Source organism: Halichoerus grypus, chromosome 2 (assembly GCF_964656455.1).
Source record: "Halichoerus grypus chromosome 2, mHalGry1.hap1.1, whole genome shotgun sequence".
Classification (NCBI taxonomy): Eukaryota; Metazoa; Chordata; class Mammalia; order Carnivora; family Phocidae; genus Halichoerus; species Halichoerus grypus.
Window position 1 is genome coordinate 49,396,538 of NC_135713.1, and position 144,179 is coordinate 49,540,716.

The following is a 144,179-nucleotide window of genomic DNA, read 5'->3' on the forward strand; positions in this document are numbered from 1 at the left end:
ATTAGAAACAATCCTAGGGGCGCCTGGGTGGCTCAGTCGTTAAGCATCTGCCTTCGGCTCAGGTCATGATCCCAGGGTCCTGGGATGGAGCCCCGTATGGGGCTCCCTGCTCTGCGGGAAGCCTGCTTCTCCCTCTCCCACTCCCCCTGCTTGTGTTCCCTCTCTCACTGTGTCCTCTCTGTCAAATAAATAAATAAAATTAGAAAAAAAAAAAAAAGGAAGGAAACAATCCTAAAGCCAGCTACTCTTTGGTGAAGGCCTTCCCTACTTTTTTCTTCTGTAAAGCAATAGCGTTCCCTTTTATTCTTTCTGGTATAACAGAAATTTCTGCCCCCCTCCCCCATTTTGTTTAGCATCTGCTCCATGTACCCATGGAAAGAGCACACTCTCTTCTTTGAGGAACTGTTCCTCTTTCACATCTGGTTCTGGTGGGCTGAGGGGGGTTGTGTGACCAAGGCCTAACCGATCATAGTATCTCATACCCCTTGCCCCAGTGATTGGCTCAGTGGTGGCCCTGTGACCCAAATTTGGTTTATTGGCATCCTTCCCTTGATTTTATCTTGGGGTCGAAAAAGAGCGAGTTCCTCTTTCTCCGCATGTGTTGCTAATCTGGGTTGATGTTTGGAGCTGACTGCCGTGCGTCCTGCTGTGTGGATAAACCTCTTCTGTCTTAGGAAAGAACGAGTCCAACACATGGACAGAAGCAGAGAGCTAAGATATGGGGTGAGAAATGTGCGGGGGGCAGGGAGGGTGAGAGAGATGATATCATCATTTGATTTCCTGGGGACACCTATAGTCCTGGCCTCTGAGATAGGAGCCAATGAATTCCGACTTTTCCTTAAGGCAGTTTGGGTTCAGTTTCTGTTCCTTGAAGTCAAGGATTCTAATAAATGTGTTGGTTTATTTAAGATAATGGCTACCCTATAAATGGGAGTTGTGATTTTGTCCCAACAAAATCCTGACAGGTACTCTAAGTCGCTAATATGGAACAGGGTCATACACTGAATTCCTCCTGAGGGGCTGCTGAGCCCGCTCTACATTTGTACCACTGGGACCCCACATAGTACCCAGCATACAGAGGCCTCAGTATGGACTTGGGAATTGAGTAGGGCATGAGGGAGCATCTGAGCGGTTCAGTTGGTCAGTCATCCTCCAGTCCAGGGGAGTCCCATTGGCGAGGCCGTGGCTCCCACACAGGCCTCAGTTAGCCCACAGCCTGGCTATCTGTGGGTCAGGCCAGATGTGGGTAGAGATCCATGATGCAGAAAATCACTTGTTTTGCATTAAGAATTCTTTAATTTGCCTGTGGGTACGGCAGGGTCTCTGAGTCTCACAAAGGGGACATTTCACGAGCTTGTCCAGGCCATTTGAATGCTCCCGTGAGAGCCCTCAGCGAAGGGTTTCGAAAGCTACTGGGGGAGCTCCAGAAAAAGACAAGCTACTCCCATCCTGCTGAGGGTCTCCCGTTGAGCTTCTCCTTCAGAGGAGAGCTGTGACCCCGGACAAAGAGGAGACTTGTGGGAAGCCATGGAAGCCTGAACGGCTGCCAGAGAACGGCTGACTCCGAAGCGACCCACTGAGGCCTGCTGGTGAGAAACATACCCCATGCTCTGATGAGGCCACCACCGTGTGACGCGCACGCAGCCTCTGCTGGGGAGGAGAGCCCGGGGAAGCAGTAACATTCCCAGTGTCAGCCGGGCTCAGGCCTTGTCCCTAGGCCTTGTTCCCACTGTAAGCTGACACTGGCGGGACAGGCCTCGCACCTCCTCCTCCAGGAGTCAGGAGGGCTCCAGGCTCAGGCACTGAGAAGTTGCCTGTGGGGGCTGCAGAGAGAGTGTGAGGAAAACAGGCACCTGGGGGGGGGGGGAGGTCAGGACAGGAGCTTTGGCTCCTTCAGGGGACTTGGCTTTGGAAAGTTGGCATTTGAAGTTGATTTTAATCTTGTGCTTGTCCACCCAGCAATGGAGTCAACTGGATTACAGTGGGCTGGAGCAGGAGGGGCATAGGATAGGAATCTGGAAACGCGAGGGATTAACCCCACTTCCCTCTAAGCAGCTGTGGGACCAGGGCCAAGACTTTAGTTTCTCCAGGCCTCAGTCTCCTCAATGGTGAATTGGGAAAGCTTGGCCCACATGCTCTTGGAGGATTTCTCTTGGTGAGTAATCCCCACTTCCCATCAAATGGTGGATCTCAATTCACTTGCTCTATTGAGATAACCAATACAGAAGAGGTGAGGCTCGAAGGTAACTTTGTAGTCAGTACAGGCAGATGGATGAGAAGCAACATTATTCCAAAAAGAATGATAGTAATAATTATTATCGTAATGACAGTAACAGAACAACCATTGAAAAAGTACTCACTATGAGATGCACCTGGGTGGCTCAGTTAAGGGCCTGCCTTCAGTTCAGGTCATGACCTCAGAGTCCTGGGATCGAGCCCCGCGTCGGGCTCCCTGCTCAGCGGGGAGCCTGCTTCTCCCTCTCCCACTCCCCCTACTCATGATTTCTCTCTCTGTTTCTCTGTCTCTCTCTCTCTCTCAAATAAATAAATAAAATCTTTTAAAAAAGAACTCACTATGAGCCAGACATTCTATTAAGGATTTTATGGTACACGACCCTGTGTAATCCTTTACAACACTCTCCTGGGGTGGGTATGATGATTTCTGTTTCAGAGGTGACACTACTGAGGCTCAGAGAAGTTAAGTTACTTGCTCAACATCTCAGTGTTAAAAAGGTGGTGAAGCTGGGATTTGAACCCTGGTCTGCTAGATTCTAAATCCCATGTTCCCGTGGACTCTGTTATCAAGTGGGTGAGTGGCGCCTTCCACTTTCTGGCATGAAATCACAGACACATAGAGGCTGGAAGTCAGGCCTGATTACTTCTCTATCGTTAACGTGTCACAGGCTGCCCTCTGCACTGTTGCCCCAGACTTCTTCCAGCTCCATCGCTCGCCTTTTCCCCACCACCCTCACCAAACTTGTGCTCCACCCAATCCACATCTGTGCTCAGGCAAGGGTCGGATGCCATCCCATGTTTGAAGGTGCTCTCTGATTTTCAAGCAGTACGCCCTAATGCCCTTTTGCTTCTGGCCTAGCCCATGCCAGGTTCTGTAATTATATTTTAGTCAGCATTTATTCAATATTTACTGAGTGACTCTATGTGCTTCGCACTGTGTGAGGTGCTTGTGAATGTTCTCCTGCTCACTTTCCCTGCCCCCAGGCACCCAACACAGAGTTAAGCTCACAGGTTTGTTTTTTACTTTTTTTACAGAGATCTGATATATTCCTTGACAAAGCCTGGCGCCCTGAAGACACTCCATGGCTATTTGAAAAGTAGACTCATGATCCAGAACTTACCTCACTTGTAAATAACTGCCCGTTTCTTCCCTACACCCCCCACTAGGTTCTTAGACTCTCATGGATAAGAGCTGGGTTTTAATTTGCTTTTGTCCCCATTGCTTGGCACAGAGGGGGAACTTAATACATGTTTATTGAATGAATGATTAGTGAGAAGTGTGAGTTCTAGGTAAGGAATATGCTACTTCTAGAGGCATTGATCAAGCACCACTGAGATCATGAGTGGTCATCACGAAGAGTAAATACCATGTAGGTCTCATGTCCTCAGGACCCCAAGTATCCGGTGACCGGGCTTATGCATACAAAGGAACATGGCAAAGATTTAGCAGAGGGAGAAGCCAGGCGCCACCCCGACACCCGCCCTGCCCAGAGTCACTGCTGGTCACTGGTCACATCCTCAGCCCACCTTGGCTCTAATTCCCAAAGCATCCTTCCCTCAGAGGGCTCTCTGTCTCTGGGGAGAAATGAATGTGGCCTGTGGAGAGCCCTGCATTCTTGCACAGGTGGCCGCCCTATCCAATTCAACGTGAGCTAAAGTAGAAAGAAGGATTGTGACCTTTCCTGAGCCCAGAATCATTGTTCCTATAACTGGAAGGGGCTACAGCAGTTCTTTTGGTCTGATCCTAATCTTCTGTCTGCAGAAATCATTGTAGTCATGTGCAACTATGCTAACACCTGGCCCCAGAATTCTCTTTTGGAGAACTGTCTTGAGACCCTGAGGGCGAAGTTGGCAGGAGACAAAATGATGAAGAGAGAACTGGTGTTTTGTGCATAAAAATAAATAGGGAATTTGGGTAAGAGAATCTGAAGGAAGGGAAATAGAGGAGGAGGGGACCCAGCAGGGGGAAATTGAAATTTGAAATTTGTGGAAGTTTTAAGAATAAGGATGATGTCTAATTTTTGATTGCACAGTTTTTGTGTGTGAGTGCTGTAAACCTTTCTCTCTTTAATAAAGACTCTCTCCTTGTCTCTCTCACACACACACATACACACCCCTTGTATAAGTGAGTCTTAGTCAGGGGAGAAGAGAGAAATTGTGGAAAAGGTGTTGAGTTCCTTGTTCGTATTCACACTGACAGCCCACACAGGACGGTGAGATTATCCATAAACTAAAATAATTCCTTGGAAGCAGGTGATTAAGGAAGTCCTCAGAAGGGTGGGCAGGAATGAGGATTGTGCGTCGCATATGGGACAGGGTCTCAAACCAAGTCTTACCTGACCTTCAAAGAACAGGGCATTCACTAGGGTTCTCTGGTTATAAGGAACAGAAATGGACTCTGGCTAACAAGCTACTAAAGGACTTTATTAGGTGGTTTCTGGGTAGTCACATAACTGAAGGGAAAATGGAACAATCAGCTCCCAAAGAGTAGGAACCTGAACCTCCTCAGGGCATCCCCATAGGGGAGAATCAGCCCAGCCTTTTGGCATGCTAATGAGGTTCCCACTAAGATCAGCTCTCAGAGAGAGGGAGTCCTGGGGACAAGTCTGGGTCAGCTGTGCCACCACCCACCCCCTATCTTGGCGCAGTAACGGAGTAGGGCTGTCATCATTGACCATCTTCTCATATCCATATGAGAGAATAAGGGGAGACTTTTCAAAGGAGGGAAAGGGGGTACTTTAGCCAAAACTCAGAGGGAGGGGTGCTGGGCAAGCAGCAAGAGCAGATGTCCCCACTCACGGGGTATCTCAGCTCTGAGATGTCACTGCAGACACATAATGGTGCAATAGGTAAGATACCCACCCCTCCACTCCCTCTTGAAATTAATTTCACAACAGGCCTATGGTTAGACTGAGCAATGCTCCAGCATGTGGCTGGCAAATGGAGGAGGAAGGAGAGGGGCTGAGAATCTAGTCCTTTATCTCCCAGTGCTCAGACTTTTCCCCTCCAATAAGCTCCCTGGCACCCCCTCACCTCTAAGCCTTTGCTTGACCTGTATCCTCTGCCTGAAAGTCCTTCCCCCTCTTTGTTACTGTTAGTTCATTTTGTTCTTTAAGACTCAACGTAAGAATATCACCTGAAAGAAACCTTTTCTAACCATCCCCTCCCCTCTGGGTTAGGTGTCTCTTCTCTATGTATACCTTTATCTTATTTCATCTTTAAAGTAGGGATTGCTTATCAAAATAGTTAACATAAGCACATGGTACAAAGTTCAACCATGCAAAAGGTACAAAAAGAAAAATTAGCCTTCGCTTCACCTGTGACCTCGGTTTGCCCCATAGAGGCCACCACTCTGTTCTCTGTCTCCTTCTAGAATACACACACACACACACACACACACACACACACACACACACTCTAAGGACCCGCCTCCCCAGACTCTGAGCTCTCTGAGGGCAGGGCCCCCTTATTGGCCTCTGGGACCCTGGCAGTGAGGACATTCTGGCTCTCTGCAAAGTTCAGCTGCAGACTCCTATGAGCCACCTTCTTGCAGAAGGGAGAAGTGGGAGGGAGGGGGACAGATTCTGTCTGAGATCACTTGGTGCCACGCTCTGTGATCTACGAGTTGCTTTTAATTTCCTGTGCTCAGCCGCCGGCAGCCTGATGAAATGAGGCTGATAGCAGGACTTCGGGTGGAGCCCTGCCTGGCCCGGGGCTTGTCTGCCTGCGGCAGAGCCACGACCTCCGGACCCCGAAGAGAGAAGAGTGGAGTGCGTGGCCCATCCGTCCACCCCGCAGCCTCCCCGTAGGTCAGGGCTGGGTGCAGGTCACGGGATGAGGCAGCACCCATACGGTTTGGGGGGGGTGAGGTGTAGAGGTGGTGCCGAGTTCACTGCCTGGGCTTGGGGGGCAAGCAGAGGCGCTCAGGGTCCCGGCTCTGTGGCCTCCTGGCCTCGGCTCCCTGAACCCGCGTCCTCCAACATAAATGGAGGGTGTGAGTCGAACCAGCCTCGCGGAGCTCTCTCGAGGCTTCAGAGAGAACGAGTTCAGTGTGCGGGGCCAGGAGCCTGGCGTGCACGGAGCTGGCGGCTGGCATCGCCATTCTATTCGCCACATGGTCATCAGGATTGGCCTCTGCAAAGCGGTCCCGTCAGCAACAGCTGTCTATCCTTCCTTTGGACACACCTTTCCCTTCCGGGTACCGTGTGTCCCCATCTGCCCTCATCTCCCTGATGTGGACAATGGCGCCCCCACCGCTGCCGCCACCCCCACCCCGTCGGTGTTGGCTCTGTGCCAGGCGCTTGCCCTGGGGGTGGGGTGTACCACCTGCTCTTCACAATCTGCTGATTCGCTAAGCCTGAGGAAAGGGAGCCCTGCCTCCTCAGTGTCCCTGTCATCCCCCTGCTCCTCTCCTCGTCCCTGGCATGATGACACACCCCGTAACTACTCTCCTTGCTTCCACCCTGCCTCTAAGCATCCATTCTCCACGCGTCAGGAAGTGACTTTAGGGATTTGGGCAGAGAGACCTGGAGAGGGCCTTTCACCATATAAATCAGGTCACACCACTTCCTTGCTCAAAATCATCAGTAAGACGAGGATAATGAGCACACCTACTTCCTAGGGTTGATGTGAGCGATCAGGGAGAGACCTCAGCTGCTTAGCCCATGGTGAGTGCTCAGGAATGGCAACTCTTCTAATGGGGGACACTTGGTCCCTCTTGGACCAGGTTCCTTTGACATTCCTTTGATACTGATTAGGGGACAAGAGACCTGTCCTCATTTCTCATTAGTCACCTGTCCTCATTTGCTCTATAGTCTTGGGTAAGCCCTTCGACAACTTCTGAGCCTCAGTTTTGTCATCTGTGAAGTGGGAGTAATAATAGCACCTGCCTCATACTGTTGTTCTGAGTATCAAGTGAGATAGTGCATAAAGTGCGTGGCATGATGCCTCTTATAGAGTCAGTGCCGACCAAAATGTCGCTGTGAGTTCCCGTTACAATTGCTACATCCTGCTGCCTCTTTGGGACGCGGCGGGCTTTCACCAACCACTCTCTATGGTGCCCCCTACTGGCATGATTGCTACAGTTTGTCCACCTCTGGGGTAAGAACTAACACCCCCCTATCGGGCAACTAAAATGAAGGTGGGCATACTAGGAGCATTTCTTCTTGCATCTGCCTTGGCTCCTTGCTATTCTGGGGCTGTGTGCAGTGTGCCTTTTGGAGGTGAGGTTATTGCCATAGCAGGACCGGGCCACCACGCGCCGGGTGACTGGCCCTCGGGTCCGCACCCTAGTGTTGACTTTGGCATTCGGGACTTTGGAGGAGGGCTGCCATGGTCACATTCTTCAAAGCAACAAAGAGAAGAGAAAGCCGCAGCACAGCTCTTGCCAATTTCCTTGAGCTCCCAGGGAAAGCAACAGAAACAAGTAACATGAGTAACAACACGAACATGAGATTGGAAGGGTGTTGGAATGAGCTGGAAGCCTTACGGGCATGCTTCAGGAACATCGCTGTTCCTATTTGGCTGCCCAGGGTTTTGTATTCTGCTGGGTGTAGTATGCTAGCTGAAGTGGGGTAGAATTTCAGTGTTGGAGGGGTGGAGACAGGGCCCTGGTGACAGCCCTGCGGAGAGGGGTAGATCACGGGAAAGCCGGAAAGAGGAAGTAGTGATGTCTATAGTAGACAAACAGTTGTCCTGTGTAGTATGTGATATAACCCTCTCTCCGCCCCCCAGTTCAGCTTACGCGGATACCTGCAGTAATCTCCAATGTCTGGGGAATTGGGTTCGTTTTGAGGGACATGGCAAGAGTGCCGAATGTAAACTCAAGACTGGCCTGAAGCCAGAGCAGAAGCAGTCCAAGCAGATCCTGCACAAATTGACCACCGTTGCATAAAGAGGCAGTGACCTGCTTACTTACACAGAGCTCGCCCTCCACAGGAAATAAAAAAGTGCTATACAGAGAGCACTCAGATGACTGTATCAGTGTGGATTAATAAGAAAAAACTGGTTGGCATAAACCTCTCCTCCTCCCACCCTTACCCCCTGGAAAGAGAAGCCAACGCCGCATAGCTAATGTCCAGTGAAAGGAGATTGTGTGGGACCTTTTGCAATGGGAGGACGAGAAAGGAAACGTTCCTTAAGACTGGAGAGAGCCAGAAAGAGTTGTTGACACCTCAAGACTGGTGTTCCTTTTATCTATTGCTGCTTAAAGGAACATCCCAAAACTTGGTGGCTTAGAACAGCAACAACTTTATTTTGCTCATGAATCGGCAGTTTGGCCAGGGTTCGGTGGGAACAGTGCATCTCTCTCTCTCTCTGCACTCAGCCAGGGGCGTCTGGAAGGTTGGGACTAGAGTCTTCTCGTGGTCTGTTCGCTCACAGGCCTGGCAGTTAATGCTGGCTGTCAGGGGGCCTTGGCTGGGGCTGCCGGCCAGAACGCTTACACTTCTCCCTGTGGCCTGAGCTGTCTCCTTGCCGCGTGGTGGCTAGGTTCCAAGGGCAAGCACCTTGGGAGAGAGAGCCAGGCAGGAGCTGTGTTACGTTTTCTAACCCAGCCTGAACAGTCACACGGCCTCACTTGGACTGCATTCTACTCATTAGAAGTGAGTCACCACATGTCTCAATTTGCTACGGCCGCCATAATAAAGGACCTCACAGACTGGAAGGCTGCAGCCACAGAAATGTATCGCTTACAGTTCTGGAGGCTTGAAGTCCAAGATCAAGTTGTCATCAGGGTTGGTTTCTTCTGAGGCGCCTCTCCTTGGCTTGTGGGGGACTGTCTTCTCCCTGGGTCCTCACATGGTCTGCATATGGTGTGTGTCTGGGTCCTAATCTCTTTTCATAAGGACACCGGTCAGATTGTATGAGGACCCACCCCACTGGCCTCATTTTAACTTATTTACCTCTTTAAAGGCACTATCTCCAAATGGTCACGTCCTGAGGTCCTCGAGGACTGGGGCTTCAATGTATGAATTTTGCGGGGCAGGGGTGGAGAGAGAGACGCAGGTCAGCTGTAACACCAAAGCTAGTCCATATTCAAAGTGGGGGAGGAATTAGATCCCCCTTTTGATGGGAGGAATGTTAAGGGATTTGCAGATGTGTTGTAAAACCACCACAACTGGGTAAGTGTCAGGGTTTTGGCAAGTCCTGCAGCCGGAAAGGCCCTACGCACCATCTCCACCCAGCACCCTGCAAAGATGGTGGCATCTCAGAGAACAGTCAGATCGAGGTTTCCAGAAAAAACCCAGTGCCCAGAGGTATAAGCAGGATGGCATTACCACTCATCATCAAAAGAGCCACTGGTTTAACAACTCTGCATTTTAGCAGTGAGGCGACTCAAGACTCTTCTCCTGTTACCCAACCTCCAAATAAGATCCCGGAATCTTGTATGAATTCAGGGAGTGGAAGGGCTCTCAAAATCACAACTCAGATTGAATTTCCCATCAGCCCGGTGAGTGAGGGCTTCCGAATTAGACTTAATTAGAATTGAAGTAACGTGATGCTCCTTCTAACTGAGCTGTGAAGCACAGTTCATACTCGTTCCTTGGGGTCGGCACATAAGGGTTATGGTGGGGTATGAATTACATAAGCTTCTCACCTTAGGTAACTCTGTGCTGCCTCTCCTCCATTCACCCGAAAAAGTGAAGTAGACAGAGTTCCCAGCTCACCATGTCCATCCTGACACGTGATTCCAAGCATTTCCCGCAACAGCTAGTGCCGTGGGCATGGTTTAAAAACAAAATCAAAATGGCTTTGTTAGATGGGATGGGTTAGGAAATGGGCACTGATTCTGGGGCAGACCTCTGGGAAGGGGCGAGTGTGTCCCTGCCCCACCCACCTCCCTCCCACCCTGCCCACATGTACCCTTTCCCACAGAACCTGAATGTTTTTCACCTCCCTTGTTATATTTCTTGAAATGCCACCAATACGAGATTCAATTAAGTTGACATGCTTAAGAGGTGATTGGTTGGTTCATTAATTTTGTAATAGGACATTTTGGAAGAATCGGGGACTCATTACTAACTCTTCTGTTAGTATGAAGGGGCCTTGGTTTCTCCTGGAGGAGATGGTTGAGCTATTTGTACCCATATAGTTAGGAGCGCAGTGACCCCCCCCAGGAGGAAAGGGACAAAAAGTTCCGACTTAATCTCCTGGAGGTCAGAGTTATGAAGTTTGCTTGATGGTCTATAGTGACCTCACCATGGTCAGAAAGGGTAATGAGGTGATGAGGCCCCAGAAAGAGAATTCTCCATGAGGGTAAAGATCAGACAAATGGGCTGTCTTTTGTCGCAAAGGTGAGATGTGAAGGGAGTGTTGTCCCAGGTCTGTGGGAGTGGCTGACCCAGCACCCTCCCCAGCACTCACAGCTGGTGGACACACAGCTCACACACATTCCATCCACCCTGTCTCAGCCTCTGTCCACTCCGACTCTCTGGCTCCACAAAGGACCAACTGGGCAAGGAAGTGGATAATCTCATTGCTGATTCTTCCCCCCATCATGCTGGTCTCCATAAAGCAAAAATTAATGAATTTGACCACATAAAAATTAAAATGTCTTTATGGAAGCAAATTCCATGGAGTCAAGAGACAAATGATAAAATGGTACATGATATCTGCAACACATACAGCTGACAAAAAGAGAATTTCCTTATTTTACAAAGAGCTCATACAAATCAATGAGAATAAATATGAACACACCAACCAAGAAATGGGCAAAGGATATGAAAGGCAGTTCACACAACAAAAAATGCAAATAGCCAATAAATGCATGAAAAGATGTTCAACTCTCTTCTAATTAAAGACATGCAAATCTAAGCAACAATGAGATGCCATTTTTCACCTATCAGATTGGCAAAAATCTGAAAAGTTTGATAATACTCCATGTCGTTGCGTGAATAAAGAAACAGGGACACACATTCACAATCAATGAGCATATTACTGATGTAATATTTTAGTTGGGCATTTTGGCAATCATTGTGAATGCATACACCCTCTGAGCCATATGTAATAGTTTAATCTACATATATATTTGCAAATTATAGATACAAGAACGTTCACTGCAATGTTGCTTGTAGAAAGTAAAATTGGGAAAGAGCCATAGATAGGATTTGTTATTACAATTATGGCACATCCTTATGATGAAATATTATGCAACCATTAAGAATGTGCTAAACAATTTCCAAGCTATTACCGGAGAAAATCAAAGTGCAGAACAGTATGCACAAAATGGTCCCATGTGTGAATAAAAAAGAATATATATATACTAGCATGTGCATAAAACATTTCTGGAAAGATTCATGCACAAAAGAATTTGGGAATGAGGTAGTCAAAAATGAAAGACAGCGATATTACTTTTTGTTTCATATACTTTCACTATATTTGTGTATGATTTTTAAACCATTTGCATATCTTGCTCCTTTTTACTTATTTTTTTTTAAGGTTTGCAGAAATCCCCATGTAGTAAAGTATTCTATTTACACGTCTGTGTTCCATATAAGTCTGAACTTACTGGTTAGGGTGATGCCCAGCAGAAGGCATCCCTGTGCAGGACACAGGACATTTGGTAATGCCATCCTGATTTATGACATCACAGGAGGTGCTGGAGGCAGGCTTGGGAAGCTGAGGTCCCTCCATGAACAAAGTGGAAGAACACAGTGAACCATCTGGTTTCGTGTGAACTCTCCTGTCCTTACAGGCTCGTGGCATCTAGGAAAACTTGGATCACAAGAATATGTGCTTTCTCTCCACGCCTCCAGCTTCTGGCTAGTTCTGGTTGAAGTTTTAGGTAAAATTGCAGGCTGGGGCAGAAGTTAAATATGCCATCCATGATTGAATGAAAACAGGGTCTTGTCGATGTCAGTTCTTGAGCATAAAACCCCAAGGAGAAGAGAGCAGTCCTCCAACTTTATATACTATCCGGTGGCCTCTGGCCCATGCAGGGACCGGACAGAAGTCTCGTAGGGTGATTATTCATAAGAGCAGAATGAAGATGCATGGCATCCGACTACTCTTTCTTGCAATGAATACCAGTAAGAAAAGTGTAACCCTATCATGTCGGTGATCCACATCTCCCACTCTTAGAGCCGAAGGCCAAAGAAAGAGTGCAATAGTTTCAAATGAACTCAAGGTTTTTTTTACCTCTGATTCTCATTTATTGGAAATAATACATAGTTTATAATGACAGTTTTCAAACGAACAGGCATCAGAATCACCTGGAAGGCATGTTAAAAGAGATTGCTGGGCCCCATTCCCAGACTGTCTGATTCAATAGGTCTGAGATGGGGCCTGAGAATTTGCATTTCTAACAAGTTCCTAAATGATGCTGATACTATGGGTCTTGGGACCACATTTTGCGAACCACTGGCTTCCGAGGACATGGCATCTATTTCTTTCTCTCCCATCAACAGCCCTCACATCCTTTAGCTGTTCTCATGTTTTAAAACTCACCTAAAAAGCCGTCTTCTTTATGACCCCTAAATCTTGTCCCTCTTTACCTCTTTCCTTGTCTCACCATGTGCACACACCAAAGAACCCAGGTGGCAACAGTAGCAGACTCCCGAAAGCATGGGGGGAGGGAAAAACGAATCAGACAAAGCCAGAACCCTCCTTCTTCACTGGGAGAGAACTGGGGACACTCATGTGTTAATTTTCGACATCTCACCAGGCAAGTGGACGTGAATCTTCTACCGGGGACTGGGTGTAGCAGCAACTAGCTCTGGTCTCTGAATCTGCCCTGTGGCCGCCCAAGGATGGGGACCATAGAGGGTCCTGTGGCCTCATTCCCAGAAGGGAGGTTTTAGCAAGAGTAGAGAAAAGCCATCCAGAATGTTTGTTTTTAGAAGCTCACTCAGTGGGGCTTGGCTCCCTGCGGGGCCTCTTTAGCCCCTCCCCTGCTCCTCCCACTTCCAGGGCCTCTCCTCTGCCCCTTCAGCTGGTTGGCTCCAGGGGGCTGTGTTCTTGGGTACTGTCAGAACACACTCACTGGGGTTATCCCAGAGGGATTGGACCCCTGGGGAAACAGGAGTAAGAGAATTCTTTTGTTGGAGGATGGTAGAACTTTTTCTCTCCATTTTCCCAGTGGGAAAGGAAAGAAGAAAGGCAGGCAGGAGGGAAGGAGGGAAGAGGAGGGAAGGAAGGAAGGAAGGAAGGAAGGAAGGAAGGAAGGAAGGAAGGAAGGAAGAAAAAGAGAAAGAAGGAAGAGCAGGAAGGAGAAGACAGAAAGGAAGAAAGGAGGAAAGAAGGAAGGTAGAAAGCCAGGAAAGGAGAGAAAGTTGTCACGATAGAATCTTTAAATGGGTGCCTTCATGGTCCATCAGGAACATCCTGGGAAGACAGAATTGCCTGGACTATGAAGCTGGGGTGGGGCCACCAGGATCCTCACCAGGGCAGACCCTCAGGAGAAAATCTAAACCGTTGATGGTCATATGAGAGCCCCAGGAGATGTTCAGTTCCTGAAAGCCCTCACACTTCCTCTGTAAAAACATACTCTGTTTTTATGTCCATGCTCTTCCTCATCATTTTAAAGGTAGCACTTTGTCCAAGACCGCTGGGAATCCTGCAACTGGAAGTAAAACTTTCCAGGAGGGAAAATATTTGTTCTGCTCTGTTGACTGAGCCAAACCACTGTGGTGAGCTGTGTTACACAGGAAGACCCCCTGGATTTGGATGTTTAAAGACCCACATTTCAGGCCTGGCTCTGCTAATTATCTATGAAGCTGGGGTGGGGCCACCAGGATCCTCACCAGGGCAGACCCTCAGGAGAAAATCTAAACCGTTGATGGTCATATGAGAGCCCCAGGTGAGAAAGGGTTTCTAAGAAAGGGGTCACGTCACTACTTACTCATTTTTTCAGTCAATCAACAAACATTTATTGAACACCAACTCACATGCCAGAATTCAAAGACACAAGAACCCCTCTGTGCTGTCAGGGGATTCACAGCCTCATACGGCACATGGAAAAACCAACTACTAATTATGATATAACTCTGAGAGGGGCAGGAAACTCGGAGTTTGGAACATAAAAGAGAGAGAGGGACATAAGATTGGTTGGTGGAAGAAGGAAGGCTTCCTGGAAGAGGAGCTAGTGGAACTGAGTCTTGAGGGAAGAGTGGGAAGGGTTGGGGGCACGGGTCGAGGCTTCTAGGCAGAGTGAATGGCGTGCACACGGCCAGGCCTTGGAAGTGCATAGACCACTCAGGAGATGGGAAATTGTCATGTTCGGTTGGACCGCAGGGTCACAATGGTATAACGTGGGTGGGGTCAGGTCGCGGAGGCCCAGCTTCAGTCAAAGCTGTGAAGAGAAATTTTATGTAATTAGTTCTAATAGTAATAATTGTAATCCTCCTCACAACAACTGGATTCATTAAGCTGACTGTCAGCATTTATTTAATCCTCACAGCTAACTTGTGGGGGAGCTGCTGACATTATACCTGGGGTAGGGATCTGGAATCGGAGACACAGAAAGCACGAGGAACTCAAGTTCTGACACAGCCACGCTCTCAACCCTACCAGCTTCAGAACCGCCTTTCATAACAAATACCTCTCACCCCCTTTATTATGGTGACACCAAGTTCAAACATAATATCCATGTAGACACATAATTTTCAAAGATGTTATAATGCCCATCTGGAATAGAAGTAAAAAAAGAAAAATAGATCTATGATAAAAATAATATGTATCAAAATATAGAACAGCGTAGACCTGACTATTCTAGAAGCAGTATGAAATAGTGGACAGCTGTACTTATACGTAGAAACACCTTGAACGTGACAGCCCAGACGCAGGCTGTTATCTCTGGGTTTAAAGAATGAAGTAAATCCTCTGAGCCCAGTGCTAATGGTGAACCGATTTTGTGAAACCGGGTGGGTTGTCCTGTAGGCTCTGTCATACCTCCATCTTACTGATGACAGCTCTGTGGTGACATTTAACAGATTCCCTTGTCCCTTGTGTTTACTGTAATTTGGTAGTTGGATGTTGAATTTTGATTAAGCTCACAATCGTTTTTTGGCAAGGTTGCTTCACTGTGGTGCTTTGTTCTTCTATCAGGAGGTACACGGTGTCTGATTGTCTCTGCAACGTGAGCAGCCACTGATCCCTGCTAAGATCCATCAATTCATATTGCAAAAGGATGATGGACTGATTCTGGGTTTCATCTTTTATTTTTTTTTAAATACTGCTATGCAGAGAAACTTTCCTTCATCCACTATTTGGTTATGCCAAGGCAGAGTTCTTACAGAAAAATATAATTAAAGCTTATTTCTTTCCCTTTATTTTCCAGTGTTCCAAATAATACGTTGATTCCACAGTAATCTCTAAGGGTGATTAATAAGTGTTTTTAAATATCATGAATTGAAATATATCAGATGTGATTTGCAGGTTAGGTGCTCAAATTACTCCACCTTTGGTGGATGGGAGCCTCTGCAAGTCGGCTCCTGGGTCCTTTTAACACAATCCCTAGTAATCTTTGATAGCTTCCTTGCTTCCTAGTATGACGAATTTTCCAGGCTCATTTTGTACATTTTCTGCCCAGACATGAAATCAGTCATTTCTCTGAGGAGCCCTGGTTTCTTTTAGTGAGAAATGGAGTTTAGAGATAACAATCTAGACCAAGCGTGGCTCACTGCTTCTGGATTGCTGTTTCTAGGTCTTTTCTGTGGAGAGAATTGGGAAAGATGTATCATCCTGATACCTATCATGCAGATCCTCACAGGGTTTGTACTCACCACCATCTGTCTTACACCTCTGTTTTCTTTCTCTTAGGTCGAAAAAGCCTGGTTTTCCGTGATACTCACAATATTATTCATTTGATTTATCCCACACTTACATGCACAACCATCTTGGAATAACATTACCAACACTACCATCACCAGTGCAATTACTAACAAACAGTTGTTTTTACCAGTTCCTTTGTTCTTAGGATCAGTCTTAGTCGGGATGTGCAGCCAGGTAATTGTGCTTTAAAGACACTTTGAGTAGTTCTTCCCTATATGGTTATGCCAACAACTGGTGACACATTTAAATCTCTTTGCTTCATTTTCCATTGGAATTTTTAGGGAGTGCTTTTTAAAACAAGATATATTAAAAATAAGTCCCCGCCACCTTCACCCAATCCCATCCCTGTTCCCGTAAGAAACCACTTAAAAATTTTTACACTTGTCTATTGCATAGGTATTGATATGGATATACATATGTGATATGGATATACACATTGCATAGATATTGGTATGGATATATGGATATACAGAAGCCTAAAGCTTCTGGACATGACAAACTCCCTTTTGAGAAAAGCTCCATTTTCCTTGCTAGAACAAATGGCTAATGGACTCTTGAACTGAGCAGAAGGGCCCTTGGACTGGGCCAGAAGCAGCGAGTGTTTTACACACAGTTGTTTGTAAAGTCAACAGCACAAGTGGCTTCCTGACCATAAAGCTACAGACTTCCTGAAGACAGAATAGTTAACTAATGGATACCAGGAGCGGTTTCGTTGGTTAACACCATGAGAAGAGCCCAGCTGTATGTAACTGGCCTGTCAGTACCAGTGGATGATTTGTTTCCCTTTGATCCAAGTCATGTGATTGCCCCCTTTCTTCCTTCTCATATAAACTCCTTGTTTCTCCCTGCAGGTAGGAGACACTTTCCTGGTTATTGCTGGAATCTGTGCTCTCTGAATTGCAACCTTTTTTTAAAAATTTAAATTCAATTTTATTAACATATACTGTATTATTAGTTTCAGAGGTAGAATTCAGTGATTTATCAGTTGCCTAAAATACCCAGTGCTCATTACATCAAGTGCCCTCTTTAATGTCCATCACCCAGTTACCCCATCCGCCCACCCACCTCCCCTCCATCAACCCTCAGTTTGTTTCCAAGAGTTAAGAGTCTCTTATGGTTTGACTCTCTCTGTTTTCATCTTATTTTATTTTTCCTTCCCTTCCCTTATGTTCATCTTAAATTCCACATATGAGCAAAATCATATGGTATTTGTCTTTCTCTGACTAACTTATTTCTCTTAGCATAATACCCTCTAGTTGCATCCACGTCATTGCAAATGGCAAGAAGATGGCTGGGAAATATTCCGTTGTGTATATATACCACATCTTTTTTTTTTTTTTAAAGATTTATTTATTTATTTATTTGAGAGAGAGAGAATGAGAGAGCAAGCACATGAGAGGGGGGAGGGTCAGAGGGAGAAGCAGACTCCCTGCCGAGCAGGGAGCCCGATGCGGGACTCGATCCTGGGACTCCAGGATCATGACCTGAGCTGAAGGCAGTCGCTTAACCAACTGAGCCACCCAGGCGCCCATACCACATCTTTTTTATCCATTCATCTGCCAGTGGACATCTCGGCTCTTTCCATAGTTTGGCAATTGTGGACATGGTTGCTATAAACATTGGGCTGCAGGTGCCCCTTCAAATGGCAACCTTTTGATCCCAAATAAACATTCGATGCCTCTCATTTTTGGCTCTTTATTTTCAGTTTGACATATAAATAATGTTTCCTGTGTCTAAATTGTATCCACACCTCCCCTTTCTTAGATAAATTATAGTATAATGTACACATTATGAGCCATTTTGCCTTTTTTTTAACTTAATAATATATCCTGAATCACACACACACACACACACACACACACACACAACCAAACCTGGGTGCAAATCCCACATCTGTCATTGCGTGACCTTGGGCATGTAGCTTATGCTCTCTTGAGCCTTAGTTTCCTCCTCTGTAAAAATCAGAGCAGCAATGCCCACCTTCCTGGGTTGCTGTGAAAGTCACATGTGCAGGCACGAGCCCAGGGGGTGGCTCATGTACTGGAGCTCTACTGGTTTTATAATACATTTTATGCACCTCCCACTCGATGAGACCCTTGTCATTCCCCATCAGTGTCCCCAGCAAAGCTGAAGAGTGGTGGGTGGGCAATTTGAGAGTCACTGAGTAAGGACTTGAAAGAATTAGAATGTTAGTACGGGCAAGAGCACTAAGGGGCCTTAGCAAGCATCCTGCTCTTTTTACAGGGAGAGAAATAGACACCAAAAGAGCCTAAGTGATCTGCCCAAGGCCACAAGCCAAGATGGGAAAAGTCTGCTGGTGATGCCCAGTTCCATTCTTTTTCAAGGTAACTTTTCTCTAAAGCAGAGTTCATCTTCTGTAGTTGGTAGAAGTTTCTCTGTACATTCCTGCCTTCTCTCTGTAAAAGGAGAAACAGGGTGAGGGACGGGTCAGGGGAACTATGCCTTGAAAAAGAGTTTCTTCCCTTCCTGGGTATGTAAACATAGTAGCAATGACTGGGGCTGATCTCTATCGCTGAGCAAGGGCTCATGAATATATCCAGTTGGGAATTGTGGGATGATAAATGAGTTCAAGGAGCAGTCGCTTGTCCTCAGGGGGCTTTAAGACAATTAAAACAACTTCAAATTCATTGAAATACCAAACATGACTGTAAAGTGTGTGTTGGTGCTTAAAATAATAACGCACTGTAACAGCATTATCTTATTTTCATCACAACCACCTTTGGAGATGGTTACTATTATGACTTCTGTTTTGCATAGAAAGAAACTTAGGTTTCCCCAAGTTATACAGCTAATGAGCGGAAAAATGGGGTCTGAATTCGGGTCTGCGACTGCAGCTCTCATGCTCTTAATCAGATGCCAGCTTCGAGTCGGATTCTTAAACATGAATGTGCCATTAGTCAGTTGAGGATCTTGTTAAAAATACGGATTCAGAGGCAGGTCTGAGATGGGGCCGGCGAGTCTGCATTTCTAACCAGTTTCCAGGGGGTGCTGAAGCCGCCGGTCCACAGACCGGAGCCAGGCTTCCTAGCTCCACTCATGAGCTGTGTGACCGTGGGAAAAGTACTTAATTTCTTTCAGCGCCGGGTTCTTTATCTATAAGGAGGGAGAAAGTAATGCCTGCGTCATAGGATTATTGGTTGTATTAAACCAAATAATGTACGTAAAGCTGCTTGCCACAGCACCTTCCAGGTCTGCAGTTATAAAAGATACTCTGATAGCTACTACCATAACAAAATTGCCACCGATTCAGACTCTTAGGAGGTGGGATGCTAGGAATGTGCATTTTTACCTAACCTGTAGGTGACTGGTAAGCACACAAAAGTTCATAACCTTGCACTCTGTCTCTGTCAAGGACAGGAAAGTCCCCAAGCTAGCCTGAGTTTTCCACATCCCACAGGCATCCGGCTTAAATATGTTTGATTCAGGAAGCCATGTGGTGATGTCTCCTAGAAAAGTCTTGCTCCCCAAACAGCACAAGTAATGAGAGTTTTGTGAGGCAGCTTTCATTACTTCCTAAGCAAATGTATATCGGAGGAACTTTGTTTCTCTGCAAGGTGTCAGAAAGGGACTCGCGTCATCAAACCATGAGTATGACAGGAACTTTGCTATCAGAGCACGCCTGCCAGGAGATAAATAGGAAGGGGTGCCTGGGATGGAATGCTGAGTCATAGGCTCAGAGCCCTTGAGCATGACTGAGGTTCCTGTGGGAAAGAAAACCATTTGGACAGCAAACCATTTCCCTTTCTATGTGGTGCCTCTGGCTGTAACCTGACCTGGATTTAGAATCTGAAGTTTTCATTTATTGAGTTCGGGGAATGCAATTCAACAAATATTTACTGAGCATCCGTCATGCCAGGCACCATGCTAAGTGTAGAGACACAAGAATAGCAAGACATTTAACATTCCTGGGAGGGGTGGCAGCAGGTGATAAGTAAGTATATAAACTAATGCCATTTTAGATTCCGATGAAGGCTAGGAAGGAATAAGGAGAGAAATATAGTAGAAAGGGGCAGAGTGAGACTGTATTTAAAGAGGGTCAAGAAAAGTCTCTTTGAGGAGCTAATAATTAAAGTAAGTCTCAACATGAGCATGAATTGGCCCTTCAAAGAGGAGAGGAAGAGCATTCCAGAGAGAAGGAGCAGCACATATCAAATTCTGAAGAGGTAAAGAGCTTGGCTTGTTGGAATAACTGGAAGAAATCCAATATGGCTGGGACATTGTGTGTGTGTGTGTGTGTGTGTGTGTGTGGTGGGGAGGTGGCCCCAAATGAGGCTGAAGAGACGACCAGAAGCAATGGATAATAGTTCTTGAGGGCTTATGGTGTGCCAGGCACTGTTCTAAGTGCTTTGCCTGTAATATCCCTTTACTGCTCACAACAAAACTCTTATCATAGCCATTTTACAGATGATGAAACTGAGGTACAGAGTGATTTACCAGGGTCAAAGTCAAGTAGGACCCAATCTACTAACAACTTGCCGTGTCTGTACCCTGCAAAACGTGGATCAGAGCACTTCCTTTGGGGACCCTTGCCCTCATGCCCTGCTTTCTCTAGACCCCTCTCCTCACCTTTTGGTACTCTTACCATCTCACCCCCATTCCCCCATTCCCACCCCCACTGGTTACACAGAATACTAGAAAGAAGAAGTTGAAAAGCTGAAAACTGTGGAGGTGAGGAGTCTTCTACCTGTGGAACTACCATGCACAGCCAGCTAAGTGTTGCTAATAATTTTTGTCTTCACATATAATGATATTTAATAAACATTCATTAAGTGCAGTGTGGTAAAGTGGTTAGGGTAAGGAATCAAGATGGAACAGATCTGATGTCTGCTCCACCAATCATCATATCTCCTGGAGCCTAAGAAGCCATCAGGTGTAAGATACATCATTAAGGTGATAAAAATGGGCCAGGGGAGGATCCTATGCAAAAAGTGTACATCAGTTGTGAGATCATCTCTATTCCAGAGATGTTCAAATGTGAGAGGATAAACATGGTGTTTTAGAATCTAGGAAATAGGGTGTGACGGTGGGGTGATTTCTCCAAACCTTAGGTGTCTAATCTGTAAAGTGGGTGCAATGACAACTACTTTGCAGGGTTATCGTGAGCAGTTCTAAATTTGTGCACTCAGACAGAGTATGCGCTTAAGGTACTAGGAAGGAAAAAACAAAATGTGAAAAGTTCAGCTTTGATGAATGAATTCCAAATTTTGCAATGATACATCTAGAAGGAAGCTATTTTAATTTTGAAATGCATGCAGGCTTCTTTATTTGATTTACCACACGTAGTTGTTTTTATGTTGAATATGGTCGAGGGCGGTCCACTGTAATCTTTTCTGTGTTCGAGTCTTCTGGAAGTCTTATCTGAGCCCTGCTGGGAGGAGTGAGTGAGACAATGCATGGTGACTGATGAGAGGCGCCGCGCCCAGCACATAGCAAGGGCTTTGCAAATGTTGTTTTCATCATGATTTCTGCATATTGGACCTTGGGTTTTCCACTGGGGAAACATGAAGAGCCGTGACTAGCGTGACTCTATAATTGTCACCCAAACTGGAACAATTTTGAGAGTGCAAGAAAGTGCTATTATTAAACAGTAAGGATGGGCATAAAGTGGGACTGTCCCTGGCAAACTGAGACCTGGGGTTTCTGTAACCACAAAGCCCAGACCCTATTGTCTGGGAATTGCCCCGCTAATGGAGAGCTCTTAGCAAACCCCATTCTCTCCACGTTTCAAGGAATTTGAAGCCTCTCCAAGGCATGGACAATAGTCTACCTTTTTAAGATTTCTTTTTTACTGAAGTCAAAGTCTCACATAACACAAGATTTTGGTTTGGGCATGCGATATCATAGTAATAGAATTTTTCTTTGCAAATGCCTCAGCAAGATGTGGGTCTACTGATTCTGTGGGATGTAACAGTGAAATCCCTCTCCTATCTAGGGAAAAGGCTCATTCTAAATTACAATGTTACAAGGAGAAGAAAGCCAATTAATTTCAGACTCCACTAACCTGGGATTTGTATTAAGTTGGGTGGAGGCTGGGACTGATATTCCCCTTTGCTTTAGCTATTGGTAAATGAATTTGTAAAAATGCTTTCTCCCCCATGTGCATGAAGGGGAGCTGGATGCAGGGTTTAGAGAGAGTTAAATGGGTTAGCCTGGTGATGGGTATTAAAGAGGACACGTATTGAATGGAGCACTGGGTGTTATGCACAAACAATGAATCACGGAACACTACATCAAAAACTAAGGATGTAATGTATGGTGATTAACATAACACAATAAAATAAAATTTAAAAAAATACATGATAATAAGAGCTGATAGATTCTGAGTATTTGCTATGTCTCAGGCACTGGGCTAAGGCTTTCATGGATGTTAATTTATCTAATTCTCCTCTAAACCCTACGAAGTTGGTATACAAGCGGTAGAAATCAAGGCCTAGAGAGGTTTGCATAATTTTCCAGTTGGTGAGAAATGAAGCGAAGAAGCAATCCACTATCTCTTCAGAAAACTGACATATTTTGTTTCAGGTAACTGACATGAGAGGTGATCCAGAAGAAATAAAACAATGTAGCTTAAACCTTATGGTCACTGAGAAGCCCACAGGACCTTTTATGCACAGCTTATATTCTAATTATAAGTTTTCATTTTTGTCTTCCCTCTACACTTTGAGCAACTTGTAGTTATATCTAGATCTGTCGTATTTGGTGTCTAGCACGTTGCCTGATGCTCATAACTTTGTTTATTAATTGATTTAACAAAGATTTATTGTAGGCCCTCTATATGCCAGGCACTCTGCTCAGTGCAGAGATAAACAATGAAGACCCAGCTGTCTCTTGTCCACATTGAGCTCATTATCCACACACACACACCCCCGCCCCCCGGCCCAAAGCATCATTGTTCAAGAGTCGTTGCAAGGACAGACTGAGACACCAAGCTGGAGGAGACTTAAATGTCCTCGAATTTGCCCCTGGGTTCAAGCGGTACAGAACCTTTAGTTTGAAGATAAGAAGGAAAGATGGGCTGACAGGGCAGGTAAAATCAACATCATTTTTCTCAAATCCCAGAGTGTATACAAATCATCCGAGGCCCTTGTGAAAATCGCTGATTCCAGGCATTGCTTCCAGAAGGTATGATTTAGTGGATCTGAGGTACTCCCAGATAGGTGATCCATTTACTGAACAAATACTTCATAAGATCCTATTATGTGCCAGCCACTGTTTTGGACCCTGGGGTTCAGCAGTTAATAAGCTAGATGTGTCTTTGCCCTGAAGAAGCTTATATCTGTTCCAGTGGAGAAGATAAAGATGAATAAATTAAGATCATTTCAAACTGGGGAGAGTGTTATGAAGTAGGTGATGGATCGAAGAATGGCTTGCAGGGAGGGGGTAAGGGACTACTTTATGCTTGAGGGCTGGGGAGGCCTCTGTGAAGAACTGACATTTGAGTTGACTCTTGAACCATGAGAATTACCCCGCCATGCGAAGAGCTAGGGAAGAGGAGTTTCTAATGGACTGCCATGTTCAAGAGACAGAAAGGAGACCTGTGTTGGACTAACGTGAGCTACGTGATGGCATCAGAGAAGTCGGCAGGGACCAGATCATATCAAGTCTTGTAGGACACGATGATGACTTTGGATTTTATCCTAAGAAAAATGTGAAGCCTTAGAGAGCACTGAAGTGGTGGAAAGCCATAATCCTACACTTTGAGAGACACTGATGGTGTGGCTTGGCCTCAGCCAAGAAATAGTTCCTCAGGAATTTCATCTTACTACCTTTCTGCCCTGTCCCCATCGTGTGCTCTCCTCAGAGCAGTGGGTGGTGGTGGCTCTCTTTCTCTGTCCCTGTTATTACCTGAGGACTAAGTGAACATGTTTGGGTGAGAACCCGTGACCAACAGTTGACAAAGTCACCTCATAAAATGCTTGTAGCTGACTAAATAAGGGGCATACGCCCTTCAGAGCCCCAGTGTCCTGAGGAGAGAAAGAACAGCTGTTTCCTCTGCTCTCATTAAGGACTTAAGCCTTCTTCATATTGAAGAGCTTCCATAAACAAAACCAGAGATTACTGGATGTTCCCACAAAAATTGTTTGTGTAACTGAAAGGCGTCTGTATAAAGGGGAGCTCTTGGTGTTGGCAAATGGCATGACACATGTTCTATCCCGAGGCCTGGGGGGCCGGAGGGCCAGGACAGATTCCCAAGCTGCATGGGATTGTCTTTCCTGGATTAATTTCATTCTTAAAGTTGAGTCCTGAACTCGAGGAAGTGATCAGAATAATGCCTGTTTCCCAGCCTCTGCCTTAGACTTCTGATCCAGTGCTGAGTTTATCTGTCATGGCGGTGTCTTCTCTCTAGGCAGCTCTGGGTCTCATTTGAGTTAGGAATGCATACTTAGTTTATTTCCCGCAGGTGGCAGCACGCTATTCTTCTTGGGTTGTTCTTATCTTGAGGAGTATCTTTGTCTTCTATCCCGCAAATGCAAGATTATTGAAAACTTCTGGAATCTTCCAGATAATTCAGGTGACACTAGATGTTTCCTCCTAAACAGTTTTCTGTAAACATGGTATTATATATCCTTTAGGCCCAGGCCAGTCCTTCACCCTCCTCTCTGAGAGCTGCCCTCCTCTTTGACCACCATATTTATAGGATGGGATCCTTCCCTGGCCAAGGCTGATTGAATGAGGTATGGACACTTGACTCAATGTGGGCCAAACAGATTCTCTGTCCTGAAAGACTAAAATGGATATTCAGAGATGCTAGCCATTCCCAGCTGGTTGCTAGAATCAAAGAAATATGAACTTTAGATCTTTGCTGTCCAGTAGCCACTAAACACTGGTCATATGAAATATGGACAATCCAAACTGAGATGTTCTGTAAGTGTAAACTACACATTAGATTTTAAAGAGTTAGCATGAAGAAAAAAATTCAAAATATCTCATTAAAATTTTTTATATTGATAACAAGTGAAATTATATCTTGAATATATTGGTTAAAGGTATATTTTTCAACTAATTGTTCCTTTTAAAAATGTGTCTCCTAACATTTTTTAAATTATATTTGTGACTTGCATTGTATTTCTATTGGAAAATGCTACTCTTAATAGGGAAGAGGAGTGGGGGGGTAGATAGGGAGGTAGAAAGAGTTAGAGAGAATTAGACAGAGAAAGTAACAGGGAAAATCCTCGTGGGTTCCTCATACCAGTGCAGTTCTTGGTTTTAGTCCATGGATAAGCCTGCCAGCATTTCTGGTCATTGGGTTCTAAGAGACACTTCTATATTCTTATAATAAGTTTTCCTTTTTTGATTTAAGTGTATTTGAGCTTACTTACAATGAAAAGAGTTACTTTTGAGACATCACAGTCCATAGTTTGCTGAAATACATGAATAAATTTAAGAGTATAGATATCATGATATAGCATAAGATTGCAAATGCCTGGCACATTTACTCCCACTTTCTTGTCCTATCATGTCAGGCGCTGCTAATCCATCACAGCCTAGGCATGACCTTGGAATCCTTTTCAATGCTAGATCTCTGGGCAGCCACCACTAATAAATTAGAAATGACACATGAGGAAAATCCTATTTGTTATTCTTTTTTTATTTTATTTTTTAAAAGATTTTATTTATTTATTTGAGAGAGAGAGAGAGGATGAGAGAGAGAGCACGAGGGGGGGAGGGTCAGAGGGAGAAGCAGACTCCCTGCTGAGCAGGGAGCCCGATGTGGGACTAGATCCTGGGACTCCAGGATCATGACCTGAGCCGAAGGCAGTCGCTTAACCAACTGAGCCACCCAGGCGCCCTCCTATTTGTTATTCTTGAGAAAATCATTGAGGTAGAAGTCCAAGGAGATACATAACTTGCTGAAACATAAACTTGGTTTTTTCGTCATTTCCTTTTTCTGAACCTCAGTTGCCTTCCGTGGAATGTCTGTAATGATAGTACCTACGCACAGGGTTCCCGTGAGGAAGGGGTATAGGAGGAGACATGAAAGCCCCTGGAGGCATAACATAGATGTGAGCTGCTGTTCTGACCAAGACCCCCAGCATTCAGGGCCGGCCAATCCGGGCCTCTCTTCCTTTGCCCTCAGCCTTAAGACAACTTCGTAGCAGAGAGCACCGCCATAAGAACCTGGGTTTTGGAAGCAATTCTCAATAACCATTGTAAGGGAAATGGAGTTGCTTTTAGAAGCCTGAAGGACCCATCAATTTCATGTCTTACTTTATTTTATTTTATTTTTATTTTATTTTCTGCATAGAAGAAGTTGGCACTAAGAGGCACTACTGACAAGGGAGATTTTGGGAAATGACTCATCTGGAATTTGCTGGAGGAGCCTGAAATTGGTGGAACTTCAGGCTTTGGGTAAGAAAGGAGGGGTGTGCGTGTGTGTGTGTGTGTGTGTGTGTGTGTGTGATTTATGCCCATAAGTGCTGTTCTGTCCCTGAAGCATCTAGAAAGCTGTTCTCAGGGAGCAAGAGCACAGTATGATTGGGTCTGGGTCTAATGCAAGTGACATTTCTTCTTGGGCTATTAAAGTGTTTGTCGAAGGGACAGGACATGGATTCAGGCAAATGGAATCTTCCTGGAATTACAGCAAGAACGCAGGACAGTTTTTATTTCAAATGATCTTTCCCACTTGCCTAATAAGTGTAATCAGACTTGTAAAATCATATAGCCTAATTTGGGGTTCTAAAAATATGGTCACTATACCCCTAATGCACCACTTTACTTCTTCCAGCCCAAAGAAGATTGTCGTCATGGCTGCTCCTGAAGTACTCACATGATCAAGGGAATTGTAACTATCAAACCGTGTCCACCTTCCCATGTCCTGGCTTCAAGGGCCCCTCACCTTAAGAGAAGTCAGGAAACAACACAGTGAATAATTTTGATAAAAGCCAACAGTCATGTTGCACTTACAATTTGCCTCTCTGTCCTAAGCACTTTATATATACATTCCTTTAATGTAATCCTCACAGCGACCAAAAGAGTTAGGGACTGTTATTATTCCTGTTTTATAGACGAGGAAACTGGAGGCAAAGAGAGGCTCGGTGATAGGCCCGAGATCCCATAGCTAGTAAGTGGAAGGAGTCACAGCCTTAATGGCTCTGTGGAGACCTAGGCCACGAGGCAGGGAGAAGTGAATTCCAGAGCTATTATGAAGGAAGGATCAGTTATACTCATCTCCAGAAATAGCAGTGCAGAATGTCAGAGCGGAAAAGGAAGTCAGTGACCACACAGTCCTCCCAGCTTATTTTAGAAATGAGGAAACTGAGGTCCACAAAGGTTAAGTGATTCGTTCAAGATCATGAAGAGACTTAGTGGCAGAGCCAGAACTCAAGCTTCCTGACTCCCGTTCTGTTGTCCATCTGTGATTTCCTCACTGCTGTGTGGGCCTGAGGGTAAGTCCTGCCCAACTGCTGCCCAGGGCCTTTCTGTTTAGGTCTCTTCGGATGCTTCCTGCTCCTCTGTCTTGGCTGGTCTTTCCTGCAAAGTGGGAATTGAGGTCCCAGACTGGGAGTCCAAATGTCATTTTTGACTCCTCTCTTTTATCTCTCATTGTCATCAATTCACATTCCCATCAGATTGTTTTTCTCACAACACTGCTAGACAATTCATCCCAGCCCTGGTCCAGAGCCTTGACAGTCCTCCATTGCCTCCAGGATGTGGTGACGCAGAGGACCACAGCCCTGGGCCACAGTGATCAGTCCAGGGTGGTGCCTGTGACCTCAGCTGAGCCAATGACACTCAGTCCTGGAACTTAGCAAAAGGTTATTCTCTTTCCTAAGGAGTTGCTAAGCTAATAGGATATAAGCTTTGTGGGCAACTGGGGAACCTGTCTGAGAACAAGGCCACAGTGTGGCAAGCAGAACCGACAGAGGGAAGTAGGAGATTCTCAGTGGCATGGAACAATCCATGGGTTTCTCAATTACATCAGCTAATGCTTTCATTTTTCACTGAAGCCAGTTTAAATTGGATTTCCAGGAACTTAGAACCAAACAATTCTGCTAATGCTCCTCATCTCAAAACAAGGGAATAGATTTGTACTTTCTCAACTTTGTTCCCAAACTATCCATTAATTCAGTAAGTGTTGATGATCTACAGTAAGTATAGGTAATAAAACCAATACAGACAAGAAGGACACCTTCCCTGCCTTCAAGGGCCCAATAGTCCACCAGGGGAGCCAAGACTCATATATAATTGTCTATTATATAAAGCAGAAGATAAGAAGTGGCCTGAGGGAGGTGTAAAGGAGGAAGAGTCCACACTTAATTGGACAGCAGGTAAGACATTCCTTATAGTATATAGGATCTGAGATAGAATTTGAAGATGGGGGAGAAATGAGAAGAATTCCAGACAAATAGACCGACATATGCTAAAATATAAAAATGGAAATTTTCTGGACAGGAAAAGGAAATGAATGGATAGCCCAGGTTATTCAGAACATGTTTTTCAAAGAAATTCAATTCAGTTCATTGTGCCAAATAAGATACAATGTGGTCATATTACTGTTATATAAACGTTGTCCCACTTGGGATGGATTAGGGCCATATCTGGGGAATAGTTGTATGCTCAACACATGAAACAGTTTTTGAATGAATGACTGAATGTTTACCCCCTTCCCCCACTACATAGAAGCTCCATGAAGGCAGGGAGCAGTTCATCTCAGTCTTCATCCCCCACACCACCCATTCAGCCCCCTCGTCCAGCCTTAGCACAGTGTCTGATATAGAGTGGATACCCAATAAATATTTGTTGAATAAATTAATGAATATTATGGAAGGTTTTCAATATCAGACCAAGGGCTTTGTATCTAACTCAGCAAACAATAGAGAGGCCCCAAAGATGTTCAGGAAAACCCAACAGTCAGGAAAACCTACTGTGTGCTGTTCACACTGCAGATGTGTGACACAGTCAGAGTGGCACTTTAGAAAAAGATATTGTGTGGAGAGGAAAGAAGAGACTTTGGAGTAGAGAGCCCCCATCACTACTAACTCACCCTAGACGTTGTTTGAACCTGATCCTGAAGAGAGCATCATGAGAATAGAAAGCAGAGGGCAGCTATGGAGGTAAAATGGCAGGATTTGGTACCAGTCACAGAAAAGAAATCAGGAAGAGCATCTGAGGGATAACGTAGCAAATTATATCTTCCAAAGATGGCCACCACATGATCTTCTTCCCCACCGCAGAAGAAAATAAAATCTAATTCCCCTACTCTCAAATCTGAGTGGGCTCATCATTTGCTTGCAACCAAGAGAATATGGTGGAAGTGGCACATGTGACTTCTCATGGCAAGTCATAAAAAGTGATTCAAATTCTGTCTTGCTGCCTGGAATAACTTGATCCTTGATATCTTTAGTCACTATGTAAATAGCCTGACTACCCAGAGGCTGCTATGCTTTAAGGAAGCCCAAACTTGCCCCCATGGAAAGAGCACAAAGAGAGACCCTAACTAAGACTACACTCAGAGAGAAGAAGGAAATGCTTGAACAGATCCAGCAGGGGCAGCCCCTCATTGTTCCAGCACTGTCAAGAGACCCCAGAGAAGAGCCATCCAGCTGAGCCCTTCCTGAATTCCTGACCCACAGAAACCATGAGAAATAATCAATGCATTTGGTTCCAGTCATGCTGAGTTTAGGTATACAAATGGATCCTGCAGGCATGATATCCAGCTGTCTGCTGGGAATATGGGTCTGGCAATTGTAAGTGAGGGACGGACTAGGAAAATAGATTAAAGGGTCATTTGAAGAGATACGGAGCTATGGGAATAGATGGAGTTGTCAAGGGAGAGAATGTGGCCAGAATAGAGGAGGGCCAAGGGCTATATTTGGTTGGATGAGTAAGAGGAGTTAGTGTAGAATAAAGGGATGTTATTAGATACTTGCATGATTAGCAGTCGCTTCATATGCTTACTGACTGGCTCCCCTGATTAGACTATGAGATCCATAAGAGCAAGGGTCAAATCCGCTTTTGCTGCACTGATAAGTGCATCAGTCAGGCTAGCTACAGCTACTACCTCATGATCTCAGGGGCTTTCAGCAATGGACACTTTTTTTCCCTCCTATAACATGCATGTTGCACTGTAGGTCAGTAGTGGCTCTGTCCCAGACAGCCGTCTGCTCCATATGTCTTCTCATTCCAGGATTTGGTGGAGAGAACCAACTCTTGTCTGGGACATGCTGTTTTCAGGGAGGAAAGGAGAAGCCAGAGGTCTGCTGGAACTGGTGATGCCTCTAGAAGATTCTGCCTGGACATGGTGTATATCATGTCTGCTCTTTTTCCACTGGCCAGAGCTTGACCCATGGCCAAGCCCAAGTCCAGAAAGCACAGCAAGTTACTTGGTGCTAGGTGAACGTGTAACCTTCTTACAGAGACGTGGGTAGGAGTGAGTGATTGCAAACGGTAACTTACCCCTCCCACCAAAATAATCCTTGTGCTTAGTATAACCCCTGGCACTTAGGAGGTGCTAAAAAATTTTTGTTGAATGAATGAATGAACATGGTCAGAGAGGTAGGAGAAGATCGAAAGATGGGCAGTATTTAGAAATTCAAGGAAAATTTGACCTCCAATTCCAAAAGGAATCTGGGAGCAGAAAACAGTAGACTTTATGAGTCCAGTGAAGTCATATAAATAGACTGCATAGTATTTTCTACCTTTTTTCTGTGGGAAATCTCACAGACAAACCTGTCTCGTGTATGGATCCTGTGAGATAATTCATTTGTCCAAGGTTCCAGGACTCTTCTATTCTGCATCCTCTCTGAACCCCACCCCTCTTTGCTTGCTTTTCCATTTAGATTTCTTGGAAATGGGAGCTGTAGGTGTGAGATTAGAAAGCAAATGCTCATTGCCCAGCACCCAGCAAATCAAAGAACTGTGTCATTCCTTCCTTCCTAGGAAGGAAGCCGTTCTCCTCATCTTCCTCCAGGAACAAGGTCAGGTCATGCTCCCCAAGGGCACAGAGAGGGCACTGCAAAACTGGAGGTGTTTCAGACGGGGGAGGGGGGCCGAAGGCAGTGGGGGTCATCTCTGTAAACAACAAAATGAATGACAGTGTGGCTGTATTTTAATTTAGAAATACCCATGCAAGCCATGCTTGTTAGCTTTTTTTCTTTTACTTTTAATTCAAACTAATGAAAAATTGAAAGGAAATGAGATGTTCCATGAGATTTAGCCAAACACTGAATAGGTCTTGTAGAATCTGACTGCAAAATTAGTTATGGAGAGCTTCTGGCAAAAACCACTGCTGAGATTAAAACACTGCACGCCTGTTCCTAAAAGGTGGCGGTGAGTACGGCAAGGCCTCCAGTGGGCCTGGGCAGGGGCCACTGTTCTTGGCCCGTTCCTCATTACCAAGAACATGAAATTTTTAAAAATGTTTAACTGTAGTGTGTGAGCTGTACTCAGTTGAGGTTTCTTGGCCAAAACACCACAGATTAAACGGTGAAGACAGAAAGTTTTTAAATTCGCTTCTGAGATTATTTGAGTGTGTATGTGGTATGAATGATACATATGCGTATGCATGGGTGTTGGGATATATGGAAATCCACACAGATGTAACAATTTGTGAAGTAGAAACCATGAGAAGAGCCACCACTGACTCGTTGTAATAACTTTCTTGCATGGAGCTGAGTATCTCACATGAATTTGTTTATCTTCAAAAGCTGAAACTAGGGGCACCTGGGTGGCTCAGTCGGTTAAGTGTCTGCCTTGGGCTCAGGTCATGATCTCAGGGTCCTGGATTGAGCCCCTCATCGGGCTCTCCACTCAGTGGGGAGTCTGCTTCTCCCTCTCCCTCTCCTTCTGTGCTTTCTCTCTCTCAAATAAATAAATAAAATCTTAAAAAAATTTTTTTAAAAAAAGCTAAAACTATTTTGGGTAATGAACTCTCATCCCCTGAGCATCTAGACTTAACCGTGGTCCCTTCATGCAAGCAGAAGGGAGACATTTGAGCCTACTACGTATTCTCTTCTTTCTTTCTAGCTGATGGGTTAGTTAGCTTAGTAGAATTCCATGTTAATGCAGCAAGAACCTGTGTGTTAAATCCAGTTAGTTTTGTTTTGTCATTTAGATTTCATACATCATTCTGGCTTGCCAGCCATCTTGAAAATTGAGTAAAACAATGAATGCAGATGATTCCTTGCGCTAGCAAGCCTTCAAGTCTTAGTGCACCATGCTCTGGCCACACTAAGCTTCTCTAAGCAATTTTCAGGCTCGGGGTCTTTGCAGGTCTGTTCCCGTGGCCTGATATGTTTTTTCTGCCTTCCTTTCCTGGCTAACTTCTCAGGTTTCAATTTAAATATGCCTTCTACAGAAAAGACATCCCTGACTATCTATATCCTACTCTCCCACCCATCTATACCAAGCTCCCCCTCCATAGTGTTTTCTGATAGCACCCTGCTCTTTCATCATTTGTGATGCTCTCTGTGCTTGTTTGGTTGTTGACTGTTGTCTGCTCCCACATCCAAGGGCAGGGACACTTTCTGTTTGGTTTCCACTGCTTCCCCAGCACCTAGCAGAGTGCCAGGCGTATGGATGCTCAGAGTTGCTGAAGGAATAAAAGTTCTGCTAACAGAAGGTTAGTAATATCTAGGAATGTTTCACCATAGAGATGCAAAAACCTTAGAGGTCAGGTGACCCTAACCCTTGGAGACATCAGATCACGTTAACTGATAGCATTTGGGTTATTTTGATTCTCTTCTACAAGTGTGCCATGGCTTATTTATTCTTCTGGCAATTGGCATTTGGTGTATTTCCAATTTCTTGCTGTAAGAGACAATGCAGCTGTAATATTCTCATATATGTTTCTTGGTGTGCATTTGCAACAATCTCCCCAGAGCCTGTGCTTAGAAATGGAACTGGTAGGTAATAGGATATGCAAATCTTTATCTTTCCAAGTTAACACCACCTCTTTTCCACTCATCATGCCCAGTAGCTGCATCTGAGCGTTCCTGTTGCTCCACCTTCTTGGCAAGGTTTGATTTGAACAGATTTCTTAACATTTGCTAATCTTGTGGGTGCAAAATGGCAGTTTTAATTTTCATGAGTCCAATCTGTTTGGGCCAGAGGTTGCAAACCGGTTGTGTGTGGCTGAATGGGACCTGTGGTCTGGATGCTGTCCATGGATGGGTTTTGTTTGACCAAAGGGTATTTTTCGAACCAAAAAATTGAATTTGAAAATCGGAAGATTTCACTTAAGAATCTGGACTTCTGTTTTTTTTCTTGGGGAAACTAAAACGGGAAGACATCACGCCATGGGGCCCATGGTCACACATGACAACAACTGGCAGCCGTTGAGAAGCAGCTGTCTCTGCTTGTCATGCAGGCGACAATGCTTTGCACTTGTCCACAGTCTTACAACCAACCTGTATCTTGTGGTTACCTTAGCTTTCTGGCCCTTGTGGGCTTTTAGATTGTCTGCCCTGTTTTGAGACTTTATAAAATAGAAAAAGGCCTTGGAAGTGGGGTGGTGCTAGATGGGCAGCACCCAGGAATATTCCTGTTTCACTGGGAATAGCCCAACACACCAGCACCGGACACATGGCTCCAGACAAAGTCCAGAACGGTTGTGGAGCTCAGGGCCCCTTCTTCCCTAAAACCTCTTCCCATTCATCTCCCTCTGCTGTGTGCTGTTCCTGTCTCTTAGCCCTTCCTCAGATGCAATCTTCCTGACTCTGAACTTCCTAAGCCCCTTGGACTGTACTCCTCTGGAGACACCTATTTATTTTCACGATGTATTATGGTTATTCGTGTACTTGCCCCCTTTCCCGTCTTTCACTGAAAGCACCTTGAGGTTTGGGACCATGTATTTACATGTCTGTCTTTTTAATGTTGGTTTATTTGTTTATTTTTGGTCCTTCATGATACTTTAAAGTCGTGGCTCGCACAGGGAAGTTTGTTCCATTCATTTCAATACACCTTTATAAGTGCTCATAGGCCAGGCATTGTGCCGGGCACTAGGACCTGGAGATGCCATCACTGCCTTCGGGGATCCGATGGAATCCTGGGGGAAAGGACCACATTTGTTCCTTCTTTCCTTCCTTCCCTCCTTCCTTCTTTCCTTCCTTCCTTCCTTTCTTCTTTCCTTCCTTCCTTCCAAATACAACAACAAAATATGTTGAATGTTTCCTATGGGCCAGACAGTGCACTACATGCTGGGAAGAAAAGCAGACAAGATCCTTGTCTCATGGAACTTACAGATCAGTGAGGGCACAGACGCTCAGTGACCTAGGACTCAAGAAGCTAGTCCCCCCGGGGAGTCGGGCATGGGAGACAAGCTCAGACCTGAGCTGATTTGAATGATGAGTAGAAGCTAACCAGAGTTTCTGGTGATGACAACCTCCCCACAAGAAAATGTCCATCTCAAAGCACCTTCTCCACCTATCCCTAGAAGAGGAGAAGAGGAAGCACAAGAAGGAGCACCTGCTGCAGAGCCCCAACTCCTACTTCATGGACATGAAGTGCCCACCATCTTTAGCCATGCACAAGCGGTAGTTTTGTAGGTTGGCTGCCCCGCTGTTCTCTGCCAGCCCACAGGGGGAAACGCAAGGCTTATAGAAGGATGCTCCTTCAGACAGAAGCAGCACTAAAAGCATCCTGAATCAAGATGAGTGGGAAACTATCCCAATAAACACATTTTGGATTAAAAAAAAGAAGAAGCAGCAGCAGCTAACCAGATGAAGCGGGGAGGTGGAAAGGAATATTTGCTCCTTGCCCATGCAGAAGAGCTAGCGTGTAGGAGTTAGCTATGATTAGAGGGAGCAGAGTCAACGTGGCCGGAGCCGAGAGTGTTGGGCACAGGACAGTGGGACATGAAGCTAGAGATGTAGGTAAGTGTCAGACCCCAAAAAGAAATGAGGGCAATCAAGCACTTAGGTGTTAACATAAAGGTGCATGCAATTGAGACACTCAGTTGTTGATCGAATTAATGCACAGCTAAGTGAGTATATAGATGACTATTCTAGAAAGTTACCATCTGGTAGAGAAGACAGGGGATCGGGTAGACAGGTTGTTGCTGTTTAATCAGGAGGAGGCAGAATGGATGTCTAACATTTCAGAGACAATTTCTGCACTAGCTACCTTGGGAAGAATCCTGTGAGCCTGGAGATTTATTAAAGATGGATGGCTCTTTGCCCTCACACCTGACTGGAAAAGGAATGGCCTTCCCCAGGCTTCCATAGTCCCTGAAAAGAGGGGGATTGTTGCCTGTGGAGGATTAGCTGAAATAGGTCCATAATGAGCCAGCCCTAAGTCATTGACAGCACTTGGCATTTAACTGTAAGGAGCAGGTCTTATTTCTTAAGCTCTTGCCTTGCTAGTAGTACCTCAAGGTTTCTCGGGCGAACAATCCTCATAAGTAGATTTTTTTCCTCCTTCTGCTGCGTTGAGGCTGCCTGAAAGCTTCCTGCGCCTGAGTTGAGCTTCTAGGTCATGCTGGTGGCGGAGCTTTCTCAGGCACACAATTGAAATCTAAAGCATCCTTCGGGAAAGCTCCCCTTTGACCCAATGCTACTCTTAAGACTGGAGGAACTTTCTTCTCATGGGGTTTATTATAATTGATTCCTGAAAATTATAGCAAAGTGTAAGACCCTGCTGGTCTGTGGCTGGGTTGAGTGTTTGTTTGTTCTGTTGTTGTTAATTTATCAAGTATTAAGAAAAGGAGCCTCCTGTCACCCTGTGCTTGGTGCCATCCACCTCTGCCCTTCTGCTCACTCTGGACTTTTGCCCGGAATGCCCTCTCTCCTTTCAAGGGCCAAGTCTTCCATAAAGCCTTCCCCAGTAATGTCAGACCACAATGCTACCTCTCCTTCCTGACCTGCTCATCACTCTTACCAATTACTCTGTACATATTGTATTTGATTATATTATTTATTTGTGCACTTTTTTATATGTATGTGCCTTGGGTCTGCAACAAGTTTACAACTTGGGAGTAGGCGAATAAGTATTTACTGAATGTATTAATGACATATAAAACTCAAGGACGAGGACTGAGTTATATCCCTCTTTGCTTGCCCCTACTATACTGCGTCCATTGATGGGATCGTAAGAAATATTCGGTAAATATTTTTGAAGCAAACTGAATAACGGAAGTTAGACCGGAAGGTAATATATCACAGTGACTAAGAGCATAGAATACCGAATCAAGTAGCTCTAAGTTACCAGCTAAGGACTTAGATGAGTTCAGTAATTTCTTTGTGCCTCAATTTCTCCATTTGTAAAATGGGGACTGTAGCAGTGTCTACTTAAAAAGGTTATCACTGGAGATTGAAGAAGGTAATGCCTATACACAGGGCTAAATAAGGCAGCTAAAATGAGCCACAAAGTGGTCTGTGAATAATTTAACTGCACAGGAATGTTGAGGGCTCAACTAGAGCTTTGAGATTGAAAAGGGAAGCAAAGAAGTAGGCAAGTCTGTTGGAGCTTAGAATCAACCTCACAATAACAAGCCTCCAGGGAACATTCCAAGTGGAGTGACCCATAACAGATAGGGACACCAGAAAGTAAAACCAAGCAGGATGGAGCAGACTGGTCATTCCCAAATTCACACCCCTCATACCATGCCAATGTCGTTATTTCCTTTTAATTCTTTTTCTATCCTCAGAGAGAAAAGTTTGATGGCATTTTAATTTGATGGAAGCTTAGTTTGGTGGTCCTCGTTCAGTCGCTCTTGAACCCTTGCTGATCTCCTTTTCTGTGGAGGAGAGCCTTCACCTCCGGCTGCAATCCTTTCACAGCCCATTATATATTTTAGCCAGAATTCAATATCATTGCCCTGCTACTTATTTTTGTGACTATCTTTTATTTAAGTTAAGTAATATTGGATTTTCCATTAATAGTAATATAAAGTTTCTTTTTACATCTTTAGGAAAATAAGAAGTCAATAATTAAAAATTAAGTAGATCTTCAGGAGGCCCACAGTTAAATAAAATATCATGAAGGAGTTCTAGACCAGTTCTGCTCTTCAGGAGTTATGCAACCTTGGAAATTCACCTCACCTGCCTGAGCCTCCCATTTTCTGATCTATAAAGTGAATGAGTTGGGCAAGAGATAATCGCTGTGGTTCTGTCTCGCTTGTATGTTCAAGCATTTGGTCGGGGGAGGTGTCAGAATGATGGTGGAGGGCTGACTTGGCTTGGAAGAATTTGCTTTGCAGGGAGGTGGGGAACGGTGAGGCTGAACAGATGCCCCGTGCCAGGGACACGCAGGGTGTATTTATTCCCTGGCTATGTTTATTCATGTGCACCAGCCCCAAGTTTGCCACCCTTATTTTAGGACTGAAAATGTTCGTTTCAGACACCCAAACTTGGAATTGGCAAGTAAAATGACACCAATATGTGGCCAATTGAACTCTTATCTCCTTTCTTTGTGACATTGGAAAAAATAATGTTTTCACCCCTCTTAAAGAAATGGCCCTAGGTGGGTCCTGTTCTCTATTTTCTGTTATGCTGATAGCTGTCACTTAGCCGGCTTTTAGCGTGTACCAGGCACTCTGCAAAGCACTTTAAGCATTTTATATTGCTAATCTTGCAACAATTTGAAGAGGGGAAACACTGCTATTATTCCTATTTTACAGTGAGGTGACTGGGGCTCGGAGAGCTTAAGTGGCTTGCCCAATGTCATATAGCTCATAAGAGACAGAAATGGGACTCAAATACAGGTCCATTGGGCTCCGAAGCTGGCTCTCTGAAACCATTATGTTGTACGTTGTTAACATTTTCTGTATCAGATATTTTTTTAAACTTAAAATGAAAATCTATGAGTTGAGGATCTAAAATGGAGGGTTTCTTTTTGTAAAAGAAACTTAAATGTATTCGAGAAATGTTAACAGAATGGAATACTAGCAGGTTGTTAAAATCACAAGAGTACGGACCACGTGAATGCAGGAAAATGTTCATGTGCAAGACTACTCGTGAAAAACCAGTGCAAGGGGGAACGAACAAACTGACCACAGCACTGCTAAAGCAATCTTAATATACATTGGCAAGGACTGCACAGAATTTGGAGGATGTGGATAGTTCAGAATTCAGTGTCTTCTAGGCTCTTTTTTTCCTGCACGGTTATTTAACTCTTAAATATGTAAGTGTATGTAGAGGAGTGAGGAAGGTTTTTTTAAGGGAGTATACCAGGAGTAATTTTTAAAGGAGCCTGGCAAAGGCTAGAGCCAGGGACTTGCACATTATGGGCCCACCTGAAGTAGCTAGTGAGCAGGTCATCACTGCTTGGGACCAGACTGAAGTAAAAATCTCTCCTGAACTCCCACTCCTCTTTTGTCCTGAGTCCACGTCATTGGATCAGAATTTGGAGAGAAGCTTCCTCTCACCAGAAGTTCATAAACACTTTGGGTGACTGACCTCGAGAAAAATGCACATGCGTACACGCACAGAACACTTGGCAAATGATTTCAGCGGACCTATGAGCCCCTGGGCCTCCGTGAAGCACCTGCTAAAAAGCTCTTCTGAAATCCCAACTTGGATGGTTGGAATAAAGCTGAGGTGACCCTGACAGCGTCTGGTTTCATGGCAGGAAAACAGAAATGTTTGTCCTGGTGGTCTCTTACATTGGCGTGGGGTCCTCCACAACTGTTTCGTGTTTGTGACCACCTTCCAGGCTGGACAGAGCAAATGATGCTGTGGTTTTAAGAGCGCAGATTTGGGAACTGGTTGCTAGGATAAAATGCCAATCTTGTTATTTATTACCTAGGTAAAACTGGGCATGCTACTTAATTTTTCTGAATTTTTTGTCCCTTCTGTAAAGTGGAGATGAGCTAATGGCAAGGAGGAGGAGGAGGACATCGATAGCTCACTGAGTAGTTGCCAAAATTTCCATAATATATGTCATGTAAGCACTTAGCACAGTGCCCAACACAGAGAAAACCCTCAGGAAACAACTTCCTCAAGACGAAACACTAGTAATGAGCATGGTGGAGCCTCCGTCCCAGATTATTCTTCAAGCTCATTTTTCCTTATACCGTATTATAAATTATAATGCATTTACACATTTTCTATCTACTGTAGGTAACTATGTAGCTATTTATCAACTATATATTTTTTCCTTTCACATAAATTAGGTACTTTTTCAGAGAAATCAGTGAAATGGGTCAAAAAGTATTCCTGTCAATAAATTTTATTTCACACAACATTAAAGGTTTGTTCTTAAGACATGATTGTCTTAAGTTTGTCAAATTTAAATCAAAAGCTTCACCGGCTAAAACTCGCTAGTAATTTATGTGAAATTGCCAGTGGTTAATCAAGCTCTATCTCTGCAGCTACCTGCCCTGTTCTCTCCAAGGGCCTCCTTCCCTGATGCTGTCCTCCAGGGCCAGGAGGGAGGCTCCCCCACCCCCATCTTTCAGTTCTCAGTTCAAAAATGACTTCCTCTATCTTCCTTCATCCCTGCCCTGACCCCTTGTCCACCCACATCCCCATCCAATTAGCAGTTCCTCTGCTGGAAGTTCTTCTTTATTGTACTTATTTCCATCTCTAATTAAATTGAGTGATGATTTGACTCCTATCTGTTTTCTCCACCAGACTGTAACAAATCGGAAGGCAGCGTCTCTAGATTGGGCACTCACTCTTCGGGCTTCGCTTTTGGTTGAATAAACAAATAAACATGTTGTTTGGGCACGGACCCTGCGCCCTGCCCTAGGACAGCAGATGCTCTATCTGCCATTCTAACAGAGAACATTCAGGCAGGTAGCATGTTATTCATCTTACCCCCCAGGAAAGCAGAGGGTCAGAGGGTATAAATAACTTGCTTCAGACTACAGGGTGGGTAAATGGCTGGGGCCCCACTTCCTCCCGTGATTTCTGACGCTCAGGCAGTGAAAGGCAGGAGTCCGCAAACCTCTGGAGGACTGGAAGCTCGATTCTTAGAGTTCTCCAACACCCCAGAGAATGGCAGTCTGCAGTGAGTCAATTAGAAGAGCATCATCAAAAATCAAGTCCCCCTGACTAATGAGGTGCCCCAAATTGAGATGTCACTTATCATCTCTTTCCTCCTGCACAATCTGGATCAAAATCCCAAGGTAAAGGAATCATTTTCATTTTTTCTAAGGGAAATCTAAACACTTGAACATTAAAAAACAACTTGTCATCAGAGAGAGAGAGAGAGTTAAAATAGTTTTCGGTATTAACTTCTTAATGATTTTTGAAATATGCAGATCTTGTTGGAGCAGATGTGCCACAAATGGATGGTATCCAATGTCCTGTTAAAATATGCGATGCCTCAGAGACTATAAAAATAAAATTCTAAACACAATTTCATTCTGGCAAAGGCTGGGTAACCATTCTGGATTGGACCAAAATATCTAATTGGCTCGGGCACAGAAGATCAATGGCGTTCTCCAGTTGGTGAACTTCTTCTGTGGAGATTAAATGGAATCATGAGATTGTAATTAGTCGTAATTATAGCAATAGTTTCCTCTGTTTTTTCTCTTTGCTGAGGCACTCGCCTGTGATGGCTTTGGAATAACTTGTTCCTGAGCCTGGGAAGAGCTCCGAAAAGGAAGTTTTCCATTCAATTCTCTGATACCCTACTTATGCTTTAGGACAAAAATGAGTTGCCTTTAGAGGTATCCATTTCAAAGGTTTTTTATTTCTTCTTCCTCAAAGTGGAGCACCAGGTTGGGGAAGCACCAAGGCCAACTACAAGGTGCAAACCAGCTTCGTCACTGAGGGACACCTTTCCTAAGATGGGAACACCAGTAATGACAAATGAAGCCAGATGGAGGTTCATTCCCTTGGGAAGGACAGGAATAAGAAGCTGCTGCTTACACCCCAGGCTCTTTGCACAACCTCTTTTTTGTTCTTTTCCATCTGTGGAGTGTGGAGGTAAATTACTCCCAGGATGTCTAGAGCACATCCCCTGTGGAAGGCTGGTTTTACTCTTTCATCTCCCATCTGATTGCTGAGTTCCATACTTTTCCCCCACTCAATAAGAGAATTCTTTGGTGAAAATACCCATCACTTCATTCCTTTTGTGAGCCCATTCTTTAAAGAAATGTAGAGTAATATGAGTCCTACCAGGCCCGTGTACGGAAAATTCTAGAAACCCCTTACCCTGGGCAAAAGTACACTCTTTGCCTGCTTCTACGCCCTATTGAGGTCTGGAAACACAGCAGACAGGGTCAGAGTGCATTTATAGCTTGTCTTGGAGCCCTCTAGAAGGAAGATCTGCCTTGTGAGATTGTTATTCCTCAGAAGTAATAAGAATAATGAGCTACAATTATATAGTGATTATTGTGTGCCAGCCAGTCAATCAACAGATCTTTCTGGCATGCACACTAAGTTACCAGCACCGTTTGAGCTACTGGGAGTAAAGCAAGGAAAACGTTGCAGATCCAGTCCTTACCCTGGTGCTTACATTGCAGTGGGAAGCTGCATGTTTGAAGCCCCATATCTGAAGTTCTTCGTTGTGGAAAAGGAATTCGACTTGCTCAGTGATTCTGGGAATCAGAGTTAGGGAAGAGGGAGCAGAAATTTCAGGGACGTGGCCAGGGTTAGGCCAGTGGTTCTCAAATGCTGGTCCCGGACCAGCAGCAACAGCAGCTGGGGACCTGTCTTAGGCACAGATTTTCAGAAATTCTGGGGCTGGAGCCCACAAGCTGTGTTTTGCAAACCCACCACTAATTCTGATGTTCGCTCAACTCTCAGAACCGTTGGATTGGACATCAGGAGGAAGGCTCTTCCCCATGCAGTTTTCCAGCAGCACACTGAGCTGCCACTACCACAGAGTTCCCCACCCTGGGAGTCTGCAAAGAAGATGACTTGAAGAAGAAATGAAGGGTGTGGACTTCAGCATTTCCCAAGCTTTTTTAAAGACGAAATAATTTTCCAGTTATGAGGTACTGACGGGACACCAATGGGAGCTTGTAAAATATAATGCATTAAATAGATTGCACAAAATGCTCCTGAAGGAAATAATTGCCATATAAATAAATGAAATAATTTGCCAATAAATTGTCACAAGTTGTTTTTAATACTTGGCAATGTACAAACATATTAGGCCGCTAAGATAATTTGATTAACGTATTAGTGTGAATGTTGCTAATACAGACATGCCCCCCTCCCAAATCCCTGGTACTGTATCAAGGATGGGAAAATCAGATGCATCGGTGTTCCTTCCAATCCTGGAGAATGTACGCTAGAAAAAAGCGGAAGGTAGCCAAAATTATATTGAAATCTCTCATCCTTTTCCATGGCTTTTCCAACTCCCCATCACTTTCCTCTTCTCTTCTTGTCCCGGCAAGTCTCTCTCTTTGTCTCCAAACCCCTTAGGACCCAGGGTCTTCAACTCTCTTCTCCCACCCCAACCTTGCCAATCTTTCCCTATGTCCTTGCTCCCGGGAGGCCTTTCTAACTTATCAATCCTGATCAGCCCTGTGCTTGTCCCTCCAAGTGCGGTGCATCTGTCTGCTCACAGATCTGTGCTAATGGATAGCAGTTGTTGATGAGTTATTGGTTCATCTCTTGGGAGATCGGCTTGCTGTTTAACTGGAGCTTTCTAGAGCCAATGCCTGCTACGGTGAGAGTTTTAGAAGGTCAGCCCCCAGAATAATTGCCTGCCTCAGAATTATCCAAGGTTTTGTTAAAAGCAAATTCTCTCCTCCCACCCAGATGCATTGAATCACATCTCTGCAGATGTGGCCTGGATCTGCCTTTTCGACAGTGTCTCAGAGGAGTTGTGTGTTCACTCACGGTTGGAAACCATGGGAGCCCAGTCTCCTCCACAGCTCCTATGGAATCATCCTTCTAAGCTCAGTCAAGTCCAAACTTAACCTATCTAGTATTGCCCAGAGAGATTCTTCTCCAGAGTTCTGACTGCCTCAGGAGCTGACATTGAAAGTGAATTATAACCAGTGACTGGACCTGAATTTAATAGGGGTTGTGGGATAGATGGATGTGCTTGCTACTCATTTTACCCCAGAAAGCCTCAATCAGCTACCTCCTTGGGGGTATAAGTCTATTTGCTTTTCTCCCACTGGGTCCGGGGATGGGTGGGGATGATAGGGTGACGACAGGAAGACAGGAACACTTTATTTTGCTTTTCCCATAACTACTGTATGTGAATAGAAACCTGTTTATGGTCATTTGTTCTCCCCCTTGATATTTTGGCCTCATTTAGACTGGGGATTAACATGATCAAGAGACAGCCCTCTGGGTTCCTTTGCAATAATCTAAAAATAAACAAAGCCCAAAGGATCCATTCCTTCTTCCCAGTAATTTGAAGGAAGGCAGATGGTGCCCAATAACCTGGTTTGAATTGCCAGTAAAGCTCGTCATTTTTTTGCTAAGCACTTGCTGTTAAAATTTTAACGGATGGTGTCAGGTGGTGCTGAATGAGCTGCCAGAAAGGTTACTCTGAGTCTGTGGGGCAGGAAAGCAAGAAAGGGAGCGAGTCTGAGAAGGAGGGTGCTTTAAGGAATGTGAACAACTGGGAAGAACTCTGAACTGTTGAGACGGAGGAGAAAGTATGGCAGATGGGGATGAATTGGCAGGAAAGAAGCATTTTCCAAGAAACTTGAGGATGTCCAAGTTGTAAATTCGAGGGCCCAAGAGTGTCTCACTTGTCACTCTTTTCCTGCCATCCTTGCATGCTCCGTGGGCAGTCCATAAACTCGGGCTGAATGAGTAATGCAAACCCTTGATTGGTAGGAAGTATAACAGGAGTAAAGACCAAAGAAAGTAGGACCAAGAAAGGGAGAGGACATGAGTTCCCAGCAGGGACTGCAAAGATAAAAGAAAGAGTCCTAGGCGGGGGGACTTGGGTTGTAGTCCTGACCCCGATATGATGTCCCTGACCAAGTCCCAAAAATCACAGATGGTGGAAGGCAGGAACCACGTTGCTGAAGTGACCTGCCTCCTTCGTCTGGAACCGGAACTCAAGACTCCAAAGCTTCTAGTGTTGTTTCCACAGATGTCAACAAACTTGCTCTTTATTGTGTGCTCAGTGAATGGTTTATTGATTTTTTTTAACTCAAAATGGTTAATTCTGTTGGTTTTTTAAAACGTCAAAATTAAGTGGCTGGACTAGAAGATCCATAAGATCCTTCTAAATTCTAAAGTTTTATTGTGTGTTCTATTCCATTTGTAAAGGGCCAAGTTTGTTTTGTTTTGTTTTGTTTTGTTAGTACCCAAAATGTTAGGGTTCCCGTATCAGTCTAATTCAGTTATGAGTATGGGAAAAGCCTGATGGGTCAATTTCCCGAGAGAAGACTCGACTGTGGCCTGGTCATCTCTGCTCCAGGAATCAGACATCTTGCTCTAATGCTGGGCTCAGGTAACTCTCACCTGCCTCTTATCTATTCCTTTTATGTCCTTCATTACTCTTTTTTTAGGGACCCACCTCTCCATCAGTCTCATTTCATGTGGCTATGGTCAGGCTGACCCTGCACCTCCCACTCCCACCTACCAGGTTTAGCCAGTTGGAATATTCTACACCCTCAGGCCACAGTGTTTGGTTCAAGAATGAGAATTTAAATCAACACAACTTGATGAGACTTGGCCTCAGGATTTTAGCCAAAACATTTGAGAATGAGGCTCCCTCTTTCCGCAGGAGTCACTAAACTACATGAATATGAGCTTAAAGTTTCAAATGGCCATCAGTTCCTGAGGGGAAGCTGGACCTGAGAATGAAACCAACATAGAGGAAAATAAAACTGAAAAGTAGACAGAGACAAATTCTGGGTGACACCAGCTGACTACCTGGATCAAGCCATACCTGAATGTAGACTTACCCCTGGAGCCTTCAGTTCAATGGGCCAATGGATTCTCCTTTTGCTAAAGTTTGTTTTAATTGCATTTTTGTCGTTTGCAATGAAAAATGTCCCAACTAACACAGATACCTTGTTACTCAGGGCTATGTGCAGAGAGGGGGTGGAAAGGAACATCCACGATGTAATAAGCCAATACAGTGAGCAATAGCATGGAATCTATTGGGTTTGGATAACCCAACCAGCAGCAGAGAGCAGGCTTTAGCAATACTATGTTGTTAGAGCTAAAATACAACTGACCAGTTTATGTCTGATCTGTTACAGTCATAGGGGCAGTATGATGAGGTGGGGGTTGGTAAAGCAGAGTTCTTAATTCTGGAAAGTTTAAGAAGGCAGATTCCTGGGATTTCCCCAGATCGACTGATTCAGAATCTGGGAGTAGAAGCCTGAGATCTGCTTTCCTCTTTTTTTTTTTTTTAATTTAATTTTTTAAAAAAAGATTTTATTTATTCATTTGAAACAGAGAGATAGAGAGAGAGAGAGCATGAGCAGGGGGGAGGCAGACTCCCCGCTGAGCTAGGAGCCCAATGTGGGGCTCGATCCCAGGACCCCAGGATCATGACCTGAGCCGAAGGCAGACGCTTAACCATCTGAGCCACCCAGGTGCCCCCTGAGATCTGCTTTCTTAAAAGATTCCCAGGGTACATTGATTCCCAGGGTACAGGTGAACACATTGAAGTTTAAGATCCACTGTCATAGTAATGAGAGCTCAGACTTTGAAATTAGAAGGTCTGGATTTGAATGTGGCCTCTACCACTTACTACTTGTCTGATGTTGGGCTAGTAACTTAACCTCCTTTCAACCTCAGTTTTCTTATCAATAAAATGGGAATAATAATACCTTGTAGAGTTGTGAGGATAAATGAGGTAATGTGTGCATATAAAGCACTTAAACCAGTGCTTATATATAAGAAGTATCCAAGTATTGTTAGTATTAAAATCTAAAACTGTAAGAGAAGGGAGCATGCCTGAGAAGTCTCACAAGGACAGATAAACATCATGTGTGAACTATGGTGCTCCCCAGAGTACAGGACATAACATACAGAGTGGTTAAGATTGGAGGTTCTTGAGTGCCTGAATCACATTCTGCTTCTGCCACTTACCAGCTGTGTGATCTCCTACTTGACTGCTTTGTGCCTCAGTTTTCTCATCTGTAAAATGAGATTAAGAGTGGTACTTAACTCACAACATTTTGGTAATGATTAAATAAGAGAATGAATGCAAAGGACAGAAACAACACTTTCTACTTTTCCCCTTTTCTAATTACAGTAATGTTTTTCCCATATGCTTCACACCCATATTGCCTTATTCCTCTGGGACTCTCTCCCACTGGCTCTTGCCTCTGTTACTGGATGAAAAAATTAGATTCAGAATGAGGTCCTCCACTCCTAGCTCTTGACTTGAGCTGGAACCCCCTAAAGAGGGCTCCGGCTGGGGAGTGGTCAAGGTGCCTGTTCTGTGCTGTGGGGGCCTGGTTCCTGTACTGACAACCTACGGGTTAGGAGAAATGTCTGGAACTTCAAATTGACATCTGCGAAGTGTCAAAACCCTGGGCATTTCCTCTCTGATCAAGCCCTAGGAAACCTCAGGGCCCGATGTATTCATTAAGCAAATGAAGAACAAGCTGCCATCTTTGGGCTGTAAGTCATTCTGATGGATGTAGCTCTCTAGTCCTGCCTGCAAGATCTGTGTAGGTATGGAGCATTCAAAGATCTGTTCGATACAACTTTTCAGTGAAAAAAAAAAATCTAGCAAGCCATATCATGAGAACATAACTGCAGGAGCAAAATGACTATTTATTTGGCTGTACCGTGAAAGCGCTTGGAAGAGTTGGAAGAAATGTCTAAACCTGAAACCCTGGTTGGGCCTCATCTTCCTCACCTGTTAAATGAGAAGATGATCTTTAGTGTTTCTTTTAACCTTGGTTATTTAAGACTCTCAGATTCCACATTCTGTAATGTTATTCAGAGTTGCTTCTTTTAGGAAGTCTTTTGATCCCTCTAAACTTCCAACAGGATGGGTGACATCTGCAGTTGAAACCAGGCCATGTCGTCGAGCAGTTGGCAAATGTAAGTTATTCTCTTCTCACTAGAATGGGTGCAGGGTTGCATATTAATTTACAATTACTCATAAAGTAGACGGCAAAGGCTTCTCTTTTGTCAACACTTGGACATACAAATTAGGTAATATTGAATGGGCAATGAATATTTCATTTCCACCTTGCCTCATGGTGCCAATCACCTTAAATGAGACTAGATTAGCATCAGAAGTGACTCACCCTGGGTTAGGTATCCAAGTCTGGCCCCTCAGACTTGCTGTATTTGGGCCTCAATTTGTGAGCCAAAGTCTCTTACCGACTCTGCAAGGGCAGAAGCAGAGCCACATTAAGCCTACTTCCAGTTTATGCTGGGTATGAACTTCAGTGTTTCCAAGTAATCTTTGGTTCTGAAGTATGGCAGAACAGATTCATAGAAAGGCTGAATGAAAAAATAGAAATAGGATTTTATAAAATCCTCTGGTGCAAGGAATGAAAAGGGAAATCAAAGCCAGGACTGTAACGGAGGGCTGGCATTTCAGCAGAATTTCTGACCCAGATATAGCCCCTGATAGCTAAAGTTTGGGGACTTGACCCTTGCTAGATATCTATGAGATGTGGCCTCAAGCCCTCGCCAGGCAGGGAAACCAGACCTGAGCTTCAGCATAAAGCTGTCAGCCTTGACAAGTTACACTGTCCATAGAAAGGTGAGTATAAAATCTCCACATTTGAGTCTAGGAAAGAAGGAAGAAAGCTTGCCACCTGTCTAAGGCCCTGAAGAAAAAAAAAAAGTTATGTCCAAGAAACCATAATCCCAAATCTGTGCCACATATGGGTATGGTATCCAAATGTGTACGACTATGAAGTTAGCACAAGCTGCTCAGGTCAATTGAACCCTTAGGATGAAATAGAAGCAATTGTGAAACTACTGGGACACAAACAGCCACAAAGGACTCACACAGGGAAATTAACCACCATGAGTGAGAGTCAGCAGATGCAGCCAAAGGATAAAGAGCACCCTAAGAATCAGAAATAATAGAAGTATCTGTAAGAGACTATATGAATATTTAAATATTCTTATAAAGAAATAAAATAAGAATATTTGAAATTATTAAACATACGAGAGAAGGAATAGAATGATAAAGGAAGCAGCAGATTTTAAAGAAGTATACAAACAGAGCTCATACATAGGTTGACCAACTATCTCGCTTTGTTCAGGACTGAGGGACATCCCAGGACACGAGATTTTTAGTGCTAAAATAGTCTCAGGCAAACCAGGCTAGTTGCTTACCCTACCTCAGCTAATAATTGAAGAGCTATCAATAAAGGAACTATTCACAAACTTATGGACAGGGTTTGGGGAGCCCAACAAGGAAGAATGAAGCACTTTGAACACGACAATAATTAGAAGCCAGCTCTAAGTCTAAAGGGGCAAGAGGGTATGGTTACTAAAACCCAGAGAAATAAGCTCCACAGAGCATCCTGCCTGACAGGAGCCTGTAGTAGAGGGAAACACATTAATTTCCTCCCACCTTCTCTCTGAGCTCATACTGGGGCCTCTCATTGGTTAAACTCCGCTAACAGGCAAAGGACAAGGGCTAGGCAATACAGGTCAGCCTCTTGAGACAAAGAGCAAGATAAAGAAGGATGCAGAGTGGATCTTGAGGGACAAATAGAAAAAAAAAAAATGCACAACTGAACTGATCACCTGAAAACCTATCCATGAAACATCATCTCCTATTAAAGCAGGTCACACAATATCAGAATTAGGAGAAATAATACCAGGACAAGAGTTATAAAAGCTGAGCCCTGGTGACATCTGGTCGTCACCATCAGTGTGACTTTGTAAAAGCTTTCTTTTACATCAAACCACTCATCTATTACTAAATTATGGAATATTTCGAGAAAAGTTTTCAAACTGGACATCCATGGGTCAAATCTTATTTGCAGTGTTGTTCGACCTCTACAATATTTTAAAATAAATCTGAATGACCCAACAACACTGAAAAAGTTAGGAGAATTCACAAAAGAATCTGGATTTCTAGCTTTCTTGTTTTTGTGTTTTCGAGTGGCAACACTTCCCTAAAGGAACGAGTTTGGGCGGTCCCCACCCCATCCCAGTTCTTCACTGGCCCCGCCTCGCCCACTTTACTCATTTATACCTGTCTGCTCCCCATAGGAATCTGAATTTGCAACCCTTGAATGAGCTCTTTCAGCTTTCAGCTTTAACAATCTGTGAAATTTAAGTCAGGCTGTATTTTTTGCACATGAACATAGGCTTTTTGAATTTTCTAATCTAGGTAGATTGGGAAGTTGGCAGGTGTTTATTTTTGCATATCTTCCTGTATATCTTAAACACAGCACATATGCAGTTTTATGAAGCATATGGTTTTCCATGCGCATAACTACACTTTGTTGATTTTTTCCTTCCCTAAGTTCTCCAAAAGCCGGGGAGAATAAACACAAGCTGCCACTTGGAAAACAGTTCTGAGAAAGAGCCCAGCTGGGGCAGAAAAAGTGAGGGGATTCAAAAAGCTGCCAAGTGACCATATTTGGGGTACAGGTTTCTACAGCTCACGAAGACCACGATACTTCGTCTCCCCTTTGCATGGTATATGGTGAGCATGGGAGAGAAGCAGCTCGCCGCTGGGGTGCCTTTGCTTTTTCAGCTTGTGGTGGAGAAGGAGCAGAAAGGCAAATCCAGCCTCTCCCTCCATGGCAGATCTTCAATGGAAAACACCCAGAAACATTTTACTGGGTGATGGGCGCTGGGTTATAATCTCCCAACAGCCGTGGCAGGAGGTCACCGTGAAAAGGCGATTCTTTGCCAGGCTCAGGGGAGAGATCCATCTGAAAAGGCATTTTTCTCCGTAGACCAGCCCTGCTTAAGAGGTGCAAACAGTGAATTGTCAGGCCAGGGAACCTTAGATAAGCATTCTTGGAAATTGCACGTACATAACCCAGAGGGACCAAGACACTGGTGCCATCTCGCCAGCATTCTGTGCTCAAACTAACGGCTTGCCAGGCCCACAGAGGGAGGACTTCCCCATTAGCCCTCCCTCAGTGCTTCATCTGTACGCAGCTCCAACCACTGCTAGGCCAAAGGATTGAAGTGTTGAAAGAGACGCTCCTAACTCTTTTTCTAGAATAAACAAGGATTGCGAGTTGAATATCAATTGTGAATATGCATTAATTTTCCTGTAGACAAGACTGGCGCTCATCACCTTCACCTCAAGGAAAGGTCAGTGCGTTTTGAGTGTTTCAGGCTGAACTAGCACCTGACAAAGTTAAGGAGAAAAGTTTGCCTTAACGTCTCCTGTTCCCTTAATGGGATCTCTTTCGTCACCCACCATTCACCATTCCTACGCCTTCCTGCATTTCTGGCACCTCCTATCTGCTTTATGCACCTGTCTCACCGGCCAGCTACCTGTCCCTCAGCCCCCACCATAACTTACCTCTCCTCCTTGTCACTGTGTCAGCGAGTTTGCTGCTGGGTAGCGTGACAATAGAATTTCGTGTCCAAAGCGGGACACTTTTAAGAGTAAAAGAGTGCTATTAATAATGATACCTACATGACATCTTATCCACTCCAAACAATATCCTTGTATTTCCACAGGGGTCTTCTAGAAGTATTTTTATCTTGACCCAACCAAGATCTCCAAGGTTGGGGATTCTGACATTCTGACCTATTAGCAAGGGGACTGAACAGGCGGCAGGCTGCACCAAACCAAGTGAGTGGCTAGGGAGTCCCACTTGGAAATAAAGAAATCTGATGCCTACCCTTAGGAACTTTTCATTTAATTTGGAAAGCCAGGACTGGCGGGGATGAAAAAGTGTTTGAGACAGGTTTGGAGAAAAAAGTGATGTGTGTTGCTTTTAAATAAAAACAAACTTTAGGGGAGTCTGGGTGGCTCAGTCTGTTAAGCGTCTGCCTTCAGCTCAGATGATGGTTCCAGGGCCTCCGGGCTCCCTGATCAGCAGGGAGTCTGCTTCTCCCTTTCCCTCTATCCCCACCCCCAGCCCCACTTGTGCTTGCTCTTGTGCATACTCTCTTGCAAATAAATAAATAAAATCTATTTAAAAAAATAAAACAAAAGCAAACTTTAACCCTACATCCCCACTCCCCTCAACAATGAAAAACAAAGTACTGAACTACTGTTGACAGAGCTGGGAACTTACATTCTGTGGGTGGCAAAAAGAAATAACTAGACCACAAAATATGAGGAATTGTTAATAAGTACTGTGAGTGCAACCAACGAGGGACAGAGGCAAATGACCAAGGAGGGCCACTTTTAGGTGTAGTCAAGGAAGGCCTCTTGGAGGAGGTGGCATGTATCTGAGACCTGAAGTATGAGAATAACCCAGCCAAGCGAAGGGGCAGAGGAGAGTATCCAGTCAAAAGGGACAGCATGTGCAAAGGCCTGGATTGCTAGGGCAGGCATGAGGTCCTGAAAGAAGCTCATATGTCTGGAGGAAAAGGGGGGAAGGACAGTGTGGAATAAGGTAAATCGGAGAGGGGGCTGGCATTTTAAAGGCCTCTATAAGGAGTTTGAATTTTATTCTAAATGCAATGAGAATCCTTTGAAGTTTGTAAAATTTACACATGCTGAAACACATAGAATTTAGGTGTACCATTCTACCAAGAATAAAAGTTCATACATACACCCTATGACAAATTCCCTAGTCATGATGTAGAATATTTCAATTCCCCCAAGAAAGTTCCCATATGTCCCCTTCAAATCAATTATCACCCCCAATAGGGTAATACCGCTCTTCTGATTTCTATCACCATGTATTTGCTTTTCTTCTTCTCCTTCTTCTCCTTCTTCTTCTTCTTCTCCTTCTCCTTCTTCTTCTTCTTCTTCTTCTTTTAGCAAGTGAGAGAGTGTGCACAAGCGGGGGTGGAGGAGGGGGGCAGAGGGAGAGAGAGAGAGAGAATCTTAAGCAGGCTCCATGCCCAGCGAGGTCTCACAACCCTGAGATCATGACCCTGAGATCACGACCTAAGCTGAAATCAAGAGTCGATCCTTAACCGACTGAGCCACCCAGGCTTCCCTGTTTTGCTTATCCTTAATTTCATACAAATGAAATCATATAATATGTATTATTTTGAGTCTAGCTTTTGCTCACCGTTATGTTTTTGAGGTTCATCCACGTTATTGATTTCTTTGTATTGTTAAGTATCATTTAATCATATGAATATACCACAATTGGCTCATCCACTCTCCTATTGAAGGACTTTTTTCCTTTGGTTTTGGCTTTTATGAATAAAGCTGCTATAAACATTTCTGTATGAGTCTCCTTGAGAACATATATTTTCTCTTCTTTTGGGTAAATAACTGGAGTGAAATTGCTGGATTATAGGTAGGTATATTATTATTCTTTCTTTTATGTTTTGAATTAATCTGTTTTATGGAGGAATCATTTACATATAATAAAAGTCACCTATTTTAATATATACAATATATAAACATCACCATAAGCATAATAAAGAACATTTATATCATCCACCCGAAGTTCCCTTATGTCCCTTTGGAGTCAATGAGTTCTTCATCTATCGTCTTTGTCAACCATTGATAGGATTTCTATCACCATGGTTTTGCCTTTTCTAGACTTTCATATATTAACAAAATCATGTTATGTAATATTTTATGCTCATTTCTTTCACTTAGCCTAATGCTTTTGAGATTCCTCCATGCTGATGCATGTAGGAGGCAGTAATTCATTCCTATGTATTGCTGAGTAGTATTCCATGCAATGGATATGCCACAATTTGTTTATTTATTCATCAGTTGATGGACACTTAGGGTTTTTTTACAGTTTGGGATTGTCATTTAAAAAAGCTGCTATAAACATTCAAATATAAGTCTTTGTGAGGTTCTGTGTTTTATTTCTCTTGGGTACATAAGAGTGGAGTTGAGTTATGTGGTAAGTGTGTGTTTAATTTATATGAAAGTAAAAAATGAATTCCAAAGCAGCTGTGCCATTTTGCATTTCTACCAGAAATGCATAAAAATGCCAGCAACCTCATGCCCTTTTTAATTTCAACCATTTTCGTTAGCGTGTAGTAGAATGTCATTTGGTTTTGATTTTGACAGTTTGATTATGGTTATGTCTAGGCATGGATCTCCCTGAGTTTTTCCTACCTGGAGTTTGTTGAGTATTTTGGATGTATAGGTTGATGCTTTTCCTCAGATTTGGGAAGTTTTTGACCATTATTTCTTCTAGCATTCTTTCTGCCCCTTACCATGACCACCCTCCTCATGGGACTCCAATTTTGCATACTTGATGGTGTATTCCATAGGTTTCTGAGGTGTTCCACGGGTCTCTGAGGCTATTAATTTTTCTTCATTCTGTTTTCTTCATATTCTTAAGATTAGATAATCTCAATGGACCTATCTTCATATTTGCTAAATCTTTCTTCAGTCAGTTCAAAAATGCCGTCGAGCAGCTCTAGTGACTTTTCCCTTCAGTTGTACTTTTTGACTCCATAGTTTTCTATTTGGTTCTTTTATATAATTTCTATCTCTTTATTGATATCCTGTTTGGTGAGACATTGTTCTCATAATTTCCCTTAGTTCTTTAGGCATGGTATACTTTATTTCTTTGAACATATTTAAAATAACGAATTTAGATTCTTTGTTTACTAAGTCCAGTGTCTGTGCTTTCTCAGAGAGTTTCTACTGATTGCTTTTTGCTTTCTGTCATACTTGTTTCTTCCATATCTCATACTTTTTTGTTGAAAATTGGACATTTTATTTGTTTTTTTAAATTGAGTTATTTATTTATTTATTCATTTATTTATTTGAGAGAGACAGAGATAGCGAGAGAGAGCAGGAGAGAGCATAAGCGGAGAGGAGATGGAGAAGCAGGCTCCCTGCTGAGTAGAGAGGCAGAGAGCCCGATGTGGGGCTCAATCCCAGGACCCCGGATCATGACCTGAGCCAAAGGCAGATTCTTAACCAACTGAGCCACCCAGGCGCCCCCAAAATTGGACATTTTAAATGATATAATGTAGCAACTCTGGAAATCAGATTCTCTCCCCTAACTAGGGTTTGTTGTAGTTATTGTTGTTAGTTTGCTTAGTGAATTTTCTGACCTATTTCTGTAAAATTTATATTTTTTGTTCAGTGCAACTACTGAAGTCATCGCTTAGTTAGCTTACCGGTCATCTGATGATTGGACAGAGTTTGCCTTAAAACACCTAAGACCCATATGAGTCTCAGTCTTTGCAAGGGGCTCTGCATTAATGCTGGAACATGCCTTGAACACTCAGCCAGGCAGCTGATACTTCTACCTTATCCTTCACTTCCTGCTTGTAGAGAGCCTCAAAGTCAATCAGAGCTTAGGGCTTTCTCAGATCTTTCCTGTGTATGTGCACAGCCCCATGTATGCACATGGCCTTTTAGATTCTCACGGATATGTCAAAGCTTTTAAAGGCCTTATGGGTATCTCATCCCTAACTTTCCCTTTTAAGCTTTTTGGTTAGTTCATCGTTTGCCCCAGCTGTTATCCAGAACCTCAGACAACCATGAAATTGAGCAATTACCTGTAACTGTTTTTGGCTAGTGCCCCCAGAGAGGCACTGGGTGAGTTCTGACTCAAGTCACATCAATATAGCAAATGCAATCTTCTAGGGAATCACCAGACATGTCATATAATGGCAGTTCTTTGGGAATGGGGCTTTGAAGTAGCTCCAACCCCATTTTACCTCTTCCAGTGGCTTCCAGACCGCTGGTTTTTACCATGACTTGAGGCTGTTAGTTTTCCAAAACTACTTTGGAGCTGGAAAGTAGGGAATGGGACTAGTGCAAGTTAGAATGCCACAGAACTTGCGTTCTTCCTGAGATTTATCTGTTTTTCTTGAATAAATCCTCCCCGGATTGCTACAAGACTGGTTAATTTCCAGAGTTCTGAAAAAGTTGATTCTAACGATTTTTGTCAGTTTTTTCATTGCTTTTATTGAGGGAAGAATTTTCAAAGATCCTTACTTTGCCATTTTCCTCATTTGGTTCTAATTTGCATTTCCATAATGACTAATAATATTGAGCATCTTTTCATGTGCTTATGTGCCAGTCTTATATTGTCTGATAAAATGCTCAAATCTTTTTCCATTTTCAAAAAACTAGGTTATTTGTTTTCTTGTGAGTTTTGAGAATTCTTTATATATTTTCTATACAAATCCTTTATCAAATCCATGTTTAGCCAACATTTTCTCCCAGTCTGCAGCATGTATTTTCAATTTTGTAGCAGTAAATTTCAAAAAACAATTTTCTTTCTATTTTGAGGAAGTCCAAATTTATATATTTTTTCTTTTATGGTTCATATTTTGTGTCCTTTCTAAGATGTCCTTTCCTGAACCCGAGATCATGAGGTTTTATTCTAGAAGATTTATAATTTTAGTCTTGTGTTTAGATTTGTGATCAATTTTGAGTTCACTTTTATATGTGATGTGAGATGAGAGTTCAAGGTTCATTTTTTGTGTATGCAGAGCCACTTGTTCTTGCACCATTTTTTGAAAAGGTTACCCTCTCCCTCATTGAATTAGCTGACACCTTTGTCAAAAAATCAATTTATCATATATTATGGGTCTATTCTGGATTCTCTATTCTGTCCCATTGTTCTATATGTCTATCCGTATGTCATTATCACAGTTTGATTACTACAGTGTTATAGGAAGTCTTGAAATTGTATGGTGCAAATCTTCCAATTTTCTTCTTCTTTGAAAAGGTGTATATTTAACTTTATAAGGAAATGCCTACAGTATTTCAAAGTAATCGTGGATTTTATCCTCCAAACGGCAAAGCATTAGAGTTCCAGTTGATCCACAAACCTGTCAACATTTGGGTTTTCTGTCCTTTTTAATTTTAGGATCCTAATGGGGTGTTTTCACTTGCCTTCTCTTTATAACTAATGATTTAAAGTACGTTTTCATTTGCTTTTTGGCCATTCATATGTCTTCTTTTGTGCAGTTTCTTTAATTGGGATTTTTGTCTTTGTTATTGATTTCATATATGTATGAGCACACACATAAATATACACACATGTATATCAAACCATTTTCTCAGACTATGACTAGTTTTTTTACTTTCTTAATTGTGTCTTTTGATGAAAATTATGTTTTTAATTTTGATGAAATCCATTTGATCTTTTTTCTTTTGTGGTTAGTGCTTTTCATTTTGCATCTAAATAATCTTTCCCTGCCCCCAAACTGTGAATTATTTTCCTAAGTTTTCTTCTAGAAGCAGTGTAGTCTTAGTTTTTATGCTTAGATTTGTGACTCACTTTGAATCATGTCATTGACCATATAGGGGTTAGTTTCTTTTTTTCCAGATGTTTATCCAGTTGTTACAGTATCAGTTCCTTTTGCCCTTTGAACGCTTTGGTAATTTTTTGAAGGGTTTTAGATAGAGAAGTGATGTGATGTATTTGCTGATGCGAGAAAATGAACAGGAGGCAGTGAGGAGATCAATGAGGAGGATACTGCCTCAGTCCAGGCTCAATATGATAGTGGCCACAACCATGGTGGTAGTAGTGGAGATGCAGAGTAGAATTATCTGTCTAGACTGATGGAGACTGATTTGTATCGATCTTGCAACCTTCCCATTTTCACTCATCTCTACCATTTCAGCACCCAGAAAGGGACAGCATAATATAGTAGACAATTCCATGAATGATGAGTCAAGTGTTAGGAGTTTTTGTCCAGGCCCTGCCATTGAGTCTTAACTAATCTTGTGAAGACTCTGTTTTCCCATTAAAAACTAGGTCATCAATAAGCGTCCTCTTCTACCTTCAAATTATGATTCTGTGTTGTTCTCTGAATGCTCCAGGAAAGGTAGCCAGTGAATTCCTGATGTCAGTAAACTCTCTTTGTTCCATACATTATTTGAGCTCTCTATAACACTATAAACTTCACTCCTTAACATATTCCCTTAAACCATCCCCTTCTTGATTCCCTGTTTTGATGGCTGATGTTACCACCTGTGCAACCTCTCCGATCAGATGGCTGACACGCATCCAGGACCCCTCTGTCTCTTTGACTTTGCACACCTAATCCCCAAATCCATTTCTTCTTGATACTGTTCATGCTCTTATCTAAATTGGAACATTTTCAAGAATGAAGTAGGTTGGGACGCCTGGGTGGCTCAGTCGTTAAGCGTCTGCCTTCGGCTCAGGTCATGATCCCAGGGTCCTGGGATCGAGCCCCGCATCGGGCTCCCTGCTCCACGGGAAGCCTCCTTCTCCCTCTCCCACTCCCTCTGCTTGTGCTCTCTCTCCCTCTCTGACAAATAAATAAAATCTTTAAAAAAAGAATGAAGTAGGCACTATTAGTAGTTATGCCAAAACAATAGGTATAAACCAGGACTGCTCTAAGCAAACAGAGATATGTCATTAGCCCAGAGCTGAGAAGCAGAAAGAATTCCAGAGTGGTATGAGAAACCTTGTTTTTGAAGAACTGAGAGAATTGGAGTCTGGCTAGCCTAGGGGTGTGTGTGTGTGTGACAAAGGTGTAGAGTAGTAAGATGAAGCTAGGAAGGTAATTGCAATGTCAGGTTCTGTAGGTGTAAAATGTTTCTTACCTTTAGAATTAACCACGAATGGTAGACATCATTGGTAGCCTGCTTAGCATTCATCTCCCTTCCTTCCTAACAAAAGCCATTCCCCATGTAACCAGTTCAGAAGAAGCCAGCCCTATCCCCAGCTCCAGTGGTGGGTCTAATTGATCTGAGGGTCATCTCTGTCCCTTTGCCAAGGATTGTCTCATGGAGCACATGACTCAACTCTAGCCAAGAGTACATTAGGGGAATTTTTTGGAGGGTTTCCAAGGAAAGTTTTCTCATTCCTAATAGAAAACCACACGAAGGGGTTGTTATGTCTCAATGTCATGGCTGTAATTGCTGCAGCCATTTTAATTCCAAGTCTGAGGTTGAAGCAATCACTGATGGCAGAGTGAAGAGATGGAAAAAAGCAGGATTCTGGATGACTTTGTGAGCTGCTACACAACCAATCCTTGCCCTACCTCAGGACTTTGTCAAATATGAAGTGTTATTTCCTGTTACCTAAGTCCTTTGAGTTGGGATTTTTTTGGTTATTTGGGGCCAGTAGCACTCTGCTATGCCATGAAACTGAAGGATGTGAAGCAGTGACCTTGACTTTGTGAGAACTGGTGGAGGTGACCTGCATGTCACTCACTGTCACTATCCCTTGTTGGACAATTATGGCTGCTATTTATCTTACCTTGTATTGTTGATATTTCTGTGTGGATATTTCTATGATATTTCTATGATTTTGAATATCCAACTAGTCTGGAAACTTTCTGCACTGAGGACAGAGACGGACCCTTTACTTCTTTGTAGCCCCACAACACTTTACGTAATCTATACATTTTTGTCAGTTATGAACCCCCTCTTTATTCCACCCACAGATTCTTTCAGATGACGACCAGAATGCTATCTCTATTTGGAGCTAATAATTAGTCTCATCTTTATTGGCTTTCTCTTCAGTGTGGAGGGAATTACTGGATGAATGAATGGGAACATGGTGGCCATGTGGCCTGTTGCCCCCAAGTACTACTTGGAGACCAGCCTGGCATGGAAATGACCAGATGTTTGAAGCTGAGCCACTGGTGAGTGACATAAATAAGTTAGATGTCACACTTCCCATCTGCATGGACGGTTCCTGCACTGCAAAGCCACTAGTGCCTATGATCTCACAGGATTTTTAACCCTTTCCTACACTTGGAGTTGGAAGGCTCTGGAAGGTTAATTAGACCACACAGGTGTGTGTACACTGCTGTTTATCTGCTTCCAGGAGTGGTTTAACGCCAAGTCACTGCCCAAGTACATAGGTGCTCCTGGACCTGATGGGGACACCTACAGAATGTGAGGAATGGCCAGGTAAAGGCAATGAGAAAGGAAGTAGAGGGTTGTATTAGGCAGCTCTGAACAAGCAGAGGAAAAATAATGGCCCAAAGTATGGGGTATACCCCAAATGGGCTAGTCTACCGGGTTATTGGAAGACAGGATCTGGGTCTCTCTTTTTCTGTCTCTGTCTCTCTCTCTAGCCCTAACAGTTGGTTGTTTTTTGTTTTTTGTTTTTTCCTATTTTGTGATGCAAGTGCCTGGCTTAAGCTTTGATTGCTGAGACATCCGTTTCAAAGGGGCATCCACTTCAAAGAGGGCTATCTCCAATAAACACATTGTCAGCCACAGGACTAGAGAAAGAGCCAGGCTACCTCTCCAACTGAGCCTCCTTCATTTTAGACATCTTAGTTGATTTCCATAACTGATCATTTGGGCCCCTTGTCTTTTCTCTTCTGGCACTTTAAATTCCTACTCCTATTTTTTATTTTATTTTAAAGATTTATTTATTTATTCGAGAGAGAGATCCTCAAGCAGACTCCCCACTCATGTGGGGCTGGATCCCAGGACCCTGAGATCATGATCTGAGCTGAAGTCAAGAGTCAGATGCTTAACTGACTGAGCCACCCAGGTGCCCCAGCGCACTCTTATATTTTAAATTCACCAACAAAGAGTGAGCGTGAAACACTAGGCCCTACCCTCGACCCAATAAAAGCAGAATCCCCGGCCCCAGGGCCAAGAGCTCTCCCTCTCTCTCTCTCTTTCTCTCTCTCTCTCTCTACTTGCAACCTTGTTGTGTGGCCCCACGGGTGCTGTGTAATTTCTGGCTCTTGTAAGTAATAAACTTTTATTTTTTCAAAATTCCCCCATGGCTGTTGCTGAAGGGCATTTTGCAACCATAATAAGAACCATATGGGTTGGTCCAGTCATAACATTGGTTTGGAAAGGGGTGGTATATGTGGGAAGCTGACCAGGGCCCAGGTGAGTGCCCCGAGGCATTTCTAGCCAATGGCATTACTGTGAATAAGCTGAGACAGGCACAAAACTCTCTCTCTCTTTTTCACCTTCTCTCCCCCTTTCTTTCGACACTGATTATTTTTCTGAGTATACTAGTAATCTATGCTCTTTGTGAAAAATTTGAGAAATGGAGGAATGTATAAGAAGAAAACAAAAATCACGTAGACACTTATCTCCTTGTATTTCAGTATATTTCCATGCAGATTTTTTTCCCTAGTTGTGTGATCATTTATTCAGTCAACATTTCCACAAATATTTATTGTTGTCTGTGTGTTTGGGCACCTTGCCAGGCATTAGGAATACAGTTGTGATCAAATGCATAATCCTTTACCTCCTGAAACTTTGGGTCGAGCTGAAGTGACATATAAACACACAGATGCACTAAGAAGTATTTAATCTCAAACTTGGCAAACGCAACAGGGGACAAGTACTGAGTCTGTTGAGAGCATAGGGGTCCTAACCTAGCCTTAGTGCATCAGAGAGTGCACTGAAGGAACGGACTTTGAAACTGAGGTCAGCATGGTGAGAAATTGCTGGCCAGAAAAGGGGGATATATGTTGGACCAAGGGGATAGGGGGAGGGGGCAGGCAGGAAACAGAGGGAAAGGGAAAACTCCCAGTCAAGGGAACAGCTTGCCTGAGGTCCTGATGAGGGGACAGTGACTAGAGGAGGGCTTTGTGGAAGTTGCAGAGGGAAATAGGGTCAGAACCTAGAGGGCAAGTGTCAGCAAATCACAACCCATGGGCCAAATCCAGCATACCACCTGCCTTTTTAAATAAAGTTTTATTGGAACACAGATATGCCTATTCAACTATGTGATGTCTATGGTTGTTTTCACGCTACAGTGTCAGAAACGAGTAGTTGCTTCAGAGACATATGTATAGCCTACAAATCTTAAACATTTACTATCTCCCTTTACAGAAAACTCACTATCTCCCTCTGCTACCCTTTACAGAAAAGTTTGCTGACCCCCGCTATTGGGTCTTGCAGCTGGGCATGAGGTAAAATTGTTTTATTACAAGTGCAGTGGGAAGAAGTTGAAGGAAAGCAGGGAGGAATCCTAATCAGATTTCCTTTTAGAAAGAGAACTTTGGACATGATAGGGAGGACAGATTAGAAATGGGGACTGTGGTGGATGGAATGTGGGTGGATATAAGGAGCCTCAGAGTATCCAGGAGAAAGGGGTTGGTGGTTTGGACTAGGGTTATGCCAGGTGAATAAGAGAGAGTAGATGGATTTGAGATCATTTTAGGAGTTGTATGGGGCAGGACTTGGGAACCAATCAGAGAGGAGAGAGGCATCCCAGATTTCTACCTGGTACACCTGCATGGATGAGGGTGTCATTGGAGGGAGAGCACTGGAGAAGAAGCAGGATTGAGAGGGAAAATCATGAACTTTGAGCTAGCACCTGCCTATTTAACCACAGTGAGTCAATAGAACCCATGCCCCATTACTGGACATGTAGATTACTTCCATTTTTTTTTTTTTAATAATGCTGTTATAAACTCATTTGTGCTAACCTCTGATTGTTTCCTCAGGATACAACCCTAGAAGCAGAATGCCTGGATAAAAGGCCAGACATATTTTTAAGCTCTTTGATCCGTATTTTTAAAATGCCCTCTAGAAATGTTATTTCAGTTGATAATTCCACCAGGATGTGATGCTGAGGCCAACTTTGGTTCAATAGGCCCCAAATTGCCTCAGATTTGGGTGTCAGAATCTGTTCTCTGGCTTTTAAAAAAAGTCTCCTTTGCTTCTGGCTCAAGATATTACTGCTTCAAAATTTTCCACATTTGAAGGGATTTTTTTTGTGGTGCAGGTCTATTAGTTGACCTTTTTAGGGGGTGGAATAAGAATATTCTTCAAAACTGTGGTTGACATCCAAGGTAGGAATCCTGGCACCCGAGCCTTTCTCTTTCCACTTCTCCTGGGTGTGATCAAAGTTCACTTACAACCTGAGTCACATTATACCCCCAATCTATGTCAGCTGGCGTTCTGGGCCATATCTCCTTTCTGCCAGAGAGGCTTTTGTTTTATGTGGCACATCCTTCCTGCCAAGCTCAACAGTCTCTTACCCAGCCTGGCAATTTCCGTGGCCACCCCACAGCAGCCAGACTAAGGAAACCTTTTGGAGCAGAGAGCAGGTTTGTAGCATCCAGGAAGCTTTCTGGGGTCCCAGTGCGGCGACGTGGGCGTCCTGGCTTTGGAGCCAGGCAGCCCTGGACCAGAACCCCGATCTCCCTGTTACTGGTTGTCTCTCTTGAGAGTCCACATGACTGCTCTGACTTCACTTTCTCATGTGTAAAATGGGCTTTTAGTTGCTAGTTCATACGTTTTTGTGAGGAGTAGTCACGGATCCTGAGACCAGTCCCTGGCACTGAGGAGGTGTGGGATCTATGGTGCCTTATTAAAAAATAAAGCAGGCATGGTGGTGTCGTGGAGTTGGGGGCCTGTTGACCTCCTTGTCTCAGTTCCCTAAGCTCTGAGACCCTGAGTCTCTTAACCAAGTTGATCACAACTCTGCATTTAAGATGGAGGAAGGATGTCTGGGAAGGGAGAAATGATGAGTGAGGTTAATTTCCCAATCCCTTTTTTAGGTGGTCGGCTCTCAAACCGAGGTAAGATAATCATGGATGAGATGCAGTGGGGAACCTCTCATCCCCAGCTGTCTCTCTCACCAGTTGGATGTACCATCTGAAATGTCCACAGTTGAGTTAAGTTAAAATGTTATCTTTGTTAAAATACAGATATCTTCTAGGGGAGGTGCAAGACCTTACTTAGCACAAGCTCTGCAGTCAGATGACCTGGGTGTAAATCCCAGCTCTGCCACTTACTGGCTTTTTGACCTTGGGCAGTAACTTCATGGCACTGTGAGTTAGTCCTTCAGTTCCTTTATTCATACAATGGGAACAATAATAGGATTTGGGGAGGAATGGATGACAGCAGGCCTGGGACCAGAGCTCCATAAAAGTTAGCTATTGGAAGTAGCTATTACAACCCTGAGAAGGAGGGGTGGGTGGTAATAAGACTCTAGTGGGATTAAATTAAGTTCCTTTCTCCTTACGTGTGTGAATCTCCATAGATTTGTAAAATAGGCACTGTTTACCGTTCCTATTTCACACATGAGGGCAACTAAGTCTCAGAGAGATTAATTGAGCCTGAGTCACACAGCTTTATCAGGATGCCCTCAAGAAACAGGTTACAATGCATCCCCCCACTCAGCTGCAGCCATAAGAACTCTCGCAAATAACTTTACTGCCTTCCCAAGAGAGAGCGAATGATGGTAGCCCTTGAAATCCACCTGTGCCCCCTTCCCTGGGACAGACTGTGTTGGAGAGCACCCAAATGCTGTCCAGTTTGGAAGACTGGGCCTTTGGTTTGGAGAGTAATTTGCAAAAGCCAGGTTGGATCCCAAACCCAGAAGCCATAGAGATTTTACACTTCAGCTCCTATGGCGATGACTCGGCATTTAGAGATGAAAAAGCATCTCTGAGACTATGTAGGCGACTTATTTACAGACGATTGATCCCTTTGTGTACTATGGCCAAATCCACTTCTGGCCTCATGCCTGGTGATGTGGGGAAAATACCACGGTTGCTGTGTCTTGGGTACATTTCCATCTGCCGGGCATTCTCTGGGTATCTGGGGGAAGTGAGTCAACGGTCTGTCAATACTATGGATTTAGTGTCTTCACATGGGTCCTGGTGTGAGAGTTTTTATAATGCTTCCCACACTCCCACCCCCATCAACCTCAATTATGATCTCAAACTCAGAGGCTAGGCACAGAGGTCCTCTCTCTCCTCCAGCTCTAGATCTTCTGCCTGATAGAGTCAGAGAATCTTTATTTTATTCAATATGTAGTTAATGAGTACCTACTCTGTGCATAGCACTATCCTAGAATAGGAGAGAAGTCTCCAAAAAATTTAGTATAATTCAGATGAAACTGAGCTCAGACAATGATAATTATAAAAATATCTCCTACTTATTAAGCATTTACTCTGTGCCACCACTGTGCTGAGAACATTACAGTTCATCCTCCCCAAAGACCTTGGTTGTATGTCCTATCGTTATTCTCATTTTATTCAGTGAAAATAAAACAGAGAGGTTAGGAAGCTTGATCAGAATGGCTCAGCTGGGCAAGTGGTGACATTGAATTTCAAACCCAAGTACAATCAATTCTTGCTATTCCTGGTAGTTAGGTTCTATAAAGTCACCACAAACATGGGATTAGCGAATATTGAAACATTGCTTAGAAGGGAAATGCAGGACTAAGCTCTTTTTGTTGCCCCATATCAGCTGCATGTGAATTGGGGCACTTGAATTTTGCACTGCTTTGCACATGTCTGCAAATGACCACGAAAGTGCCGTAACTATTGATTTTGGAGTTACAAATAAATTTTAGCAAGCAGGCAAATTTACAAATTTGCAGATAATGAGGATTGGTTGTAGTCTTATTCCAGAGTATGTTTCTGCGTTTCTTCACAATTTACGCTGTGATCAGCAGCCTCAGTGATGACCTCCAGTGATCCCCAGCTCTTGGCCTTCATGTCTGGGGTTATCCCCTACCCTTGAGAGTATTTCTGGACCTAGTGATTGATTTCTAATGAATAGAATGTGGCTTAAAGTAATAAGATGTCACTTTTAAGATTCAATTACAAAAAAGACTCTAACTTCCATATTGGACACTCTGTTTTGCTTTCTTGTTTGCTCTGTGGGAAGCCAGATGCCATGGTATGAGCCGCACTACTGAGAGGCCAACATGGCAAGCAACTAATAGAGCCAGCAAGGAAATGAGGCTCTTGCTACAGCAAGGACCCAGTTCCTGACCCACCCCATGAATGAGCAGATGCTCCCCGAATCAAGTTCAGATGAGATGACAGCCCTGACCAATGCATTAGTTGGAGCCCTGTATGAAACCTTAAAATGGAGGCAGCAAGCTAAGCCATGTGTGGATTCTTATCCCAAACAAACTGTGAAATGATAAATATTTGTTGTTTTAAGCCACTAAACTTTGGAGTAATTTGTTACCTAGCAAAAAGTAACCAATGAAACGGCCTTCTGGTAAGCTACATTTGTTACAGTGCATGGCATCACTTATTATGAACCAAGTTCTTTGTATGCTCAAGTGCATGTAATCTTCATGATGACCCTGCCAGTTACTGATATTATTCCCCTTTTATGGATAAAGCAACTGTTCATCAGAAAGGTTGGGTAAATTGCCCAAGGTCACATAGCTAGAGGCAGAACAGGTTTTTGACTTTAGATCTGCTCAACCCCAAAAGCCAAGCTGGACTTGATTTGCATAATATGGTGGAACTGAGATTGGAATGTAGACTTCCTGACTGCAAAGCCCATTATTTCAGTTTGTCATAAAAAACAAGACAAAACAAAACAAAAACAAACAAACAAAAAAACAACCAGGTCCATCAACCCACAGGCAAAAGAATGTTGAGATGAAACTGAGCAACACTGGGTGTGAACCACCGTGATGCCCAGCGTTTGCTACTCTTCCTTCCTAATCCTCATCTGCAGAAGGAGCCCTTTGAGCTAAGCACTGTGTCATTGTTCTTCCTCACAAAATCACCAAGCTTAGGAATCTAAGTGTATTAGTCAGCAAGGGTGGCCATAACAAAATACCACAGACTGGGCGGCTTGAACAACAGAAATTTATTTTCTCACAGTTCTGGAGACCAGAAGTCTGAGCTCAAGGTGCCAGTAGGGTCAGTTTCTGGTGAGACCTCTCTTTCTGGCTTGTAGACAGCCACCTTCTCACTGAGTCCTCACACGGTCTTTTCTCTGTGTAGACAGAAAGTGGGCTCTGGTGTCTCCTACAAGGACCCCAGTCCCATCGGATTAGGGCATCACCTTAAGGATCTTGCTTAACCTTAATCATTTCCCTTGTAAAGGCCCTACCTCCAAACATCATCATTTTGGGCATTAGGGCTTCAACTATGAATCTGGCAGGGGTGGGGGTGGGGGACAATGCATTTCATAACACTAATCAACACTCCTTTCTTGACCGTTCTGTCCAAAGGCACGTAGAGAGTACGCCTGCCGCTCCCAGGGCCTGAGCCTGCAGCCTGGTGCTGAGGGCCTACGGGGATACCAGCTATCCAGTCAGCTGCTCACCTCCCGCCTCCTTGCTCCGAACAGATCCGGAAAGACTAGTAGCCCCTTCAGGGGATGCCTGCACTTAGGGTATATGGAGCATTAGGAAACAGTCCAAACATCCGGTGCCCTCATTTTACAGATGAGGACCCTGAGGCTCAGAAAATTAAAATGACCTGCTCAAGGTCACAGAGCTGGTTAGTGGCAGGGCCAGGACTGGGTCTAAGTGCCCTAACTCCCAGCTCCGTTCGCCTTCCCTTTGACCAGGTTGGGAGATGGGTGTCCTGAGAAACCCTTAGAAGGAGAACAAGTCCCTCCAGTCTCCTGGTGGGGAGTGGTGTATATGTGGGGGTGTGTAGTGTGTGTGTGTGTGTGTAGTGTGTGTGGATGTTGGTGGGTATCATAGGTCAGCTCAGCTGACACCTTACGCTTCCTCTCTTGGGCCCCCTCTTCCTAGACAAAAGCCCCTCTTACAGCCCACTAGAATAGGGATTGGCCACCTTTTTCTGAAAAGGACCAGTTAGTAAATATTTTAGGCTCTGTGGGCCATATGGTCTCTCTCACAACTACTCAACTCTGCCGTTGTAGCTTGAAAGCAGCCATAGAGAGTATGTAAACACATGGGTCTGGCTGTGTTCCAATATAACTTTATTTACAAACAGATGACAAGCTGGATCCGAACCAAGGGATGGAGCTTGCAGAGTGCCTGCAACTAGGGTGCTCCCCGCGTGCCTGACAAACGCCACGAGAGCACGGACTCACCCATCCCTTTTCTTATCTACTTGGCTAAGTTCTGAGATTCTAAACTCAAGACTCATGGATGTGTTAGCACCCCTTCCTCCTGGCTCTGGGCCTCAATGTCACTCTCGCTACCACCACCACCACCAGCTGCACTGTCATTATCCCGTCCTGTGCCAAGCAGTGCACCAAACACCCCCCAGGATGAGCACATTCAATTCCTTCCATAACGATACCAAGAGGTAGGTATTGCTCCCCACCTATCAGGCAAGTTGACTTACTTGTCCAAGGGAACTGGGACAACTCACCAATGATTTAGACGTGGCGCTCCTGATTTATAAAGCCCAAGCTCTTAACTAGATGGTTTTAAATTAGCACAATGAGGGCGCCTGGGTGGCTCAGTTGGTTAAGCGACTGCCTTCGGCTCAGGTCATGATCCTGGAGTCCTGGGATCGAGTCCCACATCGGACTCCCTGCTCAGCAGGGTGTCTGCTTCTCCCTCTGATCCTCCCCCATCTCGTGCTCTCTCTCTGTCTCATTCTCTCTCTCAAATAAATAAATAAAATTTAAAAAAAAATAAAATAAAATAAAATAAATTAGCACAATGAGACATAGATGGTTTTAAATTAGCACGATGAGAAAAATCACCAAAGTGAAAAGAACAAAGTAACTTGCCAAACCTCTTGCTCCTAATTGTGGGCTTAGGGACCTGGAGCCATGAGCACTAGGCCAGTGGTCGTGGGAAGGGTGCACATCAGATGCTCCTTTTGCACATTTTTGGTCCGGTCCCCTGAGATTCTGATTGCATAGACACAGAGATCTGCATTTAGAACAGCATCAAAGTGATTCTGGTATAAGTGTTCTGGGACCAGTGGGATACACCACAATTTCTGGGATCCTACTGGAAAACCCTGCAATCAGACTTGATGTAATTAAGACACTTTAGGATGCCCACTTCCAGGCTCTGTGGTCCTGTGGGTGACTCAGGGGCACCACGGCTCTTGCTGACACGGCTCTGCCGGTGACCTAACATTACGCTCGTTAGAAAGCATGACTGCCCCACGTGAAGTCTAGCCCCAGGAGGATGGGACACGAGGGTTCTGCTTTTTTTTTTTTTTTCTTTTTCCATTCCTGTGTCCTTCAGCCCAATTCCTGGCATGTCCATGCATACCAAATGAGTGAATTTATCAGAAACCTTTAGTGCCTTAATGTGGACATTTCTAGCCCCACTGGGGCTTTGGAGGGGAAGAAAGGGGATCATCTGAATTTGAACCTTCTGTAATATCATGAATACAGATAAATAAGTGATGACTCTATTTAGCATGTGAAGAATTGACCTTTATGGGATGTGGAGCTTAATGCAGATTCTACACACACGATTTTCTCTGTTTGGTGATTGGGGCACCCCCACCTCACCCCGTACAGCAGCATCTTAGCTACAGCGAGGGAGGCAGTGAGAGCTCTCTTTTGGAAGATGGTCCGGTCCTTTCAAGCTGACAACTTGCTTGCTTTTTGGTCAATCCTCAGTCATCTGTTCCAGACCCGTTCTTTCCCGAGGTGTCCCACTCTCCCCATGAATGAGAAATGAACGCACCATTGCAGTCTTGCAGGTGCAATGCATCATTCTGAGCGGACATTGGGCTCCTCGGCTCGTGCTCCAAGCATGCCGTGAATGCTCAATTGGGACCAATGGATTTCTCCCACCCGACTTCGCATCTCGTGGATATGGTTTACGCAGGGGTGGTGGAAAGTGAGCAATGTCATGTAGTTTCATGAAGATACTTGTTCTAATCGAATATTTCAAGGTCCAAATCTCATGATGATATGTGCTATGAGAAGAAATGGCATGTGTTTATGTGTAGAACAGATAGGGTTTATCTCCCCATCTGTTAGAATGACAGAAAATACAGCTCAGACAAAGACAGAAAACAGGTCAAGATGTCCCATTTGTGACACAGAATAACCTGTGGCTTAGGATATTTCAAGCCATGACTTAAGCCTCCTAAATCCCCAATACTTAGGAGCACAGCTGTTGGAATGAACCTTGCCTCCGTTGCTCACTAGCTCTGTGGGGTACAAAACCATAACCTTGGTAACTCTCAGTCTCCTCATCTGTAAAATAAAAGTAATAAGTACTTCTCTCACTGGCTGGTTGCAAAGACAAAATGAAATAGTATATGCAAAAGTGCTTACATGCCTGGTATGTAGTAGGTGCTCAATAAATGTTAGCTTTCTATTAATTAGGTTTTCATTCAAAATATGTTTGTGAAGTGCCTTTTATTCACCAAGCACCTGACACCTCATGCCTAAAGGGGTCAGGCAGGTAACATGCTACTTAGTGATAGGCACCATGGTGCAGGGTGATAGCAGGGTGCACACGAATTGTTTTCCCAACCACTCCCTGAGCTGTATGGGGATTGAGGTGTGGGATATAAGGACTGGCATGGGAGTCCTGATGACTAGGGGAATCTAGAGAAATCTGGAATGAAAGGCAAAGAGAGATTAGTGCTGACCTGATAGTGTCAAAGCAGAGTATTTGGGGGTGTGATGGGGGTGGGGTTCCTTTAGGACCACAAAGAACTCAGAGGCCCCCTCTCTTTCCCTCATATTAGTTAGTGAGGGCTGGGGGGGGGGGGTGTTTACAGACCACTATTATTATCTTTGCTGTAAAAGGTTTCCTAGCTTGAGATCGATGGATGGGATGAGGAGGGCTTCTGGAACTCCAGAATATTTATGCAAAACAGTGTACATTTGTGCAGGCTGAAAGTTCATAAATTTCATCCCATTCTCAAAGGGCCCCATGACCAAAAAAAGGTTGGGACTGCTTGTCTCCATGACTCCTAAGAAGGGCAACCACACCCTTTCTGTCTGGTGTTCTTGCATAACTGTGACAGTGCTCCCTTTCACCCTCCAAGATGTCTAGATAATTTTATGGTCACCCAAACTATCAGGCCCCTACCTCTCACTTCTCCATCTGATATACGTCTACATCTCTTAGATGACCTTCAGCCCTGGATTGAGAAAAAGGGTCTAGAACTCTGCTCAAGTGGGAAGTTGGGACCACTGGTTATATTGCTCACTAACTGCCTAGGCTATTGTCCCCAGGTAGGACCAGACTGCAGAGAAAGGGACAAGAGTGACTCTACTTTAGGAATCAGGGCTAAGTTTTTAGAAGATGCCTTCCAACATGCTGGAGAACATGTTTCCAGTCTTTTCCATAAGTCCCCTTTCCCTTATTCCCCAGACTGATAATTTGACATCGAGCCCATTCGGGCAGTAGGCAGGACGAAACAAAACAACAAAGCACCTGGATAATCAACAAGATAGATGATCAGAGCTGACAGCCCCTAACACTGGGGACTTAGGTGGTGAAAATCCTCAATCTATTTCCACTGAACCAAGCTTGAGAGATGTGTCTGCATGTCTCGGAGGCTTATCTACAATGGCGGCTGGAATATCCTTCCCTTCTGGGCACTTAAAATGTCTGAATTTTCCTCCTTACCAGCAAAACAAACAGAGGTAGATGAGAAGTCAATGTCAAACAGCATAAAAAATGAACAGAATTAAATATAGATGGGTGACCTCATTTTAGAATTGCCCACCTCTCCACTTTCTACATCTTCCTTGTTTTCTCTCTTTGCTTTCCTTATGAGTTTACCACTTTCTCTGCACAAGAAAGACTTGGGCTAATGACTTTCAGCTCATTTAGGTCTTCTAACCTTGGGGAGCCAGAAAAGAAGAGTTCGAGATAGAAGGAGAGGAAGAAGCAAAGAGCAAGAGACTGAGAATCAAAGTGTCCATAGAGGCAGATACTCCAGCCTCACTCCTCTTTGTTGTGTTTGGGGTCACTCAGGTTTGGAGATCTGAGGCCTTCAGTAAATCCTGCTACGTTTGCTCCATGGCTTTGGTATAACAGGTGGAAACCCACCAGAGATAGGCTTTCCAAATGACCGCTATTGATCATAAAATTATTGAACATGACAAAACATTATCCAATATTAAAACCAAACCACATAGACATATACACATTCCTTTGGGATGGGGGGAGTCCACAGTTCCCTAACCTTAACACAGGGGATTGTGATGGTTCACACAGATTCAAGCTCTGGATGCTCTCTCTTCCAGAAGCCACCTAACCTAGCACCGGGGATTGGGTCTGGGGTGAGGCCTACAGTCCCCAGCCAGAGACAGGACCCTCAGGCACCAGGAGAGCGTCAGGACAGCATGAGCACTGCAGTGGGAGCAGGCATCGTGGTGCTGTGGGAGCTCAGGGTTCTCACTGCTGGTAAGCCCTGCTAGTCTGACTACTGTCCATGCCGGTGCTCCTACTGCACCTGTGAGATTGTACAGCTGCAGACTTGACACGCATGCCAATCGGGCAACTTCCGTGCGTTGGTCTTAGCCATCCTTGGTGACCCTCCCTGGGACGTTGGCGGCCCTAGTGGGTGGGTGTGATAAGGCATTATGGGACTTGGAGTTATAATTTAATATATACGCCATACTGCGCCAAGGCCATGGTTCCGATGGAGTCCCCAGGCCTAGTTTTTTATTGTTATTGTGCTGTTTTTGCCCTGACACTGTTTCTTTTTGTTGTCATTGTTGTTGTTTTGATGCTCACAGTTTAAAACAGTGAGATTTCGCATTACAATCTGATTTCTGTTTATTTCTTTTCTCACAAGACCGCATTTCCTTAGGTCCTCATTATCATCTGCCAAACAGGAGCCACCATTTGCTATTTGGCTCCTGTTTCTGCGTGGCCCAGTTCTCTGTCCTTGCAAGCTTGTCACTCTGCTGCCTTGATTTGGAAGCAAACATCCCCCCCCCCATAGTAAATTTGATGGCCCCTAAATCCCTTCCTATAGTGTCAGTCCAGCCTGGGGATGTCCAGGTATCCATCTGAGGAAAGACCTTCCCAAGGACCATCTCCTTCCTTTCCAGACAGTAGATCTATACTGGTGACCGCCACCCGCTGGGATTGGCACACCATGAGCAGAACCTGATGACCTCCTCAGATTGAGAGGAGAGCCCAGAACTCCCTTCAGATGAGGGGATGGGTTTAAGAGCACTCCCCCCACCCCACGATGAGTAAAGGGAAGGGGAAGCCTCACTTTTACATCTCAAACGTGTCTCATCGAACCTCCTCGTTTTATAGATGAGAAAACACAAGCCCTGTGATTACCCCAGAGTCCCACACCTGGTCCGTAGTACATCCAGGATGACGATCTAGGTCTTCTGATCCTTGACCTAGACTATTCACCTTCTCCTTCATCTCTTGTCATCACTTTGAGGATACTGTCCTGGGGTGAAGCCATCACTGTGTCTGTTTCTCCCCCTCCTAGCCAGACGCCCCTTCATTTATTTTCAGCCTCTGGGCTAGGCTAGTCTGTAGTCAGAATTTCACCAGTACAAGCATGAATTGCCTTGGGTTATGTCTTCTGGTTGGAGTCTCTAGCAGTCAATATTTTCCCAGTATGGTTCTCTCAGCAAGACTTAAGCCAATAAGTGGTAAACAAGCAATCAACAAGTACTTATTAGTCCCCTGATTTTTGTTCAGCTTTCTGAAGACGCATTACATTTAATTCCTCCTAGAGCGAATAATAGACATCCTGCCAAAGTTGCTTAAGTAAAGGGGGAATTTATAGGCCCCAGAATATAAGCATAAATCTCAACTCACAGGAAGGACAGGGCCATAGCCAGGGCTTAGGAAAATTGGAAGCAGAACCTCAGCAGTATCAGGCCTCTGCTTGGCTCTCACATCCACTATGCCTTCTGTGTTGGCCTCATTCTCTGCATGGTAGGACAATGTCCATGAACATCCCCTGATACTACCCTTTCTGCTTATGCCACTGGAGAGAGAATGACTTCCACATTGTAGAAGCTTATGGAAATTCTCTGATGGGTCTGACCCAGGCATGGCATGGTGAGGAAGGAAGAAGGTATTCATCCAGGATAGACCAATCAGCTGTGACCTGGGTAGTTTCAGTTATTTTAAGAGGATGGCTTCCTCTTCTGGAAGGGCGTGAAGGTGAAGAGGGCAGTCCCCACAAAGGAAGAAAGAGGAGGCCTAGAAACACTGTCTTAATCTGCTCGTGCTGCCATAACAAAATACCATAGACTGGGTGGTTTAAACAACAGACATTTACTTCTTATGGTTGTGGAGGCTAGAAGTCCAGGGTGCCAGAAGGGTTGGGTTCTGGTGAGATCTTTCTTCCTGGTTTGCGGATAGCCACCTTCTCACTGTGTCCTCACATGAGCTCTCTTTCGTGCATGAGCATGTAAGGAGAAAGAGAGAGAGAGCACCAGCTCTCTGGTGGCTCTTATTCTAAGAGCACTAATCCTGTCATGAGGGCCCCAACCTTGTGACCTCATCTAACATTAATTACCTCCCAAAGGTCCCCAACTCCAAATACTATTACACTGGGGGTTAAGGTTTCAACATATGAATTTGGGGGAGGGGGACACAAGCATTCAGTCCATAACAGGGTAGACACTGTATCCAGTACATCTGCCCACAAGATCTTACAATTAAATGGGCAGTGAAGATCTACAAATGGATGAGTGGTGACAAAAGACTGCATGTCACTGATGTGTCACTAATGTGTCATTGATTATTCCGAGGAGGCCTGCCAGGGTGGCGGGTATCATGGAGGATGACATCACACAGTGCTGGTCTTCCCAGAATAGGACAGTGAGGTAGAAGAAGCTTGAATTAAACACGATCTTCTCTCCAAAGAAGACGTCCAGATGGCCAACAAACATACGAAAAGATGTTCAACATCACTCATCATCAGGGAAATGCAGGTCAAAATGACAATGAGATATCACCTCACGCCTGTCAGAATGGCTAAAATCAAAAACACAAGAAACAACAAGTATTGGCAAGGATGTGGAGAAAAAGGAACCCTCTTGTACTATTGGTGGGAATGCAAACTGGTGCAGCCACTATGGAAACAGTATGGAGGTTCCTCAAAAAGTTAAAAAAAGAACTACCCTATAATCTGGTAATCACACTACTGGATATTTACCCAAAGAACACAAAAACACTAATTCAAAGGGATAGCTGCACCCTCATGGTTATAGTAGCATTATCTACAGTAGCCAAATCATAGAAGTAGTCCAAGTGTCCATTGATAAATGAATGGATAAAGAAGATGTGGGGTACATATATTTATGTATATATATATATACATAATATATATATATATATATATATATATATATATATATATATATATATAATTTGGCCATCAAAAAGAATGAAATTTTGCAATTTGGAATGACATGGTTGGAGCTAGAGTATAATGCTAAGTGAAATAAGTCAGTCAGAGAAAGACAAATACCATATAATTTCACTCATATGTGGAATTTAGAAACAAAACAAATGAGCAAAGGAAAAAAAAAGAGAGAAATCATGAAATAGACTCTTAACTATAGAGAACAGGCTGATGGCTACCAGAGTTGGGGGGGGAGGGGAGAATGGGGGAAATAGGTGATGGGGATGAAGGAGGGCACTTGTGATGGGCACCGGGTGACGTATGGAGGTGCTGAATCACTATACTGTACACCTAAAACTAATATCACATTGTATGTTAACTCTACTGGAATCAAAATTTTAAAAAAACATGATCCTTTCTCCTGGAGCCTCAATTTTACTCAAAATTGGGTGGAGGAAGTCCATTAAAACCAATACACAACACAGATACATTATGGAGGATAATACAAAAATTAGATGACTTTCAAAATAAAACTACAATTTAAAAGATAAAGAAATTTGTGCTTTGGGGCCTAGAACTCCAGTCCTCTTCCCACACAAGTTCAAACCCTGCTGCCTTGGTGAAACTTGAAGAAGTTTAGCAAGTCTAGAGGGTAACTGGGGTTCTTGAGCATCGCTTATCAGGAAGCTGTGTGGCCTTGGAATACTTAGGAGCTCCGCTGGGCTAAAGGAGTTTGAGGTAGGCTGGGATAGAGGAGACAGGCTGTAGAAGGAGGTCCCTGAACACCCTCTGGCAATAGCACTCGATGTAGATTTTGTTTTATTTTACTTCAGGGAGCAGTATTGCAGTCATGGTGCCACAAACCAGATGAGGTTTAATTAGCTTATAGTTCTTTACTCTCAGTTAGGGGATTTCTAGACTGTCCTTGTGATTTGCATATCACCTTCAGTACTTTCCAGGTAAATGCTGCGTAAGTAATGCAAATGCAAATGAGTGGAGCTATTTTACTAATTAGACTGAAGGGCGCCAGGTCCCAAACAAACAAGAGAGATGGAGAGATAAATGGGATTCACTGGGTTGAAGTCAATGGAGGTGGCAGGCCTGGGGTAACTATTGGGTAGCTGCCCGTGGGGCCGTTTAGGCTAGAAAGAAATAGGTCTTGAATCGAAGATGATCTCCCTGGGACAGCTCAGCAGCATCTACTTTGTGGCAGGTATTTTTTTTTCCCACCCATTCCAATGGAAGCCACACCCTTCTTATCATCCGAGACAAGTTTCTACTTGCTTGCTGAGCACCTTCCTCCCCTCCTCATCTGGGAGGAAGCATCAATTGATTGCCAATAGCTGTCAACTTCTGTTTAGTTTCAGCCTCTTCCATCTGCATTGAAAATGAGAGGCTCTTCTCATCCATCTCTTGCACACTTGTTCATTCCTCTCAAGCCACACTGGCCTCCTTGCTTCCAGACACACTCCTGCCCCAGGGCCCTTGCACTGACCCCTGCTTCTTGCTGGAATCCTTTTCTCCCAAATATTCACAAACTTCCCTTCTTCCTTCAAGACTTTGCTCAGTTGTCATCTTCTCGATGACATCTTCCTTGGCCTTGATGGCCTTGAAACCTCAAATTCCTGCCCTCCTTCCCCAAACTTATCCACATTCCTGCCTTTTTATCACAATAGTACTTATTACTATCTGCTGTTTTAGATATGTTACTTATCTATCTTGATTGTTTTCTTTCTCCCTCATTGGAATATAAACCACATGAGGGCAGGCTTTTTTTTTTTTTTTTTTTTGGTCTTTGTTTACTACTAGATTCTCAGACCTGGCACATACTAAGCTCTCTATAAATATTTGTTGAATGAACAAATTTAGTCATTTGAGTATCACCTCTTCAGTTTTTTGCCAATATTTTTATTTTAATTGGCTCGCATTTTAAACACAAATGAATTTCCTTACAAGGAAACTTTATAGCGCTGTTATTCATGGAAAAACCAGTATTATTTTCTATAAATAAAAGGTATGCCTCAACACATTTATAATAAATACATAGTTATTAGATAACAGAAGTTTATTTCTAGACCACTTAAGCTCAATTTAGCACCAATGGCATTAAAATGACATTTTGGGGAACATTGTATTAATGTCCGTATTCCCCGAGTTTCTGCACTAGATGGTCTTCTCTATATCCACTCATCAGTAGCAAATGGCCTCAATTTACACATTGTTCTGACAAAAATTCTCTGACACCAAATGGCTATCCTACAATGTAATTCAATTCTGACATCAACTACCTAGAGTTAGTGCGAACTCTACAGGTTAAGGGAAAAGTCTCTCACAAGATTGCCTCCTCTTCAGATACAAGCCACAGGTCTCAGGGAACACCCACACTTCTGCCTGGCTATAAATTTAGGAGTTCCTGTGACCCCCTCAGTTTCAATTAGCTAGCACAACTGACTGAATTCACTGAAAATGCCATATTTATAATTACAATTTTATTATAAAGGGTACACCTCAGGAACAGCCAAGAGATGCATAAGGCAAGATCTAAGGGGGGACGAGGCTGGTGGAGGGGTTTCATAGCTTCTATGTCTTCTTTTCATGGGATCCAGACACACCATGCTCCTACCACATCAGTGGGCTTACAAATCAGGAGCTCTTCTGAGCCTTGGTATCCGGATTTTTTATTGGGGTTTCATTATGTGGGCATCATTGGTCATGTGCTTGAACTCAGTCTCCGGCACCTTCCTCCCTGGGGGTTGGGCTGGCCCAAAGTTTTAACCCACTAATCATGTGGTTGGTCTTTCTGGTGACCAGCTCCCATTGCAAAGCTATCTACGGCTCACCAAGAGTGACCTCATTAGAAGAACAAAGTCACTCTTGTCACTAAGAAATTCTAAGGTTTTTGAAGCTTTGTGCCAGGAACTGGGGACAAAAACCAGATATATTTTTTATTATATTGTACACATAGGTACAGATGAATCACAAATTTATTGTCTCAGATCATATCTGCTCTGAAATTAAGACTCCCAGATTCAACTGCCACCTGGGTGTCTTTTTTAGGGGGTACCACAGTACTTCTAATCCATCTATGTCCACAATGTCTTATCCTCATCCCATCACCCCATCCAACAGATTATTCTTTCTCCTGTATTTCTTCTTAGTAAATGTCATCATATCACCATCCACTCAGCTGCTCAAATCTGAAACCTAGGTTGTACCCTTCCATAACCATGCCACTTATCACACAGCATGGTAATTTCCTGTTTGTGTCTCTTGCCCACTAGCTTGTGAGAGCAGTAACTGTGTCTGTCTTATTCACTTTTATGTCCTTGCACCTGGCACATAGTTGGGACTCCATAAATATATACTGACTTAATGCATAAAATGATTCAAAATTGGAGCATTTCAAAATAAGACTTTGGAATAATTACTTTCTGAACCAGTAATTACCAGCTTTCCTATAGATGATGCTCTGGTGTAATCTAATTTTGAGAATTAAATAACCTATGTATGCTCATAATACTTGGCTTATAAGTGTCTTCATGCATATATTCATGACTTATTTACTGAATATTTGCTAATGTCCCCAGCAGTGCCCTGGTCCCTGGGGCTGGGAATGAGTGGAGAACCAGTCAGTATGGGAGAATCACATATATAAATACGGTTGTAGTAAAGTATGATAGGTCCTATAAAAAAAGATATGAGCAAAGCCCTTTGGGAAATACTAAGTGTGGTAGATTGGATTATTATTCCCGAGTCTTCATTCCTTTCTATAAAGAATTATACACCCATGCCCTCTGCCACATACTTCCCAATGCCTGTCACAAGAGTAGGCAGAGCATATATTCCCACCCCATTCGCTTAAGACTTGGCTCTGCGACTTGCTTTGAACAACTGATTCCGGCAGAAGTAAAGTGACAATGTGCTGGTTCTGAGCAGATACTTTACGAGGCATAGCAAATTTCTGTCAGACACCTCAGACTTTTGCATTTGACCATAGGGCCATGTCTCCGGTAGCCATTGCTCTCTCAGCCTGAGTTCTAGTAAAGGCTCATGGAGCAGATTTAAACTTAAATCATAGAGTGGAGTTCAGCCTAGCCCTGCTGAGCCAAGCCAATTCACAGGCAACTTACATTCCCATGAGCATGAAACAGATTCTTCTTCTTGTAAGTCATTGAGACAGGAGGGTGTGGATTGTTTGTTACACGGCATTATCACAGCAGAAATCTGACTAATACACTAAGTCTCCATCCAACTCTTTAGGGGGGTATGAGACACAAAGAAAAGGCCACAAGGCCGTGGCTATTTCCCAGGACACAATATGCCCCAGATTCTCTGCTAATTGCAGACTATGAAAGAAAAAGTCATTACAATGAACTCGGTGCTTTATTCCCTACATCATGAAGCTCAGGATCCAGACATGGCAAGAAATAAACATGGGGCTCCTTAAAAGCATCTAAACCATTCATACTTGAAATTCTTCTACCTTCTATTTACAGATATTTCCCCACAGCTTGAGTTTGCATAATGCAAATGAAATGTGGTAGCACTGATCACTTAGAGTGCACAGTTTTACCTGGGCAGAACATTAGCCTTCTGATACAATCACGGGGAACCTGCACCACTTGGATGAGGAAAGCTGATCTCCCCGGGCGGGGAAGCACATTGTTACCTGTCAGCTCAGTGAGTTTCTCAGTGTGGGTTGTTGGCCATTTACAGTTGCAAATTCTGCTACAATTTGTTTCATTGTTGTGCTAATGACGGGCAGCAATGATGATAAAATCCTGTAAAAGAAACTAACTCCTAATCTCTTTTTCTCCAATTACGACTTGCTTGTTTGTTTTAAATAAAATCGTGGTTAAGAAAAAGCTCTATGAATTAGACTTCCTTGAATTAGATTTTGAATCCAGGCCCCATGGAGAATAGTATAAAAATGACTTAAGCTCTCCACCTCAATTTCTTCATTTGTAAAATGAGGAAAATAGTAATGTTCATCTCATAAGATTATAAAAAGTCCATGAAGTCATCTTGGGAGGCCTTAGCACAATGCCTAGCACACAAGAAGCAGTCAATAAATGATGGAAATTATTATAGGGTGAATTTTGTTGGTGCAACTTTTTTTAGAGAAGCAGCTGTTCATTATAGAAAGACAGGCTGTGTCATGGCATTTGCTTTGACCTTTTTACTGTTGGAAAAAAAAAAACTTCAGGACTTAAATCATGATTAATGTATATGCTATGTTTATAAACAGCTAAGTTTTCTCCACTTTGGTTCTCTGAGAGGAATAGGGTCAATGACATAGAAAATTTGGACTCATTGCAAAATGAATGCTTCCGGAACCTCAATTTGGTTGAGATCAAATAGACTGGCCTCTCTGGTAATGAACTGTGGGCAAGTTTTCAGGCAAACATTAGTGCACTTGGATTCCTCCACACATACCAAGCTGGAGTGACAGCAGTGCGCTGTGGAGCGGCCAAGGTGAAATGTTTCTCCAGTGAATTTGCCAGGCAGATAAGAAGCACATTCCAACAGCGAATGTGTTGCCCAAATGGCAGGTCACCTCATTTGCAGATCTACTCCATTCCTGACTGCAGAGAACACCAGTGTGGATAGTCTTGGGTTTACGGAAAACATGATTGACAGGGAAAGTTAATTCTCTTCAGAAACTGCAAGTTGATAGTGGTTCTGATTTACAAGAAAGAATTTGTTGTAAGACATATTTGATGGTTTACCTTGAAAGATCCTGCAATGTGTGTGTGTGTGTGTGTGTGTCCCCGCACATGGACAGGTGCCTCTTGTTAAACACTTGGAACTTACAAATTATATGAGACATCTGAAATATGTCTCAAATCCCTCCCCTGAAGAAATATAATATTTCACCTCCCTCCTCCTGCCTGGCCAGAAGAATTAGTTCCCCTTATCCTCTGGTTTAAATGTCTTAAGGGAGATCAGGCCCCTCCCTTTCGCAGGGTTTTGGGATTTAAGCACCAGACTTTGCGATCTCTGTGCTTTCCACACCTATTCCAGGCTTTTTGACGATTCCACTTCTTGAATAAAATGCCTGCGGGGGAAATTGGTAGATGGGGAGGGCTAGCTCTGAGTTTGTGGCTCTTCCAAATCCCAATCAGCCATGCCAGCCTATGCAGAGCCATGAAAAGCTTACCTCATTTTTCCGTGTTCCTACTAAACTGTTCTGCCCGCAGCAGGCTTGCGCCTCCCTTAGCCTAAGCAGCGCCCCCTAGCGATTAAAATGGTCTCTGGTCTGTGCTTCTCTAAAAAAGCCCTTCTTCTTTTGTTGTCATTGTCTGTTGATGTGGTTTTTTTGTTGTTGCTAAGGAACAGGAGGATCTCTATATCCTAACTGATAGTAGAACTCTTGAATTTGATTCTATGAGTTAAATAGTAGATTCCTTCAACAACCCATTTTATTTTAAAAATAAGGCGATCAATGATTTATCAAATTAGAATCCACTTGCTGATGATTTTTCCAATCTGTAATGCCCAAAGCCACTAGCCTTCAAGATTATACTTCACTGCCTACGTGAAAGATTGAGATAGAGGTTATATGAAAGACCTAATTTATAGAAGGGAAATGAAGGATGACTAATATTTATTAAGTGCTAGGCTTTAGTAGGTCCCTAGGAGTTCTGCTTGGTTCTTTAGTACATCAATCCATTTTTTAAAATAGAAAATGTTTACAGGGCATTTACACTGAGCGGGAGGGAACAGGTAGAGAGGGAGGTTGCACGGGACCCATGAGGTCAAGATTCCAGCCAGGGAACTGAAACAGAGATGAGGAATAGGCCTTTCTGAGGGAGGAGGGGAGCTGAGCAGTTAAGGTGTTAGACATGGGAATGAATTCACTTGTTCCTGATTTAGTGTGTACCAGGAATCAGGAGGTGAGGCATCTGGACCCCGTGTGTGAGCTGCCAATGCTCTGTTCAAAAATAGGACCCTTAGGCGCCACCAGGTTGGGAATCTCAAACACAGGGCAATCTCACAAATGTGGAATGCTTAGCAGCTCTGAATTTCTTACTCTATAACGGACATTTCAATTACCTTCCCTGTTCTGTTTCCTGGGAATGATTTTGTTTGTCAGGGAAATAATGACACCACATGGCAGTGCCCTAAGGTGAAGGGCTGGCTTCGATGCTTTTAATGCAGCTCAGGTACAACTGATGAAATTGTGGGTAAGCCACATTACTCTCTGTGGGAAATGGCACATTTTGAACAATGTTCTCCCAAAGTCACAGTGATGCCTGCTGAAAGGAAAATGAGCAGTTTCTTCCTGTTCTGTCACTTAGCTTGTATTTCTACTCCACGCAATTCCACCTTCCATGCATTTCCTCTCCTCTCCTCGTCCTTCCCTCACTTCCCAACCCCTCCCATGCCCTTCTCTTCCCTTTCTTTGGTTTATCTCTTCCTTCTTCTTCTTCTCCCCCTGAAATCATAAGTCCTGTTGGTTTCACTAATATTCCTTTACTACTAACTTGGGTGATTGGTGTTATCATTGACCTCTTATGCTTTCACAGAGTGCACTAACATTTCTCAAAGCCCTTTCAGATGTAATAATAATGATAATGATAATGACGACAGCTAATACTTACATAGTGCTTACTTTTGCTGCTTGCTATTGTAAGCCCCTTACATGTATTAACTCATTAAGGCCTAAAAAAAGCCCTTTGAAACAGGTATTATTTTTATCCTCATTTTGCAGAAGAGGAAATTAGGGCACAGAGAAATAATTTGCTCATTCAATTTACTGTGGTTTCAACCCAGGGTATGTGCCTTTAAGCTTTATCCCAAATCCTCTCTCATTTAAATTACCTTATTTAATTTTTATCCTAAGCCCATGAGATCTTTAGGGAAGATGCTACTCTTGCTATTTTAGAGACGAAGAAACAGAGGCTAGAACTGTCCAGAACACTCTGAAAAGATGAGCTTGTACTAACTCTTTGAGAAGGATAGATCTCCAGCCCTGGGGTGGGAGGGAAGTGTGTGTGTATGTGTGTGTGTGTGTGTTACCTTAGAGAATTAGATATTTAGAAAAGGTCCCTCTCTTATATGTTTATTTCAGGCCAAATATATCAACTGGGATACTTTGGGCTGAAAATAATAGAAAACCTAACTGACAATGACCAAAACCAGAGGTAGGTTTATTTCTTACTGAAAAAAAAGGCACAAGTTCCAGGGATGGTCAGTAACTCAGCAAGATCATCAGAACCCAAGCCTTTCCATTCCACCATCCTCAGCATTTTAGTTTTTTATCCTCATCCTGGAAGCCTCATGATTGCAAAGTGGCTGCCCCAGTGATAGGCATCACGTTTTCTCCTGATGACATATCAAGACAGAAACAAAGGCAGATAAGGTGATGAGAAAAGCACTTCCTATGTGTCTCTCTTTTATCAGGAAGGAAAGTATTTCTCAGCACACTTCCCCTTTTACTTCACAAACCAACACTCGATCATGTGGTCACCCATGACCACAAAGAAAGCCTGGAAAAGTGAATATCTGATAAAAAGAGGCTGCATCTGTCATGATTGGATTAGCAAAAGCAATCACAGGTCATCTCTCAGGGCTGCATACTTGGAAACCCAAATAAAATCAGGGTTCTATTAGTGGTATATTGTGTGCCTAGTGATTTATCTTAAAATACTTCAGTATAAGTGGTGTGATGTGTATGTGTGCAAGTTAATGCCAATCAACACTCTAAGAATGAGTGGTTAATTAGTATATGAAGAGTCCTTATCTGAATAAATACCTTTGGTTTGTTAATTAGCATAAGGAATGTTAGGAGTAAGTTTTTATTGGTGAAATAAGCTGTGTTTAAGATCACTTAGGCGTGGGGTAGCAGGATGCACCACTTGTACATGAATAAGGTAGAAGAAACTAGCATGCTCAGCTGTCAGTACCAGAGGCAGAAGTTCTGGGGCCCTGTGGCCCTGCATCTTCCCATGGAGGATCCTACCACCTGGCCTAGTGATAAGGCCTCTGATTATGCTTTAAGGAAATCTGTTTCACAGAGAGCTGCTCCTGCAAGGGGCTTGCCAGGGAACCAAGGCAGGGAGAGGAGGACAAAGTGCAGTCTTTCTGAAGACAAAGAGCACTTGTTTACCTGCTTCTAATACATACCCCTGTATGCTTGGTGAGTTTCACCTGAGACCTGCTTTCACTTCAAGATACCATCTTGGAGCAAGGTTGCAAGAAAAGGGCCATATCACTTCTTCCTGCCTCTAAACACCAAAGGCTACACTAAAAAGAATCTGATTTGTACCAAACAACCAAATTGCCCTAGGTCTGTTCACTCCAGTTAGCCAAGGAGGAAAGGATGACAATTGTTGGAGAGGCCACCAGACCAATAATATCATATAATAAGATGTTAAATTGGAATCATTTCAGCTGAAGCGCCACAATACAATAGATATGAAATTCCAAAATGAGGGACTAAACCAAAACACAACTTTAAAAATAACCAATTTCAGGGGTGCCTGGATGGCTCAGTCGGTTAAGCACGTGACTCTTGATCTCAGTTCAGGTCTTAGTCTCGGGGTTGTGGGTCCCGGTCCCACGTTGCACTCTGTGCTGGGCATGGAGCCTACTTAAAAAATAATAATAACCAATTTCAGGGCACTAGATGATCAAGAGTAAATTTTGAAGAATTTGTGACAAACTGTCTTTGGATTGATCTGCTTCTACTTGGTGAGCCCCACCTTCCAGAGGGAGAAGTGGGGAGGGGTCTACCCTTCACCTGAAGTGTAAAAAGAGACCCTTATCAGAAGACCACTTGGCAGCTGATATATGCATGTCCCTTGGAGTTGGAGGTGGGCATGACAGACCAAAGGTTGATACACACTTGAAAAATCTGAAGAATTTCTACTGTAGAAGGAAATGGAGTTGCTGCCATGTTGGAGAGTAGCTGCTCTCTCCTCCATTGGCAGGTGACAGGGACGTGACTACTGGGGATCACATGTAGAATCCCCAGTAGGAATGTTATCATGGGCCTGTCTTAAAAGGAATCTTGCCCCAAAGGGTTTCTCCTAGAAGGCAAGTTACCCCTACAGAGAGCTGGCAGGATGTGGTCCTTCAGAAAATGAACTGAAGCTGAGGAGGGAAGTGGGGAGCATTCACATGATGGAGAAATTTTGTTTGCATCATGGGAATAGCAGGACAGGGGGACCCTACTGGACAGACACGGAAGAACCCCAAGCATGCACAGAAAATAAAGAACCGGTGGAAGCCCTGCTGGCCCCTGGAGCCCAGAGTCATCTTCCCTCAGTGCCAGATGAGTAACTCCTTTGCTTACTTTCTTCCATGCACCCCATCACATCCCGTTCTGTACTGCAGTGGTGAAGAGAACAGAGGCCATCATTAGTAAGCTGAGGAAAGAGAAGTAGAGAAAGGAATGAAAAGCTGGTCCCGTGGCCCACTCAGGGGGCAGGACGCTGGCCTGTGTCTGGTCCTACCAGAGGGAAAGGACACAGGGAAACCGTAAGTCTCATTTGCACTCCACTTCTGCTCATTTCAAGGGACCAGATGCCGTAACTACCAAAACGAGACCGTCTTTGCTACTTAAGGTGGTGGTAGGACTTTCTGTTACCCAAGAGTTAGCCAGAAAGTCATGGGCCTGCTAGAGTTTCCATCTGGGTCACTGAGCACAGACAAAAGCATGGAGGGAGACTGTGGATGTGCATGAAGGGAGGCTAGCTCTTGTTACTTCCCCGGGCCATTCACTGCCTTTGCTCTTCTCTCCAGCTTCTGCGGCTTCTTTCTCTTGGTTTCCATATCAGTTATCTATTGCTGTGTAACAAATTGCCACAAATTCAGTGACTTTAAAAAAAAAAAAAAGAAGCAGCACACATTTATTATCTCATAGTTTCTGTGGGTCACGAGTTCCAGGCCCTGCTTAGCTGGTGCCTCTGGCTCTAAGTTCTCACACTTAAATCCGGGTGTCGATGGGGACTGCAATCTCTTCCCAAGGCTCCACCGGAGGAAGATTGCTTCCAAGCTCACGTGGCCATCGGCAGAATTCAACTGTCTGTGGCCTCGTGGACTGAAGGCCTCAATTTCTTGCAGGCTGATAGGCAGAACGCCACCCTCAGGTTCTTGCTGGTTGTTTGAAGAAGGCTGCCTTCAATTCTTTTGCCACATGAGCCTTCTGAACATAGCCACATGCTTCCGCAAAGCCTGCTAGAGAGCCTTTTATGCAAGACTGGTGTCACAGTCTTTTGTAATGTCATTGGGACATGACAGCCCATCACCTTTGTCATCATTTCTATTATTTGGAAGTGGGTCACTAGAGGGATTACACAGGGTGTGAATTCCAGAAGGCAAGGCGTGGGGCCATCCTAGAGTGGGTCCAGTACTATAGCTTTTGAGCTCTATATCTTTTACACCTCAGGCTCGGGAGACGGGGTGGGGAGGAGTTACTAAAACAGGTGCAAGGTGGAATGTCTATTAGGCAAACATACTGGCCTGCTGCTCAGGTCCAACAATTCATGCGGTATAATCCCAGTGGATTACTATGGCAGAAAGTGTCTGTCCCTTTTCTCAGCTTACCCCAAATCTCCTGCTGTACCAGTTTGGAGTGTGCTAAAGCTCAGAAGGGCCTGGGTATAGGCTCCAGTCAAGGCAAAGGTGGAGGATGTGAGAAAAGGCATCCCAGCACACTGACTTGTATGAAGCACCTGCTAAATGCTGAGCACTTTATACACATAATTTCAAATAGTCCTCACAACCTTATGCTGGAGGTACTCTGATTAGCCCCATTTTGTAAATACACAAGGGGAGGCTTAGAAGGCCTACATAACTTGCTTGAGGTATGTGATGGAACCAGGACACAAAATAAGGTCAGTTTACCTCCCAGTCTGGCCTTTACTGCCACCTTAAAGATAGCATAAGCACCTAGGTGGTGGAGGCTGCACACAAATGGCACTTTGTTTGGAATCAGGAGATCTGGGCTCAAGTGTAGCTCAGCATCTTATAACCTGTGTGGTTTTGGGCTCCTTACTTGGCCTCCTTGGTCCTCTTTTTTTCATCTTTAAAAAGAGATTTGATTTATAAACACTGTCATTATTCATGTACAAAAAATTGAACCTTGACCTTAAACTCACACTATGCACAAAAATTAACTGAAGATGGATCAAAGTCCTAAATGTAAGCAATAAAACTGTAAAACCTAAGTTAGGCAAAGGTTTCTTCAATATGCTATTAAAAGCACTTTAAAGGGAAAAAATGAATAAATGGGACTTCATAAAAATTCAGAAACTTTGCTTTTAGAAAAGCACCATTAAGAAAATGAAAAGACAAGCCTCTGGGGGAAGTAATATAGGTCTGATAAAGGACCTGCATCTAGGGGCGCCTGGGTGGCTCAATTGGTTAAGCATCTGCCTTCGGCTCAGGTCATGATCCCAGAGTCCCAGGATCGAGCCCTGCATCGGGCTCCCTGCTCAGTGGGGAGACTGCTTCTCCCTCTGCCCCTCCCCCTGCTCATGCTCTTGCTCTCTCACTGTCTCTCTCAAATAAATAAATGAAGTCTTTTAAAAATAAATAAAGGACTTGCATCTAGCTATATAATGACCTCTTATAGCTTAGTAATATGACGAATAAAAGATGCAAAAGATTTGCGTGGCCTCATTACCAAAAAAGACATTGGGATGGCAAATAAGTACATAGAAAGATGCTTAACTTCATCAGACATTAGGGAAATCCAAATGAGGAATCACCACAAGCTCACCCTGTCATTTTTAGTTATATCTTTCAGTCTTTACCAAAACCCTTTAAATGGGGCCTTTGTTATTCCCGTTTTACAGAAAAGCATACTCATGTTCACACAGCCAAGATGCAGGGCGGCGGGCTTAAAACTCAGGCACTCTGGTTCTCGTGCCCACGTGCTACTGTGACTCTCACTGCACCGCCATGTTGGCTCCATGAGGGCAAGGACTTTGCCTGTCTTGTGCACTGCTGGAGCTCCAGAACCTAGCACATAGTAGGCTCTCATCATGCCTGTTGAATAAAAGCCAGCCAGTGCACAGTGGGGCTCAGTCAGCACTCGTTCCTACCATCACGGATGGATGGAGCCTTTGTGAATGGGCCAGCCGCATCCACTATAGTTTGGAATGTCCTTTCATGAGACCTTTCGTTTGGTCTCAGAAAACTCTACAAGTAGTCTTGGGTAGATCCTCTCCATCTTCCTCTTTGGCCCCTTCCTTCCTCTTTCTTCTCTTTCTTCTTTTCCTTTTCTCCAATGGGCTGAGGTGGCTTTACTTCACCTTGTCCATTGAGAGAAGACACATGGTGATGTTGACCTCCAGGACCAGCTGCCTGGCTTACCGGCATGGCGCCCCCAGGGACTGTGTGTGCAGACCCAGAAGCCTTCCTGGACTACCCCGAGGCCCCCGTTTCACCTGTGGCCAGCCTTTGTGGGCTTCACTGCCTTACACTGTGAGGGAGGCTGGCTGGCCCATTCCCTCCTGACCCGAGGAAGGTTTGTTAGTCCATCATCCACTGAGGAACACAAAATGCTCCTTTCTAAAAAAAGACCTAGAAGAGTCTAAGAATAGTCCCTGTGGAGAAAGAACACAGTGGGATCCAGGGCAAGCAGGGGTTAGCTAGGACCCACTTCCCTCAAGTTGAGGGTAAGAAAGATAGGACCACAAAGTTTGCTTCCTTTCCTGCTAAGAAGGGAAGATGGGCGTTAAGCTGGATTTGCTTTCAACTCTTGGATCAACATTGAGCCCGCCTTGTCTGCCAGGCCATATGGTTTGCAGAGAGGCAGCCGGGACTGGGTTTGGCAGATGGAGGGAGCTATGCTGAAAATGACAGAGTCTAGCAACTGGGGAGGCTGGGCACTGGCAAGCAAGAAACTGGGGACAAAGAAAACCTAAGAGAGTGGCAGGAGATGATGCAAATATTAATACTTTTCTGGTAAAAAAAGGGGGGAAAGCATTATTTGTCCTGGAGAGGACAGTATGGAGGAGTCCTGAAAAATGCTACTTGCACAGTGTGACCCCATATTGCCTAAGCTTTCTTTTTTCTTCCTTTTTGTTTTTTGGTCACATTTGTGTACTAGCTATATTGTATTTAGTTAATATTTTTTCTTTATACTGATTCTTGAAAAACTTAAATATATTTGTTTAAAAAGGAAAATATCATAGCTGCCACATGTGGAAAGTTTGTCATAATTGGATGGTGATCATAAGTACAAGTAAAAGGAAGATAATAGGTGATATTAAATTCTAACCAGATATATTGCCCACTGAAGACTCTGGATTTGAACCTACACTTTCTTAAAAAAAATAAGGGTGTTAAAGACATAACAGAATCAAAGTGGGACTTCTTTGATATTATCAGAAAGTTTAAAATAAAGGAACAGTTTTTCTCACTGGGTGAATCAATGTTGTTTAATGCAGCAGTATGTCAATGACGTGCGTTTCACTGGAACATTCTGGAAAACCTTGTGGGGGGGGGCAGAACAATCGTGGCCCTAGAATTAGAAGATGGTGGTCCAGCTCTAGCTCTGCCACCATCAGTGTGGACACATTTCTTTACTGTGGGTCTCAATTTTCTCATCTATTGGCAAAAATGGAGTTGAATTGGGGCACCTGGGTGGCTCAGTCGGTTAAGCGGCTGCCTTCGGCTCAGGTCATGATCCCAGGGTCCTGGGATCGAGCCCCACGTCGGGCTCCCTGCTCGGTGGAGAGTCTGCTTCTCCCTCTCCCTCTGCCTGCCTCTCTGCCTACTTGTGCTCTCTCTCTATCTCTCTGTCAAATAAATAAATAAAATCTTTAAAAAAAAAAAAATGGAGTTGAACTTCCCAAGAAATAGCAAACTGATCTCACCTTTTGGAGTTACATATTGAGAACTACATATTCTGAAGGTGTCTCCAGGCTTAGTGGGAAAGAATGCCATCATAGATTAGTGATGTCTGCCACAGGTGCCCCTCTGGGAATGATGAGGCACATATTGGCCATCTACTATTCTTAGATTAGAAAATCTCTAGGCTACCCCCTGATTCTGACAGCCTGTGGTTGCATGATTTCCCTAATCACTCAAGAACATATTTGGCTTGCTTATTTGCTCACAACTGATGGCAAAGCATGAAACAAGACAACTGTTGTGAATGATAGGCAAACAATTCAGTTCTGTCCACCAAGCACTCATTGGGCACCTATGTTGTACCAGGCCCTGAGCTGGGGATACAAAGATGAATAATAAGATTGAGTCCCCATCCTGGAAAAGCTTATAGTCCCGGGTGGTGTGGGAAGGGTTGGTGATAGACACATAAATGGATTTCACATAGGTTTCAACATGATGTACTAAATACTATGTTGGAGATATATGGGGGACGCCTGGGTAGCTCAGGACACACTCAGTCGACAGTTTCCGAGAACATATCCGGACATGAGGGTGATGATGTCAGCACTCTGGTAGTTCTCAAGGATTCATGGAAACTGATTCTTCTAGGTTGAATTGTGTCTCTCAAAAAGATACACTGAAGTCCTAACTCCAGAATGTGAACTTATTTGGAAATAGGATCTTTGTAAATTGTTATGGGGTGAATTGTTCCCCCTGCCAAATATATGGGAGTCCAAACCCCAGTATGTCAGAATGAAGACAGGGTTTTTACAGAGATAATTAAGTTAAAATAAGGCCAGTGGGGTAGACCCTACTCCAATATGACTGGTATCCATATCAAAAGGGGAAATTTGGACAGAGAAGCAGACATACATGAAGAAAGATGATGTGAAGACACAGAGAGAAGACAGCCATCTGAAAGAAGCCAGGGAAAGAGACCTGGAACAGACCCACAGATCTTTCCCTCATGGCTGGTATAAGGAACCAACCTTGTCTCTAGTGTGATTCTGGACTTCTAGTTTTACAACTGTAAGACAATGCATTTTGTGGTTGAAGCCATCCAGTTTGGGATACTTCGTTACAGCAGCTGTAGCAAACTAATACAGAGATGTAATTAAGTCAAGATGAGGTCATACTGAATTCAAGTGAACCCTAATCTATGACTGGGGCCCTCATAAGGAGAGGAAATTTGAGACACACACAAACACACACAGAAAAATGCCATGTGACAATGGAAGTAGAGATCATAGTGTTGCATCTACAAGCCAAGGAATGCCAAGGATTGCCAGCAATCACCAAAAGCTAGGAGAGTGCCCTCAGAGCCCTCCAGAAGGAACCAATCTTACCCACACCTTGATTCCAGACTTCTAACCTCCAGAACTGTGAGAAAATAAAATTTGCTTTAGTTCCCCACCCCACCCCCAACCCCCCACCACCAGCCTTGACAATGATTTGTTACGGCAGTCCTAGGGAGTGAAACTCACCGACCCTTTATCTTGCCCTCTCCTTCTACCCCATCCCACCTTCTGTTCCTCCTCCTTTGGGAAATCAACTCACAAAATAGATGACACAGGCTGTCAAGAGGAACACCATATTTATCAGATGAAAATGTGAGGAGATACTGTCTCATGCTTCCCCCAGTATCTTCTGTAACGACCATCTTTTCTCTCCGGCTTCCCCTCACACGTGGAGAGCTGAACAGCTCTGACCACTTCAGAAGAATGCACAAGTGGGTCTTGGTTTTGAGTTCATGAGGTGATGACGATGAGAGCAAGAGGACAGTGCAGTCATCTGTGCGGGCAAGTCACCAGAGACCGATGAGAACAGGGCCCTCTCGGTGGACATCACCTGGGTCAGGATCAGCCCTCCCCAGCTCCAGTCTGGCTTGTGCAAGACCCCCGACGCTCAGACACAAGCCAGGGGAGACCAAGTGAGGAGGGAGAGGCAGGCTTGACCGATCTTGCTTCCACCGCTAGCAGAATGAGACATATACCGGGGGCAAGGTGAGAAAAGGGACCCAGAATACAAATGAAGTTCAGTTGAGAAAATAAAGTGGCTTTTTTTTCTTCTTTTTACACTCCGAGATTGAGCCATATAGATACCTGCTGCAAGAATATGGCTCTTCTCTTTCCTCAGAGGGGACATAAACTCAGGAATGATTTGCATACGTGAGCTTTTTTTTTTTTTTTGGCAAACTTCTTGAAGTATAACATATATCCAAATCAAAAATAGACAGCTCAGTTAGTAGTCACAAGGCAAACTCCCCTGTGGAACCAGCACCCACACCACAGAATATTACAGGCACTGCCGGAGGCTTCCCATACCCCCTACCAATCACTCCGGTCCCCCCAAAGGGTGACCACTTTCCTGACTTCCAACACAGTTGTCTAGAGTGTCTTTAAACTTTGTATACATGGAATCAATGAAAAGGTATTTTGTGTCTGACTTCTTTTGCCCAGCGTGTTTGCGAGGGTCGTTCATGGTGTCACCTGCTGCGGCGGTTCATTTCCTTCCATGACTGTGAATATAGCAGTGTTCAGGTATCCCCTCGACTCCAGGCAGGCATGCGAGCCATTTCCAGGTTTGGGGAATTGCATGTAGCGCTGCCCTGAACACGCTTGTACATGTCTTTTGGTGCATAAAGTTGGGCATTTTTGTTGGGGATAATCGGAGGCGTGAAACTCTTGGGTTTATAAAGTAAGTGTATGGTTCAGCTTTAGCAGATATGCCAGTTTTCCAGACGGGTTGTACTGATGACACTCCCACCGGCAGTACACCAGAGTGTCAGTCTTTCCACATCCTTCCCAGCATTTGGTATTGCTTCTTTTTCATTTTAGCCATTCTAGTTTATGTTAACGATTTTAGTCAGCTTATTTCTAAGGTGAACACAAGTAGTGAGGCGGTAATTCCAACACTCTGCGTAACTGTTTCCTGTCGCTTCCTGTTGTAGGGGGCCCAATTCCCCTCCTCCACTCCCTCTGCTAGGGAATTTGTTTTGTTTTATTTTGTTTAAGATTTTATTTATTTATTTGAGAGAGAGAGAGCACAAGCAGGGGGAGGGACAGAAGGAGAGGGAGAAGCAGGTCCCCCGCTGAGCAGGAGCCTGACATGGGGCTCCATTCCAGGACCCTGGGATCATGATCCAAGCCAAAGGCAGATGCTTAACGGACTGAGCCACCGAGGCTCCCCTCTGCTAGGGAATTTGGGAAAACAGGAACAACTATGTTTTTACCATATCACAACTTTAAGAGGTGTCTTTCAAGATCATCTATCTCACCTACTCATCATTCAGATGAGAAAACCAACAAACAGGGGGAGAGTTTTCTAGAATCTTCCAGCCTGCTGATACCTGAAGCAGGACTAAGACTCAAGCCCCCGATCACAAATCCATTGTTTTTTCTACCTCCCTGTGCTGTTTCTTTATTATAATTTCCAAATTTCACTATCAAACTTGTCAGTTGAGGATATTCTTTAGAGAGACTAATGAATACATATCAGCCTATATCTAGACAGCCAACCCACCCATGCAGTCTAACCCTCTGGGTGGTGAATCCAGCCAGAGTGAGATTTTCTAGATAGAGTGGATGAGCTACATTTTTCAGCTTAGACGGCTGCTGAGGGATTGAGGTAAGACTGTATTTCAAAGCTTTTGGAAGCCTCTCTAATCCTCAGTTCTCATCAACCTCAGCATCTGCCCTCCAACTCTGTGCCCTAGTTCCTGAAAGAGCCATGAGATCAATCAGGATAGAGGGTGGTAATTGTGCACACACTCTCGCTCTCTCTCTCTCTCTCTCCCCACATCATGTGTCTTTTTATGTCAATAAACCGATCTAGTCACTTTTTTTTTATGTGAGGCTAGTACCAACACCTACGGAGAGCTTGCTACGGACGAGACATCGTATTATCTGATGCCCACAATAGCCCAATGAGGCCAGTGCTACTTTATCCTATTTTATCCCTATTTTAAAGATGAAGCATGGGCATCTTAAAGAAGTCAACTTGTCCAAAGACCTACTGTGAAATCATCAAGCCAGAGCTCAGACCCAAGAATCCAAGGCCACACTCTCAACCACACTCTGAAGCCTCCATTACCACAAACCGTCATCACAGGATTGAGTTTGGAGAACATACTGCCCAGGGCATGCCTTTCTTTAAGAAAACCATACAAAGGAAAATCTGAAGCTATAAAGAAGATGTGTTTCCTTGCAGAAGGAATGCAGTGTTGTTTAAATCCAGTGCTCCATCGGGAGCACTTCAAGTGTTTGTTTTCACAGAATTTACTACTTGACTTAGGGTCTTGGCAGAGTCAGGGAAACTCAGCCAAGGTGTTAGGGAACTTCTAGCCTCCAGTGATCATTGGGAAATTAAGATAAAGCATCTGTACATCAGAAGAGGGGCAGGAAAGCATCGTGTAATCATAGATTTTGAAGTTGCTTCACAGGCGGGAATACTTACAGGTGTAAAAAGTAGAGGGGAAAGACAATTGAATTACACAGGACAAGTTCACAGAAATAGAGGCATACATCCCTGCCATTCTTTTCCTGAGAGTAGAGAGGAACCCATGGCAGAATTATGGTGGGAGGCTGAACCCGGAGAAGTGAAATGTGTCTCTTGTGCTGATGGTGTTAGACAGAAGGATGTTTAGGAAAGAGTCAAGAACCTCTAAAAACTTACATGGAATATTGGCTGAGGGTAGAGGTCACTGCTTGACAGTCTGATTTTAAACCTTTGAAGCCAGCCTCCCACAGCATCCCTCATGGACTGCCACCACTCCTCTGCCTAAAACCTTTTGATGGTCTCCCATTGCCCTGAGAATAAACTCAAACCTCAGTACCCTGGCCTACGAGTCTACCCGATCTGGCTGCTGCTTGCTCCCCCTGACCCTTCTCATTTCTCATTCCATCCTCCCCTTTATTCCTCCAGCCACACTAGTCTTGTTTCTATTCCTTGAACATGCCATACTCGCACCTGACTCAGGTTTTTGCATTCATTGGTTCCTCTACTTGAAATGCTTTTTCTTGGCCTTGCATGACTGGCTCCTTCTCATCTTTCCAGTTTCAGCTCTGATTCATGGCCTTAGACAGCCTTGCATTTATCAGGTGATCCTACTGCCTTCATAGCACTTACCGTAATCTCTTATTACCTTGTCTAGGTATCTCTCTCCTTGTTTATTGCCTGTCTGTACCCACTAGATTTCAAGCACCAATGGGAGAAAAGAACTTGGTTTTTGTTGTTGTTGTTTTGTTTTGTTTTAACTCAGTGTCATAAGCACTTAGAACAATGCTGGGGATTGCCGGACATTAGACGTGAATTTGCTGAATGAATGAATAAACTACTAGTAGAACCAGATATCTCACTAACCAGGCAAAAAATATTCCAATCCCTAGTTCTTACTAGTAAACATTAGATTTAAAACAGAATAGAATAGAAGCTGTCCTTTTTTGAAAACCAGCCTAATCATTCTCTAAGGATCAGGAACATCATGTGTTCCTGATATAAACCCATTAAATACAAATATCTGAAATGCAATGAGATCAATTTCTGGAATGACGGTTTGAGGAGTTTTGTGAACCCTCTACCAGTGGAACTGGTGAAAATTATTAGAAATGACTATGTAAAGCCTCTGGAAATGGTCCTAAGAGCATATAGCAAATGAAGACACATCTGTTCAAAAAAAAAAAAAAAACTATGAAAATTTTGTAAGAAAAGTGAGAATCTGTGGTATTTGTAACAAAACCACTCCCTTCATCCCCATTCCAAACTCAGTAGGACTTCACTCCTGACTGTGCAGCCAAGAACAGTGAGTGAGGGACGGGAAAGGCGAGGTAGGGAAGATAGGTAGGAGGCTACGTGATCAGGCTCACCAAAAAACCCCAGAAATGCTGAGATGTAAGGAAACCAGAGATAAGGGAACGAACCAGACCACCCTGCCCTGGGCATCAGAAGTGGGTCTTTTTATGGCAGTCACATTGTGACCAACAAAGAATAACCTGACTGCAAAGAAGAAGCCATTAAAGATGTTATCACCAGCCCTTACTCAAACCAAGACATCACAGGAAGGATAGAGCCACAAGCTCCCTGGTCAGCTCTAGATAAAAGACTTGTCAGTGGAGGCCCACGTTGGCAACCTGTCGGGACCCTTCTCACTCCTGAGAGCTTTTTCTGTATCCTTGCTTAATAAAACTTCATTGCTTTACTCACTCTCCTTTGTCCATGAGATTCATTCTTCGACGCCATGAGACAAGAATCTCGCTCTCCTGCTTCAATAGGACTCCTACCCCCAGCTTCCACGTGGAGGGCTTCCTTCCCAGGAGGAGCAGGAAATCTACATTTCTCATCCTGTCTCCAGTGACCTGCTAAGTCCCAGCCCAGTGTGGTCTAGAGGTAGAGGCTCCCTTCTGCTTATCCCCCATCCATGGAATAAGGCTCCAGCTTGGGCATGCTGTGCTGAGAATCCTGGTGCTCTGGTGTTAGGAGTTAGTTGGACAGTTAGATAGCCGGGGCCAGGTCCCCAACAAGAAAATATGGAGTCAGGACAGCTAAGATAAAACAACACTAACATCCTGTTTTGCAGCTTAGACAGGACCACGCTAGCATTCTGTTTTGCAGCGTTTGCAGAAATGACTTCTGCAAAAAGTCCTAAAAAAATAAGGCAATTAACCACAAAACATTTGTCAATATCACAAGCAAGGGGCAGTTAAGACATAAGCCCTGAGATGTCAGCAAAAAAGACCATTAGCACGTGGACATTAACCTAATAGGTAGACAGGTATGTGACCAAAGCCCTGCTTGGCATGACTCAGCACACCTGATTGCTTAAGACAGTTCCCCAAAAGAGCACATAAAAACCCCTAAGCTTAGAAACTCCAAGGGCAACCCTCTCAGCCACCACTCCCTCTCTGGAAGCTTTATATTATTGCTAATAAACTTTGCTTTGCTGCCTACCACTCTTCATCTGGTCGACCTCTTCATTCTTCAAAGCGGCGTGACCAAGAACTGCGGGCACTAAAAGCGGAGAATTCCTGCAACAGTGGTCTCCCTTGCCCTGGATCATAAGTTGGGGTATCATGTCAAGAGAAGCAAGCCGAGAAGACCTCAGGTTACTGCACCCCCTCCACTGAGTGTTCAGTTTACAAAGTGGGATTGTTATTCCAAAGGAAGCATGACATTGTCTCCGCTCCCAGCTCCATAGCCCTGGTTCCAAAATTCTGCCTGGGGGAGAAACAGCCTATACAATGGATAGCACCTAATCTGTTCCCAAAGGTAACAAGTGTGGGATCCAAGCCTCAGGGTTCTCTCAAAAGCAGTGGAGGTAGTGGTGAAATGCAACTGGGAAGAGTCTGGGATTCAAGGAAGATACAGGCTAAACTGTGGACTGCTACCTTGTGGGAGAGTTAGGAAGAGAGATAGTTGGGAGGTGCCCTCCCAGAGTCAGAACACAAATCACTGACCTCAGGAACTGTTCCTTCAAAGGAGCCCAAATCTAATTGGATTAGTCTACAGGGCAATATATGCCAAGGGCATTGTTCAAAACAATAGGACAATCAGCTAGCAATCCGAGCAAGGGTCTTTCCCTAGCCCCTTTTTATTCATACGCTATCCTGTTTCATCCTCACGATCTTCCAGAAAGTCAGGTAGGTTTGAAGGATAGTTGGAAGAAAGGCAGGCAGGGACAAGGGGCCCCCCCACCCTAAGAGGAAACCACCCTTAAAAGGATTTTACACCACCCTGAAAGGAGCCCTCCACCCTTTTCCACGTGATATATAGATGACGAAAACCTGATTGGATGACAGGCGCAGGGAGGGTTAATCAGATTAAAACAGCCCGCCAACAAGCCATAAAAACCCCTAGACTTAGAAACTCCAGTGTCAACCCTCTCGAGTCCCCTCCCTCTTTGGGACCTTTGTATATCACTATACCATCACTCAATAAACCTTGCTTTGCTGCCCACCACTTTGTCTGGTCTATCTCTTCATTCTTCGAAGCGGCGTGACCAAGCACCTCAGGCACCGAAGGAGAGGAAATCCTGCAACAGGTCCTGTGTGTTGGAGATTTAAAAAGTTAGACTTTGGTAGGTAAGTGGCTCACATTCCACTGTTGAGCTTTCCACAAACTGTGTTGCTCAAAATTAAAACTGGATTCTGTGGTCAAAATCTTTTGGGGAAATGCAACATTTAAAACATATAACACGTGCTGAGCACCTCTTACAAGACAAGAACTGTGCAAGGTGACTTAGACATACTATCTCAATTAATTCTTTTGGCAACCCTGTGATATAGGTCCTGTTAGGATCAACTCATTCTTACAGGTAAGCAATCCAAATTTTGAAAAGTAAACTTTTCAATGACATGCAGCTGGTATGTGGTAGAACCAAGATTTGGATCCTGGGACTCTGCTTCCAAAGCCCACGCTTTTTATGAAAGAGCGCCACAAAGCTTAAGACTGTATGACTCTAGGACTTCTCAGAGCCTCTACTATACTAGAATGTATTGTGTAAACAAAATGTATTAGAACTTCCCAGAAAAGGGTCTAAAAATCATGGGCCACAGAACTCTATACACCATGTATCCAGCCAGACTTTGAAGTGCTAGTGTCCTAAGTAACACACTTGGGTTCCCTCTGCCATTCCCCAACTCTGAAGCCCTAATTCTTTTGGCTAATTCCTAACTGCCCCTCAAAACTTCAACACCTCATCCTCCAGGTAGCTTTTCTGGATCTCCAGGCCTGATTTTGGTGTCCCCTTCTGTGATCTCATATTGCTCTATGTAGTGATTCCCAACAGAGGGCAAAAGTGCCCTGTCCCCAGGGGACATTTGGCAATCTATGGAGACATTTTTAGTTGTCACAACTGGTGTGAGGGCAGGGCGCTATTGGCATTTGGTGAGTAGAAGGCAAAAATACTCTGAGTATCCTATAATGCATAGGAAACCCTTCTTCCCCCACAGCCAAGAATTAATCAGCCTAAAATGTCAAGAGGGCTGAGGTTGAGAGACCCTGCCCTCCATTGATTTCAGTCACTGACTTAGCACACTGCCTGAATTTTGTATTTACCAGTCTGTGTTGGTCCCTCACTCAACTGTCAGCTTCTTGACCAAAAATCAGGGCTTCTCAGAAAGCATAAGTCACTGGCAGATTGCAGCATAAACTGTTGAAGGAAAGAAGTTAATGATAAGTGGTAGCTAGCAGGTGCATCCAGGGGTGCTACCTATCCCATAGTCCTCCATTCTTGAGCACTCCTACGTATTACAGTGGCAGGTCCTGGCAGCCATATTTGTACTATTCTCGACTCTGCTGCTTTGTCTTAGATATTGGAACAGAGGTGGACACCAGTTCTCACCTTAGCCCATCATATTTCCTCTCCAGGGAATTTAGAATTGCTGCTAAAAGGCACTAGACAGTCTCTGCTGGTTACTTGAACTTGAAGGCTCTAGAGCAGCCATCTTTGGCCATGGCGTGTTAAAACTCTGATCAGAGGAGGAGGATGAATCCATGATGGATGGGTACAGACACAAGAAAATGTGGCATTCTGGGGACAGTAACTATGGTTTCCAATGGCTTTCCACTTGCCTGTTCCACTGAGCCCATGTGTGTCCCTCTTACACATCATTTTCCAGGGTTTCATTCTTACACCCCTATCATAAACTCCATTTTATTTTGGTCTGAGTGGGTTTCTGTTTACACAGAACCAAAGAGTCTTGATTAAGCTATGAGTCAGGAAACATAGCCCAATTTCTTTAGCCTTAAATACAAGGTTCTTCCTTCCCGCAAACCATGAGAGTTTGGAGGAGAAAAGGAAGAGCCCCAGAGAGTCCATGGAAGAGACGTTAGAAGGTACCTTTATCACCCCATTTTCAATGTTCTACAGAGGGTAGCTGGAAAGGCCATCCGTATTTTTATCCTATTTTTAGATGATTGCCCAGAAAGAGTGACTAATACCTGGGGGGCTTGCTTTAGACTCTAAACTATATAATGTTGCAGAGACATGAGCTCCCCTCTGTAAATGAAAAGCATTAACAATTTACTTCAGTTTCAATACATCAGAAGAGGCTCATGGAGGCAATTATTTGCTGAAGGGCACATGACCTTGTTGGACCTGACATTTATTTTATCTTCCTTTGAAAACAGTTAAGATTGCACAATTGATATTTTACACTTAGAATCTTTTGCTTCTTGGTGATTACCATAAAGAAATAATAATAATATTAATAAATTATTAAATCTAGACACTAGCTCAGAATAGACTAAGAATTTTTTTTTTTTTAAGGAAAACAGAGAAATAGAAAACTTCTTTGGCTGTACCAAGGTTTCAGGGATACAGCCACGCAAATGTGAAGCACCCTGATCTCCTCTAGCTGTGATGGCTGGAGAAGCAGGGAAGACGGCAGTCCCCACTACTGATGCTAGCTCAGCCATTGAGTTTGGCCTGAGAACAAATTCTGTCAGTGGTGTGTTTTCCAACACAGGGCTAGCCATTTCCCCGAAGTGGGCCTACCCTCTTCTGGTTCTTTGACCTCCTCCCATAAATCCGGGATTGTTTCCCAGAGAAATAGCTTTTACATTCCCCCACCTATTTTGTCCTTGATTTACCCAGCACAAATGCCACGTAACATTTACACTATGGATCAAGGACCCTCTGAGATCATCACCATTCTCTATGGCAAGACTGTGCATTTGTAAAAAGCTTGACTGCCTTCTTGTCGACAGCCAGCCATTTCTTCTTTCTCTACCCCATTTTTTTGGAGGGTAGGGGAAGGGTTAACTCATCATTGTTTCCAGATCTCAAAATAATTTTTTCCTAGTCTATTTTCTTTGGTGACCCCGCAACTCCAAACACCGTTCTCCTTGGTGCTCGTTGAATTATGATTAAAAAAAAAAAAAATCTTGTTTTCTTACAGCCTTTATTTTAGGCTATGGATCTTCATTAGTGCGGAGTGTACAGGGTGAGTCTCGGTTTGGCAAGTCTTTCCTTTCTGCTCCCTAAACCTCTGGTGTCAGGATTAGATGCGGAATAAAGAGTTCGAAACATTTTATTAACTTGGTAGTCAAACAATAATTTCCGATTCAGAATGCTTTCTATCTGCATGAAAGGATTTTGTACATTGATTAAAGAAAAAAGAATAGGGAAAAAAATAAGATGATTCCTTGGATGTAAGGCCAATAATCAGAATCCAAATTTCTTTGACTCTCTGGAGAAAAATCCCATGCTAGCTCACTCACATTTTTTTTTCTTTCAGAAGCCTGTATTAGAATGTGGAGAAGCAGCAGTGGGAGGAAAAAAAGTCTATAATTTTAATGGGACTGCGGAGACCACTTTGAAATATTGAACATCTCCATGAGCACAAATATAATAGCTTCCACCTGATGGCAGAGTCGCTCGTTCTCTTTAAGGATCCAAGCGTGTAGGTAAGTTTTCCTGACGTTGAGCGCGACTGGGTCCTTTGGAACACCGAAGGATGTCACTCGCAGGGCACGGGTGGCTCCCTGGTCTGGGCCTTTTCCCTGAGCCAGGACTTTGATTTGTGTTCCTTCTTTGAAGCCACAGCCGCTGCAGCCCAGCAGTCACTCAAGCAGATGGCTGCCTGTGACAGGCCTCTTCTGATGGGTAATAAAAATACCAGAAGCTCCACTGTACTGTGTACAAATACATGAAGCCATTGCAGAGTCCTTTGTATCTCGAGATTCTATTTGGAGAGCGGGCTGATCTTTTCCATGCAGAACCCTCACAGAATGAGCAATCACGCCAGGTGGGTGTTGGAAGCACTATTGTGGTTTGTGAAAGTCAAGTTTTTTTTTGTTTGTTTTGTTTTGTTTTTGTTTTTGTTTTTTTTAATCAGCCTTCAAAACCATATCCTTACCCTCGAGGATTTCTGACCATGATTTGGGGTGGGAGAAGGAGAGAAGAATTTCGATCTTCTTGTACAAAAACCATCAAAGGCACTTCCAAATTGAAAGACTGACTCCAATTATATTGCCTCTCTCTTCCCTAAGAGATGCTGCTCCTGAACAAAACTATGGGAAATCGCAGAACTGGGGATGGGCATGGAAGTGGGGGCAGAATCTAAGTGCCCAGTAAGCCATTTCCGGGGTAATAAATCCAGGAAGAGCTGAGAGTTGATTTTGAACTTATTTTGCTTAATTTATTGCCCCGATGCACAAACTTTTCAGCATCAAATCACCTGGGGAGCTTTTATAAAATTGCAGATTCCCAGCCCCGCCCCCTCACCCAGAGGTTCTGATTGGACAAAGTTAGCCTGGAGCCAGGGAATCTGTATTTTGGACAAGAAGCCTAGGTGATTCTAACCTGCTACTGCTCCATTAAAATGTGATATTAATAAGTTTAAAAGTCACGGGGCCAACTGCAACCCAAGTCAGCTACCTGCTAACTCGGTGGCCTCAATCTGCCAATCATAAGGATTCTGGGTGGGGGTGTGGTAAGTACTGGAGTGGAGAGAAAAGATAATGGATAAGGGATCAGAAGGTCTCGCCTGTCATTTATTAGCCATGTGACCTTGGGCCAATGTCATTGGGAGGCTCAGTGCCTCATCTGTAGAATGGGGCCCATAATTCATGCCTTGCTTACCTCATCAGTTCATGAGGATCAAATGAGAAATAACTTCGTAAAACACTACGTGTTAGAAGTCACACTATTTTCAGAGAGAAGCAGTATTTTCCCTCTTCGGTCTATTGAGGGCACACTCACACTCAGCATCCCCAGATCCAAGTGCCTGTGCTCAGTGAACCAAGGGAAGCCTGGTATAGCATAAGGGCTGATTCCAAACTCAGTTGTCATGACCTGGAAGGAAGTGTTATTCAGAATGGCTAGCTGCATGTTGAAAAGGGAAGATTCTGTAGGCTCCATCCTGCATCAGAGGGCCTTGGAAGTGTGGGTGGGAATTTTAATGTTGCCAGAGGCTATTCTTGTATTAAAAGTGGGGGAGTCCCTAGGCATGGTAAGGACGGAAGCTGGGGGCCTACAAGGGGCATGTACTGGTCTCTTCCTACTTCCCGTGGCCTAGGAAAAGAGCGTCTTGGTACCGATCCTCTCCTTCATCTCCTGCCCTTCCCCTCTATTCTGTCTACTCTTTTTACCTGCCCCTCGGCCGGTCCAGCTATACATGACTACAGTCTGTGCCCTCGGCTCTAAAATCATCCCCCTCAATCAAAACTTGTTCCCTTCCTGCTGGTTCTGAAGCAAATTGACTCCAAATCCAGTGCCCTTGAAGGTGCCTGGTGTAGGTTCTGGCACTCCCACGACTCAGCTTTTGTTTTTAAACCAATTTTTTGTATTTTATCATTTTAGGCCAAGCGTTCTGTCAAGGCTTTCCTGAAGCTGTTCTAGTAAAGGAATATGAGTCATCAGCACCAAGTCAGCCAGGATAATATTGGGGAGGGGTCCCCCGTCCCCCCGCCCAGCCTGCATAGCCTGTGAAAGCCAAGTCAGCAGGTGTCCATGTCTATCGGCCTGATTCCAAATGGCCTATTCCTGGACTCTATCCTCTCCCTCATCCACTCCCTTTCTCTATTTTCCAAGACAAGGCAACAGGGTGATTCTGCTCTGCGTATGGAAGGCCTCCTTCCCCGGAGTTGAGTCATTTTATTACTCAGCTCCAGAGTGTGGCCTGCTGGGCTCTGAGCTGACATGACTGACATGGATTTCCCATCACCTCCAGGTCCCCTCCCATGGAGCTGGCAGCCTCCGTCCTGGGCAGGGCCTGGCTTATGGAGCCTTGTTTTTCTGTTTCCTGATTTCTGGTATGACATGAGGCTCATTGTATCAAAATTCACAAGGCTGATGTCTCCCCAAAGCACCATTAATGAAAACTCGTTCCATGAATATTGTGCTTTGATGAGGGCAGTGTGTCTTCAGCCAACATTTCTAAGGGTTATTTTTGCTTGGTTTGAGGGATGATTTTTTTTTTAACTTCTTTCTTTTAAATTGAGAGGAAAACCAAAATGGATGGGTAGATTAAGAAAAGGTAAATATGGTAAGGTGAAGTTGAGGAAAAGACTAATTTTAGGGACCTCCAAGGGAGGATGAGAGGTGACGGGCTGTTGTCCAGTTGGTGATGCATCAACGTCAGGCAGCTGCAGGCAAAACCGAGAGAGGCCAGAACATAACTACTCTTTTATGATATCCTAGGCCTTACAGATACTCTCTCAGGAATAATAGGCTGCAAAAGTCCTGCTGCATCTCACCAACATGTAGGAGAGATGTCAACAATCTGTCATCCGCTCCCTACTTTATAAATAAAGTTTTACTGCAACAGAGCCATACCCATTCCTACCGTCTGCAATTGCATTCACTCTGTACAGACAGAGAGATTATAGCAGAACCTATGACCCACAACGTCAAAAATATTTGCTATCTGGTCCTTTATGGAAATAGTTTGCCAACACCTGGTCTGGAATGCTGTATCCTCTAGATCACTACTTTACAAACTTTTCCGCTTAGGAATAGAATGCATTTTTTTTGGTAAAGAATATATACTTTTATAAGTTTTACTTATTTGGGTAATCTCTACACCCAACATGGGGCTCGAATTCATGACCCTGAGATCAAGAATCACATGCTCTTCCTACTGAGCCTGCCAGGTACCCCTGTGAAGAATATTTTAAAGGTGGAAGCTCATGAAAAAGATAAGTGCAGGGCTGATACAGGAGGGAAGTGTCACAGAGTCCCACCAGCTCAGCTCAGCTTCTCTCTGGTGTCTCTAGAACCCAGGATTCCATGGAATAGAGATTGAGAATCACTCCAAGTCAAAGCAATCTTGAGAAAGAAGAAGAAAAAACTGGAAGTATCACAATTCCAGATTTCAAGACATACTACAAAGCTGTAATAATCAAAACAGTATGGTACTGGCACAAAAACAGACGAGTGGATCTTAAGAACTGAATAGAGAGCCCAGAAATAGAGCCACGCTTATGTGGTCAATTAATCTATGACAGAGGAGGCAAGAATATAGAATGGGGAAAAGACAGTCTCTTCAATAAATTTGCTGGGAAAACTGGACAGCTACATGTAAGAGAATGAAACTGGACCACTTTCTAACACAATACACAAAAATAAACTTAAAATGAATTAAAAACTTAAATGCAAGACCTGAAACCATAAAAATCTCAGAAAGGAACACAGGAAGTAATTTCTCTGACATCATTCATAGCAACATTTTTCTAGATATGTCTCCTAAGGCAAAGAAAACAAAAGCAAAAATAAACTATTAAGACTACATCAAAATAAAAAGCTTTTGCACAGCAAAGGAAACCATCACCACAACAAAAAGACAATCTACTGAACGGGAGAAGATATTTGGAAATGATATATCTGATAAGGGGTTAATATCCAAAATATATAAAGAACTTGTACAACTCAATACCCAGAAAACAAACAATCTAATTTAAAAATGTACAGAGGACTTGAATAGACATTTTCCCAAAGAAGACATACAGATAGTCAACAGACACATGAAAAGATGCTTAACATCACTAATCATCAGGGAAATGCAAATCAAAACCACGATGAGACATCACCTTATACCTGTCAGGATGGCTAAAATAAAAAGGACAAAAGATAACAGATGCTGGCAAGGATGTGGGGAAAAAAAGGAACTCTCATGCACGGTTGGTGGGAATGTGAGTTGGTACAGCCACTAGGGAAAACAGTATGGAGGTTCTTCAAAAAATTAAAAATAGAGCCGTATGTTCCAATGGTTCCATTACTGGGTGTTTACCCAAGGAAATCAAAAACACCAATTTGAAAAGATATATGCACCCTTATGTTTATTGCAGCATTATTTACAATAGCCAAGATAGGGAAGGAACCTAAGCATCCATTGAGAGATGAACGGATAAAAAAGATGTAGTATATATATGCACTATGGAATATTACTGAGCCAAAAAAAGAATGAAATCTTACCATTTGTGACAACACAGATAGACCTAGATAATATCATACTAAGGGAAATAAGTCAGATTGAAAAAGAGATACCATATGATTTTACTCATATGTGGAATCTGAAAAAAAATGAATAAACATAAAAAGCAGAATCAGGCCTATAAACACAGAGAACAAACTGAAGGTCGCTAGAGGGAAGGGGGGCAATATAGGTGAAGGGGAGTGGGAGGTACAGGTTTCCAGATATGGAATGAATAGGTCGTGGGAATAAAAGATACAGCATAGGGAATATAATGAATGATATTCTAATAGCGTCGTACGGAGACAGGTGGTAGCCACGCTTGTGGTGAGCACAGCATGAGGTACAGGGATCGCGATGAGTCACCGTGTGGCACACCTGAAACTAAGGTAACATTGTGTGTCAACTATACTCAAATAAATCAGTGCAGAGTACGTGCTCTTAAAGACAGGGTACCGCCTTGGTTGCTTCTGTGACTACTGAGTGACTAACACAGAAAATACACTCAAGAGGAGTATGAGGGATGAATCATGGAATGAAGTGCCTCTGGTCAAGAGACCCCACAGTCGCTGTTAAATCTCTCCCTGCCCCCGTCATCTAAAGTCTCCCCAAGAGTGATCTGTGCCCACTGTCTCCTCTTCCTATATCCTCATTACTGGTTTTGACCTTAGCCCGATTGCTCTGCTGGCCCTGTCATCACCCAGGTCCCCAGTGATATTCTTAACTACCACAGTCCGCGGACAGTATTCAGCTCCTAGCTTCAGGTAAGCCTTTGCGCATCTGGCAATTTCTGAATCTTACCACCCTCTGGGCTTCTCTGGACACCATACTCTCCTGGTTGCTTTTTGTTTCTGACCTTTGCTTCCCTAGCTCTGAGATGGGCTCCCTTTTGTCTGCCCCTAAATGATGGTGTCCTGTAAGCCTTGGCATTGCACCAGCTGAAATCTAAATGTTGAGTGCTCACAGGTCACCACTGCAGGTGCCGCCTCCTTCCTAAATTCCAGACTCACTTACTGAATCCCTTGTGAGATAGCCCCACCTGGCGCCCCAAACACAACCTGTCCCAGTCTGAAGTCACTGTGGTCCTCACAAGCCACTTTCTCTTCAGAATTCTCTCCCACGCCTGATGACACTCTCGCTGGCCTGTTCTTTCAACTTCAACCTTGACACCTCAAATCAAACAGCAGACACTGAATTCTACCCACTTTGCTAACTAAGGGCTTCTTCACTCTGTCCCCTTTGTCCATCTCTTATCACCCGTAGGGAAGGCGGCAGCAGTGTCCTATCTGGTCTCCCGAAGCCTACAGCATAGCGCATTCTCCACTGTGCAGCTGTGGGGATTATGTCCCTCCTGCTTTCCCGGTGCTCACATCCTGCCAAGTTCTCCAAGGCATCCCACGGCTCATGGCATAAAGGCCAAAGTCCATTAACGTGACTTACAAGGCAGTATACACGGGCTTGTTCCTTTTGTCTCTCTGAGCTCATCGTGCCTACTTTTCTTCACTCACTGACTCTGAGCCATGCTGCTCTTCTAGTCAAATATGTCATGCTCCTCCCACCCAGAGAGGCTTAATCTACCCTTTCCCTTTGTCTGATACAGTCATCCTTAAATAACACCTATTCATCCAAAAGCCACCGAATCCAAACACCACTTTCTCTGGGATACTGCCTTCCCTGACCAAACCAAATGCAGCCACCATGGGATTTCAGGGCACCGTGAATGTCTCCTTCCTAACTCTTTTTTTTTTTTTTAAGATTTTATTTATTTGAGAGAGAGAGAGAGCATGCACACAAGCAGTGGGGAGGGGCAGAGGGAGAAGCAGACTCCCCGCTGAGCAGGGAGCCCTATGCGGGACTCGATCCCAGGACTCTGAGATCATGACCTGAGCCAAAGGCAGACACTTAACTTACTGAGCCACCCAGGCGTCCTCCTTCCTAACTCTCGTACTTGTCTGGTACTTTTATGCTTGTTCTTGGAATGATTACTCAATATGTATCTCTGGTTACTAGACCCTCATCTTCAAGCAGGCGGGAACAAAGTCTGCTTTTGCTCCTCCACATCCCCCAGTGGCTGCCCATATGGAATGAATAAGTCGTGGGAATAAAAGATACAGCAGAGGGAATATAATGAATGATATTCTAATAGCGTCATCTATACGCTCTAGCTCAGGGCCGGCACCTGAAAGTGCAAATAATCGTTGAGTGAATAAAATCGTATCCTTTTCTAGAATTGTTCCCCTTAGGTCTATCCTGAATGCATTCTACCTCAAAGACCCACCAGATCTTACCCCTACCTGCCCCTAAATGGTTCTTCATTGGGCTGCAGGATAAAGTTAAGCCTCATGCCACACTAGCCCTTTCATGATCTTGACCATTCTCTGGGCTCATGTCCTAGCTCATGGCTGGGTACCTACCGCTGTTGCAAGCCAGGCCTGCTTCCTGATTTGAGCACACCTCATCCTGTCATACCTTTGTTCCTTGTAGAGACTCCATCAGGATTCACCGATGCTTAGCATGTTAGCGCATTTGCTTTCTCTTTCTCTCTCTGTCTGTATGCGTGCGGCGGGGGGGGGGGGGGTATGCATTGGGGGAGCATTTGAGAGTAAGTTGAAGACATTGTGACACTTCACTCCTGAGTATTTCAGCAGCTGTCATCTAAGAATAAGGTCATTCTCCTCTGTAACCACAACATCATTATCCCACTTTGGAAATCTAGCATTAATATAATACCATGATGAAGACTAAATTCATATTTCCCCAGTTGCCCCAGTTATGAACTTTATCACTTCTTGCTTTGTTTTGTTTTTGCTGCTATCTCATCAAATTACCCCTTCCCCATCCCCTGTTCTGTGTCTGGTGTGCTGACTCTTCCTCCTCATTTCCACTCTGATTTCGGGAAGGGCAGAGGTTTCAAGCTGTACATCAAAACCCGTTTCTTCTGCCTGAGCACAGAGCTTGACCTCATTCTGAGCTTCCCTTAAGTTGGGTGTGTGACTATGCAGCCAAGCTCTGATGTACAGTGATGGGTGTAAGCTTCAAGGCTGAAGTTTTTTAGAAGTACCGAGATCTCATCTGTACTCTCTCCTTTTGCCAACTGAATGCAGACAACGAAGACAAGGCTCTAGGGAACAGTGGAGCCAGAAGATAGAAGGAGCCCTGGGTCTTCAAATCACTGGATGGAGGAAAGTGTCATGCCAACCAGGGACACCTGCCCTGGGTTGTGGGTAGGTAGAAATACATTTCTATTATGTTTGAGCCATTATACAGTTGTGGATCTATTTGGGATAGCAGCCAATATCACCAAATGAGGTTAAAGATCCTTCCATGGCAAAGGGAGTCTATATCTTCTTACCCAGAACCTCTCACCTCAAGGGAGAGAGAATAGTGCAGGGAAAGCTTGGATGTCACAGGCCAGGAAACAGGTAGTCCCAGGGGCTAAAGCCCTGAGCCAGACAAGGAGCAGCAATGCAGAGGCTCAGCCCACGGGAACTCCCTGTGTCTAACTATGCCTCTGCACAATGAGGAGTCCATTTCTTAAGTAGTATCAGAGAAAGTAGTCAACACAGAGGCTTTTTATAAATGCAGAAGAACTAGCAAAATAAAGAAAATCCATAAAAGTTTGCTTTGACAATGTGAAAGTAATATGAATAAACAATCACAGCCATTACGTGAACTTCTCATTTAGTCTAATTACCATGCAGCACAATAACAGGATTTATCATGAAATATGTCAGATTTGCTTTGTTGTTAGTTTATTTGATCACAGTGCCAAACTTTGTTCTTGAATGTACAACCTGCCCTGTTTGTTCATGTTGCTGCTCACAGCTTAAAAAACTAGAGGGAAACTTACTATCCTCCTGTCATAAACAGCTTTATGGCTGAATAAAATTTGAGAGCACTTCATCAGTACTTACATTTTGGGGGTTTTGTTAACTTGCTTTCATTTTCGACCATGCGGACTGAATTGGAAAGGCGCTACGCGGCGAGACTGTTGCTGAGCCAGAGACCTGAGGCTTTTGAAGGATCCTGTGGTCTCAGCAAAGCCGGGTTGCTTCATGCCACACTCCTGGTCAGTCAGACAGGCTGGGGTTTGCCAATCAGTTTGACTTTTCTTCCAAGACCTCTGCATCACTGTACATTTAATTAATTACATGTATCACTTGCAAACTTACTTGTATATATTAAGAGCATAAGAATATACCAATGACATTCAAGTGTCCTGGCAAAGCTCCTCTATATGAGCAGAAAGGGAAAATATCACACTCCAACACCAGGTGCTGCTAATACAATAATAACAGCATCCGACACTTACTGGGCAGATGTATGTGGCGGGCATTGTGCTGTTTTATATCTTAATGAATCTTTACAGCAATCCCATGAGGGAGGTAGAGTGGTTCACCACTTCCTCACCTACATTTTGAGAGGATATGGAGCTTCCCAAAGTCACAAAGCCTGGCTAACTGGGGCTAACTCATAGGGGAGGTCAGTAACCTTGTTCGCCTTCTCCAACTTCTCTTTGACACTCTTTCTCCTTTAGTACATCCTGAGAACATACCAGTCCTGGTTTAGGCAAAAGTGAGAGGCAGGAGAATTTGTGTTTACTGCTCTCCCTACTCACTGAAGATGTGGGGAGTATTGACATTGTTTTGAGGGTGAGGTAGGAGAGATCTCATTACATCTTGTTTCAACAATTATGTATTCAACAAATGTATTTATATTCAACATGCATATAAGATCAATGTATATATAAAAATACATACATATATATATAAAACAAATATATATACATATATATTTTAAAAATATATACCACGTATTGGGTGCTGAGGGCAACCCTGTTCTCAACAAGCTTATGACCTACATGGGAAGGCTGAAGAGCCAACAGACAATTACAATACACTGGATAAGTGCTATGATGAGAGAAGCCTAGGCCGCTGTGGGAACCTCTAACCCAAATCTGGGGGCAATTGGGGAAGGCTTCCTGGAGGAAGAGGCATCTATGCTGAGGCCTGTAGGCCAGGAGAGGCTAAAACAGGAGAAGAAAGAAGGCAAGAGAAGAGAGTTCCAGGCAGCAGAACCAGCACAGTGGTGTGGACCAGAAGAGACTGTTGCCTACAGCCTGTTGACATTATATTGGCTTCACCAAATAAGCAAGAAACAGCCCTTTCCAGAAAGTTCTCCCCTCTCTGCTTCAGTGCCTGATTTTCTCAACATTGATCCATTAACAAATATTTCTATCAATAAATGCATCAGATTTATTATTTACTACAGAGAAGGCATTGGGGGAGGCCTTGAGGAGAATGCCAAGAACTCTCAGACCCTGCCTCTGTTTTCAAAGAGGTTACCTGAGTTGTGGGTTTGGAACATTCTCAGAGGAAAAAAAAGAAAGAGAGAGCGAGAGTGAATGTTAACAGTAATGCAGACGTGAAAGGAGGAGGAAGAAAGATGGGAGGACGCAGCACTGGCCTCTGACTTTAGACCCTGACTCAACCACACCCTCGCTATGCAAGCGGGCATGGGCGACCCAACCTTTAGGAGCTTCGGCTCCCCATCCATCACATTGGAACAATAAAAGGTCCCTTTCAGGATGATGGCAGGGATTAAATAGGGACTGCCTGTACATATTTAACATGCTGCTCAGCACAGAGCAAGCTCTCCATAAATGCTTTCGCCGTGATGATATTATTATAATTAGAATGAATTCACCCCATAAATACGTGAGTGCCTCAGGGTGTTTTTGTACTTTTCATTTCAGGACTTCTGGCCGCAAGCCACACCAGCCATCGCCCTAGCACCTGACTCCCCTTCGCCCGTTGGATTCTACCCCCAAGTCGGCGGCATCTGGCCAAAGAAGCCTAACTCAGGAGCTCTGAAGAAGCTGGTTTGCCCATCTCACAAGCTGTCCTCAGAGTCTCCTGGGCACCTCCCTAAATCTCCCTAGACTCCTTGTCTCACCCACACAGAAGGTGGCTCTCTCCTGACCGCTTGCAGCCTACTGTCCTTACTCACTTGGCCATTAATTGTATATCATCCACGAACATCCTTTACCATGTTCTGATATATTATTGATTCTACAAATGCCTATAATATTTGCTAAGTCCACACTACGTGCTGGCAGCACTTAGAGATGGCCTTGCTTAAGGGATAGACGATTATTACATGGGGTTGAAACAACTAGTCCTCAACTGTTATGGAGTGTGTGCTCAAATAGAATCAAAACCAAAAGCATATTTGTTAAAAAAAAAAAAAAAGCTAAGATCTAGTCAATCAATTACTGTTAAAAAACAAGTAAAGACCTATGTGAGAGTTTTGAAATAATAACACTAAAAGCAACCCTTATGTATTTATTTGTTTGCTTAATTGATGGCCGCTGTTGAGGATGTCTCCTGCGCTTTTATTTTTTAATTTTTACTATTATTACTATTTTTTTCTCCTGTGCTTTTAAACCCCGTGCCTGGGGAACCTGGAGCACCATTAGGAGAGGCTGGAGGATGACAGGGAGAGCAGGTTTGCTGGTAATGGTGAGACATGGTAGGCTTGCAGTTGCAGATAAGTTAACTTCAAGGCCTTGGTAGGCCACGCAAGTGAAAATGTCCAATCAATCTGCTAGCAGTTTGGGAATGGAGTCGAGGAGAGAGGCCCGGGCAGAAGGAAATGCAAGCATCCTTTCCAGAGGGAATGGCCACACTCTAAATAGAAGTCTTCTGGTGCCAGAAGTCCAAGGAAGGGGTATGCATTTGCCAGGGTGAGTAACACATCGCCAGGCCTACTTGGACGTCTTTACCCAAGTTGGAGAGACCTGGCTGAGACCCAAGAGGTCTGAGGCTACAGCCCCAGGGGCTTACCTCTGAATTTTTAAACATTTTAAACATTTCCTGTCTTAAAACATCATGTGAATTTTCCATTCCACTCCACGATACACAAATAAGATTTTAAATTACTTTTGAGTAAAACAGACTCTGCTGGATGACAGGCAGCATCCAGCCTGTGGCTTCACATAGGACAAATTATCCCAGGCATACCCGCATAAAAGGGAGCTCACACTTCAGCTTGAAAAGCAAGGCATTCAGCAAGGAGCAAAGTGTTTTCTTTCTTCTCTCTCTCTTTTTTTTTTGGCAGGAATCAGATCATGAGATTGGCTAGCCAATAAACAGGACAAGCATGGGAGGGAGTGGGACCCCAGGCAGGGAAGTTTTGATGAGGGTGAGATCATCAGGAAAGGTCCGGTTGCTGGAAGGGTATATAGCCGAGGGGATTGCCTGGGTGACATCGGGTCTTGGGGCCTTACTGGATGGAGTGAGGACCTCAGAAGGGAGAACGAAGTGTTGGGAACCTGGGTCTTAGCAGTGCTATTGACCGTGAGTGGAAGGATGGGGAGAATACCTGGGGCTGGGCCATCAGGGCACTGTGTGCACTGGGGCTCTGTGAACCAAGGACTCTCGGAGGTTATCGGCAGGGCCACTAACAGGCTGAGATTTCTCTCCAGACTGGAAGCAGATTGCCGGAGTTTCAGTCCCACGGCATATTTCACTGACAGATTGGGTGCGATCTTCCCCAAGGTGGGGGTGTTTCCAAAGCAGAGGAGGAAAGGGAGGCTGGGAGTGGGGAGGAGGTGGGGGAAGGCAGCCGTCAGCTTCGGTGTGGCTCTCGGGCAGTTCTTGCAGCTGTGGACAGAGCAGCAACCACCAGTTCTCTGAGCCTCTGGCGATTCACCCAACCTGGGGAGGAGCGTGGGGGCGATGCGGATGGTACAAGAGGATCCTGAGAGGCTTCCAGACACAGAGCCTAGCCTCAGGATGGGTTTACCGTGCGTGCGAAAGGAGCATCTCTCCTTGCACCAAATTAAACCCATTTGATCAAAATTTGTAATGCAGAAGAGCATAATTAAATTGAAGATTTTAATTAGGCACAGTTTTGATGAAACTTAACAGAGCCAGCAGGAATACTCTTGCTGTCTATTAGGCATAATCCTGCCTGGTGAAGAGCTCTTTAGTTGACTGCCTTTAATGACTGCCCAGCGCTCAGCCTGCTCACTGGTGCTCCAGCCAGCCTGGAGGAGGTGGGGAAGGGAGAGGGGCCTGGGGGTGGAGGAAGGAGTGGGGTGTGCCTCTGCGGGGAGGCAGCTCTTTTCAAAGGAATGTTGGTGCTAAACGTTGGGGGTACCCGATTATCCCCCTTTCATCTGTCACAGTGGAGAAATGGTGCAGAATGCTGTGGAGGGCTGTTTCCCAGCAATGAGTCAGGAAGGAGAGGGCAGGGCTCCCCACAGCCCGAGAGGCACCTCTGCTGGCCTTCTTTGCTAATTGCTCGCGCCCCTCAATGTCACTTCACAAAGCTCTATTCTTCCACCGGCCTCCCAGCAGAAAAGCCAGAAAGAAGGCCTCTGGGGGCAGAGACCAGGGAAGAGCCCTCAGCCTGCCTGCCCGGACTTTCAGAAACACTGCATTGTTGGGGCGCCTGGGTGGCTCAGTCGTTAAGCGTCTGCCTTCGGCTCAGGTCATGATCCCAGGGTCCTGGGATCGAGCCCCGCATCGGGCTCCCTGCTCAGCAGGGAGTCTGCTTCTCCCTCTCCTCCTGCTTGTGTTCCCTCTCTCGCTGTGTCTCTCTCTGTCAAATAAATAAATAAAAATCTTCATAAAAAAGAAAGAAAGAAAGAAAGAAAGAAAGAAAGAAAGAAAGAAAGAAAGAAAGAAAGAAAGAAACACTGCATTGCTGAAGGAATGAAGGAATGAACAGAGCAATAAATGAAGAAGTGATTCACCGTGGAACTCTGCTGACAAAGAGCAGGAGTTAAAAAAACATGGGCTGGTCGCAGCTGCTGCGTTTTTGCAAAAACAACCTGGGTTTCAAAGAGAAATTCTCCCTTCCCTCCTCATCCCGCCCTCCTTCCTTCCTTTATCCAAGTGATGTTTCCAGAGCCTCACTGCGGCAAGCGAAGCACTCTCCCAGGCACTGCACCTTCTATGGCAAATATGTGAGTCCTAGTTCCCTGCCCTTCTGGAGCTAACGGACTAGTGGGACAGACAGGCAGTGCCGACGTATTTAGGAATTAGAAGCTCTGAGAAGGAATAACGGAGCAGTCTTACTTTGGATGAGGCCAGGGTTCAGCAAACCACAGCTGAGGGGCCAAATTTGCCTGTTGTCTATTGTGAATAGATTTTTCTTGGAACGCGGCCACACCTGTTCATTTGCGTTTTGTCTGTGGATTCTTTTGCTTCAAAAGCAGAGCTGAGTAGTTGTGACAGAGACCGTATGTCCTGCACAGCCTAAATTATTTATTATCTGGCTCCTGAAGGAAAATGTGTGCCGACTCGGGCTTTGATGGTCAGGGGAGGCCTCTCAAGAAAGAGCTTGAGCTCAGACCTGGAGGAGAAGTTAGCCTGTGAGGAGCTCCACGCAGGGGGAGGAACAGGAGTGGTGGCCCCACAGTAGGGAGGAGTTAGGTGTGTCCAAGAACCTGCAGGAAGGTCTGTTTGACTGGACAGCGGTGATGGAGACACGGGGCCTGGACAAGTTACCAGAAGAGTGAAGGCCATTTCACTCTGGCCCTTACCATTCCGACCTTGGAAAGGGATGTGGATATGAATCTAAGTGCCCTGGGAAGCCCCTGGAGGGTTTTAAGCAGGGGGGTGATGTGCTGTCATTTTTAAAGAGCCCTCTGGCTCCACTGGTCAGAGGGGCTTGAAGAAGAAACCATCCCTGCTCTGGTTCGATAAAGCAAGAGGTGGTAGATTGAGAGGCAGCTTGGATTAAGGTCACATCAGTGGAGGTGGAAACTCATGGGCAGATTTGGAATACAAATTGACAGGGTTTAGAAATAAATGAAGTGGTAGAGGAGGTAGAAGAGAGAGAGGTCAAGAAGGATCCCACCCAGCATTCTGGCTGGAGGGACTGGGGGAATGGTGATACCTTGTTGAGGTGGAGAAGACTGAGGTTGGGAGAGGAGTCTGGGTGGAATGATTTAAGAATTCGGTACTTTTTATCCTCCTTAAAATTGATATTTGTGTGAGACTCCAAGTAAAGATGACAGGGAGATAGTTGGATATATGACCCCGAAGTGCAGATGAGAGGCCTCGGCTGAAGATAAAAATCTGTGAGTCATCAGCATACAGACTGTATTTAAGCACTGGGACTGGATGAGCTCACCTAGGATGGGAGGCAAAGAGAAAAGGAAAGGGGCCCCATAGCTGGTGATTTTATGCAGGCTGCTTAGCTTCCGTTTGGCCTGTTACTCATTCATATTTATCAAAGCGCTAGGCTGAGGGTAAATTACTGAAGAGACTTAATTAAGGAATATGCTTAAAGAAATGCCATGAATTATTCTGAAGCATATGCAGCTACTCTCAGATGATCCCCCACAAAAGGGTAGCAAATGAAGAGCCTTACATCCCTTTATATAAAGAAAATATAAGTAGCATATGCGCTGTTTGAATGGTTTCCTTTTCTGAGCATTTATACAACCTTCTTCAAGTTGACTGATAGTTGAGTTGTTTAAAGTGGTGGTTCTCAATCAACAGCTTCCCAGCAGAGTCATCTGACCAGCTGGTTAAAACTATGGATTCCCTGGGTTCCCACCCAGAGTGATTTGGTAGGTCTGGGCTAAGATCCTAGGAATCCTATTTTTAATGAAAATTTTAGGAGATTCTGATATGGGAAACCCATGGTTTAGCATCTGGTAACCACACTTTTCCCAGATATTTCAAAGGCAAACTTGAGATTGCCCCACCCAAATAACCATATCTTCTGAACTGACAAGGATCTGCATTTGTGAGGTTGGGGTGAGATATAAAGATTGTGTTTGTACATACAACAGAATCATTGAGTTACCACGTTCCTGCTTCCTTCCTCTTCCTCCTCTTTCTCAACACCTCACTAAGGCCTCAAGACCTTAGTTCATAAAAATACTTCAATCAACACACATATGTATACAACACTCCCACACACACATACAATGTCTTTCTGTCTCTTTCCCTCTCTCTCCCTCTTATGCATATGCACACCCATCCGCGTGCACAGGCATGTGCACACACACGTCCTCTATGTGTCTTTGCCAACGCTGCCTTGGTTCAGGTCCTCAGCAACTTTCAATCAAGCTATTAGTTTCCTAATCAAGTAACAGTTTCCTAATTGCTCTCTTTGCTAGTCAGGTCAATACCAGCTGTAGTCCATCCTCCAAATTGCTCCTGGAGTTATCTTTCATACACCGAATCTGATTCCTTCAAGCTCCTACCTTGTGAGAAAACCCTCTGTTTGGCTCCTCATTGCCTACTGGGAAAAGTCCAAACCCCGAGTCATGGCATTCAGTGACTGCTAGAGAGTGACACTGATCTCCTTTGTGAGCAAGGCTTCTGCCATTCCTGTTACCCATTCACTCCTGCCCATCTACGCTTACCCATCGACTCCAACCCATTCACACCTGCTATTCACACCTGCCCCTTCACATCTGCTCAACCACGTCTGCCCCTCTACACCCGTCTATCCACACCTGTCCACACACACTCACCCATGTACACTTACCTATTCACACCTGCCCATAAAACACCTGTGCATACACAACTCCATGTCTTGGTCTGAAATTCATTTATTCCTATCAATACCTCGTTAACTCTTACTCATCCTGAGTGAAGATCCAACTCAGGTGCTCCCTTCATTCTAAAGTCTGCCTTAGCTCCAAAGGCAGAGCATGATACTTTCCCCTTGTTCTCAAACTAGCAACTGGCACATATCTTGACTGAAACATTTACCATAGTGCATTGTGATTATTTGTTTCCTTCTCACCAATCCCCAATTCCTAAATCAAACTGAAACTATTCATCTTTATTCATAGTGCTTAGCTCAAATCCCAGCTTAAATCAAGCCCTCGAGAAACACATTGAGGAATTTTCCTCCCTTTTGCCTCGCCGTCAGGTTCTCAGTAAGCTGAGTTCTTGAGGTTGATCATTGTGCCTGTCTGTGGTAGCCCATCTTCCATCTTCCATTTGTTGGAGGCTAGGGAAACAGATAGCTGAGCTTCTCAGAATTTTGTGAAAAACAAGAGTTCATGGGTTACTGGAGGGCAACGGAGTAACTCTCTGAGTAGAGTGCTTCAGATTTAGTGCGAGGTTTTCCTGCCCCCTCACATCTTGCTTCCTTCTGGGTTCTCAGTTGCGTTCTGGTGATTTAGGCTGCTGCATACCAATCTTTAGACTATCAGGAAGTGTATATTATGCACACGCCAAGTAGAACCACATTGTTCATTGTCTTCATTCCCCAAAATTAAAATAGAGAACAATGCAGATGAGAGGCCATGAAAATTCCCAGGAGGTGTCCTTAACCTAGAGCCCACAGGTGGACTTCAGGCAAGCCATGAGTCCTTGCTATGTTGTATATGACATAGGTGCACATACGCACATGCATGTGGATTCTTCTGGGGTAAGTTTCCTAAGTTTTATGAGTCCCATGGGGCCTGAGACCTATAGAGATAAGACCTGCTAACTTAGACTATATTTTGGGATCTTTTTTTTTTTAATGCCTATCTTTAAAATTAGCACACAAATCTTAAAAGGCCATGGGAATGTGAATTATTTCAGTGCTATATGTGGACTCCCTTGTTCTCCGATCTTTTCAAGCATCTCCAGATTCGCTTCCTTCACCTATTATTTTAGCCTCCAAGTCAGGAGAGAGCAAGGCGTTATCATTTCTAATGAGTCTTGTAAATAAAGCTGGCTTCTGCTGTATTAGATCACTGTAAAACAATTCCCTGAGGCCCAAAGGCTTAAATAAATAGAAGAAACTGCTCTCTACTAAACCAGGCAGATGATAGAAAATATTCTTGCTGTGGTAATTTACACAGATTATTTCATGACAAATTGGTTGTTTCAGCCAATCATGTTGATCACTAAAACACTGTGCAGGTTTTCTTCTGAGTTTGGAAATGTTGCAAATGCATTATAAGGCCCGGGGTCTTTGTTACTGACTCACCAGCATGCAAATGCACTTTAAAAATGCTCAGTGGTCTTAAAGCCAGAGCAAGCATGTTTTGCTTACAAAACAGTTGTTTTCAGTCTTCCACGAAGAAATTGCCAGGATTCATTTAACATTTTTTGAGCGGAGCTGTGACCGGGGTCACCTGGGAAAAGGACATAAGATGACACACGATGGTGGATGGCCTTGGTGGCTTCACCTCTCCTCCAACTCCCACTGTCCCTAATCTGTTCTTCCTCAGGTCTTTCCATCTCATTAGATGATGCCCACTCCCCCAGTTGACCTAAGAGGAAACTATGGGCACCATCTTGACTCCTCTCTCTTTTCATTACCCACTCCTAAGTCCTATTGAGTTTACTCTCTATCTTCTCATATCTTCCCACTTCCTTTGGGTTCAGATCACGGAAATCCTTTGTCCGGGTGGTAGCAGAGGCTTACTGACTGGCGTCCCTCACTCCGACCTGTAACACCTTCACTCTATAAACAAGAGCCCGTATCCTTTGCAGGTATCTAGATGTCATGTGCCCATCTTCCTACTGGGCACAGTGTGGGGTGGATAGTATTTCACATATCTGTCCATTCCACCCTAGCCTGTATTTCATAATCCATCTTGGGATAGAGTCCACTTATCTGCTGCAAGTTATGGACCTATGGAACCAAGTTGAGACCATGCTGCAAGGATTCAGTCACTGGTTTCTGTGACAACAACAGGTTTAAAGATTCATTTTGAGAAAAGCCTTCTTTGGTAGCAATGATTTTTTGGTTGCCTATTCCCAATCTCTTCCCCCACCCCTCACTCCCCACCCCCAGGGAAACTCCTCTTTTCTTTTCTGACATCCTGGTAAGACTGTCAATCACGGTGTCCCAGCCCCACCATAGGAACTATCTGTGACCCAGACTGGTCAACCCATGTGTCCCCCACTTCCTGGGCCACAGTGACTGGCTCACATCTGGGCATGGAACCAGGCCAGGCCAATTAGAGCCCCTGGGATTGATAATTGAACACAGGAAAAGAGAAATCCTCTTTCCTCTGAGGTTGCTAAGCTGGGAGGATGTCGATATGTGGCTGCTGATAGCCATTATGCCACTGGTGAGATCGTATCTGCAAAATGTAGTCAATCAAGACAAGTGATAATGGTGGAGGTGATAATGGTAATAATGGTGATGGTGGTGGTGAAGGACAAGATTTATTGAGTGCTACCCACATGCGACCAGCTGTTCTCAGTACTTTACATGTATTAACTCATTTAATCTTTAAGGAGCTTATACTTATGATTGTTATTATCATGTTGCAATTATTATTGCTATTATTATCTTTACTTCACAGATGAGGAAACTGACACTGAGAGATTAAGTAACTGAAGGTTAAAAAAGCTAATAAGTCAGGAGGTATGGCTTGAAGCCAGGTAGCCTGGCTCCTGAGCCCATGCTCTCAACCATTTTACTCTGCTTCCTCTAGTAGTATTGACCAAAGAGGAGAAAGGGGAGGGAGACACCAGCCCCCAGGACACTGTGGAGCCCTTGGAGATCCAGCCACGTCCGAACCCAGGACTCCTGGATCCTCAGCAGTGACCCAGTATATTTCCTTTACTTTTCTAAAGCCAGTTTGAGTTGGATTCTTATTCCTTGCAACTTGCTTAAAATCTTCTGCCTTCCATCATCTCGCATTCTGTCTCTTGTCTTACTACTTTGCCTTAAGCAATAATAATTAAAACAAATATGTGAGAACGTTGTAAAAATTTGAAGACTACAAAGGGACATCATGAAGATATCTTAGAAGAAGATGTCTTCAATCAAGATATAAAATTTGCATGTGGTACAACCAATTCGAGAGAATTATTATTTTTGTTTTCTTCCAGTCTTTTTTCTAATCATTTGCATATGCCCATATACACAGAGAAGCTTGTATATATCTTTCTTTTTTCACCTAACACTGTATCATGTGCATTCTCCCTTGTTAAATATTTTCAAAAACACGATTTTAATGACATCTTAATTTGTATGTGTGCACGAGTATGTCTTTCCACCAACTTCTATAGGCTTGCTGGTGCTTGACTTCTTTCCTGCTTTAACCTTCTGCTCTGGAAACAGGAAGGATACCAAAGGCTGTGAGGACAAGCTTGGCTTCTGCCTATGTTTCTTGGCCTGTGTCTTAGGGTCCAGGGCACTGGTAACCAGCCCTAGAGGGCGCATCAGCCTTTGCCACAGCTCAGCCTACTAGCCAGGAAGGGGACCATCGGACACATCAGAGGCAGAGGCCATGTGCTACTGCTCATCCTTCTGCCCATGAGCAGAAGCCAGGAAGGCTCTGCAGCCAGTGGGCTGGGAATCAGGCACGCAGAGGGAGAGGCCCAAGCTTCTGTCACAGATCAGCAAGCAGAAAGCCAGGATGGCTCGGCAGCTCCAGGCGTGATTTATTCTAAGGCATGCCGAGTTACCAGTTAGCACAGTAAGAAACCTCTTGTTCCTGCCTTTTTAACTCCACACATCAATAACAATTTGCTTGGCAAAGCCCCGGGTGCTGGATCTAAATATGCAAACCACCAGGGGGAAACACAAGGATAACGTGGAGAAATTAGATTTAAAATATCAAATAAACTCTTTTCACTGTATCCCTCCCAGTTAGTGCTGTAGAAAGGCTCATAACATTTATGAAGCATTAAATGCCACATAAATGACTAGTTATTGATGTGTGGATGACAGAAAATGAATGGGAAGAGCAAAAATAGCATGACTGTGTATGATGCAGATGTCAGTCTCGTATTCGATAAATCTCTGGATGTCACCCCAAGCCCATTGCAGGAGTGAATTAAGAAGATAGGCTTGGAAAAAAAAAAAAAAAAGAAGAAGAAGAAGAAGGAGAAGAAGATAGGCTTGAAACCCTCCAAAAGTTACCTAAGGTAAAGGCTAGAGACAGAAGGGGCTCTAGGTGGTCTGTAGCCAAAAGGAGAATGTGAAGGCAGAGTTCAGAACAGGGCAGTCATTCCAAGTCAAGTATAAGCACAAAAGCAGAAGCATCCACCCATCTATCCATTCACCCATATTTCATTATTTATCTATTATACCACTCCTATTACAACTATTAATTACTCAATTTTGGACTTACTATCGATTACTATCATTTATTGAGGCCTAACTTTGTGTTAGGTATTGCACAAAAGACTTTACTGAGATCATCTCATTTAATCCTCATGACCATCCTTTGAACTGAGTGTTTTTATCAGTACCTCATTGATGAAAAAGCTGAGAGCTTGAATGACCTGTGGATGGTCTGGCAGAGAGCATGGGTCAGACCCACACACCCAGCGATACAGCCATTCTCTCCTTGATACTATAGCTGTTGAGTTCCTACCATGTACCAAGCTTTGGATTTGGCACTGGGGCTGCAAAGGAACCTTGGACATGGCCCCTAAAACACTACTGCTGGGGTAGATGAGACTGAAATTGACTAGATGAGGCTTCGGAGTCAGAGGGCTGGTAGTTCCAGAGGTTGTCACTGGAATACCTGAAAAGCAGTGTTCAGAGGGTCATGGTGACCTTGGGAAGAGACACCTAACTCTCCTTGGGTGGATGGGGGTAACTCAACCTGGATCTTGAAGAATGAGTCATATTCATGAGGCAAAGATGTGGGAAACATAGCATGTGTGGGGCGGGGGGAGCACAAGCAAAGACAACAATAATAATGAAAATATTAGAACATTGTAGAAATTTGGAAAATGCAAAAAAAAAAAAAAAGAAGAAGAAAAGAAAAAAGCAAAGATTGTAAAGAAAATAAAATTCGCATGGTGGCGTGAGGAGTACGGCTGCAGCAAGCTATTCAGAGACAACTCAGCAGAAGTGAGAGGATTGGGAACCAAGCCGTCTCCTGTACCAGGCTGTGCGTGTTTACCTCCAACTTACCACAACTGAGAGCTTAAAGGTACGTAGGAAGCAGTGCCATCATGGAGTTGACCACTAGACAGCGGGCCTTCCCTGTGGCCCCCTACCTGGACTCTCCCCCACTCCCCCTCCCCCAGTCTCATCACACTGCCTTTTTGTATTTGCTTCACTTTATCACAACACCTATCACTGCAATACTATACGAAATTTTTTCCTCTTTACCAGTTTACTGCCTCTCTTCCCACTAGAATATCAGCCCCAAAGGGGCAGAGATTGTGTCCATCTTATTCTCTGCTCTTTCCTCGGTATGTAGAATAATGTTTGGCATCTGATAGACCCTCTCTATTGGTTGAATAAATAAATGAACCCAACAGGGAACAAGAGGAAGATCCTGTTGATAGTGAAAGGTAGGAATAGTGGAAGTTCTGTTAGTCAGTCAGACTAGGCTCCTGTCAGTCACCTGGGACTCAGGGTTTCTCCCTCTCACTTTTAAGTGGTTTGGAGTCAAAATCACTTCCATTTCCCTTGAATGGCTTATGGAGCATAAGAAGTGGTCGCAGGCCTGCCATCCAAATGCTTCCTTCTATCCACCTCAAAGGCTGGCAGGCAAATACCTTGCTCTTGGCCAACATTTCCCCCTCCGGTGCCCATGGCAGACATTGCAAATCAATCATAGCAATTTTTCTCATAGCCTTAGAATCCTTGTCGATACCCTACTCCAGACAGACACTGCTAATCGATAGGAGGTGGCATTAGAGATGACACTTATTCTTCCTCCTGAGCATGAATAAAACTAAACAGATGTGAGAAAGAATCATATAAGTAAATGTAAGGAGGAAGGGACAAATCTATATTCCGAGGAAATATTGTAAGCTCTATGTCTTCTGACTTTCCCAACAATGACAAATAGAATAGCTCGGAGGCAATATAATACAGTGATAATGAACATAAGCACTGATGTCAAGCTGGTTGCAATGCAGTTCCAGTTTTGTGGCTTCCTAGCCTCGTAGTTGTGAGCAAGTTACTTAACCTCTCTGAGCCTCAGGGTCCTCTTCTGTAGAATAAAGAACCCTATCTAAATCATTAGGTTGTTGTGGAGAAAACAATAAAATCATCCATACAAAGCACCTAGTCCTGTGCCTGGGACACAGTACATGATCAAGAAATACTGATTTTTTTTTCAAAATTAAGATTTGTACACATAACATTAACCAGGGGCTGGATCTTGAACTTTGGAAACACTTAAGCTGAAATTGGTCCACGACCCCATATAATACAAGACCATTTTCCACTCAAACTCAAATAGTTTCCTATTTCCCTTTTCCATTTTTTATTCATATTGAAACCACTATTGTAAAAACATTAAAGAAAATGTCTTAAACAATAAGCAGTCACCCACAATCACAGCCCTTTTATACAACTCATTTCATTTCGCACATTCCTTTCCAGTTTTTCCCCAAATGTAGGTAATTTTAAAAATCTTGGTCTTCCTGGGTTTTTTTGTTTTTGTTTTTTTCTATTAGCATTCTGATCCCAGAGATTTAATTTTTAGGCCTCTGTCCACCACTTTGTTTCCAGGTGCAGGTCACTTGGTCTCTCTCTGACTTAGTGCCCTCATCTGTCAAATGGGGGTAACAACACATTTGTTGCTGACTTACTTCATAGATTGTTGCATGGGACAAATGAGAAAATGGGTATGAAAATAGCTTTCTGGTTAAAAAAAAGAGCGGTCTTCACCACCTCAAAGGGGCATTAATCTATAGGAGTAAATTAAATGATAAATGTGAAGGAACTTACATAAATGTTATTATATGAAATGAGCAGGGGCCAAATGTTGAAATGTAAATATAAAGGAAATTAGAAAATAATTCTGTAAATCTCAGAATTGGTTTAAAGTCCTTCAAAAGTGATAGGAATTTCACTTAAGTAATTCTCTTCAGTGATTACTGTAAATTGTTGGATTCCGTTGTTTGGTTTTATTTTTTCTTTTTTTCCACAGAACAGTTTAGATTCAGAGGCCTTTTTTGTTTTCTACCTTCAAAAATAATACAGTATCCCTCAGGGTCCTCAGATATTTAGGGAACCTGCTGAACAAAATGACCTATGTAGTAAAGAAAAATGACCTAGGTAGTAAAGAAAAAATATCAAATAATTCACAGGCAAGAGTAGATGTACACACAGACTTGCATGAAACCCAGACATCAACAGTCACTTCACCTTCTTGGAGCTTCTCCAAAGGAATCTCCTGACATCAAAGGATTAGTGAACAATGTTGAATTAACTGAGTATCTCACAAGAGAGATGACGGAGAGAGTTTACCACAGCAAACAACTTGAAATACTCTACATCGCTCAAGAAATGTTCTTGGTACCTCTCAGAACATCGCTCTCCAGTTTATTCCAGTTAGATTATGAACCATAAAATTGATTGATAATCTAGAATGAAAAAATGTCCAGTTGCAAAATAAATTTACACACAATATATATCCATGTGCTATTGGGTCTCCATTTTTTTTCTGTCTTCTGTTGACTTGGTAAAATCAACTGGTCCTGCCTAAGTTATCAGTCAGGGTTCTATCAGGATAAAAGTAATTCTTTAACAAAGAAGAGAAAGAACTTTGACTTGTCTTAGCCAAGTCCATCCTAGCTCCAAAATAAAAAAAAAATTTAAGATCTATTTATTTTAGAGAGAGACAGAGAGCTAGAAAGAGCACGCGAGTGAGCAAGGGGAGGGGCAGAGGGAGAGGGAGAGAGAGAATCTCAAGCAGACTCCCTGCTGAGCATGGAGCCTGAGACCAGGCCTGATCTCATGACTCTGAGATCATGACCTGAGCCAAAATCAAGAGTCGGCCACTGAACTGACTGAGCCACCCAGGCACCCCCAAAGTAAAATATTTTACTTTCCCCAACATGGCAGGAAACATTGTAGGAAACACCATGGCTTTGGAAAACAATCTGCTTGGGTGAAGCAGAAGGTTCGGTTCACATCAACAGTTCGTTCTGCTGATGTAGGAATTGTTCAAGGGCATATGTGGAGTGGAAGAGCTGAGTGCTGCCTCCCATGGGAATGCAGATACGAGCGCAGAGCCGGGAATACAACTCCACATCGTAATACAAGCTCCCCCTGGTATTTGGGATGTGTCTCCTTTTGCTTAACACAGCCTCTGTTCTCACATCCCAGCCTGGGAGTTTCCTCCGGAATGCTGAGGGACAAGGCCTTCATGGGACATCTGATTCCTATTGGAGGTAAATTGAGTTATTTATTTATTTATTTATTTATTTATTTATTTACTAGTTGTGCAAGAGCACATGGGAGCAAGGGCTGACTGGCTGTTTGAACGGACCTCATCATTCCTGTCCTTTGGCCTGCAGCTGCTTGATGAGGTCCTTCAGATTATCATTGCTGGCACTCGGGAAGTGGGAAGCAGAAGTGAAGTCACTTCTTGTTAGCTGACCTGCAACCATCCCTGTATCTTCCAGTGGATCCTGCACTTTTGTTTCTCCAGCTGAGACCCTTCCTTACTTTTCCAGCAATGTCTTGTACCTTCTAGCCCTCTTTCTCAGCCCTGCAACTGAAGTCATCCTTTCCCGCAATGTGCGGAGACCTCCAACATGGGAGAAACTGTATTAAGCACGTTACATTGATTATAGCTTTCATAACACCCACTCTGGCCCTAGAGAGAAGTATTATTTTCAACTTGTTTTGCAGATGAGGATACTGAGGCTCATAAATACCAAAAGACCAGGGCATGGGGGCAGAGATGAGAATTCAGGCCAGGCCTGATGCTTCCCAGTATAGACTCTTAACACCCTGCTAACTGGCATATAAACGCCCAGCCCCATTCTCTCCTGGTGGGTAATTCCACCAATGTTGACTGAGCTCCCGCTACCTCGTGCTGGCCTTGTGGGGGCAGCAGGAGAGATGTGACATGTCATGTCTTTCAAGAAGCCTCCAGTGATCACTTCAAGCACTGATTTGGAGCAAGAAGCTTGTAGCCAGTTGGAAATGTGTTCGTGGTCAAAAGAGATGCTCCCACCCCCGAGATGGATCCAGAGCCATCCTCAGGCATGCTGTTAATGCCGCTCACTAAACACCTACAAACTCCGCTCCACAGGCCTGACGTACCTCTATTAGAGATGCCATCCTTTGGGCAGAGGTGCCCATAACAGCATGGGGTGCAGGGTCTTGGGGTCTCTGATTGCCTGAGCCAACTTCCCCCTGGTGCCCAGAGATGCAAAGATTGTGTCTACACAGACACGCAGAGGAGGGTTTGCAACCAGGCTTTGAAAAGGCACTGGTGAGCCCTGCGTGTGATTTGGGAGGGTGGGGTGGCAAGAGAAGGCCCCCACTAAAAGTATTAGCTTTGAGGAGGGTGGAATGACAAGTGTCGGCTTGATGGGTATGAGCCTTGTGGGGCAATGTTTGGAACTAGGTAGACCTGATGGTTGGTTGCACAACATTGTGGATGTACCAAAGGCCAGTATGATGTTGACTCTAACATGGTTAATTAGAGATGATGTTTTATTACGTATGCTATATTATGTTTTGTTATTGTCTTTCACCTCAATAAAACAATAAAGTTAAAAAAAAACAGGCTTTCCCTAAGATGTCCATCGACAGATTAATGGATAAAGAAGATGTGGTATATATATATATATATATATATATAATGGAATATTATGCAGCCATCAAAAGGAATGAGAGCTTGCCATTTGCAACGACGTGGATGGAACTGGAGGGTGTTATGCTAAACGAAATAAGTCAATCAGAGAAAGACATGTATCATATGACCTCACTGATATGAGGAATTCTTAATCTCAGGAAACAAACTGAGGGTTGCTGGAGTGGTGGGGGGTGGGAGGGATGGGGCAGCTGGGTGATAGACATTGGGGGGGGTATGTGCTATGGTGAGAGCTGTGAATTGTGCGAGACTGTTGAATCACAGATCTGTACCTCTGAAACAAATAATACATTATATGTTAAAAAAAAAAAGAAGAAGATAGCAGGAGGGGAAGAATGAAGGGGGGGAAATCAGAGGGGGAGATGAACCATGAGAGACGATGGACTCTGAGAAACAAACTGAGGGTTCTAGAGGGGAGGGGGGTGGGAGGATGGGTTAGCCTGGTGGTGGGTATTAAGGAGGGCACGTTCTGCATGGAGCACTGGGTGTTATGCACAAACAATGAATCATGGAACACTACATCAAAAACTAATGATGTAATGTATGGTGATTAACATAACCATAAAAAAGTTAAAAAAAAAAGACAGGCTGTCCCTGCCGAGTCCATAGCACCTGCAATGCTGTTGTTTGGAGTGGCCCAACCCTTGTCCCCCTACCTCCCTGCAGCCGGTGCCCACCAGGACCCTTTGACCAGGACCTCTGTCTTGTCTGAAGCAGGGAGAAGGTAGCTTCCAGCCCTCCATTTCCCTCTCATGTTCTCTTCACTGTAGGAAGAAGTGTGCCTTCCCGATTTGGTGAGGTTGGGAAAAGGAAGCAGACCCTCTCATGTCCTTGTCTTAAGGACATCCATGGACCCAGTTAGCAGCTCTGGGTTTATAGTGTTACCAGTTATTGTATACAAAGGGACCCGAGGCCTTTCCAGCATGGTCCAGAGCCATCCCTTCCTCCCCAGCTGCTCCCTGAGCCACTGCCGGTCACCAGACCTAAGTGCACCTCTCCATCTGTGTTCATGTTCACGGTCTCCTGTGCAGGATTTTATTGGCCGGTTTCCCTGGGTAGGGCTTTTCTTTAGGGAACATCCTACCCACTTCCTTGTCCACCTTGAAATTCTTAGTGTTCAACAACAACCACCAAAAAATGACATGAAGCTATTTTGTAGCAAAAAAACCACAACAACAACAACAACAAAACTGCATTTATTGATTGCCTTTATATCAGTTTGCATTTTAAATTCCAGGCAAAGGGCCCTTCTCACCATCAATCACCAGCTGCTTTGGCCCCATTTGTCCTTCTAGGCCGACGGATGCAGGACTGAATGTTTAGAAGGACAAGTAAGCGTGCTCTTGTGAAATCTGTCATGTTCAGAAATCTGGAACTTCAAAGGAAAACAAAAAGACCTTTGCATTCTCTTCCTTAGTTTGAGCTGTTTCTTCTTTGGAAGCTAATTTCTAATTGTAATCACAAGAGAAAGGAGGTTTGAGCAATTATGCTATGAATCTGATCTGCAGAGGCAGCCCACAGGGATGCCTTTTTCCTCAGGATCTATCATTTTGGCCAAAATCATCTGGGAAACTTTCACTCCTTCTAATTTATTCTGCCTATGGAGACCTTGTTAATCATGCCAAAAATGTTTTACATTTGTATAGGCATTTTAGATTTTTTCCAAACCCTTGTCCCATTAATCATCTCACTTGATCTTTACAAATCTCTAGAGAGGTGTGTAGAGAATGGACTGAGATCATGCATTACAGATGAGGGAAGTGAGTCCCAGAGAGGTTAAGCAACTTGTCCAAGGTCACACAGCTTTCCAGTCAGAGAGAACCAAGTCTAGAGACCATAATTCCAATCCTCTAGCTTTTGATTCAGGCTGGATCAAAAACATGGATCATTGCCCTGCTGGTCTACACCAGAAACCCAACTATGAAAGTTCTAAGAAGTGAAATTCCACCTCTGGACATACTCGGTTCTCTGTCTTCATTAATATTTGACTTGGGCACCACAGTTATTCTTTTAGAGTTACGTCTATCATGTTGGTGACTTGTTGTTCTCTTTGCCATCTGCCTGATGCTTACAGAAATTAGAGGATGGGGGAGTTATTTGGGCAAATAGTCCTTTGATCTGTTTTAAATGGAATCCTATTTACAAGATACACTTCACTTCTTTTGATGTGCAGCTCACTAATAAGCTCACATCTGAGAGCAGGTTCCCTGGGAGAAAAAAAATTAATTAGCTCATTCCGTCTCGAAAAGACACAATTCTTGAACTAATTATGGTATTTGAATGATTAATCTCCTTTAAATACACATGTGTTCAGGAGTTTTACAGTTAGGAAGAATGTATAATGAGAAAGACAACAGAAAGCAAAGGGAAAAGGAACAAGGTAGCAATTCGAGGTAAAAATCTTGCCCTTGAGGAACAGGGAGAAAGTTTAGAGATCCGTTATTATCCACGTAGAATATCATTAATTTGCAAAATGGTGGAGTGTACAAAGTTTGTTCTGAACCATCCTCAAGTTCTAATTTTTTCTTCTTTACTAGCCTCTGGTGGCCAATGTCTTCAAGATCATTGAAACTATATATGTGAAACAGCTGTCAGAGAGAGAGAAAGAGGGAGAATGAGAGAGAGTTATTTAATTCATATTAAATTGCTTTTTAAAAAGATTTTATTTATTTGAGAAAGAGAGAGAGCACGCACAAGTTGAAGGGAGGGGAGGGGAGAGGGAAAAGCAGACTCCCCGCTGAGCAGGGAGCCCGATGTGGGGCTCAATGCAAGGACCCTGGGATCATGACCTGAGCAGAAGGCAGACACTTAACCCACTGAGTCACCCAGGCGCCCCTGATTTATATTAAATTGTTAATGACTGATGTCATTTTCTACCAAGCTTTACTCCTCCCACAATTATTTACTCTTTAATAGGAAGCTGAATGAGTGATCCTCTATTTGTGGATTGTAGAAGATGGCATATATATCCCTTTCTAATTAAGTGGCAGTGGCTACCTGATTCACGCCGCAGCCTATAGACAATAGATTTGTGAAAAATAATGCTGTGATACATCATTGTTTCAGGGTTGTGGGGTTCTTGTCTCACTAAGTCAAAGAATGAATCTCGAGGACAAAAGGATGAAGTGAAGTGAAAGTTTACTGTGAGAAGATGAGAACAGAAAGGAAAGAGAAGCTCTCTAGGGTGAGAGGGGTCCCGAATGGGTTGCCACTGAGGGCTTTTATGGCCAGTCTTTTATAAAAAATTGACCAGGGAACTTGACAAGTATCTCATGTATAACATTTAAGACAAACAAGGTGGATTTGTAAATATTATGAGAATATCTCATCTATATTTAGAACAAACAAGGTGGATTTGTCATGTTCCCTTCTTTCTGGTTAATATCTATTGTCTATAACATTTCTCCACACCTGGGATTTCTGTGAGCCTGATTACGTAGCCCCCTACCTGTCTCTCCCGACCTAGCGTCGCCTGTCCCTTACTCATTGTGATGTCTGCCATGGGCACAGAAATTGGGAAGTTGCTATATATAAATCATGTATCTACCATCCTGACTGTAGCTGGGATAGTAGGGAGAGCTTTTCAGGGTTCATGAAATCACACTGTACAGAGTATCACATGTTCTACTCAAAAGTTTGGGCACCACTCTTGATATTTCCAAGGAGTGTTTTTCCTTACTTCAACATTATTCTATACATCCCTTGAGAATAGAAACTATTTCTTTTTGTATCTCAAGGGTGTGGCTCTGAGTGGGCCCTAAATAAATACTCGTTGAAAAAGCACAAAAGAGGTAACATAGTAAGTGTGGAAAGAAATGAGTTACAAAATAGAAGTTTAAAGCTGAGCGAGGCTGAAGGAATGGTACAATATAACAGACCTGTATTAGAGTTCTCCAGGGAAACACAATCAAAAGGACTGATCTGTCAATCTGCCTGCCTATCTATCTATCATCTATCCACCTATTTATTTATTTACCTATTTATTTTTTTATTATGGAGAATTGGTTCATGCAGCTATGCAGGCTGAGAAGTCCCAAGATCTGCTCTCTGCAGGCTGAAGACCCAGGAAAACGCATGGGGTGGTTCAGTCCAAGCCCAGAGGCCTGAGAACCAGGGGAGCTGATGGTGTAAGTCTCAGTCCAAGGGCAGGAAAAGACGATGTCCCAGCTTAGCGGTCAGGCAGAAGAGGGATGAATTCTCCTTCCCTCCACCTTTGTTCTATTTAGGCCCTCGATGGATTGGAGGGATTAGATGATGCCCACTCATGTCAGGAGGGCACTCTGCCTTACTGAATCCACTGATTTAAATGCTAATTTCATCCGGAAACACTCTCACAGACACACCCAGAAATAATGTTTAGCCAAATATCTAGACACTCTGTGATTCAGTCAATTTGATACATAAAATTAACCATCACAAGACCCCCTTGGATGAGCTGGTAACTGAAATTAAGCACAGATTTTAGCTCTAATCATCCTGGCAGCCAACACAAAATGAGCAACATGTTTGGTTATAGAGTTCTCATGCTATAATTTAAAAACCTATACAAGTCCATCTGGAGAAACAACATTTTTCCTGTCACTGAGTCCTAGGAGAAATGTATCATGTGGCTTATCCTTATTGCAGACCACTGAGTAATATAACAGCCAATATTTTTGAAAAGGATTCTGCAAATGATTCAGCAATATTTTTTAAATGACGTTTTTGTATCAATTCTCTTAGAAATAGAGGAAATAGCTTTCAGTTGTGCCTGAAGATATTTCTGGAATAATGTAAAACAAAGTGGTATGGGAGGAGGGTGGCCCTTGGAACTCTCAGCCCCACCCGTGACTCTTAGCTGGGCGGCAGCCTTCTCTGTGAGCCTGTTCCTTGTGCCTTGCCCTTTGTTCAGGGCCTTGCTGTGCCCTGGGATGGAGTTGCCTCTCTCACTGTCAGCTGGAGTCTGAGTCTGCCCTCCCACAGGGAACAACGTCCTCCATCTCAACCCCAAAAGATAATCCGAGGCACAGTGCCACACAAAGAGCAGGATGCGGGCCCCCCTGCCTCCGACTCCCACATTCACATGCCCTTGGGTAAGTCATTTTTTCTCTCCGGGTTTCACTTTCTTACTTGTAAGGTGTAGAGAGTTGTATTTCCAGAGGTCGGCATACTTTTTCTATAAAGGTCCAGATAATAAATATTTCAGGCTTTGCAGCCCACACATTTGAGTTTGCAACAACTCTAATCTACCATTACAATGTGAAAATACTCATAGACAGTCTGCAAAGAAATGTGTGTAGCTGTGGGCCAATGCAACTTTATTTATAAAAACAGTCAGCTGGACTTAGCCCACGGGCCATAGTCTGCTGACTATTGGATCGGATGATTGCAAGACAGAGCCATGAAAGAGAAATAGAACGTAAGCCACAAACGTGAGTTGTATGTATACGATTTTAAATTTTCCAATAGGGACGCCTGGGTGGCTCAGTCGGTTAAGCGTCTGCCTTTGGCTCAGGTCATGATCCCAGGGTCCTGGGATCAAGTCCCGCATTGGGCTCCTTGCTCGGCGGGGAGCCTGCTTCTCCCTCTGCCTGCCGCTCCCCCTGCTTGTACTGTCACTCCCTCTCTCTCTCTCTAGCAAATAAACAAATAATCTTAAAAAAAAATTTTTTTTTGCAATAGACATGTTTTTGAAAGTTCTTTTTAAAAAGAAGTAAAATTAATCTTAGTAATATATTTTATTTAACTCAATATATCCAAAACGCTACCATTTCAATATATAATCAATATGGAAATTTATCCATGAGATAGTGTCCCCTCCTTTTTTATACGAGGCTGTATTTTACACGTCAGCACGTCTCCGCTGACCTCACCACGATTCGTGGGCTCAAGAGCCACGTGTGTTTCCTGATAGACACAAATACTGTCCTGGTGCAGCTCTGAGAGGTTCTCTCTAATCCACGCCCACTCCCCACATTCTGCCAAAAACTCACAAAGCAACGCACTGTGGTTCTGTTTACTTAGCCCTGATAATTTAACACAGAAGTCTGCAAAAAATATGATAACGAATGTCAGGTCGGTGCAGCTTCGGGGTGACTTGATTATGATCTCCACTGCAATTAGGAAATAGCTCACAACATCTTCATGCCGAGCTTCAAGAAACGCCTCCTCTACCCACCCCAAACCCCCTCCTAATGGGGGAGAAGTACAAATATTTACTCCTGGCAGTTGTGGAGATTGGGGGTGAGCTAGAGGCTTTGCTTGAAAAGCCACCACAAACAAATACGAAGTGTGTATATATATATAATCTATTTTAACTTTTAATTTGCATTTCTTGCCAAGTAATATGTTCAACAGTCCCCCCACCCCCACCGCCCTACACACCCACCTCAAATCCATGCCCTTCCCACCACAAATTTGTGACCAAAGTTTGTGCTCCAAGAAGATGCACCACGTTTACCACTGTCCCTTGGAAACAGTTTTATGTAGTCATGTGTTAAACGAGAAGTTGTAACTGAAGCCCCCAGACACAGAAGACGCCATACACCAAAGTCAGTTGTGGCAGACCAGGCGGCAACATTTCCTCTGAGAATCAGTTAGGGGACGCTTCAATCATTTACCTATAGTGAGGGTATCAAAGGGTTGCAAGAGAGGATCCGTAGATAGTGTTGCTTTGGAGAGAGTTGTGCTGGGAGCCTCGCCTGCCTCTTTCATCCACTTCCCTCTAACCTGGTGACAGGACCTGTTAGAGGAAGCCAAGGGGCTTGACACACACGGGCAAGCTGAGGAGAGGTGGCTGTGCTGGGATAGGCTGGAACTCCCAGAATTTTCCAGAGCCAGGCTACCCCTGTGGACCAAACATGACCACACGTGAGAAGGAACAGGCAGGCAGTGGGGAGGTGGGGTTGGGGAAAGAAAGCTGCTGGTCCCCTCCCCACAATCCTACCTGGTTGAGGGTGGGTGACAAACAGAAGTGAAGGTGGGAGCCTTACCTTTTGCCCTGGTTAGGGCCAAGTGAGACTTCACTTCAAGAGTGAAAGTGATCGGGGCACTTGGTATTATCTCAGAGCAACCAGAAAAGTTCTCCTCCCCCTGTAAAAGAGAGAGAAAAGTCAAACAAATCTTGATTGCTTAATGCACTGCTTTAGGACTCTTGGCCTTAGTATGTTACATACTCTTGGATACAATATTCGTGTTAAATGAGAAACAGGTAATGGAGGTGGGAGCTTCCTGGCTATTGGATGAACTCAAAAGATGGGATTTGTAGGCCCCATTCACCATACTGGTCAACACTGATATTTGGAAGGGGTGGTGGTCTTTCTGGTTCCTCAAATTATAGTCAATTACCTATAACAATACTGGTCTCTATCATGTGTAGATAGCACACAATCTTAGACAAATAGAAAAATCCAGTCTAGAGGAAGGGCTACTCAGAGCCATAACACATAATCATTTACTGGGAAATCACCGTATGTTATGCACTGTACTTCTCTTACAACTAAATTCAAGGTGGGTATTATATCCTTTTCTAGAAGAGGAAAGTGAGGCTCAGAGAGGTTAAGCAACTTCTCCAAGTCCCACAGGCAGTAAATAGCAACAGTGGGATTGGAATTCAGTCTTGTTCACCTTAACCACTGCTCCCTGTGGATCCTCTTTCCCAGCCAACATGGACTTGGGCCTTTTATTGCACTTTTTTTCCCCCACCTTTGTTCTCTTCTTCCTTTATCCTCTGATCTCTCCCAGGTGATGGGATTCCATGCTCAGCTGCACATAAGTCCCTCTCTTTTCCCCACACCTGGGATACAGGAAATGATCAGAGTCAACAATCTGAAGCCAATGGACTCTTTGGCCCCAGAGAGCACACCAGAAATCTTAGCCAAATCCTACAAAGTGCTGGCCAGGCAAGAGAATGAAGAAGATAAACAGGTTCTTACTACTTAGTGCAATTAGAATTCTATGAATATGGAGCTGTGTTGAGGATGAGGAGGGATCTATCTGCGGGCTCCAAGCAAATATCACGGTTGGGGCTCGTAGGAGAAGAACAAAATGCCACTATCTCATTGATATGTCTGCCTCTGCTGGCTTTCATGAGAAGGCATGTGTTTGGTATCCACCACAGGGAAGCCGTTTGCCATTGGCAAATGGGTCAGCAATGTGGCCGGAGGCTCTTGCTTCCTTCTTTCGGGGCGGTGCAGTACACACTCGTTCAGAGCCACAGGAACACCCCAGCAGCAATTGTTGGACACCCTCAAAGTAGCTGAGCTCCCTTAACTTCGTCTCTGAGGGCACCATCTCTTACTTGTCCTTTTCTTCCTCTGCTGGGTTATTTTTCTGAGGCTTCCATTATGAAACTGTAAAAACCAGTGTTCAGACAGCCAATGAAATCAACAAGTCAGCAGACCTCATGCTAAAGCAGCACTGGATTCAACTGACATTTTTTGATGAGTAACATCAGATTTCAGATTTACGTGAGAGTCTTCCCGGAATAAGCTTCCTGCCCTGGGAAGAAGTCAGAGGAGGTGTTTTTTTGTTGTTATTGTTTTTTGGTTTTTGGCTTTGGGTTTGTTTTTTTGTTTTTGTTTTTGGTTTGTTTTTGCCTGGATCTTTATGTGAACTCTGCCCTTGGATGTACATCTGAAAGAAGATGATAGAAATTCCTCTTTGCAAGGAGCTGATCTGATCCCTGATTAAAATATGGTCAGCTCTGAAATGAGTAGAGATCCGTGAAAAGGAACAAAGGATGGCTTGATTCTGAATGCTGGAGCTTCTTACCTGGAAAGGGGCAAGACCCAGAGCAGCAAGAAGTGACAGTAAATCATTGCTGAAGCAGAAGCGGGCAAACCAGGCAGGAGGCGGCAAAGAGATTCATCTACAAAGTCTTTCATTGATCCATCGATCCATTGATTTAAAAAAATGTTTATTTAGCACCTAGTAGGTTTGGCATTGCTTCAAATGCCAAGATGGATGAGAACAACAACAGAAAATATTTTTTGAGCATGTATGTCTTAGTCAGTGTGGGCTGCTATAATGAGATACTATAGACTAAGGGGCTTACACAACATCTGTGTCTCACAGTTCTGGAAGCTGGCAGTCCACAATCATGGTAATGTTCTTGGCAAGGGCTCTCTTCCTGGTTATGTCCTCACATGGTCTTTCCTTGGTTCATGTCTCTTCCTCCTCTTATAGGAGACATCTCATGTCTCTTCCTCTATTAATCCCATCATGGTGCCTCCACCTTCATGACTTCATCTAAACCTAATTACTTTCTAAAGACCCCCATCTCCAAATACCACCCCACCTCCAAAAACCACCCCAAATACCATCTAATCCCCCACTGGGGATTAGGGCTTCAATATACGAACTTTGAAGGGGACACAAGCATTCAGATCATAACATTATAACTATGGGCTGGGCTCTGGATAACTACCTTAAATATATTGTTATATAACCCACCTAACAACCCTATGATGTAGATACTACTGATACCCTTAGTTTACAGATGAAAATGTTGAAGGCCAGAAAGGCTAAATAATATAACTTAGGTCACATAACTGGGTAGTGTCAATCCAAGCCAGGAAGCCTGTCCATGCTCTTTAGAACTATGGTAATTCTGCCCTAGAGGACAGATGAATGGAATGAAAATATAAATCAGGGCAGAAAGTACAAATAGGACTTTTGCTTCCAGCAATATGTTGGACAATGTACCCAGGAGGAGCCCTGTCCCAGTATTCAGTTGCCTTATAACATACCACCCCAAGATTTAGCAGCTTCAAACAGCAACACTTTGTTATTTGTCATAGTCCTATGGGTCGGCACAGCCTGGCCGGACAGTCCCATTGCACATGGCATCATCTGTGGGAACTCACGCAGCCCCATTTAGCTGGAAGCTCTGCTGGGTCTGAAACTTCTCACCATGTGGCCCCTCCAGCAGGTTAGCCTGAACCTCTTTGATTGGCATTGTTTCCCAGCTCAGCTTTTCCCATGGCCAAGCCAGCTCCCCGCTCTCCCTTCCCTATGTGTTGGTCCCAAGAGCACTCCCAGTAAGCATTTGGTCTCAGGTCTGCTTCCTGTGGAACACAGCCTGTGACAACTTCCTTATCTGGGTCCTCATTTTCAAGAGAATGTTGTTACTCTATCACCACTAAGAATAAGGTTGCAGTACGGTTTTGGTAGGTAGCCTTTATTTGGTTAAGGCAATTCCTTCTACCTCCCCCATGCTGAAAGGTTTTTTATTACGAACGGGGTCAGTTTTCTCCTGCTGAAAGGCAACAGTTCTTTGATGAAGATCTGCTAGAGGTAAACTCCCTCAGTTTACCTGAAAATATATATATATATTTTTTATTTTACCCTCAGTGCCAGTGAAGACCTCAGCCAAACTCACAGTGAGCTCTGGAAGCAAAGTGGCCCTTTAGAACTATACCTGATTGGGACAAAGAGGCTAGGGCTTTGTACCCTGGTGTCAGTCATTGGATGAAGATGGGTCCTAAGAGGAAGCGTACCCTGAGTGAGACAGCTTTCTTCAACCAAGGTGATCCCCAGAAAGGACGTACAACTGAGGACCATCTTCTGCAGTATCCCTGCAGCTGGGAGAATGAGTCTGATTCTGAAAGGCAGATCTGGGTAGTACATGACAGCATCCCCCACATACGCCCATTAACACAATTTCTATTTAATATTGTTTGGAAGTCTAATCAATATAGTAAGACCCCCCCCCCAAAAAAAGTTAAAAGGATTGGAAAGGAAAATTTCCATGAGTCACAGATGAAATGATTACCTAAAAAGCTTAAATTAATCTATAGGCAGATTATTAGAATGAATCAGCAAGTGATTAAAGTAGCTGGACATGAAGTTAAAATATAATAGTCAACCTCACTCTTAAATACTAGCCGAAACACACAGAGACAGTTCTCACATTGGGTGGTAGGTTTATGGGCACTTGTTTTATAATTATGCTTTACAAGTTACACATATATTACAAGTACTGTTTTATACACATCGAAGATTTTGAAATTTAAAAAAAAAATCTTTTTAAAGAAAGAAAATCCTGCATCATGAGAGATGTGAGATAAGTGCTATACTAGAAAGGATAGAAAAAGCTTCATGGAGAAGGTGCATGAGAACCTGGCCTTGAATTACAAATAGGGTTTGAAGAACAATGAAATTGATCTGAGAGGCAAGTGACCGAGTGGGAGATTGGAGTCCCTCCCACCACCTAGCCCAGTGACAAGGCAGGATTTAAAACTTTCTTATGGCAAAAATGTAGCCTTTTTCCACACGAGGAGAGGAACCTACCCTTGCTTCTGCTTGTGAGGGCTGTGGGACCTTTGTGAAGCTTTGGCTAGAGGGGCAAAGGAGGGACAACGGAGAGGCTACCCACGATGACTATATTAATACACTAGGCCTGGGCCCAGGCTCCAGTAACAGGAAAAGTTCTCAACTTCTGGGATTTGACCGAGACAAAGCTTCTGCTTGTTATATAAGGCATGACCACAAGGCCGGTTCTTTGGGAATATTGTGGTGTTGAATAGATGAAAGTTTAGCGAGTAGACATCTGTTGTTCTGACTGGTGATACCCATCCACTTCTTTTTCAAGACACTGCACCTGAATTTGACTGAGGGGAGCATCCCTTCCTGATTTTCAGCCCCTGTAATTTGGAAGGGCTTTTCTTCCACTTCCTCCAGGGATGGGCATTTGCTGACCCAGCTCTGGGCAGTGAATTTTAATTTCTTTTCAGTTGTCCATAGTGATGGCTCAGAGTTGGGCACTGGGTGCAAGCCAGACCAAAAAGACATTTTCCCGGGTTTTTACCAGAACTATAAGGAAGAAGAATTATTTCTCCTGCTGGCGTCGCTGAGGGTATAGGTCGAAGTCTTGTGCTGATGGTAGCCATCTTGCAACCATGAAGGGATAGATTGCATAAGAATAGAGCAAAAGCAAAGTCAATAAATGGAGAGGGACGGTTCCCTAAATATGGATATTCGGTTCTTTATACTGCAGGAAATTTGAGTAAGGCATCTGAGGTGGTCTAATGAAATCCTTCCGTGTTGGACTGGGAGAGGCAGTGCAGTGTGGTGGAAGAAGCCAGAGAGATGTGACTCAGATTTTCCTCTTCCACAAACTCACTGCAGGACCCTAAAAAATTAATACCCTGAGCCTAAATTTTCTCATGTGTAAAATGGAGATTCATGGTAGTGCATATCCCATAGGTTGTTGAGAGTAAATGTGATAACACCGGGCATGACACACAGAAAGTGATCAATAAATACTATCTATTATTCCTTCTATTGGCATTCCTCCATACCTCCCTTTCTACACTCCGAGGCTCTGCCATTTGTCCTACTTTCCTCCCTCCACATGAAATTATTTATTTCAGGTCTACTGGCAGAGAGAGAGTGAGAGATTGAGATTATTGATCTAGTCTCCAGGACACACAAAAGCAATTTAAGCCTGAAACAAGACAAGAAATAGTAGTTTCTTACCAAAGAAGGTGCTCGCAATGACTACTTAACAGATGCCAGCCCTGTGGGCTTTCTTTTGGCCTAATCTGATTGTTTTTATCCTAGAGAACTTGTCTGGAAGTTGGGGAGAGTTAACAAAAGATGGCTCGTGGCCCTTGTCCTTCCGTGGACTCCTACCACTCCTCAAGTCAGATGTGTCCAGATATACCCAGGTTGCCTAAATCCTAGTATGTCATGAAGAAGCCAGGGCTTTGGGATAGCAGTGTCACACAGATTTCCTCCTGTTTTCCAAAAGGAGATAAGAATTCTAGAATCCAAAAAACACAGGGGAAGGGTCCAGGAAATTCTTTGTTTACAAATCAGCGCCCAAAGTAGGAAACTTCCCCACAGTCCTTTACTTGTTTAAATGACAAACCTCTTAGTACTTTCTTTGCTAGAATCAGGAGGAAATTGGAGCCCAGGATGGAAAATAGATTTCAGCTAATATGCCAACTCTAGTCAATTGTTGGTATTTGGAACACACTAAATCGAGAAAGATCCCTCACCTGCCTTTAGAAGGAAATCGTGCTGTGATCAGTTAGCAATGTCTGCCGTGGACAACAGTCAGGAGTGGGAGGACCGTCTGCTACAGATTTGCTGATCTGGAATTCTGGGTCAACAAGGGGGTTACAGGAGGGGTGGGGGTGGGGAGGTCCATTACATTGCCTGTTGATCTCTCTGTCCTTCTTCCTGGCCAGGCCCTTGGTTTTCTGTTGATCCCATTGTGCATTCTCTTTTTCATGGCTCGAACTGCAGGGAATCATCCCTCCAGGCTGCTCCGCATCCTATCTGAGATGGGAAAAGTTGCAACATCAGGTCCTGGGCCAGCCAGATAATGGCGTTTTGTTTTTTCTTTCTCTTATCAGGGAATGATCCCCCAGCCAAACAGACATTTCTTGGGTGCACACACCTTTCTGCAGAAGGTGTATTGTCGCCTTTTCTTTGAGTTCTTCAAAGTAAAGTTATCAGAGACTCTGGATCTTAGGAGAGGCTTCTGGGAGCATCTGGTGAGAGGTGATTCTACAGACGAGGAACCTGAGGCCCAAAGGAGAGAAATGGCTGGTCTGAGGTTATGGAGAGAAATGCAGGCTGCAAGACTTCCCACCACACCACATTCATTTACTTTATTATTTCTCCAGTTCTATCTGCCCAGTTATGGCAACCAAACTTCCCACACAGGGGTCTTTTGAAAAATAACAAATAAATTAATGGTCCTGTGGCATACGGCAACGTTCACAGTGAAGAGGCAACATAAATACGAAGTGACAATGACTAGCTCGTGTCTCAAAGACAAGTAACAGAATGCACCAGAGACTTGAAATGGGGGTGATAAGGAGTCCCATTTCCTGAGTCACATCGAAGTCATATTAGAAATCTTTTTGTAACGTCCAGAACGTAATAGATTCCTTTATGTGTAATATCTGCTAAAGACAGTACATGAATATCTTGGTAATTGTGCATTTTGATAATTTTGAAAGTTTTGATGGTTTTGCATGAACAAAAATGTATTGAGCCCTACTCTGGGCAAAGTATGTTGCTCAGTGTTAGTAAGATAGTGTTAAACAACAGAAAATTTACCTGAGTAAATCTGAAGATCTGACTGACTTTATTAAGTGATTTATGAATCAATCAACAATATCCTATCTAGCAAGTAGAGGGGAGGCTCAAGGAATTGTACAAAATGAAAGGTTTTTAAAAGAAGGAGGGTGGAACAAGAAGATTTTTGCAAAAGAAAAGTTTGTCTCAGGCAAGGTCACCTTCCCTTAGGGGGAAGAGCAAGGGGATTATTAGGTGAATTCCCTCATCTTCTGGAGGATGGAGAGAGCCCTGTGACAGATTACTTCACTGGTGCTAACCAGAAAACTCCAGAATGATTTGCTTAAAATTCCACTCCTAGAGAGGTTGAAACTGCAATTAAGTTTTGGTTTGCTGTTCTGGGGGCAAGTGACCCCACCTTGGGCCTTGTGTCTTTCTTTTTAATCATAGAAATGAACAAAGCACAGTCCTAGCTTTGCAAAGTTCACAGTCTGGCTGGGGAGACAAATGGTGCAATGTAAATGAAATTATAAAATGTGTATGTAAGGTACACTAATGACACAGAGGATGGAGAGATTAACTTTGGAAGGCAGCAGGAAATTCTTTACAGAAACAACCTCTGAGCCAGGCTTTGAAGGATAAAGAACTCGTGCACTGATCTTTTTTTCAGTATCGTTATGCATTTGTGGTTTTTATGTATTCGACGTGTTTTAATCAGTTTTACTCATCATTCTACTGATGTATCAGTTGTCCTGCCGTTAGCCAATGGGAAGTCATGCTAGTCAAGTCTTCATCTTTTCAACCGGACCTCATTACTCTTTGATCATTTCCTTGCTTCCCTACACAATAACATATCCCCCAACTTAACTTTTCTATTTTCTGCCATTTCTACAAGGGTGTCTGCTTCCTTTTAGTGGAAAGATATTTCGAGACCACAATCTGGGTCCTAGGCTTATTCATTGTTTCTGGGTTGCTATTGCTTCTAGGTCTTTTTAGTGGACAGTTAGGAAAGGAGGATTTTTGAAAAAGAATCTTGAGTTCATCCTGATATTTGCAATTCAATCTGAGGGCATTATGCTAAGTGAAGCAAGTTAGAAAGAGAAAGACAATACTTTATGCCCCTTATACTTCATGCCACTTTATTCCACTAATATGTGGAATCTAAAAAAGCTGAACTTGTAAAAACAGAGTAGAGTCCCAGTAACCAGGGGCTAGGGGAATTGGGGAGAGGTTTAAAGATACAAACTTGCAACTAGTAGATAAACAACTTCTGGAGATCTGATGTACAACATAGTGATTACAGTCAACAACACTGTATTATAAACTTCAAAGTTAAGAGACTAGATCTTTATTATTCTCAATACAAAGAAAAGATAATTATGTCATGATAAAAGTGTTAGCTTACACTACTATAGCAATCATACTGCAATGCATGAAGGTATCAAGCCAACACATTACACACTCCAAACATATATGATGTGTATGTTAATTACATTTCAATTTAAAAAAATCAATGTTTTTATTAACTTATAAAATAATAGTTGTATTATTCTGTTTTGCTGAAAACCTTTGTCTTAACATTAACATAATTACTTATTTGTTTTATTCTATAATATATACAAAATATTTCCAAAAATAATACCAATATTGCTATAATATATATTTATATGAATTATATTACATTTATATTATACTTATGTTACATATAAATATATTATGTTATATTTATAATATAAAAAAGTATTACCATATTTGTATCATAATATTATATTACTTTATTTACTTGCAACATAAGAAATTGTCATTTTAATAGGTCAAATATGGTCAAATATAAGCAATTTCATATAGTTCAACCTAATACTAACATTAAGAGTACTGAATGAAGTTTAAGACTTATTTGCAACTTTTTTTTGGTTCTTAGTCTACGTTTCACAAGAATGTAAAATACTTTTTTTATGAAAGTTATTTGAAATAATTTTTTTTTTTTTTTTAAAGATTTTATTTATTTATTTGAGACAGAGAGAATGAGAGAGAGAGAGAGAGCACATGAGATGGGGGAGGGTCAGAGGGAGAAGCAGGCTCCCTGCCGAGCAGGGAGCCCGATGCGGGACTCGATTCCGGGACTCCAGGATCATGACCTGAGCCGAAGGCAGTCGCTTAACCAACTGAGCCACCCAGGCGCCCCTGAAATAATTATTTTCTTGCTGCAGTTAATGTTACTAATTTGGTAAACAATTATTTTTTCTTTATTTTAATTTGGTTTCAATTTTTGGAAGTCTCTTATTTTATTTTACTTTTACTTAATGTTATTTTTTGAACTTGTAAACACATGATTCCAAAGTCAAGATTTGTAAAATGACATATTTAGAGAAGTTTTGCTGCTAACCGACGTCCTCCATTGTGCACTTTCTCCCCTTTTACTTTTATTTAGTTTTTGGTTTATCTTTCCAGGGCTTCTCTTTGCAAATATAAGCAAAGAGTATATGCATAGGTGGGCCTAAGTATGTTGTTTCCCCTTTCTTGTACAAAAATTCTGTATACTATTCTGCATCTTGCTTTTTTCTTGTGAGAATGTCAGATTAGCATTTTGAGCAGATCATTTCATCTTCCATAGGAAGAGAAGATTGGAAATGGATATTTCTGCTGGAATTGGGGAGGGAAATTAGGAAGCCGCTGCCATGTTTAAGCAAGATTCAATACTGGTGGTGACTAGGACTAGGGTCATGGCAGCGGAGAAGGAGACAAATGGACAGATTTGAGATAACATTTGGAGGCTGAAGGGACGGGACTTGGAGATTGTTTGGATGTAAGGGATACCCACAGCTTTGTGCAGAAAATGTAAGTGGGATGAAATTTTCTATGAAATTGAAGACTAGACCATAGCTACTATTTTCTTAAAAAAATTATTACAGAAAATTTCAAACGTATATAAACTAGAAGAATATAATGAACACCCAACATACTCATCACAGAGATTCAACAATGATCAACCTATGGTTCATCTAATTTTATCTATGCTCTCAACTACTCTCATCCATCACCATCTTCCACACCCCAAGAATATTTTGAAGCAAATACTGGGTCTCTTATCATTTTATTTGTCTGTTCAGTATTTTCTAGCACCTTGAGGAGACATTGTTATCCAAATCTCACTGTCCCTTTCCCTGATCCCTGCCACTCTGCTAACTGACTCATTAAAGTTCATTCCTTAATTTTAATCCTTTGATCCCTTTAAAAATTCAACCCACTTATGTGTCACAGAGATACCCAATGCAGTTTCACTTAAAAATAGAATCTCTGTGCCAGAAGGCAGTGGTGGAGGAAGAGGTCGCCTAACGGTGACTTATTCATCCTCAAGCACTCCTTGGAGCCTGACTTCCCCATGAAAACCCTGCAGAGTGGTTGGCACTAGAAAGCCCTAGCCAAGTGCCTTTTGTGCCTACAGGGCAGAGAAGGGTGTATAACTCATTTCTGTTAGAGAAGCTCCCCGATTGATGCCAACCCGTCAGCCTCTCCTCCTTGATATCCACCAGAGTTGTGATTGTGAGCTAACTTTCCATTCACATCCCCTAACATTTGGGCTGTGCTGGGTTACAGCCTATATATTTGCTGAAGTGGAAGGTCTTCCAGCCCACTTGGAGTCTTCCTTCTCACTACTTGCAGCCTGAAGCTGTCCTGACTTATCTCAAGGTCTTCTGCACCAGTATCTGCTCTATTGCCTAAGCCTAGCCTGCAGGAATTACCATGCAAAGCTCAGTGACCGGCGATTTTCTTAACTTCCCTTAGACCTCCATTTTGCCATCTCTAAAATAGAGTCCTTTTACTACCTGCTTCGTGGCCTTGATGTGATGAGTAAAGTAAGCATGGTACCTAAAGACACTTAGCACCATACTTCAGATATATACTGTTGTTACTGCATGTAACTTCTTGATCTCATGGGTACCAGTTCAGTCTTCCACGTTGATCCCATAGTCTGAGTGAGCTTTCTGTTCTGTCTAGTTGGATTAGTATTATTATCACTGGGACTAGAACTGTCTGACCAAGGGAAGAGTCTTAATCATTGTGAGTCTCAATATTCTCATAGGTAAAATGGGATTTAAGCACAGTCTGTAAAATGCTGTGCGGGAGGTA

The 144,179-nt window shown here is 43.8% G+C and overlaps 3 long non-coding RNA genes and 1 pseudogene across 4 annotated transcripts in view; 3 read left to right on the forward strand and 1 right to left on the reverse strand.

Moving 5' to 3' along the window:
* Window positions 1-18,246: 18,246 nt before the first annotated feature.
* Window positions 18,247-100,224, forward strand: LOC144380955 (uncharacterized). The gene is made up of 3 exons (XR_013445314.1): window positions 18,247-18,350; window positions 99,836-100,004; window positions 100,138-100,224. It is a non-coding gene; the product is annotated as an uncharacterized LOC144380955 (long non-coding RNA).
* On the forward strand, window positions 34,363-34,598 carry LOC118542979 (small ribosomal subunit protein eS27-like pseudogene; annotated as a pseudogene).
* On the forward strand, window positions 100,222-110,751 carry LOC144380954 (uncharacterized). Its single transcript, XR_013445313.1, has 3 exons — window positions 100,222-100,345; window positions 107,617-107,736; window positions 110,268-110,751. It is a non-coding gene; the product is annotated as an uncharacterized LOC144380954 (long non-coding RNA).
* Window positions 110,752-127,221: 16,470 nt separating this feature from the next.
* LOC118542977 (uncharacterized) overlaps window positions 127,222-144,179 on the reverse strand; it is a 126,021-nt gene continuing 109,063 nt past the window's right edge. The window contains exons 3-6 of one of the 2 annotated variants that reach the window (XR_004920863.2): window positions 139,174-139,547; window positions 133,007-133,106; window positions 132,635-132,861; window positions 127,222-128,623 (exon numbers count right to left, since the gene is read on the reverse strand). This is a non-coding gene — a long non-coding RNA (uncharacterized LOC118542977). Of the gene's footprint in view, window positions 128,624-132,634; window positions 132,862-133,006; window positions 133,107-139,018; window positions 139,548-144,179 lie in introns of both variants that reach the window. The other variant, XR_004920862.2, reaches the window with a different exon arrangement.